Below are 142,888 nucleotides of genomic sequence, written 5' to 3'. Positions count from 1 at the left end.
AAACCCTCAACAACCCTCCCACTAATTAACATGATAATAAGATTGTTTTGCTACAGAGGTACAATTAGCATGTATGAGCTAGAGGGGGAGAAAGATCAATAAAATGTCTGAAGGGTACTAGGAACCAGTCTCAAGAAGAGAACAAAAGAAGAGAGCTTTATGGGGTTACAAGAGCAGCAACAACTTCCAGGCCTGTCCCTTTGCAGATAGCAAGAGCAGTGGTCGTTTTTCCATGAAGCTGCCTGCAGGCAGGCTGGGAAGACCTACCTGTGTCATATACTGCTCCTCGCCATTCAGACTAGATTAAGGATACATGAAGAGGATTGTAGACAAGATGTTTGAAAATGGGGAAAAAACGTTTTGAAAAAAAGAAACACCAACAAAACACCAGAACATACATAAGATGTCTGTCTGTAAAAATAATGCATGTGTTAGGTGGTGAAAGGGGATGGTGTAGAGACATTTACCACCCATAATTATGCAAGAACTTCAGCATGCATGTTGAGAACCCCCCCCTTCACTGCCTAATTGCAGAATCACGCCTTTACATACAGAACTGAATGGGAAATAGCAAGAAAAAGTTGCACAACTGTTTCAGGAGGTGCTCTTTGCTAAGCCAAGGAGGGTTTGGCTGAAGGGAGTTAGGGAGAACTCATGTGTGAAAGTGGTGTGCAGATGAAGAGAGCAAGCTCTGCCAGCCAGGTATGGCCCTCTCCTCCAAATCCCTGGTCAGGTGGAGGGAAGCTGCTCCAAAAAGAGAGCATTTCTCCATAGGAAAAGGAACATGAAAGAAAAGGGAGAGGTTTTTTTTTTTTTTTTTTTTTCCTTTTCAAAGATGACGTTGTATTTAGTGGACTGATGGGCGATGAAGAGTATGGGGCTACAGATCTGTTAGCCTTTCTGCATGCTTCTGTGGGTAAATGCACAGCTAATTATTAAAAATTAAGTATTATTCTAGCACTGGGTGCACTGTCTGATGCACCAAATTGAAGGGCCAGCAAACTGTAATACTGCCCTTTTATGCAGATATTGCTGGATAAAAGAACTCTGGCCTTCAGTATGGAGGAGGCGTTCAGTTTAAATCCCTGCATGTCTCAAGTGAAGCTCACTAGAATTCTTTATTTTTCATAATCCCCCGTAAATATTGGCTCCTCCGCACAAAGCCATTTTGCCCTGGATGACTTGGGAAATGAGATCATTCACAGTTGCTTGACGTAAATGGTGGGTGCTGAAGGCTTGAATCTGGCCCCGAGCTCTTTCCCTCACATCTGGCTTAACCCCACATCTGTCCTCCCCATCTGTACTGACGCCTTCTGTCACCTCCGAAACTTTACATTGTGCAGCGCTTTTCAGCACAGCCCCTGCCAAGGAATTTGGGATCGCCGTGCCTCTGGAGTGCAGGCTTCAGGTAGCACTGACACCTCCTGCGAGCGTTTCACCAGGAGTTTGATTTTCGCATGAATGTTATTCATCAGTCATTTGAGTTCACAGAATATTGTCTCCTGGCATTCTTTGGAGTGCGAAAGAGGAAGGAAAACTATTAATTACTTTTGATTGACATTTTCCATTTGTGTGTGTGTGTGCGGGGGGGGGGGGTTGTTGTGCATTTTTTTAATAGAACCTCAGGTTTCAATTGGGTAAACTGACACCTTGCAATCTGATCTGACAGCCCTGCTTTGTGTGGGAGTTTGTACGACTCCAAAATTTCAGCTGTGAGACTTTCTGCGTGAGCAGTCATTTTATTAGAAGTTTTGACACCTCTCCTAGCAGGGATCAGTGCCCGCTGTGTGAACGGAAACACCAAAAAGAGCATTGTGTGATGCAGAGTGGGAAGGGAAGAAAAGAAGTTCTGTAGCAAATAACCGAAATTAGCTCAGACAGAGTTCTTTGGAGACCTTACCTCACAACAATAACAGTGGGACACTGGAGGTCATCCCACTGTAATTACTGTCACGGGTTCACGTTATCGTTTAAAAATCACAGATGCCCACACAGTTTTGTTGCATTTTGTTTCTCCCCCTGAAACTGCCTGGTTTGTGTTATTTTGGACTTGACTGTTTATGATTTTCTCTCACAAGAGGATGGCAGCAGCTTGGGTTCCTTCCACCTTTTTAGCTTGAAATTTGCAACCAGTTTGTTGGTGCTGGGCTCTGGAGCTGTTGAGACTGACTGCAGCAAGCAACGTGAGACAGGTATCTGACTCCAGAAGGGAAGAAGTGCACTGGGGCTACACCTTGTAGGACCTATCCAGTCCTTTCCCTAATGCACAGCCACACCCTGCAGACCCCAGTGGACTTTTGTTTTCTGTTTGGCTCCAGTAGCTAAAAGGGTTTTTTGTTGGATGGGAATGATATGTGAGTAAGTTACTTTTGAAATTTCCTGTCTCTCCATCACGTTTCCATTCAAACCCTTCTAGTAACTGGGGGGCTTCTTGCACAGATTTTGGTTCAGGTAGATAGAAAACAAAACCTGATCAATTGTAGAAGCTGGGCTGAGGGTTTTGTGGGGAGAAAGCAGGCCGATTTTTTTCTGATCCTCCTCACCTGCCCTCAGCTAGGTTGATAAATACCTGTGAAGCATTTGCTAGGAAAGTTCATTGTAATGAGCAATCCTTCTGGCCTAGATTTGTATCTTCCTTGAGAATAGGTGTAATTTTAGATCTGCTTTGCAAGCTTTTTTTTTTTATTTTCTTTCTTTCTTTTTCTTTTTTTCTTTTCCCCCTTTTCTCTCCAATACTGCTCCGTACAATAGGAATCTTGTCCCATGGTGTGAAGCCCCTGCAGAGTTATAAAATTGTGTCACCTTCCCTGCCTCCCTTATAAGTTACTCTATGTGACACTATTAAAAAGAAAAACCACAGGATCTCCTGGGATCAAAACAATGTCCTGTTGTTATCTTAACACCACTCCATTTGGCTTTTTTGGCTTTTACCTTTCATTTCCTACAGCTCTGTGCAAGCAGAGCTTGCCTTGCATTGTGCTTCATTCCATGCATGCATTTTCTCAGAGAAGATGCTTTTATTTCTGAAGGATATGCTGGGTGGCCAGAGGTTTCAGATTTCTTCAGCAGGGATTCATCTCTTCCAGAAAGGGGGAGGTTGGAGTGAACAGGCCAACTAAGAAACTTTCATCTCTGTGCAAGAAGGGAGGAGAGACTTAGATGCTCATCACTTCCTCAGATGAAGATTTAAGCTCAAGAATTAACTAATAAACTCCCTATCCTGTGGGAGTTGAGACAGTGTATGTGGGGGAGGGAACAGGCTCAACATGTGTGAGTTTCCCACTTTGAGCAGGAGTTTTGGTGGCCTGGAAAATGTAATGTGTTTTTCCTTCAGACTCTCTGGAGTGTGACTCATAAGCCTCTGCAGCTCAGACAGTTTTGCAGAACAAGCTACCAGCAACCTCTTTGTCCTTCGTGTGGTATTACTGAATAAGCTCACGGTAACTCATGCCTTGGAGCAACTTACCATCGGAAGTAAGATGCTGCAATTGGTGCTTTCACACTTGTTCCACATTTGTTAACAGGAGCAGAAGTTACCTACATAAGAACAGGTTTATCACTGTGTAAAGGCTCAGGTCTAGAAAACATCTACAAGCGGTGCGCCCTTAAATCTATTTGAATGTGTGATGTGTCCGGTTGCATTTTCTGTGTTATACATTTCTGCAATATGATTTATTTCTAACTTGAAGATCCTGCTATTAGATATTATTATAACTTGAGGATGAAACTCTTCATAATGCTACCTTGCAGTTACTGTTTTTGACCCAAAAGCCCGCAAAGTGTCTGGCAAATGCTAAATGGCTTTATCAGAGACCCTAGAGGTCATTAATTATAGTTATATCCATTTTACACATATGCTAAGTGAGGGTTTCAGCAGTTTGTACTAGGTCATGCAGTGTGTACAGTGTGTGGAGTGAAGACAGAGGCCAGTTTTGTCTGGCAGGATGTCCAGGTGTCCTGGGAACTGATGCCAGCTGTCCTTCCTTACAGACTGGAAGGATTGTTGGGCTGGAGAAGAAGCATTGCACTCCTTGAAGGTCTCTACAGTAATGACAAAAGTATCTTACAGAGATTGTACAAAGCTAACTGGTCTTAATTGCAATATCATAGCAGCAGTGCATAGCTGCGATGCACTGCCAAACCACTGGTCTGTCCAGGAACTTATGTGGTCCCGTTCACATCCATATGAGAACACATCTTTTTTTTTTTTTTTTGGTCTTTACCGAACTTTTAAACAGCAAAGGCTGTTTACTCACAGTTCTACAGAAAATGAAGTGGCTGAGGAGAGGAACCCGAGCCAGAACTGCAGTATCCCCTTCCAGGACTCTATCTATTAAATAAGTCCCTTGCAGTCTTAACTTTTTTTAACAATTAATGTTCAGAAGTCTCTTAATAAATTAATTATGTACTTAATTAGATAATATGAAAAAGTAACGATCTGAAGAAATAACATTGCAGGCAATCTCACCTCTTCCTCCCAGAGACAGCCCTAGATTTTCAATTTCCAGCGGCCACTTCCAGCACAGGGAGATGCTGCAGCCAGTGGGCAGCTCCTGGCTCTTGGGTTGCAGACCAGCGTATTAGAGGTGAGCAGAGTCTGGCCCCTTGCTTCTACACAAAGACTTCTTGTGATATGCATTTCTGCCATCATCCTTTTTACCTTTCTGTTACATTTCTGATTGTTTTGAGGTTGGTTTTTATTTTTTTGTTTGTTTGTTTATTTTAATTAAACATGACTAAACAATGATTCTCTGGGTGGGAATCATTCTTCCTAATAACCACAGTGTGCATACTAACTATACTAAAAATAAATCTTGTCTCTGACTAGTTAAAAATTGCAGTGATTTGTTGATGCTTTTTACCTGTCACTAGTAAGATATAAATATAAATAAGTAGAATTACATTTAAAATATCCATCACTTCACATATGGAGAGTGGCAATGAGTGGGCTGTAATAATAAAATATACTTTATAAGTGTCATAATCATTCAGACACCAGGAACTCATAAGCCACAGATCTGACATTCAGATGATGAATTGTGATTTTGTTTTAAAAGCCAGACATGTCAACTCCATGTGCATATTGGGAATTGTAGTTCAAGTGACCTCTGCTAAAACACTGACCTTAACAATAACTTTGTTTTACATTTCCCAGAAACTTTTTAAGTAGGTGTGATACTTTCCAAATGCAGTTGTTGCACTAATACTAATGTAAAGTCATTTAAAATATTTTGACACCTTTGTTGTGGTCATATATTATATGACACAGAAAACGAGATTCAGTGAACGGCTTAAAATTAATTCTATTTTGGGGTCTTGGTAACATCATAAACCCCTTGAGATTCACCTGTGTGATATATGATATCACTGGATAAGATAATATTCTTCTAAAACTCTACAGCTCATCCATTCTTGCATGCAATAAATAAATACATTAAATATACATACGGAGGAGTGTTAGTATTGGTACATATGAAAGAGGATTAGATAACACTCAAGGGAGGCTCCATGGACTGTAGGGATCTTAAATCTGATGGAGGAAGGTTGATTCAGTGGACTTCAGAGACCTGGATTCTGCTCCCCTCTCTGCTGCAAGTTCCTCTTGTGTGACCTTGGACATGCTGTTTAAAACCAAATCTAAAAAGTATTTAGGCTCCCGATTCTGTCAGGATGCCTTGCTCATGCTGATTTTGGTAGAAATTTAAGATTTGAAAAGGAACTGGGTGCTAAAATCCCTTGAAAGATCAGGGCTATGTTTCTTTGGGCAGCAGTTCCCTACTTTCAGGATGGAGATATTATTTCACAGGGACATTGCTTGGGTGAGTTCATGAAAGATGCCTTACTGCACTGTGCGTGGTCCTGGGAGCTGTACAGATGTGTGAAGTCCTGTCTCTGATTCCCTAGGAGTAGCTGCGTACACTGTATAGATATAATTATAGTCATATCAAATGAAAACACAATTAAGTTCCAGAATTGAAGCTGATTGGCATAACAAAGCTGAGATTTACTGCTTCCTTTACCAGGCCAGCACAGGTTCTAACACAAATCATGCCTCTTAGCCTTCAATTTGATAAACTTTCAGCTATTTTGACATGTAGAGCCAACTGCAGCCTACTCCATCCTGACAAAAAGAGCCTAACAAATGGATTTTCAGTCACCCACTGAACAGAGCTAGATGACAGATCTACATGAAATCCTTTTTGGAGGGAAGGCAGCCTTTTAACTTGATTGATGAAATTATATCTAAATCTGGTAGATTTGGGACTTCAAAGGCATTTTTGCCTACTTAGGGCATCCCAGATGAAGGGAGTATGCTATTTGTACCAAACTCCCATGCTCAAGTGGTTTGCAAATTGACCCCTTTGTAATAGGTTAAAGGTTCCGTGCTAGATAACGGTGGTTCATTTTGATTAATTATGTCAGGGAATTAATGTATGATTACTAACTTTTAGCAGACCCTGCTCTTTCTGACCTCGAGCTGCTTGTTTGTGTGGCTGGTTGTAATTTTCGACCAATGGGTTACGAGAGGTCACTGTGTGGTCAGCATATTTTAAACAAAGAAAAGGGAGGTGGGGAAGGGGGAGCAGAGAAACAGCAATCACAGATCAGAGTGGATGGACTACAGTTTACTGGCCTGACAGGGGAGATTTGTTAAGTGTTTTAACAGTAGATTTTTATACATTTACCATTTCCAATAAAATATTCTTCTGAAGAGCTAAGAGAGTGGCCTGGAAAGATGTTGGGAGGATAATTTAACAGTTGAATGTTAAGCCCATAAATTGCACTTCATACTGGTTTCAATAGCAGAGAACCTTGTTAAAAAATAAATTGGGTAGTGTTCTGTTTAGGACTTGGATTGGCTGAGAGCAAGGATGAAAGCTTCTTATTAAGCCAATGCTTGGGAAATGCTGCTTACAAATTTCTTAACCAATCACCAAATATTTAGCAAATGTTGATAAAACAAGGTTTCTTGGGCTTTTAGCTCCATTTCATATTTAAAACTCTTGGGTGGTATGTGAAGCCATCCAAGAATTTTTAAAGTCTAGAAAGGGAAATATGTGAGGTCCAATCCTGTAAAAACCTATGCACGCTAGATCAATTGTATTCACTGTGTTCAGTATCGTATTCGATAGAATTGTTCATGCCGAAAGTGAAGACTATGCTTAGGTCTTTACAGGACGATAGCTATACTACAAAAATCATGGTAGACTACTGCATAGAGGAAGGGAGTAGGAACCAGAAGTCCTAAATCCCTCTGTTTCTTGCACAAGCTTGTTTTTTGATTCTGGCAGAGAACTTGAGACAGAGGCTTCTAAGCACATACTTTTAAAGCACCTAAGGTAGGACGTAAGCTTTAGAGATGTTACATGCTTCCAAAACCATTGGAACCACGGACACTTATCACTTCTGAAAATAAAGCCGTATTTACTATTGGGTGTAAATGTACATCGACTTAAGTAACCAACTGCAAATGTACAAACCAAATTGCAGCTATCTTTCGTGGGCCTCACTCTTCCTTTAAAAAATGTGTCTAAAATATCTACCTTGTTTATAGGGGCACTGAGAGGCTTAGTTCATTAATGTTTGCACAGTGCTTTATGGCCCTTAGATGAAAGGCACTACTGATGCTTAAAGAATGATTATTATTATAATACTTATTCTAAGAACAATAGGCACATTTGTTTTATTTTCCACTGAGCCCCTTCAAACACCAGGGTGTCCAATTAAGCTGTAATCAGAATAAGGGCTAGGACTTTGCTGAAACTTTTCCAGCTTGCTTTAGAAACCCTATTTCTGCTTTACTTTTGGTCGTACTTTTTTTTCTACCCAATGAACATGGACCACTTTTCTTTGCTTTGGATCCCCTTAATTTGGTTGTTCCTTGCAAAAACATGCTCTTGACAAACTATCTGTTGCATTTGAAGTGTGAACGCTATGACAGAGCTTTGCAAGAGGAAAAATGGGTGCTATCTGAACAAAAATATGTGGTGTTAGTAGGGTCAGTAAGGGACACTTGGAGGTAAAATGATCTGAAATTAGCAGAGGGAGAGAAAGAACTGGAAGGGAGAAAGAGATAGGAAAAGAAAAGGCATTGAATATGATGAGAAGACTGCATATGGAGACAGAGACAGTGACAGCAGTGGTGCCAAAGAAACAGAGAAGATAAAGGAAAGCAAAAAAGAAGTATGTGGAGTGTGTATATATATATACACACACACGTGCATACACTTCTGTTATGGTTTGCTAAAATTGCCTGGCTCTTTTGAAAAGTCACCTCATACAGCAGGAAGATAAGCAAGGAGATTTAAGATTTGTTTAAGGAGCACTGGGGAAAGCAAATCTCAGATAGGACTGAAGGCTGAGCTCTTATAATCAGTTGGCACACCGCTGATCATTGCTGATTGCCCTGCAGCTTTTCTAGGCCAACCCACAATAAGCGTAATTCAAACGAGTCTTTTGCCACTTAGTGAAGGAAAAACTTGTGTCACACTGACAATTTCTTAGGCCAGCGTCCCACTCACAGAAGGAGCTAGGAACTGATATTTCAGGCAGAAGTAACCGACAGAGCATCCTGACCCCACTCGGCGAGTGACAACCAGAAATTCAGTTTCCTAGTCCCTGCTTTGACTATTAGACACAATTGCCTCTTAAGCTCTTCATTTAATGGAAAGTCTGACGGCTGCTGTCAGGGCATGAATGTCAGTATTATTTACTTATTTAGTCATTTCACAGTAGTGTTAGGGATCTCACGCAGGTCATTGTACACGCATTTAATAAATGGCAATCCTGCCTCAAATGATTTACAATCAAAGCTGTTGATTCCAGAAAGTACTTGCACATACATGCTCTTCAAGTAATCACAAAAGCACATGCTAACTTGCTTTACATCAGCTGAAAACTTCCTTAACGCTATCTCTTCAGAATTAGGGTCCAAGCTGAAAATGTAACAAGCTGTGGGAAAATGGAGTTGTAAGGGAAGAAAGTATTTTAGGATGTGCTAGCAGTGTTATAATGCTTTCAGCTGGATTTTATAATCTGATTGTCTGTCTATCTATCTATTTCTAATAACTTTAAAACTTGATGGACAGTATCAATCACACTTGGCAGAAGGATAAACAGTGCCAGATTAAAAATAGGCTCATGGGCACAAGCACAAAGTACATGGTTTAAATAATCCCTACAATGCTTCTAGCACTTGAGTTTGCGTGGCACCTAGTGGGCAGGAGTTGTTCATTCTGAAAGTAGTGAGGTAAAACAACACAGACACAACTGTGTTTTTAGCCACATGAGAATCTACTCCACAGAAAACTCAAAAAAGCAGGTTTTAGAAGTTCCATTTCTCAGGGGACCACTGGCTTTTATTTTTTTGAGCATAAGAGGGTGAATTTCTGAGCCCTTTGAAGACAAAGTGAATTTGCCATTGCTTCCAATGGAGCTAGGACCATAGCCCGCTACATAGCCTGTAGGGACAGAAAATATTTGTTTCCTTGTTAGTATGGAAAAAGAGAGCAAATTAGGAGCAACAGCCTTTGGGGCTGGTGAACAGTGCATCAGGCATTGGTTGCTTTTTACATGTCTGTACATCAGAGACTTGCATTTTCATGCTTTTGTATGTGCCCAGGTTTTGGGTGCTTGCACATGCTCTGATTAAAGAACAACTCTGAATAATGTTATTTAATTTAATGATCTTAATAAGCACATGGTGGGGAGTGTCTTTACTGTATAGGCCCAAACAATGCTACATGCTTCAACATGAAACATAATTAGGGTGTGCAGTAAAATAAAGGGGTGAGGGGGGAAGGGGACATTTTTTTTTTTTTTAAATGAGAACAGAGGTGACTTCCAACAAAACTTCAAAACCAGCTTGGCTAACAATGAACATAGCCCCATTCTTTTTAATCATCAACAAAATCTATCACACATGTTCTTTCAAGTAAAGTTTATTAGAAAGAAATTGCTACTAGAGAACCACATGTGAGCTCTGACTTGGCAAGGTCAGGCCAGGGCAATAAACCCTTGAACTTTACAAATATGCAAAGCTGACATAAATAACAAATTAAACCCAGCCAGGTGTAGAGCTGCAGCGAGCTGCTTGCCAGAAAGATTCAAACTCTGGCCAGCGTGACCTCTGTTAGCTTGTGTGGAAAGCGGGGGCTTATCTCCTCGGCTTGTTGTCCTTTAGGGTTCATACCTGTGGGTCCAGGTCACCTTCTTCTCCTCATTAGCTTAGAAAAATTATATCGCTTCATTAGAGGTGTTTGTTCAGCTTCTGAGTGTCCTCAGGCATTTGGATGTGTTGCTGGGTGCGTACTGGTTTTGTCAGGCTGCCGACTGCCCTGGGCACAAGCAGTATTTCACCCTGGGTCTCTCGGCTCTTTGAAAGATCAGCCCAGGATCAATCAGCAAGGGGAACGTGGAGATGTCTCTGTTGGAGGATTTGGTGAGACAGGATGGGGGAGAGAGGAGAGGGGTCTTTGCCTGCAGTACGGAGTGATGTACACCCCAAAATCTGGAAATCAGTAAACATGAACATGCCCCGAGCTGGCTGTCGGGTCCTGTGAGGTCTCCAAGAGCATTGCTTGTGTAGCTCACAGAATTGCACATCACCCGAGTGCTATTTCAGATCGGGCTCCAAGAGGTGCTTTAGGAAAAGGAGCCAACCCTTCCACCAATTTTAGCCATACCTGTTGCAAATTCTCTGTGTAATCAGGGCTTCGTTAGAGGTATAATTCTCACTGCAATCAATCACTGTATCATTCTGAGCCTCACTGCCAGATTTCCAGAGGCATTCAGCTGCAGATACACCATCTCAGTGGGATTTTCAAATGTCTCTTAAGCGCATTAAGCACCTAACTTCCACTGAATGCTCAAGGGGTTTTTAAAATCCCACTATGTGTCTCTCTACATCTTGCCCTTAAACAAGTGCTTAATTTTAAGTGCAGGTAGTTTCATTGATGTGTATAGTATTACTTGTGTGGTTAAAGTTAAACATGTGCTTAAATATGCTGTTAAACTATGGCTGTAATGGGTGGGGGAGGAATTGGATGCAAACATTCAGTGCTTTAAATATAAATGTTTTGCTGGAGCACCTTAATTTTTGGATACTGGTTTGAGGCAGCAACAGTAAAAGAGAAATGTGTCTCTCAACTTGAATATTGAGGAAATTTGTTCTGAGAATCCCAAAAACAGAATAAGACAGCACACTGGGACATGATGTTCTACACAATTCCTTTACAAGTGTAACCAGACTTTACAATATCTTTGTCATGAGAATTGCTTTGACATTTTTTTTTTTTTAATGCAAAGCCAAACTTCTTAGAAAAACACTTACCCTGAGAGGCAATACTCTGTAGTGAATACTGAGCTGTTGTGTCATTTTGAGCAACACGTTTCACCTCTCTGTGCTTCTATTTTCCCTCCCACTGTCTTTACTATTTATATTATAAGAACTCTGGGGCAGGGACGGTCTCTGTGTTTGCATAGCTCTCTCTGTAACGGTGGTGTCTCTCTGCTGGGACCACTCAGTGCTGTCGTTAGTAAAATCTAGCAACACTCTTGCACAGACTACAGAAAAACCATAGAACTAAGCAATGGAAAAAGAAAAAAAAAAAACAAAACTCTTTCTTATTTATTTCAAGTTTTAGTTTTGTGCCTGAGTCACAGGTTAAGGCTCTTCAACACGTGAGGTTTATGTATACTTGTTAAAGACATCTGTCCTGATAAATGGGTCGGATGCTTTTTATAGAGTTCTCCACTGGGTCCACTCCATCATAATGCAGCTTCAACACAGGCCTCCACAGAGCTTCAAGAGAAAAATCCAGGAAGGAGAAAGTGAAGGGAGATTGGGTGAGTTTACACTATGTGTTAAGTGGAAGAGCTGCAAAGAGGTTGGGAGACTTGTCATGACATGCAATTAAAGGCTCCTCTGGGAGTGTCTGTATAAACTCTACACATAGCAGAAAGAAAACAGACAGCTGACAGTTGTACTGTGAAGTCTTAGAAGAATATACAGTGTTCATTGCTGACACTCAAAGGCAATTTTGCCTAGTTCTGTAAAGTCTGAATGCTTTTATTTAGAACTAGGGACAATTCTTGTCAAAAAAAAAGAGCTTGATTTTCTGTTCTAGCTGTTACAAGTTATCTTCTTGCAACCTCTTTTGAACTGAACCTGACACACACTTTGTTTGTTTTAGTTATGTTTTCATTTGATGAAGGCCATTTCTAGTGGCCTTCAACTTTTTTTTTTTTTTTTTTACCTTCGGTAGTAATTTTGGCTAGAGCGTGTGACACATATCCCATCTTCCCAGGTTCCTATTCAGAGCACATCCTCTGTGTGTGTGTGTTTGTGACACGTCCAGAAGTGCAGATAAGAAGGGACAAGTTCAGCTTGACTTTGAGCCCCTGGGAGCAAAGAAATGGAAGGACCCAGTCCTTAAATACCTTGAGAACTCTGCTGGTGGCTGAGGCTGCTGGCTGGGAAAGGCAGGATTAGAGGAAAACTCTGATCTACCCGCTCCTTCAGCCCTTTTTCCTTCATACTGTTAAGAAGCCTGAATGAGAATCCGAGTTGGCTTGAGGTTATGTAGATTTGCATACTTAAAGGTGACAGAGGTCCAAGCCTCTATCAATTGCATTCAAAAGAAAAGATCTAACATCTGATTCTTTTAGTGACCTAGGTGAGGTACCCAAGCAACAGGCTATGGGCTGTTTTGGTCAAAGCCCAAATTTACCATGACACTTCAACGGGTCAGCATTGCAAGGTGGCTTCTGTTTACTCGATGAAGATCTCCGTTCCATGTCAGGGAGTCTGTTGTTTCTCTCAGTTCTGTAGTTACCAGAACAAAAGGGAGGAATTTGCTAGGTCAAAGAAGTAGAGAGAAAAATCATCCTTTCATTGACTTGTTTTGTCATTCCATGTGCAGTTTAAAAAAAAAAAAAAAAAAAGGAAACAAGATGTAGAGAACTTGAGCATTTTACATTGTCAGAAACATTGTTATAGAATATACTGGCTATTTATTTTTGGGATGGTGTGACTTCACTATACAAAGACCTCCAACGTCCTATAGAAGGAACTCAAATAGATTTTTTTTTTTGTCTAGATATAGGGGAATAGAAAATGAGAAGAAAACAACTTGGAATCCACTAGAGAATTTAGAGTGCAAATTTAATTTATATGGGAAGAGTGGTGATGGGAAATATAGAAAACTCTAAGTTTTGATGGTTGGACCAGGCTCAGAGCCTAAAGGCATATATCACTGAAGAGTATTAAATATTTAAAAGAAGGTTTATTTAGAGTCCTCAAAACTGACAGGATCTTAAATAGAAGATCATATGGCAAGAAAGCTCAACATCATTCTTGTCAGGGTGAATTAACTATGGAGTATAGCCCTGTATAAATAAGCAGCCATGGAAATTCCCAGCTTCATTTAAGGTCCTGAAAAACAAAGTCAACTCCACTCTGAAGGCAAAAGAATAAGACCAGGGTGGGAAGACAGGGTAGACTCAAGCTCTCTGAACAATTTTATCAGTACAAATTTCTCAGGTAACTCCTCAATTACTTTAGCAACAGAATAAAGAAGAATTGTATTTCAAGGGTCTATTTTTTATTGCCCAGTACAACTGGCATTGGTTGAAATGAATGACATTTATAATGCATTTCATGATACAATTTTTCAGTTAAAGCTTTCCCTTTTAGGTGTTTCTTTGGGCTTCTGGGGAAGCGCTCCTCCTCAGGGGAGGAAGTTGCTATTATTATTGTACGGAGGTTGAGCTGGGCTTTACCTGAGAGACTCATTGACAGCATTCATCTATATCTTTCTCTTTTAATCCTTCTCACCACTGCATCCCCTTCTGCCTCAGAAAAGATGTCTCCCTGTGCTTAGACTGTTGAAATGTGTGAAAACCCAGAAACTAGTTGGGCCCAGTATATTATGATGAATATCAGTGTGTTGGTCATGCTCATGTAAAGGGCATGGGAATCCCTCACAGATATGGTAGACCCTTTAAATAAGCCTTAGAAAAGAGCCACAGCCATGTTCTTGCTGCGCTACAGTGATGTGGACCTCCTCTTGCCTTATTTGTACATCACAGCTTGTCTTAGGATGGTTTTAAGGATATTCTCTCTGCCAAAAAGTCTCCTTCCTAAGCTATAACGGAGAGCTGCCAACATGGTATTTGTACCACTGTGGAAGCCTTTCTCCAGAAGGTCAGTGGGGGAGCGTAATCAGTTTAGAACTGGATGTTGTAACTTACTTGAATGAAAGATTTTTCTAAAGGTGACATTAAGATGAAATATTTAAGATAAACCAGAAGATTTGACTGGAAATTCACAAAGTCCCTCTGAAACAGTCCACACTGATTTACTGATCTTCCATTTTCAATTTATGAGCTGAGACCAGAGTATACCACTGGAGGATGAGAATAGAGTAGTCATATTAGAGCCAGCTCATATATCCTACAGACAGACTTTGGAAGAATTAGAAAGTATAATAAAGTGCTTGTCCCTTTAAGACACTGCCTGGCTTCTTGCCAATTTACATCCTGGAGCATTAGATATTTTAAAAGCCCTTAAAACTGTCTCTCTCTTTTTTTTTTTTTTTTTTTCCCAACACTGTCTGAGGTTTTCACCTTTTAACAATGAAGAAACAATGGTTGAAACATCCTTTGCTTTACAGCTTTCTCCCCCTACAGCTTACTGAGGGATGAATTCTGTTCCCTATCACGTTATTTTAAATATGAGATAACTCTTGAAGGCAGAGCAACTGGTTTATATGGCAGGTAAAAGAGAGGAAAAAAATGTATCTTGTTTTAAAAAGCAAATTCTTGGTTTTATATAAGAGCGGTAACATTGGGATACACAAAGTCACCCAGGTACTTTTCAAGAATAGAAATACTGCCAGGGCATTCCAGTGATCTTTGGTCTCCAATGTTTTCAACTAATGGTCACCATACAGGGCAAAAAGCCAACCCTGCAATCACTGTGGGACCTGACTGGAGCTTTGGATGTCCCCGTAGAGGGCAGCCACATCTTCGGTGAGCTCAGTAGCCCATGGGTCAAAGGCACAAGCACCAGTGCCAGCCCCACTGCAGTGCCCTGTGTAATGCATGCAATGCAGCTACTCCTTTCAAGGAGAGTCAGAGGGCTTTAAAGATATGACAGTCCTAGAAATAGTTCTAAAGTAAAATGTGTTCAAAAGCAGCCTCTCTGTGAATGGCTTAAATGCCAGAGTTGGGGTTTTATGTGACGATATTCCCCCAGAAAGTTTTTTGAAGGGTTTGATTTTGGCTGAGCTTTGCAAATATAGTTTGCAAGCTGGAAGGAATTTGGGGAAAGAGGAAAGATGGTCAGGGGGGAAAAATAAACAAAAAGAAAAATAATAGGCCATTTTCTGAACAATAAAGAGTTGAGAAAGGACTCAGGGATCCTTTTGTGACATAGCAGGCTAATGAAAACTTTCAATTCACTCTGCAGTTTGTCTGCTCTTCCTTTGGACCTGACTTTTTTTCTGGTTGTGAGTCAGGCAGAGATCCCTTCCAGTTTTAGGCAACAATTTCTTCTCATGCAGTGGGGAGATTAAGCCTGCTGAAAGCTCTCTTTAAGGGAGGATTCTATGTTCCTTTCCTCTCTTCCTTGAGATCATAAGATAATGCATCTGGAACAACATTAGCTCATCCAGGTTTGTGGTTTTATTTTTGATAATCAAATCCCAGCAATCTCATTTTCCATCTGCCTGAGCATATTTTTGGGTAAGGGGTACATATCAACTAGCACACATGGCTGTGGTCAGATATTGTGAGATCTTCTAAACATGAACAGAAAATTTCCGCCCTCTAAGTTATATCTAAACATTCTTTTTTCTCTTGTGTTGTATTTTCTTTCTGCAGCTGAGAGAGTTATGGTAGTTCGGGCCAACAGAACATGTTTATTTCTCCTTTGGTAGTGTTTACTCAGCAGACTCCCAAACTTGGGTTCAGACTGCATTTACTCTCAAATGAGAAATATTTTGATGGCTTCAGCCTTATTCGATATAGTGCAGTGTCTATTTGTGTCAAGAGCTAGCATTAAGTCATTGTCTGTCTGGATTAAGTGTTAAGGGTACAATGAAGAGTCTGTGGACATCTTGTTAGGAGACAGCTGGCCAAATGAAAGTAGGCTTCCTTCTGAGTCTCAGCAACATCTGCATTCCTAAACAACAAGAGTATTTCTTACAAAACCAAGTGGGTTTTCTGTCAAGTTTAGCCTAGAAGTGAGATAATTATAGGAAAAAAGCTGAAACACATCTTAGGAGCTTTTAGGAGCTTATGACACTTTGTTTGGCCTTTTGTGAAAGCCATTAGTCATTTATCCCCTTTCAGCAGCAGAGCACTGGCGTACAACATCTGTGCTCTGCTTCACCTTAGAGCTTCCTCAGGATCACTGCAGCAGAGATGGAGTAGGTCTTCATGCTACTAACAGTAGCTTCCCATCTGGGGTGTAGGGTAGAGGTCTTGAGACCTTATCTGGCTCACACCGTCTCACAGCATTTTGTATTTTCTTGGGGAGGATACCACATTTTTAGTGAATTATCCAGAAGTCATTTTCTTATAAAGTTAAGTATATAATGTTAAATCTTTCTCATCTTACAGCATCTCTAATTATTACTCAGACAGCTAATAAACAAGCCCATAAAGGACAGTAATTTCAATTATATAAATTAGGAAGAGGAATAAGATTTGTGCTATGTATTTGATCAGTCATGAAGCTCCAGTCTCTAACCTGATCTGAAGCTCTTTGTCAGTACGATATTTTTTTTGTAAAACAGGACATCTTATTCTGAAACCTTTCAAGGTCAGTCAGTAGCATAGAAGATGATCTCAATACGTCTTTCATGCTGTCCAAATGTCTGCAATCATATTTATGCTTAAAAGAGCTCTCAGAGAGTATTTATTTAACATGAGACTGGATTTTGTTAATGTTCAAGAATTGCATCAAAAAAGAACAGTGTATTCTTTAATAACTCAACTGAATTTTGATTTTATATTTTTATCTTTATGAAATATTGTTTCTTTCATTTCAAATTTTGTTCCAAATGAACAGCCTTTAACAAATTCATTTTCAGAAGTTGCCTGGATTCACTGTGTTAAAATATTTTAGATTCTTCTTTTGTTCAACCATTTTTTCTACGTCAGCTGAATATATCCATGATGATGAACAGACTGGGGAGGGATCTGAACAAATTGCCCTGCATTTTAGCCCTCAATTATACAAGGTGATCTTATGAAAACAAAAAGTGAAGTCTTGAAGGGTCTCTGAATAGCACCAGGAAATAATTCGTGCCAGATTGTTCTTTGTTAGTACTGAAGAGAGACTCCTAAAGTTGGTTAATACAGAGAGTTCACCTATATCTCTTATCCTTAAAAAAGAGTTTATTTGATTTTCCATACTAATTAAAACAGTCAGGTGAGATAGGAGCCTAAATTCCAGTCAAAGTTAATGAAGAATAAAACAGTTGAGTCACTTGTGAAGCATTTGAAAATGTCTTGGTGGTGTGCTGAATCCTGACTCTGTAGCAACATCAGCCAAGCAAATAAAAGGTCTTCCAAGTCCATTATCATTCAGAGGGTGAACTGAGAGGAAGCGGAGTGGCTCCATGACAATTCATCTGATAGTCTGAATGTAAAAATAACTGCTTCATAAACTACAGGAAGATGTGTGTCAAGGCCTTTGCCATCTCAGATCTGTAGAAGAATGGAAAGATACCATAGTAAGTTATCATAATAATATTTTTCATTCACAAAGATTTTCAGCAAGCAAAATGAAAAATTGAAAGTGGTCAAACCTTTGCAAATAAAGACTAATGGTGTAATTAATCCATTTAAAGCCACCCACCCAGCTGAGGTTAGATGTCTGTCAAGTTAGCTCTTCTCTTGGTGAAGGCTGTTGGGGTGGCCATATCAGTTCAGGCACCCGCACAGCTGAGTTACTGTGCCAATTGTTGCATATTACCATGGAGTAGCAAAAATGGTTTAAAATGGAATATGGAAAGGATGTGTTTTTTCTTCATCTTTTACTACTTGCGTAAGTTACATTGCAGGTTATACAAGTTTCATTCAGTTGTGGACTAGCATCATCACCCTGCAGCCCAGCTGGCTCCCACACACGGAGGTAGTGACTGGAATAGTGATCTCTGGATATTCCTTGAGAGAAGTGTTTGCAAACAGTTGTAGGCTGCCACTTGATCATATAGGCTGCTAGCAAATATTTACAGCTAACAAAGAGATTCACAGGATGCAGGACTGATTCACAAACATTTTTTTGGCACGTGAAAAAAGAGCCAAACACTCAGTGAGTAATATTTGAAGGGAATAATTGGAATTGATCTGTAGGCAAGCTACATCTAAAAACTACATCTTCTTAATCAGTGTCTTTGGAAGTAGGGAAGGTGCTCAGTATTACCTGCACCAACACAAGTCCTATGTAATTTAAAAACAAGTGAAACAAAACTGAAGAATAATTTAAATGATTCAAGCAGGCCAGGATATAAGAAAGTGAATTTGATTTTTTTCAAGATGAGGATTGCACAATATTTCTCTAGAGGTTCTCAAGTAGGACACAAGATCCCAAGGAATGAATTAATGCAGGGGGACTTGCTCTTTTCCTTTCTCATATGTAAGGACACTCCTCCGTCAGCGTGGTTCCTACTCTGCTAGTTCATTCTTGCCTCGGGGGAAGGACATTATTTACTAAATCATGTTTTGGGTTTTAAATAGGAGGTTTTACATTGAAATACCTATCTAAACCAATCCAGAAGAACTTGTGAGATCTGACAGGAGCAAGGGAGAGGCAGTGGTAGACCAGAATGGCTGCCCTAAAAAAATAGGAGATAAATATTACAACTGAAAAGAAACCTCACTTCCTGCGTTTGTGGGCTTTGTTAATATATAACATGCACATATTATAACTACTTGGTGACAGCCTCAAACCCCCCTCCGGCTTCAGGATTCTGTTCCCTATTTTTAATCATAATTTAAGTGTGAGGGTTAGGATTAACAGCAGGCAAACATTAACCATAGCCATTGGACCTCAGTGAGCCTACCAAAATTGGAGAGTGGGTTAGCCAAGAGAGCAGTCACTGGGGAAAAATGAAACTCAGACGTATTGAAAATGTAAAGGAAAATTGCAAGCAGCACAGTGAAGGAAGTTGATTGGGCAAAAAAGGGAACCTTTGCAGCTTTTGATAGAAAAGGTGAAATTCAGTGAGAAAAAGCAATAGAAAGAAGGAATAGGAGAAAAACAGAAAATAATGATATGTCAAGAAGAAGTTTACCCTCTGCAAAGAGGGGTCTGAACCCATGCAACAAGGAAAGAATTCACATTACCTTCTTTTGGCTTTGGTGACTTGCACTGTGGCAGTGGAATAACACTCAGGGGTACTTGAGAAAGCTACATTGATATGGTGTGGATAGGACCAGAAGATGACTAAGTAGGGTGAACAGGAGGAATGTGGGAGAGCTGTGTGTTTTTGTTAAAGAAAAGAAATTATTGCTGCTTTGCCAGGTGGGTTGAGGCAGAAATCTCATACCTCTGAAAGTAATACCAGATCCCAAGGGCTGGCTACATGGAAATCTCCTCTATCCACAGCGTTCATTAGGCCATTTGCCTCTATAAAGATCAGACAAATTTATGTTGAGCTAGGTCACATGAGGCTAAAACCTCACCTGCTTCAGGCTTTCAGGACTGTACTTTAATGACAATTTAGGATCTAATGGAAGGCCAGGAAAAGGGTCATTTTATATCTTGAATATACTAGTATCTAACACTGAAATGATGTAATATACCTGATTGCACGTTACGTATAAATCAGGATAGCTCTTAGGAGGACCATATGTTCTCCATGCCAAGGGAGATTTACACAGATTCCGGTGACTACCTGCGTGGGTTAAGGCAGTGCGACTTTTTCTCCCTTCCTGAGGAGCTTGGCTGCAGTGCTACAGCCAAGCTGGCCTTAAAAAAACAACCAACAATAACAACAATGACAAAAAAGCCCCAAAGCCAATGAGCCTGTAGCCAGGCATTGCTGCCATAAAGCTTGGCAGTGGCATTCTTTAGGAGCAGGGGGAGTTGCTGTGTTCCCCTGGAATGCGGTGAATGGCTTGTAAATTAGAGTCCCTAATGAAACCGCACTGGTGTCCAACTGCAGCAATCATCTGGTTAAAATCAGGCAGTAATTCCACTAATTTTACTGCCCTTCTCCCAGCCCTCAACGCCTCATTTAGGAAAAAATGTTTATGTTCCCCTCAAAACACCTGCGTTTTAACTTGGGTCCCCAAAGCAATTATTTTTATTTTATTTTATTTTATTTTTAAGACTTTCTGTTGTGAAATGCAGCATCCTTCTCTTTTCTGAACTGAAGCACATGAATGCCCTGGGATTCCCAATCTTCAGACATGTTTAACTAGCCCTGTTTTTCTTGCGCACTTCACAAGCTTTGCCATCCTATATATTTTCTGCCCACAGCTGCTGTCCAGAAGTGTTTAGGATATATTTTTTTCCCTTCTCAGTAAATGATGAAATAAAACTACGTAGAGCTGTTTACATTGTGACTAAGGAAGTTAAGGTTGATGGAGGTGATAGTGACTGACACTTATCCAATTTCAGGCTTTCCAAAACGTCTGTGGCTCTTATCATGATTTAGTCTCTACCAGACCTTGTAGACATTAAACAGCAAGAATGAGCACTATTCTCACTCGGAAAAAGAAACATTATATAGTGAATGCTGGAACACTACCATGATGTGCTGTGAGATCTTACCATCTGCTATTCCATTAGGGTGAGTTATTCATTTTGTCTCCTTGGTTTCACGTTCATTTAAAGCTTTGATAGATTATGACTAAAGATCTCCTTCAAAAGTTGTAAGCAGATATCCCCAGCCTGCGATGATACCATTTCTTGAAGCAGAGGCATGTGAGACAGGGGAAATAGGTTTCTCATAAACAGTCAAACATCTTCCTTTCTCTTCAGCCTTCACAATCCTGAAATATTTTGCCTCATAGCTAAGTCTGGGAGAAAAAAACAAACAAACAAACAAACAAAAACAAACAACAACAACAACAAAAAAACAGGGGGGAACACACTCAATACCTAGCCATCTGAGAATATCTCCATCCAGTTTACTGAATTGCTATGGTATTTTTAAATAGCCAGGCCAAGTTGTGCCAATGCAGGGATATAGGTCATCTGTTCAAGGCTCTTTACGATACAATACAGCCATACCCAGTAAGCATAACTGGGGGTAGGATCAAATTCTCACTCTGTTCCACTTTGGAGAATAGAGAATCAAGACTATGCAAAGTATTGTAGCTATCCATATGATTCATTTTTTATTTTTATTTTTTTCCCAGTTATAACTGGGCAGAATGGGAATTTTCCCACCTAAGGAAATTTTAGGGGGGTCACTAATTTGTTGAAGATAGAAATTAAGCTTTCTTTAGCTAGCAGTGAAAATGCTGGCCAAAGTGATTTCGAGGAAGGAGCTCAGGGCAGAGATAAAGCTGTACCTTGAAGCATTCCACTCAAGTGTGGCACACAATTTCTCAACTCCTACTTCTTTGCCTTCACACCACTGTGGCATGCTCTCACTGTTAGTAGGCCTGGACTGAAACATGCCTAAAGAAGCAGGGAGGAGAGTGTTTTGTTTTGTTTGCTGAGTCATTTGGGGAATGGCAAAATCTTTGATGTCCTCCCAGTAGAGAACAGGAAGGTATTGAGAAATCTTTGCCGCCCACAAGACCATAAAACTGCTCTCTTCCTTGTGCTGCCACTGGTTAGGTAATCTAGTTATTCTAGACATGGAAAAACATTTAAGTGGGAAGACAGTGTTCTGGTTGCATCCATGGGCTGATGGAGACCCAGGAATGCAGCATCCTACAAGTATGCAGAGAAGCTGGGCCTCCCCTCAGGGATGGACCTCGCCCTTTGCTTGCTGAGTTGTAGGGTAAGAGCAGAGGCTGGTTCTATCCACTGAGGGCTCAAGTCCACAATGAGATGAGGGAAGGAGAGCAACTCCTTGACACCCCTGGTCACAAAAGGAGATTAAGGAAAAGAGAGAGGCCCATTGCCAACACCAAGAAACACTGTGTTGGGAGGGAGGCAGTAGCTTAGGCAAACCTGGCCCATGCTTCCTCTCAAACTTCAAACAAGAAAATTCCTCAGAGCTAATAGGTCCCAAATCAAAATACGGTCAGGTATGGAACATGTGGTCACCACAGTATCCCAGAGGGGTGCAAGAGGTGAAAGCTTACAAAAGCAACTGGGTTTCTTCCTGTTCTTCTTCTTCTTTCTTTCTTTCATTTTATTTTTTTATTTTTTTATTAATATGTTTTGCTTGCCAACTTTTTTTCTAGCCTTTGTTTTGGCCTCACTGTATCTGAACTCCCTTCGACTTGGTGGTGGAGGCCTACAGCTGAGCAGCATATACAAATGTAATCCCAATAATAAACTGGAATGAAGGAAATATCATATTGAACACTGTATCACATTCAGTTTTAATTAAAATTATCACAAGCAGATTTATGTTCAGTATAACTTTTCCTGCTGTTTCCAGGTTGTATTTATCTTCTAATTTGATTGCTTTTCTGTGCTGTTTATGAAAGCTGCCTCCCAACCAGAGATAATGTTGCATTTTAACGCTTTAGCTGAGTTTGTACTTTCAATGAATTTTCTGCTTTTTGAATTTTTACTTGATTTGACATCTTTCTGAGAGCTGGCAGAAGCAATGTGTAGCTTGATGGTTTAAAACAAGCAGTTATTGGAAGGAAGTCTTTCTTCAGCTGACTCTTATTATGAACTCACTGCTGAGACTGAGACTCCAAATCAGCAAATAGCATCCCATTAAGGTCAAAGAACTTGCTGAAGAGTGTGGTGTCTGTATGAGACAAGAGAAGGTAGGGGAGCTTCCCTACCTATTGAAAATACCCTATTTGAAGGCCTAATCTTTGAATTACTTTGGGGAATATCATACTTCTTCTTTTAATTTGAATGAGCTCAAAGCTTCAAACTCCTGATATTTCTTCCAATGTTTAGCTAAAATATACCAGAAGTGATAATGGCTCCCTTTACCTCTGAGATTCATAGATGATTGAGTCATTAATAATCTCCTAATTTCTATGTTTTCCTTTCTTTCTTTCTTCAGGGATTTCTGGAAGCTAAATAAGAAAAAAGGGATTTTACTGGGAGCTTTTTTACAATTTGAAAGGTGAGATATAGAGAAAGAAAATCCCTTGCATAAGGAAGCAACATGGTAAAATTAAAAGTAGGACTTGTCTCTTAACATCTCTAAATTACTAGACAATTTGAAACCCACATTTCACTGCCTGACTTTTTGCTTTGAGAAGTCAACCCAGAATTGCAAACACACCCATTCTCAAACCTTGGGAAATTTCACATCCTGATCTGAGTTTTGCAACGTGCTCCCATTTCTGATTAATGCATACCAATGTTACTTTGTTATAAAGTCAAATCAATGCCAAATGTGGTGGTGATTTTTTGATAGGGAATAAGCAACATCCACCAATATATTTAACACAGGTCAGTAGACAGCCTACAGTCATGACAGTCTTGAACTAGTGACCTAGAAATGAAAGACTCCTTAATCCCTTTACCAAATCCTAAACCACTCAATTCCTGCCCCACCTCAGCAACCAAAGTCTTTTATAGATGTGCTGGAGGGTAATATGTAAGCCAGCAGAGTGTAAATTAAAGAGGAAAAAAAGGCTCTACTTACAATAACATCGTAATTGTGGAATTTGAGAAAATAAGGGACTCAGGAGAGGTCTTCAGTTAGCTTGTCTTAAATTCAGTGCAAATTTATTCTGAGAATATTTTGGCACCTGCAAACAGCCCAAAACTTTTATAAGCATCGTAGCAGGGGAAAAGTGATGCAAGTGAAAGACTGCAGATAGACTCAGAAAAAGGTCTTGATTGTTCATCTGACCTGTTGGCTTCCTCTGTTGCTACATGAGTTTATTTTTATGACTGCCTAACTCCACTGATTACTGCGATGACATTACGATGTCGCACTGGCATACAACTGGAGTGGTTAATCAGATCCCTTATTTTAGCTCTTCAGGGATAAAACTCATGCCTTAGAAAAGAAGAACAGCAGCCACAGCCCATTCATCTCTTAAATCCCATTTTGTTCAATCTGGTATTGCTTGAATCTCCATCTTTTTCCCTGGGATTGCTATATGAAGAGGTTCTCTTCTGTGATTTCTTAGACCTTCTCGCAGGACCTGACAAAATGTACCATGAGAAAAGTGTTCATTTCAGAAGCTGTTTCCTATAACATAACGGAACCTTAAAAAAGGAGTGGGTTTGAATTCTAATTGAATTCAAAGCTACACAGCACAGAGCAACAACAGCAAATTCTGTGCCTGTACAGTTGGAATTTTGCTGCCAAATGTGGTTAAACAGTTTTTCACTTTTCCCCAAAACATGAACATTGTCTAAGTAGAAAAGTATTTCCATTTGTAGAAGGGACTTTTTTCATTTTGTACATCTGCAGGCATAAAAGGACCATAATAGACCACAAATTAGATCCGGGAACTGAAACAAGCTCAGCTTGTAACTGAGACCACAGGTCTGTAAAAAAACTATAGCATCATTTTTGGGTGAGCTTTTTTTTTTCTTTTTCCTTGTTTGTTTGTGTTTTTTTTTTTTTTCTTTTATGGCAAAGCAAATGAAAACTCATTTTATATTCAAATATGACACCATCTGTTCCCTGAGTTAGAGAAACTGGGTGAACTGATCCAATATACATTGAGCTAGAAGGAGGGGAACAAATGCAGAAAATCTCTCTTTCTCTCATCTCACTCCTGTTTTGTGTCCCACTGTTCCATGACTTGACCACAAAGGACTTGCAGATGGCACGACTGTTTTTTTTTCCTCTGTTTGATCTGGTCCCTCTATTCTTCTGGACTAGAATTTTCTCTTCTTTAGCATGATCTGTTCTCTGTCTCCTCTTCCCTCCAACAGTCTCTCCTAATACTTTTCCCTACGTGTGTCTGTGTGGGTGTAGGCGTGTGTGTGTGTACACATGGAGACCACATCTTGCAGGACCTCTTACCAGAGCCCTGTGGCACTTAGTCTTAGGGTGGTGACAGTGCTGCTGGGCACAAAGGAGACAAAGCAGAGGTGGTTTGTCACTGGTGATTCTTGCCTCAGTGCTGTTTTGGTTTAACTCTTCCACTTCTTCACCTGTTCACCTGTACTTCCCCTGTATTTGAGGAAGCTACCTTATAGGAACAGCCTGGACCAGCACAGTGGTCCTCAGGACAGCATCCTTAGGAGCTGGTAGCCCTACAGACAGCTTCTAGATTAGTCCCATGAAAATCCCTTTTATTGTTGACCACAACTATTTGGAACCAGGAACAGAATAAAATATCCCTTGCAATCATCTGAAATATTAGGAGATCATGGAACATACAAGTAACAGAAAGGAACTAAGTGAAAAGGACAACTAAAAGCCCACTGTGCACAGAACTCTTTGGAAATGTGAAAAAAATCTCTTATAAAACTTTTAAACTCATCAATTTAAACAAAATTACATAAAGTTCCTGCAACAACCAGTACCACCACCCCCCTCCAAAAAAAACCCACAAGAAGAGTCTCAAAGCTAGGCCAAGCCTGACAATAGCTGGTTGTGAGGCATGTGTTAAACAGTTTTCAGTTAGCATGGGCAAAGGAAATCAACTACGAAACTGTATTTAGGAAATATGAGAGTACTGTAATCTGCATAAAAATAAATTTGGGTATATTCCCAACACACAATCACACTGTGGAATTGAAGGAAGTGGGCTAATGGGAGGGAAGCTTTGCTTTCCCTAAAGAAAACCTGCCCAGGATTATTTTTTTTACAAAAGTAAAACTACTTTCATATTCTTTTTTATATTGCTGTCCTGTGTTTGGAACTGAGTGAAGAGCTTATATTAAATAATTTCCTCAGTGAAATGAACCTTATATTATTATTATTGCTCAACAACTGTCAATAACATTCTGGGGTTTCCTGCATATGCTTCTTGTTTCTAATGTGCATATTCCTCTAAGGACTGATCTGGGTTTGGGTCAAGTCTTTGAAACCACCGTGTGGTGTTGGAGCCACATCTATTTTTGTGACAGGCTGCTTTGCTTTTCACCTCTTCCATGTCCCAGTCAAAAGGGACATGCTGCTGGGGACCCTAGAAGTTGAGCAAATTAAAAATATGGGCTGCTGAGGTGGGCTGTGGAGGAGGCAATACAGAGAGGAGAAGCTTTGGAAGCTCTCTCCTCACCTTAGACCAGTACCAAGGAGGCCCTTTGTCCCCCTCCAGTGTTGTCCCCCGGCTGGAAGGCAGCAGGCTGCTACAACCGACCACAACACAGGCTTTCCAGCGTGCAGGAAACAGGTTTGTTTTTTGTTATCCGTTTGGCTTTCCTCCCACTTGAACAGCAACCAAGAATTTTTAAAACTTGGAGCGAGGCAAGGCCTCTTGCGTTTCCGCCCGGGAAATCCTCAGGCCTAATGGGGCGCACATGGCGGGTGCCACTGCGGCCTGCTGCCGGCACAGCCGTGGCCTGCGGTGGGTTCACCCTGCGGCTCCCTGTCACGGCCACCCCACGGCCTGGAGGAGCCGAGCTCCAGCCAGGTGGTTCAGAAGCCTCGGCTCACTGGCCAAATTTGTCATTATTTTTGCCTTGACTAAATTCCCAACAGGAAAAAGGGGGCAAGCCCAGAAGGCTGAGATGTTCTGTAGCTTGGCACTTCAGGTGCTGCTAAAAACAAGCGGTGTTTTTTTTTTTTTTTTTTTTTTCCAACATTTCCAGAGAGCTCCTTTGGCTGTGCCTGTGGTCCCGGCCCACAAGGGCCTAGGCAGGGCTCCTCCCATGGTGTTCCACCTTCAAGGGGAGGAGAATTCACCCCACCAGAGATGTTCCCAGTGTGTCTGCGAGAAGCCAGGCATGAGCACACTGTTGCCCTGTCACACTCCTGTGAGCAGTTATTTCACACAGGGAAGAAAGAGGGAGCGGAGGGAAATAACTGTTTCAGCAAGAAATGTGTCTAATATTTCTAATCTGTGGGTCACCAAGGCTGGGTGTTTGCTGAAGGAAGGCAGCCACAAAATGTAGAGCAGGACAAGGAAGGACAAGACTTGGCTAAAAGCAAATCTGAACGTTTCATGCTGTAAATTTGGAGGAAGGAATGCAGTTCCCTCCCTCCTTCCCCACCACTCACATACACAAAACAACCTGAAGCTTGTAGTTAAGAAAATAAACTGCAGAGAAAGCCCCTGAAGGGCCTTGGCAGCAAGCATTTCTCACTAAATTGGGAATCTGCACACTCATAGTCTGAGATAAATTAAGATGCTGGGGGGTGGGGGGAGAAAGAAAGGAAGGGAGGGGGAGAAGACAGGGGAAAATCAACAGCTCTGGGGTGAAACACAGGTTGATGCTGCCTCATCATTTTTAAACCTAAAATAAAACAAGCAAATTTTCTTTAACTGCAGGTCAAAATAAAAGGGGAAAAAATCTTCCCTCATCTGTTCACGGTAATTACTAACAGAAAGCAGCCCCTGCCAGCTGCAGAGTTCATGGATAAATGGAGGGACACATTATTCTCTCTCTCTGGGATCAAAAACCCAAACTTTGTATCTCAATTTGCCTGTGGTATGTCTTTCATATACACTTGCAAAGTCATTTCACTGAGCTGTTCAGTCGGGACTTTTTCATCAGAGTAAAATTGTGATGTTTGCAGGCTTTCAAGTTTATTTTAAGTTTGCTTCTGAATGAGAAACATGACTCCTGCAATTTCCCAAACTTTTACTATGTCATTATAGTGTATTTATTATTGGATCTACCCACTTTCCTTGTTAGCAGCCAGTCACAGCAGAGTGAGTTCATACTCTAACCTACATCCACTGGCTTCTGTGGATGCAATAGGTTGTAGAAGTCCTCTGGAGGTACGAATGTAAACCACATGAATATTTGAAAGCGATGAGATTAGCACAAATTCACTGGAATATCCCGACTGTTTACTCTCTGATGCTAAAGCAAAGCAGTTAGTGATTTTTCTCAATATGTCACTTGCAAGATTCCATGGTATTGCAATCTCAGATTCATGTGCTGTTGTAGAAATGACAATGATAGACCTCCTGAAGCTTAGCATAGCTAGATGAAGAGTAAGGAGTGACAGACTATCCCTGGTATTTGTCATCAGCTGATTTTTAAGGCTCTTAGGATCCAAGCACTTTAAAAAGAGCAGCCCTGAGGTTTGTCTAAGTTGTCATGAAAAGTGAACTTGTAACAAAAATAGTAATTGGGGGAAATAAAGGTAGCTTAAAAGCCCTTGTGATTAAACAAGCTGATTGCACTGAAGAATCCATCATCTCTAAACATCTCAACATCCCCAAAGATCAAACAATCCTTCCATCACAGATAGTAATAAGCAATTAAGAGCCACAAATGGTGCATGTTTCTGTGTTTGCATGCTTTGTTTCAGGCAATACAGTGATGGGGCCGGTATTTTTGTGGTTTGTGGAACTAAAAGATAAGCCCTGCTCTTTGCAGATTGTTTAGTAAGACCTAGAAGGCATGTGATTTCATCATGATTTGGTGATCACAGGTAAAACTGATGATTTGCAGTATTTGTTGAACCCCTCTGGCATGTGAACATGGAGACCATTGCCTTTTCTGCTGTAGAAATAGTGGAGAGTGATTAACGAGAATTATGAGAGTTTTTGAGAAAGCTATGACACCATTTTTCAGACTAAGAGGCAGGGCATGAGAAGAGAAGAATAAACACAGGAGCAGAAATCAGGAGATCTAACTATTATCTGTCTCATAGTTGCTATGTGACCTTGGTCAGGGCCCTGTGTATCGGTTTCCTAGCCATAAAACAGACAGAGTTATCTTCTTTCACTACCTTTCAGGGCATCAGGAGGTTTAATTCATGCCTCCTTGCAAAACGCTTTGAGATCCTGGGGCTGAAATGTAAAGTCTTCTTTTTATGATTCAGGGTTTTATTCATTTTAATGTGGGATTTTGTTTGTGACACGTATTAAAGATACGGCACTGTAACTGGAAAGTTAACCAGTTGTGTGTGATGCTCCGTCCCAGGAAGTCAGCCTGGTGGACTGCAGTATTTCACTGATGCATTTTAATGTATACCTTTTATACCTTCACCACTCTGGAGTGGAAAACTGACATTATCTGTGCTGATCTCCTGCTTTCTCACTGGCTGATTACACAACAGAAGAGGCTAGGCCTAGGGCAGACCTATTTTCTACACCTATTATGCTGTTGCACAGTTGAAGTTCAGTTGTTAGCTGCTTTTAAAAACGACAAATGTGCTCTAATTTTAGAGCATCATAGCAATCATTGTTTTTATTTCAGTAGAGAGGAAAAGTGGAGGAAAAAAACAGCTTGGGACTTAATAAACACCTTAGCCTGCAGCCTTCGACTTTATTCATGAGGTTTTTTATCTTCTCTTCCACTCTCCATGCACTCACTGCATCTTCTTTACTGCACAGTCTTAAATTACCATTGCAAAGGTTATATGTTTATTTACAAAGAGCTGGCTATGAATGGTGATCCTAAAGGCGAGGAGGGTGTCTCATGGCAATAAACATCTCTTGCTCTCTTAAACACCAAGGCCAAATGAATAAGGTGATGTTTAGTGCCTCAGACATATTATGGTTTATGGCTTCATTAACTACCTGACCTGTATTGTGTGCAAATTTCATCAGTGAGATGCATATTTATTCCCTGAGGTGGGCTGGCTGATGATGTTCTTATTCTTAAAGGAACAGTGCAAGTAATTACTTATAATTAGCGCTGTGAAAGTAAGGGAATTTTGTGAAGCAAAGTAATTTCACGTACCTGAAATTTCACTTAACGGAAAAAAAGGCAGTGCAATGAATATTTATGCTTGAGTGAAACTGAAAATACATGAATATGGCTTCTGTTGACCCTTTGCAGCATATGGGATAGTTTTAGCCATTAAGGAATTAAAATAAAAAAAAACACACCACAACTCTTGGCCAAATTCTTGTCTGGTACAACATAGTTTCCCTCACCAGAGCTGAATCTAGTCTTTTAGATCACCTGAATGTGAAACATAAAGCATTCAGATTTCTCCCTTCCCTCTTCACATCCCTTCCCATTTTCTTCTTTCTCCATGTAGTCCAACTTAGTTATTATTAGGATCCGTGCTTTCCAAACAGGGTACTGGGTATATTGCTATCATTTTGTGCCTTTTTTTTTTTTTATTATAATTGTGCATACAGACCCTTATGCCATACTGGGGTTATATTGAAAACTCTTGAATTTTTAGTCGGGTGTCTGAGCTTTCAGTCCAGCTTTCCTGGAGTATGAAGCATGTCATGGGCTGGTTTCATACAGGGATGCTGCGATTAGGATTCCATTGTTGTAAAGGAGGTTTAATACTGATGAAACCACTGCAGCTAATGCAAAATTATTTTGTGTTACTTACGGTTTGGAAGTGAGTTCACAGCCTTCTGTGCACACACCTTCCAATATGAAAGATAATCCATGACCACAGGAGTGTTTATTGTAGGATTCATAAAAAAGGATTCATCTGTCTTTAATGTAATGGAGGTGTTTCTTATAGCCTTGAGGGAGGGTTCCAGTGTTTGCAATGATCAGCTTTGAATTTACTAATAGGGCGAAGGTAGCTTAAGTGTATGTGGCCCTTCCACCCCAGGATCAGTCAAAACAGCATGCACTGTCTGTCCTGTAACATGAGCACAGCTCTCCAGCCCTTACATTTCCATTAGGGCTAAGCCTATTCCTCTGGTTGTTCCAAGTACTTATATTTTTAATTCTATCAGATGAGGAAAAAAAAGATGCTGGATACTAGTATATTCGCATGCTTAAAGGACAAGCTAGTAGCTGACTGTAGGAGAAAGCACTAAGAAGTCATGTAGAAAGGTCTTTCTGAGAGTTGCAATTAGAGTTTAACCATAAGTATATGATGTATTTTGCCATGTGCACTAACTTAACCAGAGAATGTCATGGAGCTAATTCTGAGCAATTGGATGTCTGTGGTCTAACCACTGGCAATAGCTGCAATGCATGATGAATGGCCTATGGTCAAAGAACATATCCTGAACACGGAGAAGCACGGTTTAAGCTGTTGTTCCTCCATGGTAATGTTGTTCTGTGGCACAAGAAAGTTTTCTTATCCTGTGAATGTTTGCTTTTCAGCTACTGTAAAAACAAAACTTTAGCAAATAACTGGAAACAAACAAACAAAAAAAAAAAGAAAAAGGAAGAGAGGGAGGAGAGGGAGGGAGGGAGGGAGGGAGGGAGGGAGGGAGGGAGGGAGGGAGGGAGGGAGGGACAGAGAAAGGAAAGAAGGGAGGAAAGAAAGAAGGAAGGAAGGAAAGAAAGGAAGGAAGGAAAAGAGGGGGGGGAGGGAGAAAAGCAAGTAATCTTTCTCAAGTGCCACCTTCCAGACCAAGGGGACCCACCTCTTCTGCTGCAGGTTCAGAACTAACTTTTTAGCAAAGCCAGGACATTCACTGCTGGTGCTTCAGTGAATGGATGTTCATGTTTGACATTCCTTGACAGTTTTCCAGGGTTCCAAACTCTGTACTCACGTAGGAGATTTTTTATATGGTCGTGAGATTTGAGCACTGTTAGCTCACCATATCGTTAGCAACAGCCAAACTGGCTCAGTCCCTTGTAGGAGTCTAAGTATGATTATTGACCAATGAGCAGGTAATCGGGGAAAACAAAATGAAAAAGGGAGGCCCACACATGGAAATTTTACTTGTATTTCTTGGAACCAAAAGCATCTGCAAACATCATTACATCAGTGTCTATCTGTCTTCAACCGCTATTGCTTCATCACTCCTTTCTTTCTAGGCAAAGGACTTTAACAGATAAATATCTCTGACAATAGTCCTGGCTCTAGAGAACAAAGAAATACCCCTGATCTTGCTGGTATATGTGGAACCATTTTTTTCTGAACTTTATGATGTCCCTTTGGGAAACTTTCTGTACTTTGCTGGTGTTACCTTAACTTTATCTTTGTTTAGCTTTCATTCGATTGCTTCATGCCATTGAATAATAATAAAAGAAAACCTAACTAAGTCAGCTGTAGGATCTGTAATAGTTACAGAAATAATTCAGAACACTACCATATCCTTTACAGTTGGGCATTCATCTTTTTTCCATTTTATTAGAAAATAAGAAGACATACAACAACAAAGAGCCATGCAGAGGACAAAATTGCTCCTTGCTTAGAAAGAAAGTGATGGCATTTTCTCACAGTTAACATATACAAAAAGCGGAAATACTTTTTATTTATTTATTTATATATTTATTGGAATTGAGTTTAAAACCAATCTAAATATTGAATATATGGGAAGATTTATTTATTTATTTATTTATTTATTTTCAAGGGCACAAGGATCAGAAACACCAGTGTGCTCTGTTTTACTGCAGCATCTCCCAACATGGTTGAACTGGGGCACCAATATGCTAGATATTTCGTAGTCCCAAGTACCTACACTTTTAGCTGTAAGACATATATGCAAAATAAAGGCAAGGAGATTAAAAAATAAAGAACAAACAACTAAACAAGAAAAGGGATAAGTAATATGCTTAAGTAAAAAGATAAACTTTTACAAGGACAAGGTTAAAATTGGAAACACAATGGAAGAAAAAATACATGACTGTCAAAAATATAATAGTACTGACCTGGCCACATAAGCAGGGGACAACTACATGTGAGTAATTGAGAGGTCCCAAACCTGGTAAGCTTCTTTCTCGAAAACTGCAGTTTCTTTCTTCCAACTTATTCAATCTTTCACCTGTTAGGCTTCTGCCCTCACCCTTAACCCCTGCTATTTGTGTAGCATGGTAGCAACTGAGGTTAGAAATCCAAAAAAGGGTAAGTAAAGGTAGATGGGAGAAAACTCCATAAGTCTGCAGAAACTTGGAAACTAGAAATACAAGCAGATTTTATTTTCCCACAATTATTTTTTAATCTGTATAAAAATAATGTTTGTAGTTCCTTACCAGCTTTGTTCGATCTGATTTAATGGTTTGTCAGTTAATAAAAGTGGGCTAGGCATGAGAGTTTGGCAAAATAAATAAATCAGATGTCGGGACTGTGATGGAAAAGGACACCAAAGAAAAAAAGAGGCACAAAGTTTGAAATCATGTTATGGTAAAAAATAACACCAATGGGAGGAATCTGATTTCCAAAGACTGATTTGCGATATGGGGAGAATCCACAGGATGTGTACCTCAGCTGGTTTAAATTGTCATCCATAGAGGATCTGATGCACTCAGTCTATTGGCCTGGGGATAATTCTCAAAGTTGTGGCTCACACTGCCTTTGTCAGAGGGAGCAAATTTGTAGAAGATCATTTATCAGGCAGCATTCACAAACAACGTTTTCCCCACAACTTAGTGTCATGCTGCCTTGTGTGTTTCATATTATTTACCAGGTAGCCTGTCTCTTCAGTTAGTGCGGTGGGACATGGCAGACAGCAGGACAGTGCCATGTGGGTATTTGAAGGAAGAGATACACAGAGGATTGCCTTGCAAGCTCTGGAAAAAGAGAGTGACTTTCCTCAATTTGCTACAGGGAGTCACCTAGGACAAATGTCCCATTTTTTCATCGAGTTCCCTACAGGTTCATATGTATACAGAGATGTACACAGTAGAAGGAAAAGTACTTAGATGTACTTCTGAATCTAAGTAATGCAATGGCGGTGGAGGTGATTGGAAGTTTGTCAGCAAATCCTCTTCTGTTCAACAGCTCTTTTTCTCTGAGATGCCAAACTATGCAAAGAAAAGGACTGATGAAACTGATAAACAATTCCACTTCAACACTTTCTCTAAATTCTACCATTGCTTGGACCAAAATCTGTTGTTTTGTTTGCAATGTAAGTTAAGAGGAACTTCTGTGAAAGAAAATAGAGAAGAAATGCAACTGTTTGGAAAGAAAATGCTTCAAGCAGTCTAATCCTCTTTGGTGCACGTGTAGAATTTTAGTGTCTAAAAATTTTGGATATTTTTTTTCTTTTCATCTTGATTTGAGATAGGAACATTTTTTTTAAATGTCAGATGTACACATGGGAGGGGAAAACCATTTCCTGTCTTGATCTAAATTGTGAGTTATGTGTACGGAAATGTTGTGGGTACTTCTGTGGATTCTCTCTCCATTATAGCTGTGTGCATGATTTCTACATGACATCACAGGCTGGACACAGCATAGGCTAAGCCAGTCCCAGGAAAGAAAGTCCTACTGGATCATCTGAAGATTTTATAATATGCTAAAATACCCCCGGAGGGCTGATGAGACTTGGGAAAATTCATTCCTACTTTGGAACAAAGATTTCAAATTCAAACGACCACAAAATGAACTGGGGATTGCAGCCATCCAAGTTAGGCTTCTCTCCAGTAACCAGGAGATTGGATGAAGGGCTTTCAAATAAGGTCTCTCTTCCTTGCCAGTCATAGATTTTGTCTTGACTAAGATCTGAAGGTATTGTTGGAACATGCAAGCTCACACTTTTTGATTAAAAGCTTTGAGGTGAAGCCTTAGTTCCATTTAAAGTTAATGGCAAAATTCTCACTGACTTTTCTGGAACCAGGATGCAATGTCTTTGTGTGAAGAAAAGCACGCTTCTTACTTGTCCTCGCAAGATAGACTTTTAAATCAAGACTGTGCTTTACTGAATACATCAGCAGCCACACTAATGTGTATTTTTAAAATTTCAGCTCCATTCAAGGCATGCTGGTCACATCCTTTCTCCAACCTCCTACCCTAATACACAAGTACACGAATAAAAAAAAATAAAACAGTCAAACCTTCTGCAATGTGAGCAAGAAGTCTTGTAAATGATGGTTTATTGCAATCAGGCCCCATATTACCACTGACATCCAGCAAGCCAGTAAAACCAGTACAGAGAGTGAACTAAAAGAGTGCTTCTACCACGAAGAACAGGAAGCCATGATGGCATCCACGTGAATAAAGAGACCAGAACCAAATACAGGATTCTACTTCAGAAAGTAAAGAAACATCCAAGATGGTATCACATCCATAACTCAGACAGGAAGTAATCAAAAGCATGGCAGAGAATATTTGAAACTACTTATTGACACGCGTAAGCCCTATTTCAGGAAGGAGATCTGGATAATGCTCTATGTGATATTTCTGTGTAACATTTCTAGCATATTAAAGTGATCACCTTGCACAATAAAGCTTTTAAAAAAGAACAGCTGCAGAGCAAATAATGGCATGTATTTAAAGTAAAAAGAAATAGAAAATGAGGCTGAGCAAAATCCAAAATTGAACTGGGAGCAGTGAGACTCTCCCTTCCCTCCCTCTCTTCGGACTAGGACCTGTATTTGAAGAAGGAAAGCTAACAGTTTAAATCTTACTGGTGCTAATAATGGCAGACCAATGTTATTTTATGTGGTGTTAGAATCACATAATTGGGTGAGAGCGAGCAGGAGGCCAGCTGAACAGGCAGCAGCATGGGATGGCCGCTGCCAAGGTGCAGTGGAGGCACGGGGATTTTGGTGCAGCCCGTGGCCACATCTGCCCCAGCATCCATGCTAGTCAAGGATAAGTCATCTCTTGCAGATACTGTTTAACAGTGTCCGGAGAGGGAACGTGGACAGTACCAGAGGCAGGGAAATCCCCACTTCAAATCAAAGGCTGGTGTGATGCCAAAAATGTCTTTGAGATTTTATAAAGGTGAAGGGAATCAAACAAAAATAAACAACGTCTAGGGAGCGTTACGCATCCCTCTGCCTGCGGTCTCCAGATGCTGGCGGGCCTGAGTCACACATGCCGAGGTGGATCCGCTGGAAAGCCGAAGCAACGTCTCAGCAGAGCTGGAAGGTGTCTGGGTTTGGTTTTTGCGATTCCTGCAGCTAATTTAGAATAAGACAGTCCCTCCTCGGTAGACGGGGTGACACAGTCCAGAACCGAAACATTTTTCTGCAGATGAACTCTGCAGGTCTGCAGTGCATCATCTGGCAGAAGGAGAGGTAAGATGTTACAGGCAAAAATCAAACACCACATGGGGCTGAGCGGAAGGAGAAGGAGCTGTCTTGCGAGTGCTGAGAAACACTGACAGCTCACACTGCTGGGTGAAGCTGCCCCATCCGACAGCACCTGGACCTTAGCTGCCTGGTGTGGCTCATCCAAACTTTCCCTGGAAGCCCTCTTTTCCTTCCTCTCATTCAACAGGAGTGTTTTTTGAACTGAGCGAGGCTCACGTTTGCACCTCCAAAGAAATAAACAAAGAAAGCAAGGGTGATGCTCTGCTCGGCAACTCTGCGCTGCCATCAGGACTGGGCTTTTCCCTGGGCTGGCTGGGGAGTGCCCCTCAGCCCCTCCAGCCCTACCCCCTTCACTTTTTGTTGCTGTTCTCAGAGAGAAAAGTGAATTTTGGAGTGTCAGAATAGTGTAAATGCTGATATATAGGCCACAGTTGTTTGAGGGCCTTTTGAGAGACAGACTCCTCCCCTCTCCTCTGTTCCCTTCAAGTTGGGAATGATTCATCAGCTGGCCTTTAGCAAGAAAAGAGCCCTGCCCTGGGTCTAGGGCCTTTGACCTGGGTGAAGAGAGGGGTCAGACTGGGAGCAACTGTGCAAGCGCCGCTCGGCAGCTACGGGTCTCGGGGACACAAGGGAGAGGGGACTGAAAGAATGGAGTGGGATGGTGGGAAAAAGTGGGAATTTATAAAAGTTAAGAGTATATTTCTAAGAGTCTCAGCAGATCAGCTGACAACTGGGGTCAGGGGTCGTATTTATGCTTGATTCCCTGGGCATGTTACAGTAACATCTGCTTGTTAAGGGTCTGTGGGGACCAAATGTTCCTGACCTTTGCCTATGGAAAGGGACAAACCGGGAGATTAGGGGTGTTCATATTAACGTTTGTGTTTGACTTGAAGGTTTCCCCTTATCTGAGCCTGGTTTGTCAGTTTTGCTGAAATTCTTTTATGCTCTACCCAAATAAACAGGTCAACCATGCCGACAGTCTGGCCAGGATTTGAGGTCACAAGGTGTTTGACGTCACTTGACTCCTAGCAAGGAGAATGGGAAGGGTGGAAACTGCTGCTCTGGGAGGTGAGGCTCAGTCCACCCCTTGGCCTGAGCCCACCATCAGTCATGAGCGTCTGGAGAAGGATTCCTGGTCCCTGTCTGCATCTATATTTAGTAAAGAAAGAGCTAATGCCAAGATGTAACCAGAAGCTTACAAAAAGGGTAGGACCTCACGAACTTCTGTGGTAGATTTTGTGACTACTGGCTATATCAGAAAACTCCACATATGGAAATTCCTTATTATACACAGTAGGAGTTAATGTCCCCACACAGCTGTATTTGAAATTCATTTTGAGAAGCAATAACTAGAAATGACATCATTTTATGAACTATAATCCCAGAACCTTTCGCTATTCCTACTAACTAGATGGAGCTTGGGTAACAGGGCACAGTTTTACTGAAAGAAGGATGAAGAAACAGTTGTGGATGTTTTTCTGAGTCCCAGAAGCTTTGACAAGACCGAAGGCTTTGTTCTCATGTTGATCTCACTAGACAACAACTCACTGGCTTATTCAATTAATTAGGAAGTTCCTTTTAATACCTGACTTTAGAACCAATGCTCAATTAACGACTGAGTATCTATGAACATACAGCAAGTAGGTGGGTGCTCTTCTGGACCTGGGAAAATAGGACTGCTGATTTGTAGCTTGTTTACAGACACTGTTTGTCACACCTGTGGTATTCCACTTCTGTCCATAGTTAGTCACAGCTCAAACCCCAGAGACCATGTAAAGTTTTATTTTGGCTAAAAATAGCTTAAACGCTGGAAACTTTTTGTTTTTAGGTGTGTATTTTGGCTATTTTTATCCAGCAGCAGCTACAAATTATCTCATATCGTGCTATCACTTGTGTTGCCCTGTCCTTGGGTCCAAAGTCAACAGCAGCTAAATTTGTATTGTGCAATCCAGTTTTTAACTGTATAAAAGACAAAGAGTGACTGGTACAAAGGAGAGAACCTGGCTGAGGCCCAGGACCTGGAGAAGAACTGAAGCAAACTGGATCTAGGGATCAGGGGTGGTTTAAAGTTGGGGTCTCAGAGTGAGGAGACTGGGGAAGGAGAGGAATGTACACCATTCAAATCCACCTTTGTGATTATAAATAATAAAAAATTTCATTCGGAAGTGCATTCTACCAGACTTCACAATAAACCTCCTAGCTGGTCATTGAAATTCTCTTAATCAGGGTCAGAACCCACAAGCTGGGGTCTGCCCTGTGAGTTCAGTGGGAAAAATATTCCTCTTTCCAAATAGTTTTTTTTTTCCTCTTTCCTTTTCTCTTTCAGTTGGAAGGGACCCCCACATAAACATGCAGAGCAATTTTCCAGTACATTAACCCGGGAGGGGGGAATCCTTACTAGAAACACAACGGGTAGCCGAAAAAAAAAAAAAATGGAGCAACCGGGTGAGCTGAAGATGGATGAGCCTGGGATATAAGACAGGGTAGTTTTTCCACTGTCCTGCCCTATACACCTAGGACAAAGGCTTCATTGAGTGAGATGCTTGACATCAGCCTCATAAACTAGTAGTTGGGCACAAAAGGTCTGACACTTGAAAGTACCAGTCCCTGCCCTTTTTGCATTGCAGCTGCACAGAGGGGCTGGGTCTAACAGTTGTGTCCCTTTGTCGTCCCGTAGGACAAGAGGTGAAGATAAATAGTGTTGACTTTAATGCAGTCACACAATTTTGCGTTTTCCCAAAAGACAACATTTCCTCCCAGGCCTTACTTTATTACCTCGGGCAGCTAGAACCATCTTCCTTCTCTTGGGGGTGGGGATGGGCTAGAGGTAGTAGAGGGCAAAGGGAGGAGAGGTGAAACCCAAGCCCTGGTACCTCTTGCCCAGCAACGAGACGGGCTGTGGTTTTCTCCAGCTTTGTTGTGGTGGCTTTCTTTTCTTTTTCGTGGGAAAGCTGGAAATGGCCTGAAAAGCTTGGAAAAAAAGCTGACAAATTTACAAATTTCTATGACGTAGAAAAGCATCAACTATTAAAAAAAATGCTCCCAAAAGATCTATACCAGGCAGAAATATTGAATTTTCTGTGGCATTCCTCTGCTTCCTCTGGGAAGCAGAAAAGCTTCCCAGAATGTGTTGGCATCCAATTCCCTTGCAAAATGGTCACCCATGAATTCCTGAAATGTCTTTTAACCAGAACAATGAGTATTTCACCTGGAAAAGTTGACAGAATCAAAGTGTTTCCAGGACACAGCATGGAAATAGTAGAGACCAATGCAGACAGTGGGGGAGGAAATTCATCAGTGATGGACTTCGATCACATCTGAACTTGGTGGGCCATAGCCAAGTTCAACTGTCTAGAAAATGGTCTGCCTGGCATTGTGCTCACTGGCTGAAGAGTGGCTTTTTGGATGCATCCATTTCATCTTGTGTAGGGACTCATTAGATGATGAGGAGAACACTGCGAGTAATTCATACTTGTCCAGCTTGACCCTTCTTATTCCTTCTCCGCAGTGGACTTGTGGTAACGACACCACAGAGGATGAATGAGCTAATTAAAAATGTATTAAGGAGAATTCTATAGTTGTAAGAAAAATAATGTTAGACCTGGGACATGAGGGCTGAGGAGAAACAAAATAATCTAGCCTATGATCTATACTGCTGTGGCTAGATTGCTTTTAGTATTCAAGTGAGGCTGCTCAAAGCTGGACAAGCTACCTCTTCCATGCACAAGTGTCAAAAGCACAGGAGCACCTGTGGCTGCTTTTTTGTACGGAAGTATGCTGGAGGAAGGCTTCACGGAAAAGATCCTGCCTGACTGATTACTTCCATTTTCCAAGTTAACAATATTGTTAGTTTTTCAGGCCTTGTAGTCTAGTCAAGTTTGTTTCTTGGCTTCTCATTGACCTGTGATCTTGGAAAAACTTGAAAGGAAATCTTATATGCTTAAATAGTGTAGTTTGTATCTATTTGATAAGTTGTCGGCAAATCTAAGAGAATAAAGACAGGCAAGTTCTCAGGCTGTTTTCAGTCCTATCAGCCCTTAGGACTTGGCAACTAAACAGAAGATGAGAATTTATGTTTCTGAAAAATAAATTCAGTTCTGTGAGATACCAGGGACAGGCAGAAAAAGATTTTTCTTCAGCATTGTCTTCTGCAAATGGTATAACTGTCTACCCCATCACTATGTTATGCATTTCAATAGAAAGAAAAAAATTGCCCAGTGGATTTGACAGCTGTCTGGCAGCAAGAAAAGTCCTGGGCAAAACTACTAACTCCAGGGAGTCAATGACAAAGTCCAATTGACTGTGTTGGGGCAGAACTTGTCCCCTGGGAACAGTCCTGGCCAATTTGGCCAGGAACTAATTTCTTGCTTTCCCAAGTCACCCCAGCAAACACTGCTCACTTCTTTCTGTGCCTGCATTTTTAAGTGACCCTCCTGAGCACTGAGTGACCTAATTTCTGGGGCACTGAACATCATCCAAAGTCAAAGGCTGCTGAGGGTGCTCCTTGCTGACTTACGCTTCCAGAAATCAACTGATATTTATTTCTGTGTCAGCCAAATCAAATCAGGCTACTGAAGTCTAATTTTCAAAGTTGTTTTTAGCCATTGAAATTAGAGAATGAAGCAGCTTAGGAAACTATTTGTTACCTATCTGCATCTTTATGTGAGTAAGTGTCTTTAAAAATCTGACTCCATCTCCTTATACTTAGTATTATTATTTTTTTTCTTTCCAGGGTGCCCATACACCTATGACCTCACTGAAAGGAGAGGCACTAAAATTGTATGGCAGGTCTTATACGTGTAGAGAGACATCTCAGTGTATGTAAATGCATGCCTCAGCTCTGGAAAGAGATCAAGTCTTTCACTGGGCTGAGGGCCAAATAGGTGCTGGAATTAGAGCAGTGTAAAGATTATGTTGGGGAGGGGAGGCACTGAGTTGTTTAGGAGGTGGTGGTGTACACAGAGATGGTACACTGGGTGCAGGGGTATGCAGTTCCCCCATACAGACCAAGGCAGAGGCAGCCCCTTGGAAAGGACCACCTCTCAGTATGTACTGATCTGCACAGTAGCGTATACAGAAAGCTGGAGATAGGATCTTCCTTTCATCCTCATCTAACTCATCTCTTCAACCCCTGTGGAGATGTGCTGCCTGATGTGCAGAGAGCTCCTATGCTCAAAATCATAGCAAGGATAAGAAAGGTTTACTCTGCTCCACTCTGCTTCTCTCTGGGCTCCCCAAATACTGACTATTATTGTTGTTTTTTCCTTTTTTTTTTTTTTTTTCCCCAACAGTTTAAGAAATGCTCAGTAGCAAAATAGAAGAACTTGGGCAGAGCCCTTCTTCAAGGAGGGTAAAATGGTACCAACCAGCCAAAACAAGAGTCCTTGCTCACAGAGGTGTCTTTGTGCAGTATAAAACTAGCAGAGCTGGGTCTGTGCCATGTTTTCCTTGCCCTGTAAAGAGTGGAAGGCCGAGAGCATGGCTGAAAAAGGCTCAGGACATTCTCACAGTCAGGGCTGGCAGGACTTGTTGGAAGGCTGTTCCAGCTGGCTGGGATCAGAGCATCCCCAGGGGTGTGACAGATTCCCCCAAGAATGAACAAGCAGACTGAGGAACATGAAGATGCGTCTCCTTTCTCCCACCCCCTGCTCTGATCCCAAACCCAGGTCAAAACCAGCTCATTTCAGCCCAAAAAATAGCCCTTTGATTCCCTTTCCAGAGCCAGTCTTTTTCCAGTAGTTAGTTAAAATACTGCAAGTTTCTGCCATCAAGATTTTCCTTCTAGGTGCCTGGGGAAAATCATTGATAGTGAGCTTAAATAGGCATCCTCTTCTGTGTGATTCTTTCCTCTAAACAAATTAGCATATGTTGGAAAACTGTCTTGGAAATGAGACAAACAATGACTCGATCTGAACTGTTTATGTTGGCTGAACATTATGACACTGGGAAAGTCCAATGCTGGTCAATATTCTTTTTCTTGGGAATTGACAGTAATAGCTCACTCAGAAGAAATGCAGCATCTTGCACACTACCGATACCAAGGCTGGAATTGCTGGCAGAGTCTTCTGTTATTTTAAGGATGCTTTACTGTAATTTTTCATTTTGAGGAGTTGCTTGATTGCATTATTTCCAGTATATGCTTTATTCCAAAGAAGCGGCTAGGATTCTTACCAGTACACAGCTGTCTTGGCATTGTGAACTCTTTTCCTGAATTGTTGCCTTGTAAAAACTCCCATTGATTTTGAAGTTCTCTGACTTACATTTAAGTCTTAACTGTCTGAGGTCCAACATACCTAACCAATTTTCTTTTACTTCGTATTATATGCTTAGCTATCAAACAGAATTGACTATACTGGTTGTAATACCATGACATATGGGGAGAACGGTGAAACGCTGTGTGTAGGATAGTTGAGATTGTCCTGTCCTTCCACTGCAGGCAGAAACCCACCACATGTGAGAGCTTGCTTGGAGCTGACATCTGCAGCACACAGACAAGGAACAGAAAATATTTTGGAAAAAAATGCAAATGACTTCTGATGAGTATTTTGAATGATGAAATGTTTTGACTATCTCATAAAATGGATGAAAAAGGAAAGACAAAAACAATTAATGAAAATTTTGCAATTTTATTTTTTTCATCCATCTTACCCATAAAAAGGTACTTTTGAAGCTTTCATGTGGGATTTTTTTTTTTTTTTTTTTTTAATTTGCAGATTTCAAGATGTTTCAAAGAAATCTGATAACATTTGTATCCCCATTTTACAGATGGTTTGACTGAGGCACAGGGACAAAAATATTCCTTGCATCCATCTTATACAAACTCTGTAGTCTAATAAAATCTGACACCAGTAAGACCAGTGCTGACTGGTCTTAAGTCTGCCTTGTAACACCCAAGACGTATAAGTTGTTAGGTTCCTCTTCTTTTAGTTCATTCTCCACAGCACTGAAAGTGAGTTAGATTAATCTCCTCGAGTGGTGGACTATTGTTTTCTGAAACATTTTCATTCAGGTAACGGAGCTTGTAAATATTGGACTTTGCATTTGTTTCTTTGAAGGACCTCCACAGGAAAAAAAGGAGCAGAAAAAATGTTTATATTCTTCAACCAATGAGCTGAGATAATGTGTATTGACTTGAATGGTCTTGAATGATTTCAGGAAAACTAATCTGTGCTTAGATGCATATTTAAATACATAGCTAAATCAAGATACTATTAAGTTCCTGTGTCAAGAAAAAGAGCATCTCCAACTTAAAGTATATTTTTTAACAGAACTACACAGAGAATAAAGTTCTGTTAAAGCTACCTTTCCTGTTGAAGCTAGAAAGAAAAAATATCATAATTTTATGGGCTTGTGAAAAAAATAAAATTCCGTTATTTGAAACCTGAATTTTTTCAAAGTAGATAAAAACAGTCATCTTTAAAGAAAACTTATTGGATCAAAAAGAGTAAAAAAAAAAAAAAAAGAAAGAATAAAATGTCTGGAGCCATATTGATCCTGAAGAAAATGTTGGATTGGACCGTAGCTCAATTTAAAAGCTGCCAGCACCTGAAGAAAATACATTTTCATCCTGAAAGCTTGTGTGTATTATTTCTAACCGATTTGTTAGTCCAATAAAAGGTTGCACTTTAACTATCTTGACTCACTTGAGAATAATTGGCATTTCTTTCATTTTATAGCATCATTTAAGTTTTAAAATGGATTATTTGCTTGCATATTCCTGCCTTTTGCTGCTGCTGATAGATGAGTTCCCACTCAGCGGGAACTCTCCAATTTCTCTTTTTGAGCTATATACTGTGCAGCTACTGTGAAATCTTCTATTAGGCTGAAATCCAGCCTGGTGCAATGGGCTGGACGAAGTGCCTTTCCATGACTCCTGCCCTGTAGCAAGGTGTTCAAGAGAGCTGAAACATTGGGTTACAGGTCAAAGACAAGGTTGTGTTCCCTAGGGAATTAAAACAAACCAAAGTAGGAAGGATGCACAATGATGCAGGGAGAACTATGTTGCTGCAGCACCAAAGGTAAAAAAAAAAAATGTTCTCTCTATGTGTGTGTATTCTGACCCACTGACCACTGATATCAATGGATTAACCCTTCTGGGACTTCAATATCCTCTGGATTAGCCTTGTGGAGCATCAGTGACTGCTATTGCTGTCTGTACTCCAGGGGAATAGCTGTGAACAGGCTGTTTTGTGGCCCTGCGAATCCATGGCTAAGGGATATAAATTCCATCTTCCTCTTACAGAGTGTGGAGTTTTTTTTTATGTGAAAAAAGTGGGGATTTTGCCCTCAGTGAATTCTTGCTTGCTGCACACAAAATGTCCTGTATGAGGGAATTCACTCTATCAAAAGAGAGCCATTTTCATCCTGATTTGTGTCTGAAACATGAAAACAACATAACAGCTGCATGCTGCATTGAATAAAGAACATACACATGCATTTAAATCACTTATATCTTACTTTTTTATGATGCAATTGTGAATTATGTTCTTTTTGCATCTGTAATTAGAGGGCAGAACAGATGGTGAAGGCTTCGTTTAAAGTGATGTGTCCATTAAAATAACCTATGCTGCCAAATGATTGTTCACTATAACAGAGTATTCATTCACTAGAGCAGGCATTTTGCTCTGTTGAAATACATTCAGAAGGTCTCTGGACTTTACAAAATCCTTGTTAATTTTAGAGCTTCCCTATAAAAAGACTGACTGTAGAGGGTTAGCACTAAACCCCCAAAGCATATGTTTTACTGTATCTTTATAATTTTAGGATGACCTTGTTTATAATGAAAGAATGGCTGTAAATAAAGGAAAATGAAAAAAAAAAAAGAAAAAAAAAGAAAGAAAAGGATCATGCATTAATTTATTTTAAACACAATTATTTTGTGGTTTTTAATTAATTTCCAGGATCTTTGAGCCATTCTATCCAATCTGGAGCAGAGTGGCGTGTTCTCAGGAAAGGGTCTGTTCTGGTGCTCAGTGTAGCAGTGATGAAAGTTCACTGCTCTAGAAATGTTTACACTAATCAGAGAATTCACACACAATGGTTACATGAAGACTAGTATTTCTGAGTCTGATGAGGTGGGAAAACCCTGAATATTTCCCTTTCAATTCCTATCCCACTTCTTGGGATATCACTCACTATCAAGACAATTATCCCACATTAAGAGAGTGGAAAAACAAAGAAATTGCTTTTGCTCTGTTTTCTTCTGGGTAAGGAAACAGATAGAGAAATGGGGCTCTCACTCTTAAAAAATTTGCCTTAAGGAATAAAACCTTTGAATATTGGGGTGAAGCCAACTTTGGCCAGTTGCGATTGGAGTGTATTGCCAAAGTCAGCTGGGAAACCTATGAAAACTCAGTCGTCAGTCTTAATACAAGTTCTTAGTCCAGATGTATTTTAATAATATAATTTGGTTTTATGTGTGCATGTGTGTGTTCTCAACAGGGAGGTCAATGACTAAGTGGAAAATGAGAAGCGTTTTTAATGGATATTCCTCCAATATGGCATAACGCTATAACGAGACAATAGCAATGGCAAGGTATGTGCAGTACTGAATAATTTCAGCTGTGGTATGGAGAATGTTCATCAGGATTGTCCCACAGTCCTTCTGATGAACACTGGAACATACCTATGGTGTATGGATGCAACATAAACTCAAAAGTCCAGATTAAGCTTGTTTAGCTTAATTTATTGTGTAGACAAAAAGTCAACATCTTTGGTGCGTCAAGTGAGTAAAAAAAAAATCTGTGAAATAAAGAAGGCTATTTCCATTAAAAATGTGAAGACAGCTGAATTCTTTGCATGTTGACATGTGATTTTCATTTATGGACAACAGGCAAATGATTTGCGTGTTAAACCACCCCATGGCATTGTGCAACAGCAAGACTTCCTTGGGCACATAAGCTAGAATTTATAAAATTGCCTGGTTTAGGTAAGTCAGAAGGAGCACAACTCTCTGTGACACATTCATTAGTGGCATGATGTGTATGTCCCTAATGTAGTGAGCAACTGACAGATGAACAGATTACATCACAGGCTGAAAGGAAAATAAAATGTGGTGGCTAAACACAACCTTTTTAATTGACGTTTGCACTGTATTCTATCTAAATATATTTTTGAAGGGAGGGGACTCAGTCAGCACTTGAGTAGATTCACATGCTGCCTATTTGTGCTCTCTAGGCTGCAAACCAGCTCTTCAGTGATCAAGCAGATTTCAGAGTGGATCTATTATTCAGAGCAGGATTCGGATATACTCTTTTTTTCAACATGCCTATGACTATTGTGTTTCCATACCTGCTATTGATCATCATTTCCCAATTATTGCAACATGAGAAGCACACATGGTTTCCAGACTGCACTTCTGATCTCTTCCAGTCCACAGCTGTTTGCTTAATGAAGGCTTGTGGTTTGTTTCCATTTCCCTGGAATTATAAAAAAAGAGAGAGAAGAGGAAAAGGGGGAGGGAGGCCACAGATCAGAGAAGAATTTGCTAATTTAAATGTTGATTATGGCACTGTTTAAAGCCCAAGTAGTCTCCAAGATTGTGCCCGTGCATATGAGTTTCATTCCAATAAGGTCAAAAGAAGCTTTATGAGGTCACCCCAAAACTTGTACGAGTGTGTATATGGGAGATGAGACCTTCAGCATTGTTAAATAAGCCTGTATGAGGAGGTGGTGAGTGACATGCTTTTACGGAGGATGGTTTTCAGGTCTAGAAGAAACCTTTCTGGAATAAACATGTCCCAGTTAATGGTATTAAAACAGGGCAAAAGCAACATCAGTGCAAAAATGCCAGCAGTCTGAGACATTCTGCTGGGGCAGCAAGCAAACAATGGGTGCCAACCGTCTAAGGCACTGTGTTAAGATAACAATAACCCTTAATGGTAACTGTAAAATGATGCATTATGTTTGCCAACAGAAAGGAAAATGCAAATTGACTCTTTTTGTTTATATTTAAGTGCCTATCAAGGTCTGTAGGTAGATCTACAGGTATACTCATCTGTCAGACTAGAGGTATTTATTTTATTCCCATAAATGTAAAAGGTTATATATATATATATATATATTGTGTGTATGTTTGTGCTTTATTTTTTTCCCCCTCTGTCTCTCCCCCAGCTTTGTCTTCTCCCCCCTCCCCTTCATTCCCTGTATTCTGTAATACAGACAGAGTTTTTAAGTCTGGTCTCTTCATATTCCCCTGTCGACACACCTCTGAGCCAGGCTGATGGACAAAACGCATCTCTGAGCTGAAGCCTTTCAGAAATGATATACAGGAATTAGTGCTGGTATGTGCTTATGTGGAGCTCTACTTTTGTTTCTTGAATGGCTGGGGAAATTGATCCAGGCCAAACTTTGGAAATCTTTTACAGCCATCTGATGCAAAGTGATTTCTAGCTTTCTATCACCTTTGACACAAGAACACTGGCATAATTTTTGTACTACTGTGGTCCTTGCCAGGGGCAGTTCATCAGATAGCAGGGATTAGGGACAAGTGAGCTAGTTCAGCTGGAATTCCTGCCCAGCTCCCCTTTCACCCCTGTGGCCTATTCTGTGATATGTACTAAATCTGAACCATATACATTACTTTCTACTATCACCATCCTGTGTAACTCCTCTTTAATCTCTTGCTGCCATTGAATAGTGTGGAGCCAGTACTTCTAAATTTCATGACGCCATTGAATTCCATGGGGGCAATCTGGGCTCTATTGAAGGCAACAGCAAAACTCTCATGGGTGGTCAGGTTTTTACCCAGTGCCTCAACTTCCAATATTCTCAACAAGAGAAAGCCTGATTTCAAACTAGCTAGAATTTTTGTCAAAATAATTCTGGAGACTACAAATGCAACTTAAAAAAGAAAATAAATCACTATTTTAGAGCAGAACATCCATTTGAACGACGTTGGATTTTGTAATACAATGAAGTGAAGTAATTCAGTAATGTTGAAATATCATATGCCTATACAGAAGCATAGACTAAGTTTTCATGTCAAGTGGCTTTTATGAAAGAAAAGTATTTATTGTGCAATTCTTTCAAGTATAAAAGGTCACTGTGTGAATAAATACTCTGATGTTACACAGATGAAATATTTTATTTTGACTCATAATAAAACTTTATTTTGAAATTTCAGTTTATGTTAAATTTGCTTTGAAATAGGAAAAAGACCACCACTAACAACAACAAAAAAATATTAGCACTTCCTTAGTATGAGAAATCTTCCTGCACAAATCCACATACCTTTTATAATTTTTTTTGGAAAAGCTTGGGTTACGTGTTCAAGTGGGCATCCTCATTAGCTTGGGAACTCCATGGGAAAAGAGCAACTGTTATGGAGAAGATTATTTCTTGGCAGGTTTAACTCAGATCATAATGGTGGGGAAATATTTCCAATATTATAACTCTGCATATTTTCTTATTTCTATCACCACTGTTTCTGCATACTGCCTTTCAATGAGATGTGTCTTAAAGAAGTGATTCATGTACCTGCTGACAGTGAGGAAGATAACCGATAAGCATTGTTTCATAAGCTGTTATGCAGATGCAAAATGTTCACTCCACTGACATAAAAAATCAGATAAAAGGGACTCAAACAAAGTACATCAAACAAAATACATAAATTACCTTTTGTAAAATCCTCCACTCATTTGCAGAATTGAGGAATACAAATTGTTGCTTGTAACAGGAAATAGGTATCTTTAATCAAAAGTTCATTGATCTGCATATCACATTTTTCTTAGATTTTTCTGCTCCTGGTCTAACTTTAGACAATGATGTATCAATTTTTCAATATGTCTCACTATTTCTTGGAAGAGAACGTCGAGGCCAGATCCTCATCAGAGATTCATCGGTTTAAATTTGAAGTAACTCCATTAACTTCAAGAGGGAATTTAGCCTGTTGCATCTGGCTCACATCTTTCCCTTTCATTCAATTAGTGTTTGGCACAAACATACAGCTACTTAAAAGCTTTCGATCTGGTTGAGAAAAATCCTTATGGCAAAAGACAACAGAAAGAGCAATCCAGTGACCTGCAAGCTTAGGTGACTGAAGCCAGATGTGTTCAGCTGTTTAGCAGTCTTAAAGCCACTTGTTAGGCAAGGCAGCAGCAGAACAGCATCTAACATTGCAGAAACCTTTTATGTTTCTTTGATGGCAACACTTCAATATGAATCTTAAAACTAAACTTTTTCTAATGTCCCCAGGAGAAATGACCTGGGACAGTCAGTCAATTATGGTACAGCATTTGTTATATGTGTTAGAAAATTGATACAGAAGAGAAGGTTCTTATGAATGCTACTGTTTTAAATTGCAGGATTTTAGGCAAAAGTTTGTATGGCTTTGGGATAAAAAATTAAGCGAGTAAAATGAGTACTTGCACCGGGATAAATCTGGGGAAAATTCAAAATTCTGGTAACCATCAGTGCAACAGGTTAATAAGACACTGGTGGGAATTGGATTGGGAATTGAATTAGGAAAAGAATGGAAAAATAAAAAAATAAAAACAACAACAACAAAAACCACACTAGAATTCTGGTCATTTCTACTATCCCAAATGGACATTCTTAGATAATGAACAGAAAAGGACAGGTTCTGTAGAGCACATCCAACATGTTTTCCAATGTGCCTTAACCCCGACCTAGAAAGACCATTTTTATGAGGTAGAGGTTGGCTTGGGTTTGAAGACTGTTATGCAGTCCTTGGTCTTTCTGCTGAGTTTGCCAGATAATGGTATTTTTAGAAGCAGTTCCTCATTTTGTGTGTACTTACAAAATTACAGACATTATTTTGCCTAAGCTTACTGTTGTTACAGCCTGGATTCAGATCAATGACCAAGTGTTAAGGAGCTTTTTGGTCTGTATGCAGTTTTGCAAGTCATCCAGCCCTACCAGAACAGGCTGCAGTCTTGAGAGAAATGGTGACTTTAACATTAAAACTGGCTGGGATGAGGAAGAGTGATGCAATCTGTAACGGGCCATCTTTTCACAACATACGCACCAAACAAAAACAAAAATACAAAACTCAGCACGTTATAAATGACATAGGAAATGAAAACTCCCAACCACTGTTCAAGGGAAATAGAGAAAAGACAGAGATAAGCAATCATTATAGTGCAGTCTTTTTCTGCTCAATAATATTCAGTGCGGGCAAAAGTAGAAGGGTCCACATCCTCAGACAAGGAAAAATGTTTTTCATTCTCTTTAAATTCAATCTTTCATCCCTTTCTTCTTATTTATTTGACTTGTGAGATGCTATGTTCATTCAGGAGCTAAGCTCCCATGGGGCTTGATTGGAATTAGCTTGGGATGTAGGAAGCTGGAAATTCTGAGCAAAACAAACCTTTGCATCAACCCCTATGAAACTAAATTAAGTAGTTAGCTCATCTCTGCTCACAGTGTCTTACCCTGCAATAGAACAAAGGGCCAAATTTAACCCTGCTGTAAGAGGTCAAAACAGTTAAGAATTAAACCAATAGGAAATTTTCTCTTTATTTGACTAACAAGAGAAAGCCTTCTGTATAAACAGGCATCCTCCTCCTCTTCCTAATCTCTTAAACATCCGGCCAGGATTAGGGTCCTGTTGCACTAACTGCTATATAAACTCAGAGGACAGAGCAGTTCTTCTGCAAAGGCTCTTTATTTTCAATGGACACAAGGAAAAGGACAGAGAGAAAAAGATACCGTACTCAAAAAGAATTAAGTTTGTGAGAAATCCACTCAGATCCTGACATCAGAGAAACAGCTGTAATAAGAGCATTTCCAGGCAAAGTATCACACTCACACCCAAAATCACTAACCCTAACTGGTGTTTATGTAAGAGAGAAATAAATGAATGTAAATGCCACCTTTGCTTCACAGCTCTATTTTCCGTTACAGGTCAAGCTTTATCAAAACAGATGACTGCTAATCCTTGCCCGGAAAGATGTGGATGCAATTGTTTTATTAGGAGATTGTTTCACAGCATTAATCTGATCGCCAAATTTGAGAGTGGGAAAGACTTTTGGAGGTTTATCATTCTTGTGCCTTTTGACATATGGATAGTATATTAGGGTCCCCTGTTATCAATTTCTTGTGGCTTCAGGATACCAGCCAACACAGACCTCTGAGCTTCCTATCTTTTATCTTGTGTCTGCGGTGACTTTTCTTCTGCAGTAAGGCATTAGATCAACTCCGTCGTCAGCTTAGGGGAAATCCATCAGTTAGCATCAGCAAAGGAATGAAGAAGAATGACCTGGCAAGAGGCAGAGTAACCTCAAACTTGAGCCAAGGGATTGTCAGAGAGCATAACTGCATCACCCAGTTTTCTGTGGGTGATGAGAGAAAAACTACGGAGGGTGACCGCCACGGTGAGCAGGATCCACACCCTCTCTGCAAACAAACACCAGCTTCAATAAGTGCCTTTTTAATGTGCATTGAGTCTTTGTGTAGGAAAAGGATGTGCAGTTGGCAAGTACAGAGCTGTAAGGGGATAGTTTGAACATGCTGATAAAACGTCTAACTTTACTCCAGAGTTGACTTTATCATTTACCCAGGGATATTGTTAGTAGAAGATGATAGCCATGCTCCAACAAGAGACAGACAGTGAAATGTATATGAACAAAACAGTCATTGTGGTGAATTCTATCCTGTTTGTGTGGTGACTTCTCTATCCATAATCACACAACTTTACAGGCAGAGATAAAACACAAAGCAGACGGGCACAGAGGTGGGGGGGTCAAGAAAGTGAAAAGAGAGCACACCAAGATCGAGAGGCTCTTCTGAGGAAGACAGGTGCTACCCCTCTCAAAGCCTCAATGCTGAGAAAGGGAAGGAAGAGAAAAGAGAAAGAAATCTCCTGTCCTGGTGTCCTCTGGCAGAGGGACGGCGGCTGGGGCGGCGGGGTGAGGTGTGCACTTTGGAAAATGAGGTTAGCCAGTTCACTTGTGCCAGATGGTCTGCAGAAGCTGCCTGAGCATGGTGGCAGCAAAAAGTCAACGCCATGAATGGAAAGAATGGCTTTCCTGCCCTCAGGAGGAGCTGTGGAGACTATGGAAACTAGAGCTGCCCTCACACTGCAAACTTTTTCCCCTGAGTGTTCACTTGCAGTGAAAGGAAAACAAATTTGCGCCCTTGTGTTCGTGCCTCTATTGTATTTGCCTTCCATGGGTCTCTCCACCCCCTGAGTTTTACTAGTCTGATGAATACTTGAGGGCTGTGAATTTTTAGCTCCCATGTCTGACAATTCCTGTCTGAAGTGGTATATTTCATTGTATTTATTATTTCTGTTGATTTAAATCAATATAATAAATTCCTATTCAAGAAGCCTCAGCGGGGCTTTAATTACAAATGATGGACACCCTGTGAATGAAAATAATCCTAAGGAAATAATGTAGATCAAACTGACACTGCCTTCCCCAGAGTCGGGCCACCAAGACCATGCGTTGAGCTGCGGAAGAATCTTACCACAACCTTTGCAGATAGGACCTAGGCCACACCAGTGGCTAAAGGCTTTGCAAAATTCCCTTCCCAGGAAAGTGTTTTTAGTAGGTAGCATAGAGTCAGGCTTACCCCAGACCCTGCCAGAGAGGCAGCGATGAAGATTAAACAATAACCTGACTGCAGGATTTTCCTCCGAGACCAAGGTTTACATACAAACAGCCACGTCGTGACAAAAGTCCCTTGAAATGACTTAGCCTCGGTCTGACAGTGCGTATTTTCCCCTGAATGAATGAGGATGAAATGTGCTGTACTTTCAAACGCTCAGCTCATGGAGGCAGCTTCCTCTGTGCAATATGTTCTGCCTTGAACTTTGCCTCTCTGCTTGGGAGTTCACAGCCTGAAGGCGCTGACTCACAAACTCCGGTGGTCTCAGCTGCCGGAGGTTACTGCTTTTCTGCCAGAGGTTACTGCAGGGGTGGCAGAAGGTACGTCCGCAGCCACTTTGCAGTCACACGCATTAGTTCAGACTAGTGGAGAGAGGAAGGGGAATGATGGAGTTCACCACTGCTAAATCCACCAGAGCCCTATGACTCAGAGCTCCAGAAGTGAACAGGTCCATGCAATTACTTTGAGTATGTGTGGGAAGCAAAAAGTCTTTTAAACTCTCTTGATATTGAAAATAAGGGCAGTGAAGTTTTTCTTCTTCTTTGAAGCAGATGCCAGTACGAATAAAGAGCTCGTCTCCACAATTCAGTGTAGCTGCTTATCTCCTGCTCCACCCTGAAAGAGAGCCAAAGCCTGGCAGCATCTCCTGGTGCCTCCCCTGGTTTTGGTGCACCTCTGAGACTCACTGAAGGCAAAGGGTGTGCTTCCATAGGCTTATCTGGTCAGGATGGAAAGCCAATCCCTCCTTTATTAGATGAAATAAACAGCACAACTAAGATTGGTTATAATTCATTATCAGTATATTGTTAAAAACACTCTGAGTATTTTTAGTTAGTTATCATAATGTGCTTGGAAGATATTTTTATTGGGAGCTTGTACCAGGCCTTCAGACGTATTTTGAATGAATGAGTTGCTGCACTGTAATCGAGAGTTGGGTTCGGTTTTCAGGGCCATTGGTGCAAAGTTGGTCGCACGCTTTGAACATCTATCCATCTGGAAGAGTCACAGCTCATTCCACAGAGACCATCAAAGAGCCAAGAGATAATAACACATTTGTTTTCAACTGATAAAGGCCAAACTGGAACCATAAATTCAGCAGTAATAGTTTGTTACCAGTTGTTTGATAGATTTACCACTCTGTGCCATTGTATGCTGAGCTATAAGTTCATACTTTATTTTCATGATTTTTTTTTTTTTTAGTGCGTGTGGCTCTGTTATCCCTGCTTAGATGTATTAATATGAAAATGTCTGAACAGTGAGGTGTGTGTGGAGTCATGTCTCCAAGGAACAGTGTAACCTTGTCTTTTTAAAACCGGACTGCCCAAAATGTGCTGCAGGGAAAAAACATACTGCATTAGCAGGGAAATGGACCTAAGTGACCTAATAGGTGTTCTCCAATGCTAACTTTTATAGTTCCATAATAAGAAAATATTGATTTAATGAGCCAAAAGAAGGCCAAAAGAAGAAACTTCTCGGGGAAGAGATGAATTACGTGATGATTCATTCTTTCTTTCTTTCCTTTATTATTTTTTTTTTTTTGTATCATGAAAAAGAGTGTTTCTAACCCACACCTTGCAGGCAAACCCAGAAGCTATCATTTGTCAGCAAATAATAATGCATGGGGTGCATCCTTTTTCTTTATGAAAACAGCATAAATCTGAAATTCTTCCCCGCTGGAAAGAAATTTAATATTTAAAGGTAATTTGACCTGTACATGTGTGTGCCATGAATCTTTTATGTGACCTACAGCAAATGTATTTATATAGTATTATTCTGAGGATAGTTATCTCTTATTCATTTTCTGGGATATTATTTTTCTTTCTTTGACTAATGTACATTTGGTCTTCTCATTTCCCCACTCAGCCAGAACTGCTTTAGCCTTCCTATTTGTGCCTTTTTTCCCAGTTTTCAAGGTCTGGTGACTGACACTGGACTATATGTGGCTAATATTATGATAGCACTGTTCTTTTTGCTAACATAAAAGATACGTTCAGCTTATTTTTTTCATACTCGCTATTTCTATTGTTGCTGTTCCCATTACATAATTGAGTCAACAGTGATGTGTCCGGTGAAGAGGAAAACAATGAGAGAGTAGAAAAGAGTTTTTTTTTTTTTTTTAATCATTTCACTTTAATTTCCATTCCTTTGTAGAAAAAAAATTGTGGGAGGTTCAGATGGTTTTGGGTAACACATTATCTCTGACCAGATCTCTTTATAAAGGACAGACCTCTTGGACTGAAATTCTACACAGAGGTCAGTGCAGCAAATACATCCCCCTTACAACCCACTTAGCCGTATTTTGAAGTAAGTCTGCATGAACTCAGAGAGCTTGTCATATCTCTCGACAACAGTGAATTTCGTACGCTGAAATCCTGATGTGTAGGTCTGTTGTGAAGGCTTTGATTGACAAGATGGCTTCACTTGGGACATCAGATGAGGCTACTGCCTCCAGCCCTGCCTCTGCTGCACAGATATCTGTACTGCTTGTCAGTCAGTCCCTGACACACTGCCATTTACAGCATAGCATTTTATGGTAAATCGTCACCAATTTCATCTGGCTTTCAAAGAGTGCACGGTGAACTGCAGTGGTTCAGGAGCTGATTGACTCCGTGGCTCACCCGATTGTGGAAGGGTTGGTAGGAGGGGCCATTGGGACACCAAACTCATCAGATGTTCCCAGTGAAGCCTGTCCCTCCTCATCAGTCAAAACTTTCCATTGCAACTTTGAGTTCAATAGATCTGACCTTTAATTGATTTTAATCCTATGTGTTGAACTCCTTTCGTTACGCTGGACCAAAACCTAAATCAGGCACTTTCTCTCCTATTTGTTCCCAGCAGTCAGATGAGCAGGCCACTTATCATCTTCACTGTGGCAGCTTAAGGCAGCATTTACTGCGTTCTCATAATAGGCCTCGTGCTTCCAAAAAGTACTGGTTTAACTGCACACAATGCTCTTTATAAGCTTAGCATCTCTTGTTGCTGTAGCAGTGCTTATACCTGCTTTGCACAAATGCAAGATCTAGGAATGGGTATATCCCATACTCAAGAGTGCACAGTTGCTCCTCAAAGCAGCTTGCATTCTGGTCTCTATTTGGGTAACCTTTTCTAAGTGTCCTTGCTTCATTAGGGCCATAGATATACACTGGTAATAAAACAGGGGACAGCTCAAGGGACATCTACAGAAATGACTAATGCTGCTGTCCACAGCTCACCCATCCTCTGTGTGCTCTTCAACTGTCCTTAGAAAAAAGGTTAGAAGGAAGGGGTCACAGTCTTGGTGCATGGTCCCAGAGAAGGGCAGGGAGGAGCTGCAGATGGGCCTTTTCCTGCTGGTTGTCTTTCTGTAACAGTTGTGGTTCTGTTTCTGTGTTTCAGGATATGTTAAAATTTGAGATTGGGAAAGAGGAATTTTTCCATAGGTTATTATTACATTTTTCTGATGCCATGAAAATATAAACAGTTCTTATTAAATCCTGTTATTTAATACAAAACACAAGGTTTGGGACTAAACTCTTTGGCAGGATTCTTCAAATATCACACTGGCAGAAGCACAGAGAAGAAATTCATATCTATGAATTGTCTGTATTACTTGACACATTTTTGTTGGGAAAGCCAGTTTGGTTCAGACATAGTGTAATCATACCAGACCGTTTACCCTTTCCCGAGTCTCCCATTGACCTTCATACTCCAGTGAATCTTAATTTTTAAGCTTAGGGAAAGATAGCCTGTTGCTTCAGGATGTTGCTTCAAGCCTCTAGCGGCATGAAATGTATTGTTTAAAATCTCCTAACACTGTAAATCAAATTGTGCCTCTCACACACTTGAAACTGAGGCATTTAGTGGGCTGAAGAGAAAAGAAAGCAAGTGAAGGGAAATGGTAATTAAGCACAAAAAAATCTGAAACAAAAGGCTGAAGTACAAAATACAGAAGTGTATGCCCGTGTATAGACACACGTGCATAGATGAGTGTTCATGTGTGCATGCACTCACACATACACATGGAGTAACATTACCCAAGGTCTGATAGCAATTGGAGAGCAAAGAGACTCAAATGCAAGTATTCTTTTTTTTTTTTTTTTTTTTTTATTCTGTCACGAAGATTTGCGGCTAGGATTTACAACTGTTACATTATTTGTCTGAATGAAGTATGTTGGCGTTATGTCTGGCTACGTGTATGTAACTAGGTGTTTATATGTATGCACATAGTTTTGTTTCATCCATGAGTTTATTTTTCTTGTCTCCACATGTGAAGATCAGAGTATGAATGTAAAAAGATGCAACTGTGATAAGCTGGTAGTCATTCAAATTACGAAGATTATCTGAGGGTTGTCTCAGTGAAGGCACTAAATGATGAAAAAAAACGTTTCAAAACCTCGTAGGGACCAGACATCTCTTGCAATATTTCAAATGGAGTCATTGGCTTGGACTGAGAAATTTGAGTTGCTTGAGAAAATATAAAAAGGAAAAATTAAAACAAAAAAAAAGGCAGATCTATTTGAACTTCCAAAAGAATTCAGATCAACCAGTCACATAAGACTTTTACTAAAGTCATAGGGTCCTTGCTTTCAAGCTGACATTTATGTTAGAGAACTGTTTTGTACAGAAGGTCCCCAGGAATTTCAATCTGTGGCCTTGTAATTTGGCTTCCTGTGCTGGACAGAAGAAAAGGGCACTTTGATCTTATCTTTAGCAGTGGACATATGGGAAATTCTTAAATTTGTCCACATGGCATGAGAAAAAGAAAAAGAGTTCTCACCATAGCAGAAACTAAACTTGGCCTTTTGTGTGGTAGAGATTATATTGCAGAATATAAACTGTCCACAAGCCCTAGATAAGAAGAAACCTAGATCTGTGCTGGCCCAGATATATATATTATTCCTCCAGGTAAGACACACTGTAAATACACATAGAAGTAACATAATGAAAAAATCTTGTTTGCACTGTTTCTTTAGCCTGCTTTATCTGAAGAGGACAGCAGAGCAGCTCACAGCCGTATAGTCCAGGATTTATTCTAGATTTTTTAATACTTCCACAGTGTTGTGTTTCTCGTGTGGTCTTTCAGTTCAACATGTTTCGCAGCCACTTGCTGCTTCCTGGAAAAAGGAAGTTCTCAGCCTAAGAGACTGATGAACACTTCAACGTCCTCGAGGCACACAGCATAAGACACCTCCCAGAAGTAAATTTTCCCACATGTGCGAAATATGAAACTTCCAATTTATGGAGGAGGGATTTTTGGAGTTGAGAGTAGGCAGTGGTAATTAGTCCTGTGGGGATTTTGTTATGTAGGGACAGACAACCTGATTTTGTCTCCACTGTAGGATACAAGATGTCTCAGAAACTGATTAAGTCAGCAGCTAATCTGGGTCCAGCTCTCTCCAGTCTTGTGTTGCTTTATGAATCCTGGAAAGAACAGGCACTGTGAGCAGTTCACTGCACTGACCAGGGGCATCTGGTGGTGTTTCTGCTTCCCAGAACTCCATGATTTTGTGAAATATCATGTCAGAGAATATAAATACTTCAGGCCAAATCTTTGTCATTCAGACTTGACAAAATCAGCATTGTTGTAATACTTGCAGATCGCTCAGGAGCAGGTCAGTTAAATTGCCCAAACCACCTCATCTTGGCCAGAGAAGGATTCACCAGGCTCCAGATGAGTCTTTAGAAAACATGGTTTCAAGAGGTACCTGTTAATATTCCCTTTGTTAGCTGAAACTGAGAAATGTAGAGAGAGAACAAGTGTGCCTAGCAGAGCCATGACACCCCTTGCTCAGATGACTCACAGCAAATTGTCTCCTGTGTGGACCTACATCTGTGGAACCTTGGGGAGATCTGAATCTGTTTTCATTGCGTGCTCACTCAGATACCAAAAATCACATGCACTTTCCTCTGAGGGCAGCTGAATGATGTGCAGGCAATATAAACCTTTCAAGAGGCATGACATGGCAGCTTGTTCTTTCATCCACTACCCCACAACAAAATATTCTAATGGATTTTACGAGATCCTGTCAGGTGGGGAAAAGGGAAAGATGGTCAAACATCCAAGTACCTTTTTTTTTTTTCCTCCTATTTTATTATTCTCTCTTTTTTATTTCTTATTTTCCAGTCAACCTGACTTCAAAACAGAGCAAGCAGACTTGATCTCACCATGCCTTGGCTGTCCTGGGGATCGAAATTGCACTGAGCCCAGAATAAATGTGCATGGAAATTGCACATTTTAAACTGATGGCTGCACAAGATCAGAAACCGTGGCAATGCTGACACTTTTGGCCTGGAACTTGGCAGGGCTGTGAAAGAATGTGGAGCTGTTGTTGCAAACAGCTCATTTTGTGACTTGAAAGGGAATGGCTTGTAGTTTCCTATGTACCACTTCTGCAGATCAGTGACAAGGAGGAGACTTCGGTATCAGTCCACTAGCATATCTCTTGAAAGCTGAGAGAAGTTAATATGAAGCATTGTAATCGCTTTCACAGCCTCCAAGACTCATAAGACACCATAAGAAGAAGTTTCTCAAGCTTAAAGTGGTCTATAAGATACTAAATCTTAAGTCTCCTGGAGGCCACTGGGGAAATGAAAAGGTATAGTTGTCACATTTTGCCAAAGTATAACATCTAGATAATAACCCATTTAGCTCTCCTTTTTCAGACCCAGCCCAGCTTCATGTACTATGTCCATGCTCATTGTTCTCTAGTTTTATTGATGGTGTTTTTTGTTTGTTTGTTTTTAATCAAAGCAAAATAAAGGTAAGTTTGTGCCAGATTCTCAGATGCTTTAAATTGCTGTTGCTCCACTTTGGCTGATGGGACTCATTTATTTCAGCTGGGGAGCTGGCTCTTGAATTATTTCTCATTCTCAGTTTTGTTCTATCATCTCTTTAGTGTGTTATCTTTGGTTTCTGCACCTTTGTTTTTGCTTAACTATAGCAAAAGACTTCAAAAATTTTTGCCTTTATCCTCAAGTCTGAGCAAATGAGGCTCAGTTATAAATTAGATGAGCAAATGGGTAATTGATAGATGTTTGTTTGCTCTGCAGGCTTTGGTTTCTACGAAGAAGAAACAGACTATCTAAGGTAGGACCTCTGAAGAAGAAGTAAAACCAAAGGAGGACGTGCTAACACTAAACAAAGGTAAATCAGGTTTGACAAGAGATCAGCAGAAGAAATGAACAAATAGATTAAGTGTGGAGAGGAGACTGGTTTTTGTAGTGATTTCCAGGTCACTCTAGGTAGAGCTATGAAGAGAATGAATCTTGAGGTGATACAGCAAGCATGAAACATTGAGAAGTAGGAGAGGGGAAAAAATGGCATGACAGAGCAGGAAATAAAGCTCCAAAGAGGAATGGACACTTATACGGTAACTTACTAATTAGCCCTTGGTTTATATTCCCTGCCTCAGGAATTGGTGCTTCTAATTATCTTTTCACCTTTAGTTATTAACTGCAATCACAGAAAAGTAATGATCACCAACCTTGCTTCAAAATATTCACTGGGTAGTGCCTAAGATCATAATAGTTATCTTAATTTGACCATATAAATGGGAATAACTAAGAACTTAAATAAAAGAAAAATAGTCATGGGCTTGAGTCAAATGTCTTTCAACTATTTAAGTTTCTATAGTAAGAACAAGGTTAACTGCTGGATTCCTTGACAGTCACACATGCCTGATATGTTTAGTATCTTAGATGCAATTTTCCTTTCCCCTCTCTCCCTATTTCTTTTTTTATCCTGTGGAAGCTAAAACTTTATTATAAAATTGAAGATAAGTATATCAGTTTGTTGGATGCTGGCAGAGCAGAACACAAGCAATGAGAAGATAAGGGAATTTGGTCAAATACAAAAAATACCATGGAACCTAAACCAAATGACATCAGATAAGACCTCCACTGACTTTCTATTAAAAATGTAATAAATAAGGATCACAGAAAAATTCCTTTTTTTTTTTTTTTTTGCCTAGCCTATTTTTTTTGTTGTTTGTTATTGTCTCTAGTGTTTCAGAAGTGTACGTATATTCATGCTGTTTTTCCATTCCCATTAGAGCCAATAAATGCAGGTCAGATTATATTGAAGTTCTGGTGGGTCCAGATTAATGATGAGACTTTTTCAATATATGTGCTTTTAATTTATAGACTTAATTGTACTCTTGTGGGACAGCTTTACTGGCTTGCTTATGGACTTAGCAGTAGTATTAGCAAAAGTCAGTGAATCCTGAAATCTTGAGCAGTGAGTCTGAGACCATGATGAAGATTGGTAGCTGGTGAATTGGATGAAAATTGACTGAAAATCAGTATAAATGTTACTATGATCAATATCATTGATGTTTGGGTTTGGGTGAGTATTCAGCTTCCCAGATGTTCAGTGTAAGGCTTTCAGCTGATGGTAATAGTGCGGCGTATTGAATTAGTTTGTGGAGCATAGTGTAGCTCTTGAAATGGTTCAGCTACATGGACTGGTGTTATTCTTGGCTGTTGCAGAAGTCTGCTGCTTAGGCTGATGCTTCACCAAAAGGGAAGAGAGGAATTGCTTAAAAAAAGAAAAGAAAGAGAGAGAGAGAGCAGAATTCTCTCTTGAGATCTGTTATTCATTCTAAAATCTCTTTCATTCACCACAGACTTCTAAAAATATAGTTTGTCTACTACATCTGTAGGATGTCACCAATGATGAGAGACAGCTGCAGATAGCTTTACTATTCTGCTTTCTTCACCCATCTTAGATGCTTTCCTGTGCTGATGCAATTATCCCTAGCTGGCAACTTAGGTGGAACAAAGTCAATTTAGTAGTATAGTGACAGAGAATGGGGCCATGAATTTCAAACAACACATTTAATTGCCAGCTTGTCCAGGATTTGACTGCATCTAGATCCTGGCATTACCTTGCTAGGGACTTGGGTAAGTGTTACATCATTGTATAGGAGTATAAAAATAATAAAATATATCCTGATTCATGGCATAGCCTGCTGGAGAGAGATAGGGGAATTGAGGCTGCTCTTAACAGCAACCCTCTCCTCATTTCATTTCCTATGATACCTACAAACAGAAAACGGTCACAGTTTCAGACAAGAGAGCATTAGAAATAAGGCAAAGAATGGATAATTTTGGTCTTGAAAGCATCACAGAGTTGTTTTATTTCTGAGGAAATTTCTGTAGGCTGTTTCCATCCTGGAATATTTTAACTTTTCCTGATGAATGTTCTCAACTACCTGTACAGTTCAAGCCTGACTATTTCTTGGGCTTTGGCAGGGCTGAACTTTGAGTGACAGGGAAAATATATTTTTTTGAGTCTGGAAAAGGGAGCATGTTTTTGACGGGAGAGGAATCCCCTTTGGGCTTGATGCTTGCCTGTGGCTGTAGGTGAGGTTTGCTTTAGCGGTGTCTGCTCTGTCTCCGGTGGACAATAGTCTGTGCCATAAAAGGACTCCGTGCATAATACGGCATATTTGTTGGCCTCAGCCTTGAAGAAAACCAGATGAGAGCTGTTTATATCCATCTAGGGACAATCTCCAGTAGGAAGATAGTACTCTTTGGCTGGCAGATATCTATGCCATTTCATTTTATTTTACCTTTCAGTCTTATGGATCTTTTTCCTCTGCTTCCACCCCCCCCCCCCCCCCGCCCTTCTCCCCCCTCCTATACATTTTTTACATTTAACTGAGATGTGAGGAGTTTTAAGTATGTATAACTTCCTTGAAAAATGAAAATAGTGAAAATGATCAATGTTCATCATACACTTTAATTAAATTTAATTAAAGGATGTTAAGCACAATATATATGAGTGGGTCCAGATAAACCGCGTTGGTATAATTCTTTCCTCTCTACTCTTCAAGCTCTCAGTTCTTAGGCAAAATCAGGTCCATAAAAAGTTAAGAGTCAACAGTAAAAATCAAATCTCAGAGAAAATGTACTGGGAAAAGAAAAACAAGCAAACAACCCCCCTCCCCCCCCCCCCCCCAAACATACACATTCATGCTGTCTGCCTGACAATAGTAATCTTTTTCCCTTACAGTACCACATGCTGTAGGCTTACAACAAGGTATTTCACCACTGCTAGGCTCAATTTAGGGTACAGAAATGCACACACATACAAGTGCATCCCCTAGCAGACACGAGAGAGTCAGTAAGAGAGAGAAAGTGTGTCACACCCTTTAAATTCAGGTGGCCTCAAGCAGTGCCATATAATCCCAGCCTCAATTAAACTTTCCAAGGTCAGTGGTATCCTACCAGGTCAGACATAAATAAGTCAGGTGAGAGTCCTAGGGCACTGAAAAGCCATATTTATTCTTTATCCACAGTTCATAGCTATCAAATGAAGCCTAACAGAGAGCAGGAGTGTGAGTGTGTGTGAGTGCGGCTCTCGAAGCTGCTCCTGTTATAAGTACAATGTTTTTTTTGGTTTTGTTTTTTTTTTAAAAAAAAAAAACACAATTCCATCCCACCCCGCCTTAAAATTGCAGAAAGCTAGTCTTTTACTGTGGAAGGCTCAGGGAGAAAAAGGAAGAGATTTAATGATTTAATTCAGCAACATTATGTTTAATGACTAATTTATTTGAGTGAAAGTATCCTGTTCACTCTGATTTTTTATTTATTTTTTTTTTTTAAGAGGGAGTTCTTATCTCTTTAAAATTAAGTTTTGTCTATAGCTGGATCTTTACCGCACAGAGTCTGAGACCAGATGCCAACATAAACCCCTCTTGAATTCAGACATACAGATCTCATGACCTGATTCAGCCAGTAATGGAAATGGGCCAATATTGCACAGTCTAGTGGGCTAGTAAACAGCATATTTAATTTTCTCTCGATTTGGGGAGGCAGAAGAAAGAATGGGGAGAATAATGATGTCTATATCTCAGCCCAGAAGTATTAAAGACAATGGACTTATATTGGCTTCAGACCCACTGAGAAGAGATCACATTCAGAGAAAGTAATTAAGGACAGTTGAGGTCCACTGACTTCTGTACTGTCTGAAGAATTAAGTGAATTTTCTGGGCCACTATGACTAATAACAAAATTAATATATAGATATTTTTAATAAACCGACATACCACAAGCCTTAGTGGAAACTGCCTTGCTGTGCTGCATAATATTTTAAAGGAAGAATTTTGACATGTAGAGTTAGACCTTTCTTATATTGTTTAATAAGGGGGAAAAATTAGATGATGACTATTTTAGGCAAAATTAAAAAAAAAAAAAGAAAATCAAACAAAAGCCTTAAAAGCCTTGTCCAAAACTCTCTCTTTTTCTCTGTCTCAAAAAAAAAAAAAGTACACCAATGTTGTGAGATTGCTATAAGCAGAATGTGTAAGTATTATTTTTCTAAGAAAGCCTCAGATCTCTGAAACTGGTTTTGTTCTGTTGACCTAACTTGATTTGCACCAATTTACACAGGTGAGAAATTGATACATTAATACTGCTGGGAAAGTTGTCTCATACCTTTTGTTTGTTTTTCCTTATTTACTCCTTTTTTTTTTTTTCAATTAAGATACGGCAATCTATTAAGTATGATAAGTTATATATATATTTGTTTTCTAATGACTTTCACTCTTCTGTTGTGAAATATTTTTTAAAAATCAGTTTAATAACAAAAATAAATTTCCAGATATCTTTGTGCCAGCTTTTATTTCATGTATATGAGATCACATCATCAATTATTGAGAATAATCGGACAGTGGATGCTTATAGGTACGGTTTTGAATCACTGAGTATATACAGTTATTGTTAAGAGTAACTTTTAATCTGAGTAATTCAAAGATATGCATAATCACACATTTATCTTCCTTGCAATAGCTTAAAGGCTCCCAATCAGGGAATGGAAAAAAATACTGTGTGATTAGCATGTCCAGGCACATAATGGCGAGTGTTGAGTAGTTAAAGTGAGCACTTTCTAAACAAAGCAAACTATCTGTCAAAGCTGTTACACGATTTTGGATAGATTTGCTATATTCATCATCAAGTGGCTGCATCAGTGATTCTGATTCTGAAAAATTGATGATAAAGATAATTTTGAAAAGAACAGGCTTTAGGGAGAGCTTATGGGGGAAAAAGTGTCATAGAAAGTTTACAGAAATATCAGTTTTATTTTATAGGCATTCACATTAGAAGTCATGTTAGTACCTGGCATCCATTAACATAGATGTTAGAGCTCTCTGCTTCTGTGCCTCTGGTTTTAACATCTGTAAGTATAAGGGAAAATCCTGACAAATGTTTCTGAAGGTTTTATGTGCTCTTTATCCCTATGCTAGATTGCAATCCACGTTATGCCCAGCACAATAACAGGAGAATTGAGATCAGATGACCGGTACTGCAGATTAGATGTGAAAAAAGGGTGTTACAACAACATAGCGGTTTCTGCTCAGGTTTTAACCACTTCTGTGAGAGGACAAGGTGGGGGGGGAGGGGAAGGAAAACTTATCTTTTCCTTATATTTGTTTCTACCATGTTTTCACTGAATATTAGTAACGAATATGTTATATGACTCATTTTTGAAGGAAGATATTAAAACAAATTTCAAAAAATCTGTGACATAAGAACTTTCATTAAAAGCTGGAAAAAGAGGTGATTAAATGAAACTGAATCCGAGAACATATTTTTTTTCCTTTCTTTTTTTTTTTTCTTTTTTCCCTGAGAGGAAAAGATAGAATGTCCCTTCAAGGCTAAGTGGATATAAATGTATATAGAATTTTTAAATATAATTCCCACCTCACCAAAGCACTCACTCTTAAATATTGTCATGTAGGAAGGCCATGGAAACTCCTTCAGATAGAGGGTCCCATCCCTCACTTGACAGACTTTTTGATAATTTACACTCTTCTCCACCATCCTAGAGACACGAATTAAGGGATATGAGCCGAGTGCTTTTTCCAGGTCCAAGTTAGATTAGTTACAACACAAGTTATTAATTAACTTGGAAAGAAAAGGGGAGGATGGTAAAGAGGATGCTATATAGCTCAACATTTTGGAGAGCAATCAGATTTTTGATTTTTCTGGTTCACTGTTTATTTGGAATAAGCACTTAAAGTCAGTGGCTGAAAAGAAAGTAAGTTATGAAGAAGTTGTCTAAGTTGATTCTTATCCCAGGGAAACAGCACCATAGCAGACAAACTAACCATCTCTTTATCTTTCATGGGTATGAGTAAAGTCACTTTGGAGGGAGGGGATAATGGGGAAACACACATAGTTTTAACTGTCTGGAAACATGGAAATGTAGTAAGGACACATTTGTAGTCATCAGAAAAAGGTTCCCTTAGATCTCAGTGAGATCAGGCAATATGACTAATGATTTACTCTTAGTCTAGCTTAGCGTGAGGAAGAAATTGGTACTGAATTGTCTTTTCCCATTCTCCAGTGTGTTGTAGCCTGAAAAGTCCCAGATGTTGCTCTAGGTTCACCCTGCCACAGAGATCCCCACAGAGATTGCTCTATTGGGAAAAATCTTTGCCCTAGCTTCCTCTTTTCCTCAGGATTTTTTTTTTTCCTGTGATCATGAGCAGGAGTACAAAGTATGCACAGTGGAAATTGTTTAGTGCTTCAGCAGAGCAGCCAGGCTGCAGTGCAACTTTTTGGCTACTTTGATTACACAGTCAATATGAAACAGTACTGGAGTCAAATGGCTCTGAAAACATAAGCCACTGTCTCTAATCTTCTTTGAGATGCCCTCAGACAAGGTTCTGTCAAAAAGTAAAACTACTTTGTTATTGTTATTTCTATAGATTTTTATACGTTGAGAGTTCACAGTGGGGGATAAAGTTATCAACCTTTTAACTTTCATGTATACTATTGATAAAAGCCAATGATGATGTTAACGTTATATAAATGTTTTGTAGGTCTATAATGATTCATGACTTTCTGTACAGTAGCAATGTTCCTGATGTTGTTGCACTGTCTGGAGCTAATGTCCTGATTAATGCATGTTTTCCTTCCTGAATTAAGAAATAGCTTATGGCTAAAAATCCTTGGATGTTCTTTGATTTATTACATCTTTTTCTTTTTTTTCCCCACTTTCTTTCCAGCTTTTTATAAATGCCTGTATGTATAGTATAAATATACGTATCTGTAAACATGTCAGCCTTAGTGATATCCCCGTATTCTTATGAATTGTCTAAAGACTGATATTTTTGTTGAAAAAGAATTTTGTTAGACTATGCCTGCAAATTTATCATCTTATTGGGATACTAAAATCAGTGTCTGATTTTGTTAAAACAACACCAAATGAATGTGGTCACATCATTTACTGGCTTGTGGGGTGCAGATTTGACCTAAAGAGCAGGGTGAAGAGCCAGGGTGACCTATCACAGTTATGATCTAGAAGCATCACATAAGCGCGTGCACCCCAGCTTGTGTCCCAGGCCCAGGGGGATACGTTTGGGAAAGCAGGGGTGTGATGGGCTGCAGCTTGTGCTAACCAGCTCAGTGGTCTCCAGAGATCAACCTTCAGGAACATTACTTAGCTCAGTCCTGTGGTCCAGGCAATGCTGAGGTCTGAGCACCATGATCGAGCAGCGGAGGGTTGGCGTACAGTACTGTAGTATTTCATAGAGCTGATTAGGTAAAGGACAGGCTTGTAAAATGTTGTCCAGAAACAGAAGTAGTTTCATGGTTTGTGGCCCCTCCTTGGGTGACAGTCAATAGAAAGTACTATGCTTCTACAGAGCAGTCAGACTTTGATTTTTTTTTTCCTTTGAATTTCCTCATACTCTAAAATCTAAGCATTTATAGCAACATCTGTATTGATTCCTTTAGTCCTAACTCAGAAAGCACCGAAGTCAAGAAGAGTCTTTTCAAAACATTTTTGCCAGCAGAGGTATTTGTTAAGGACAAGACGAACATATTTTCTCTGCTGCAGGAACTACCCACAAACTAAATATAATAAAGTTTAGGTCTATTTACTAGAAGCCTACTGTTTGCCAGTTAGCCCCCTGGTCCTTTAGCCTAAACTTGCTGAAGGAATGATGTGCCAAAGAAAGTATCCACTTTGTTTTTATCCACCACGCTGTAAACCACCTACTTGTGTCCTTTTGTATCTTTTGTGGAGCCTGTTAAAAGCTGTTACCGCTAATTGCTGGGCTTAGCTTGCTGTGTTCTTCTATGGGCAGGAGCAGGGAGATCAAAGGGCAGCATACTCCATAAAGTCCTGCAGTGTTCATTCTGCAGCTAATTTACCTGTTCGTGGCTGAGGTTCTACACTGAGGGATGGCACAGAGCATCTGAAAACAGATGGAGAGAGAAAAATAGGTTTTATTTCACTCAGACTTCCGGACTGCTTCAGCTGTAGGCTCAAAATGCACTGTTTTGCACTGCTTCGAGGCAGCACCGTGCCTTTTGAGGCTATCCCAAGGCTTCTTTTCATCTGAAGCAGTCTATTACGGTGATGTATTTTTCTTCTTCTTACAGAAGTTGCACAGAAACATAGGGCAAAACCTCATGAGTCATGAAGTTTCATTCCTTCAGTAATGTTTAAGATCCATAAAACATTTGTTCTATTTCCACAAGAGTATAACAAAACTAAGACCTTTATTGTAAGGGACCTAAAAACTTAAAACTGTACATTGTGCCACAAAATAAGAGCTGAAGGATCAAGAGCCTTCTCAGCATCCAGAGTGTCTCAAATTACAACTGCCTTGGAGGTGAAAATGCTCACCTAGGCCTACAGAGGCCTAGACTAGGCCTACACTCTGATGTTACAGTGGAAACTGGCTTCATCCACCTCCCCTTGACTTGGAAGCGGGGGCCCTGATTAGCATTATTATAAAAATTTCGAAGGGTTGCAGATATTCTCAAACACAAAAAGATCTCCTTGAGGTTTCAGACTTGGCCTTGGACTCTGACATGAGACACACCGATATTACTAAGTTGCATTGTCTACCTGCAGTCCTTTGAAGGAGAAATGATTGCAAAGGCAGTATTTTTTAGCTGGAGACGCTCGGGGCATCATCAATGGTTTGGGTAGCTTCTAACTTGGAATCCACCCCTCTGTGGAGCAGAGAATGTATTTTGTCATTTGGTCCTTCAATGATTTCAGGTAGATAATATCAATCATGCCACCAGTTTAGGCACAGCTATGGACTCCACTGGGATTGAAATGACACAACTATTTTGCTCAGTCTCACCAATTCCTGTAAGAAAGAGCTAATTTTATGTTCTTGAACAAAATACATTAAGAATCTAAGTTTGGTATCTTCCAGGGGTCTGTCTTGCTTTATATTATCCACCAGACCCCTGGCATATTATTATGGGTTCCCTGCTTGTGTAAACTGTGGATTTTTCTCTGCTCCGATGGATTGTTGATATAAAGTTACCAGCTGATGTTTATCCACAGTCATAGAAATAACAGTATTATTAACTATTTCTATATATTTTTTGTCATTATGACTGTAAGGACTTGTCTGAATAATAAAGATTCCCTTGAGTGGGACTCACTAGGGGAAATAACTGTTTAATAAAGACAGATAATGTAGATGAATCATTTTGACTACTTAGAGGAGCAATTGTGCTAAAACTCCTGAACTTACACAAAGTCCTTCTGAACACATTAGGGGGTCAGATCCTGCCCCTTGAAATCATTGTTATACTGCTGCTGATTGGAAAAGAGCTGAAGTCTTTGGGATCAGGGACAAACTTTTTACAGTGTGAATTTAATTCATTTACATGGGTGAAACTTAGATGTTATCTTTATTTTTTAAACTCTAAGACTGTAAGTAGTGTAAAAACTTGCTCACAAAAATGTCTATATTACATCTTCATATGTTGAAAAATGTGTTTAAAACAGATTTCTTCTAAATTATATGGCTTAGTTTTCTCTTTTCCTCATGATGTGATACTTCATGTTACACTGAAAGAATAAGAATATGAGTTTATTAAGTTTACTCAGAAAACTATTCAGTCATCTGTATGAGCTCTTGGAGCTATGTCAACATTTTCTTGAAAGATATCTGAGATTATTTGATGTTTACTTTTTTAAGTACAGTATTTGTGAGTAAAAGTGCACAAGAACATTTTATTACATTTTAAATGTAATTCCTGATCCCAAGGTGCTGTCTATATAAATCTGAACAAACCTACGAAATCACTATCTATATTAGATCCGCAAATCCTCTCAGTCCCAGAACTGGCCACTGTGTTAAGAATAAGAGGCAAAAGTGAAATTCCTTGGTAATAAAACTTCTGAGCCTTGACAACTGTGAGGTAATGCCATTTCTTGCAGCATTGCCTAGACCTTTCAAAGTACACTACTCTTTATTATATGCCTTTCCTCTGCCCCTAAACCTTCACTTCTAAAATGCACATCTCACAGGTAACTACTATATAATGTACTTTTCAATCAACCTCCTAATTCACTCAATGCAGCATGAGTTTTAGATAAACCAGGAAGATGTGAAATGCAGAATAAAAGGCTTAGGTTGTACAATATGACTCACCTGTTTTAAATCTTTTGCTATCTATGGAAAAAATACCGACAGAGCTCTTCTCCAGGGTAATTCATGGTGGCCCAGCTCTTCTCCCAGGTAGCGAGGACACTGCCTCGCTGCATCCCCACAAGCTCCTGCCCCAATCTTTTTGGAGGATTTACATTTTCTTTCAGCTCATTTTCACTGAGTCTTTTGTCAGGCCATGTGTAAGCAACGGAATGATGATTCCCTTAGATCCACCAGCTCTGCAAGGGGAATTTTGCCCAGTAAGCCCCAGTGCCCATGCTGGTATTCTCACTCTAATATGCTTCCCTGTTTCAGCCAGCAGTGGAACTGGACAGCACTGGAAGGACTTAGATGTTTTTGCTTTTTTGCTGTCTTTGGTTTCAAGAAAAAAAAAATCCTAAAGGTATAACAAAGGGTGAATCAGATTTCATCTGGAAAGCAGAACGAGAAGACTCGTAAGGGCCTGTCTCCTAATTACCAGATTTCCCATAACGTATGTGTAAATCCCCTAAACAGAAGAACCTAAATGCAGCATTAAAATTTGTGTTGTGGTTTGTAAGCAGATCCAAGCTTTTGCAAAGTAATTGCTGGCTGCTGCTGTTATTATTTACACTTGCACATGCAGACCATGGTGGGCTTGTCCCTGCTGGCAGTGTGGGTAGGTTTAAATTTACTCTGATCAAGTCAAAATACCCTGCAGAGAGGCTCAGGTTCAGTATCATGCTAATAAAGTGTGTGACTCTTGGACAAGAGCTGCTCTCCATCTGGCAAGCACAGAGCATGAGCTTGTGTAGGATTTCAGTTGTGTGCAGTAATCCCTATAGATGTACACAAAAGTTTTTTTGGGACCTAATACCTGAGAAATACATGCAAAAATACAGCCCCATCTCAAAAATACACACTCCAGAGATAACAATTATAGAGTTCACAGAAGTGCTTATAGATAAATGTAAGGGGCAGCTACTAATTATATACACAGATTTTCTTTCCTTTTTTTTTTTCCTGCTTTAGTCAAGCTAATCTTTACTGTACAAGGTAGAGCATGGCCAATATGGAAACATCTGTGTTATGCAAATTCTCCTAAACTGGTTAGGTTCGGGAGAACCTTTAGGTATCAGGTAACTGAATATAGTTTGGAGCTGCTCCATGTAGAGAGAATCAGCATTTTCCAGCAAGTCTGTCTAGCAAAAAATCTGTGTGGTTATTTTTGATGCATACACAGATGTGGGCTTCTATGTTGACTGCTTTCAGCTGAAGCTAGTAGTAGTTTAAAAACTGAAAAAAATACTAAGGTACTGAGAAAACTAAAAGACAGATTAAATTCATCCTTAGATTTCCAAACCAAATTTCCAGCCATCTTAGTTGTGGTAGGCTTTTTTCACATCTTGAATGTTCTTTAAGAAATACCCCGTCTCTCTTCCATGGTCCCATACCACTTCCCTTGACATCCATAGTGAGGCAGTGAGTGGGTCCTGGACCTGCTAGATCCTCTCCATAGAGACTAGTAAGGCTGGAGCTGTTAATGCCAACCCAAGGCAAGAGAGTGTCCTTGCTGCATGATGAGTCATTGAGACTAATTGCAGGGGAAGACGCCAGCCCTTAGAGAAAAGAAACCGCCAAGCTGATCTGGCAGCAGTCGGTGAAGATGAAGCTTTGGGACAACACTGGGTACCCCAGGACCTGGTATTGTGGGTCCAGCTCCTAAAACACCAGCTCTGCTATGCTGTGGACAACAGATGCAAAGGTCTTGAAAATGAATCCTGCCAAGGCAAATAGTTTTCAAAAAGTTGGGTTGCTTCACTGCTGGAAGGACTTGCTGCTATCTGGCACTGAAGCTCAGGGGATTAACATTTCGTACCCATAGCATTGAAATAAATAGGAAATAATTTCAGAAATTAAACAGAGTAGCCTGATGATTGTCTTTGTAAATGTAAGCTTGGCCTGGTACATTCATACTGGTCAGAGATAAGTGACTCTTCTCTGAAAAATATTTTATATCACATTAATTGTAAACATGCTGAAATGGTCTCTGCTGCTCCTGCCGCTGATTCACTGGTGACCTGTATAAGGAGGCAACACATGCTTACTGTTAAAAAAAGAACAGAAGGATCATCTATTGCTCAGATGAAAGACAGAGACAAAATAACCAATCTGTAATGCAGATTTATTAATAGTCATTCACTGGTTTTCACTGAAATACTCTTCATGTAACCTTGACTTTATTAAGTAGTCCTTAAGGTGCATTTTGAAGACAGATAATGAGTTTGGGGAATAGTCTTATCTACATCAAGCTAATCTTTAACAGCTTGGAAGGGAACTCACAGAAACTTTTCCACTTTAAGTGACATAGCCATGTTCAAATCAAGCCTTTTAAAATGTCATTTTAATAGGAAGAGTTTACAGGTATTTTTAATAGCTACACTTCTTAGAGGAATTTGATTTAAACAAAGGTGATAGAAACATTTATTGAGTTTTTAATAGTATTAATGGGGCTGGAGGGAAGTGGCACTGGTGAAGTGGGAACACAACTGCCTGCAGTTGAGTGGCACTTCGTGTCGCGATTAATTGACAGGGCCACTCTTCCTTGGAAAAGCAGCTTCTTTCACAGTGGCGGTCTCTTTAAAGGGGAGGGCTGGTGGGAAGGCAGGGGTTTTGAATGGTATTTGGCTGCTGAGCATGCACATGCCGCATTGTCCCGCTTCCACGGGGAGAAGAAGTTTGCAAGAACCTCCTGACCCCGCACCGACGCACCAACCGCCTGGGTGCGTGTGCATGGGCTAGAGACGGGTGGGGAGGGAAGGACAAAAGGAATGCAAAGAAAAGCAAACCAAGGGTCACTATTTTAATGAGACAGCTCTGAGATATCCCATCTGCACTTCTCCTCAGTTTGCAGGATGTCCTTGAGAATAATTTCACTTTTCCCATATGATGTGTAGAAATGCAGACGTGGATGTGCACCCATAGGCACACAGCAGCCTTTCCCTCTAGTTGCTCACACTGCTGGCTGAATCTTAACCCTCTTGGACAGCCAGAACCCTCTTCTGCTGATTCCAGTTGGCTTAGCTCATGTTGTTTTGCTTTCTTTATTGTTTGGGCATCATATGTCCCAGCTCTCCCGAGTGCACACACATTTGGTTTCTGACTAATGCGAGGCCTCCGTCAGAGAGACAGCGTTTGTCATCTAACATCCAGAGTCTCTTGGAGTCAGGTCATGACTCAGACACCACAAACTGTATACAGAACAGACCACAAATTCCTCCAGTAGGATTGAACAAGGCTTTCCGAGAAGCCACTTCCCCCACTGGTTATATCCTAACCCCGGCTGACAGGTAGCAAATAACCATAGCTCTCGTGGCATTTTTTGTGAATATTTTTTCTTACATTTTTTTGATTGTCGTATTCCTGGCTGTTTAAAATCCTGCCTTTGTGTGTGCATATAGAACATGCTTTTAGCTAAAAAGGCGTTATGATAATATCAGCACTGGTCAACATTAAGGTTCAAGGCTGAGGGTTTTGAATGGGCACCAAACGCTGTGGCGAAACTCAGCCTGCTTGCTTAAGGTTTCCTAGAGCTGCTCTTGTGTGCTTTGTGCACGAAACCCATAAATCGGCCGGGGTCTGCTTGAATGGCTCGTGAACTTTGGCAAAACCTTTCGATGAACCTGCTGGGGGCTGGGAGGAGTGAAGTTTAGGAGGAAACCTGACTCCAGGTGAGCTGCACAGGCTGGGGACTAGCACACATTTCCAATTTGAAGGCAGAATCAGAGTTAACAAATCTGCTAACAAGACTTGCACACTTGCTGACCAGCAGTAAATCCCATCTCGATTTATTACCAAATGCAGCACTTTGGCATGAGTCCTCCGTGTCATTTTGTAAGTGGATGGGGAGCAAGTCACAATCTTAAATCCTTGCTGGAAAACCTGGTCGTGAGAACCAGCTGGGGTACAGCTCTTTGATTTAACTTTTCTCTCTCTCCTTTTATTTTTATTTTTTTAAACAAACCAAGATAGTTCATCTGCCAACGCACTATTCTGTGCTCTTTTGTCAATAGAAAAGTTGTTTTGCTAATGGTTATCTGTCTGCAAGTCCTTGACCTGCTTGTAAACACATTTCTGCAGGAAAACCCCAGGCCATGGCCTCGAGCCTTTACGTCAACAAGAAGAGATAAAGTGACCAAAACTTAACCTGATCTGGCCTGGAGTGCCCTCTACTGCCCCTTGACCAAATACTTCCCTAATCTGCGTCCTTCTGAAAGGAACAGATTGTTGTGTAAAGAAGTATTACCTGGAATGAAATCAATTTTCGGAGCCCAACTTCCTCCTCCCTTACCCCTGCCCATGGCCCAAGCCAACTGAGTCGCTGGAGGTTAAGGAACAAGGTCTGGGTAGGTTTGGGTGGAAGGGCAGGAATTTTCCCCCAAAACACCCCTCTGCCCCTGCTCCAGGCGCCTGGCACGGCCGGCAGCCTGCAGGCGGTCCGTCACGCTGCGTTGTACGCACCACCTTCCAAGCCGTGGAACAAATGCGGGACAAAACCAAACTTGCCGATCAAGTTGCTTTTGAAAGCAGTTCTCTGATCCCCCAGGATTTGTTCTGGATTTGTTCCTCAATACATCCAGGATGTGGGGAGCTGCTAACACCCTGACAAGGCCCAAATAGTGGTGGGGGGCTCTGAGCTTTGTTCGTAAAAGGCTGGACTAGGAAAGTTGAGGTGTTCTGTAACAGGGAAATGCACCCTGTGGCAAGTCTGATGTTCAACACGAGAACGAGAAAGGAGAAAACACAGGGCAGCTCAGAGATAAGATGACAAACTCCAATTGCAGTTCACAACGGGAGCATTCATTGTGTTGTGCCTCTGTTTTCACCCTGCTTTAACCACTCGTGAAGCTGCTGCATGGGGAAGTTGGACACGAAGTGGGAAGCTGGTGGGTCACGTTCCCCAAAATCTTTGCTACCCCAAGCCAAATTTTTTTTGTTGTGATTCTCTACCCTTCCCTCCAGGACCCCGCAGTAGATAGACATATCTTCACAACCTGTGTGCCTGAGTAAAGTAGTGGTTTGGGCTGAGTATTGCACCCCTTACTTTCATAGGTAGGATTAATTCATTTTATGGAATTTCACAGGAAGCATTTCACTCTCTATGGCCCTTAGATGGCATTTTTAGGAGACAAAGCAAAGACTTGTAGAAAAATGATACAGTTTTTATTTTTGCTTAACAACAACAACAACAAAAAATCATAAAATGTGTTTGCTATTTTTTGTTTGTTTGTTATGACAAAAAAACCTTCAAAACTTTGATTTGGGTGTTTCACAACAAAACCTTTTTTCATAAAACATAACAAAGTCAAATGATCTGCAAAGGGATAATGAGATACTGCAACCAGTGTGATTTACAACTTCTCGATGCCATTCTCCAGTTGCTCAGATTGAGCTGGGCTGTGACTAAGTCTTGAATTAGCCAGACCTGTTATGGGTAGATGATCACTGGATGTGAAACTGCACATGACAGTCCAGAAAACCCCTCAGGGTGTAAATTTTAAGGAAAAAAAAAAAAAAAAACAAAACAAAACTGAAGGAAAAAGCATCTGCTGAGCTGAAAATATTTTCCTGCATACTGGTACTGGGGTCCCTTAAACCCTGCAATATTTTCAGGATCTACCAGGCACAGTAGACAAGGCAGTTAACCCCAGGGTAGGATTCAGGCATGAAGCTGAAATCTATGCCCCAAAATATCTCCCACTTTTCTGGGGGACAGCTTTTTGTTTCTTTCTCCCATTCATTGGTAGGTACATTCTCCTACATTTAGGTATCCTCCAGGCTTCTACCAAGTGTCAGGAGGACACTGTGAGATCTTTCAGGTTTGATTCCAGCTGGGTTATTTCCTTAGGAGACAGCTGTTTCACAGTATTCTTCTGTGCTTTTAACCTTGTTTATCCATATAAGGCAGTTATAGTTCCAGCTTTGCATGGGGGGATTAATTTGCAGGCTTTAATCTAAACTGGACAAAAACTTTCAAGGTTGGCTTACAGGAGGTATCATTTCAGCTTCCCTGACAGAAAATCAAACTTTGGGAAACAAAACATTTTTTTTTTCTATAGAAAGGGTCTATTTAAGGAAAAGTGATTTATTTTTTTTTCCCCAGCAGAAAATTATTCTAAGAGAAAATTTTTCATCTCCCAAATTGGAAATGTATATTTTGACCTTGCTCAATAATTCAAAATTATTAGCCTTTTTTTTTTTTTTTTCTTACAGCATTTCTCTGTCTGTGTCCAAAATTTAGCAGGACTTTGAAGATGAATGCTATATCTAGTAAGCACCTTTTCAGATTGAAAAGATTAGTGCTATGGTGAAGACAACTTGCTTTTTTTGTAAGGTACAGAGCTGTTTAATCAAAGAAGGACTGGCTGAATCTATTCAGTATTCTCAGCTACTTTCCAAACCAAACTTCTGAATACATGTTAGTTATTCTGATTAAGTCATACTCCTGAACTCCCTCCAGGTTCTGCACTGGAGATGATATTTATACGGCACTAATGGAGAAAACTTGGTGTGTTTCAAAAAATAATTCCCAAGAAAACCAAACTTGTATTAACAGATGTAACAAGGAAATGTGCAGGGAACTCTAACTCTCCTCCCTTTCTTGGATTTTCAATTTAATTCTCAGCCCCCATATATCGCTGAGGAGGAAGTTTTGAAAACATTAAATGATCCATTTCAACATTGTTTGTGCTCCTAATCAAAATACGCACTGTCATAAGCTCCATAAGCTCCATAAGCTGCCAAATTTAATTGACATTGAAGTTTTAAACTGATTTTTGGTAACAGAACAAACTTTCTTCTCAGTTTGGGACTAAGGCTCTCTGTCATTTCAGGCCACTTATTGGATGAGACACCTTAGGGTATGGTGATTCTAGTGACTATCAACACAGAGAGTTGGCTGTGGCTTAGGGCAAGATGAACTTTAGTAGCAGTGCCTTGAATCTTCAGCTGAGATCGGGATAGTTTATATTGTGAAATGTTCTATATACACAGGCATTGGATGAGAAAAAGGACACACTTTTATTTGTGTTTATGCATTTCTTAAGCCAACCCTTCTGGCTGTTTATAAGTAAACTTTCCAAACACTGTGATTTGGTGAGCCACCAGCGATAGTAACAAGAAACTGTATGTGTGACTTTTTCATACAGACTCACACACTCATATATATCTGTGTGTCAATATATAGTGGCTGACATAACAAATATCTTTGTTTTTAGAAAAAGAGGATTTTCCTTGGGGACTTTAAATAGATTCAGAGGATATTCCAAGGTATCAGACTGTATTTCACTGTGATATTCATATCGTCAATAGTGGGACCTTTCTGTGGAAAATGGGGCTTTTCCTGTAAACATAATAATATTTCTGGATGGTGAAATATACAGTAAATGTTAAACAAGAAAAGAACTAAATTGCAGACTATTCCCTGGTCAGCAAAACCTGCCCATTATTTTTCAGTTTGCTGAATCTGTAGTTTTTACCATTTTTTTAGAACTGTGACTTTTCAGATTCATGAGGGTAGCATAGGTAATCTTCATATTTATAAGGACACACTGTCAACTTGCTTTTCATAATTTATAAACTCTTTTTTTATTATTATTATTCATTTTCCCTGTTGGAAGCCTGAAATTGGCATGTTTCCTTAATAGAACTGGGAAAAAACTCTGCAATTTTGCTTTGGGAGATGATTTCTCAGGAAAAAAAAGAAAAAGCTATCTGTGCTTCATGCAAAGGAGTAGGATCCTAGTTGGCTTAGCAGTGCTGGAATTAGTGCTGTAGGGTCTATTTTGCAAGTGTTTGCATGTACTAGCTTTTCAAGTTGCAACTTGCATTTCAGTTTGGTGAGGGATTTGTCAATATGTTACAAGGCTTATGTGTCTTTTTTGACATGAGTTGGATGAAAGTTGACTGCTTTGTTTGGCTGGACTTGCCTTTTTATCCATCCCAACCTACTTCTTCTCCCCACTGCCTTCTTCACACAGCCTCTCATATTCCCATCTCCTACTGTTTGCTCCTGGCATGGTGAGAAGAGATATTTTTCTTCTGCCCCTGCCTCGAGAGACTGGCAAGGACAGGCACCCCTTTTTCAAAGATGAAATGGAAGTAGTTTGATAGCCATTTCCTCTTCCCCTTTGCAATTTTACCAAATTACTTTTCAATGGGGTTTATAAAAGTAAATATTTCCAGGCATTCAGATTAACCTCGCTGCTTGGCTGATGTGAGCAGACAGAAACATTTCTGTGTTTTCAGAATTGGTCCCAGAATTTGCAAGAGGCCAACTTTGCTTTCAGAATTAATTCACATTGTTGATACTGATTTATAAACCACTATGAAATTAAGTGACTGGGTACGTTAAAAAACATCTCTCCTTTGGGCACACTAGTCACTATTATGGCAGATAGAATCTGTTTGGAATTACTTTTAATGGTTGTTTGAATTTAAAAAGCTGGTAAGGATTGATTCAAATTGAAGGTCATGAACTCCTTTACCCATTTCCCCTCATTGGCTCAACAAGGGTCCTATTTCATGATCTTTTGGCCATGATGCAACTCATCTGTTCAGTTGAGAAGGTGCTGATATGAGTAATTAAGCTAAAATGGCATCAGGGAAGAATCTGTTAATATTTAGTAATATATCGTCGACTCTGTCCATCCGTCAGTCAGTCTATCCCCCATAAGTTTTGAACTTGCTGGTTAGTTTCATCAAAATTTGGCACAAAATTAGAGGTATTCATTAACATTATGCTACTAAAAGCTTTTGGAGAACTGGCAGCTGGTGGAGGGAAAAGTTTTCCTGGTGCAAGAAAAAGACAGTTCAGGCAGTGCAGTCATACAAGTCAGTCCATTTACAGGTCAGTCTGAACAAACCATAGTGTATTTGACCCTCCACTGAGCCAAAAAGACAGGTGATGTGAGGACGGTCCGGGAAGGGATATTCAGGAGAGGAAGGCAGCACGGAGTATCGTGCCATGTCTGTTTTGGCAGTGTGGAGCACAAGCTTGAAGAAACTGGGTGTCGTTGGTTCTGCTCAGAGAGTGACTTCTTTTCTTTTTTATCTTGTGAAACTGAAGAGGACCTGCCCTACTTACATGCCACTTAAATCCTTTTACAGGGTTGGATTTCCTTTGTCAATATCCCAAGGAAATATTCTGTCTGTGGAATCTACAACTTTTGACGTTACTTTAGGATGCCCTGCCCTGGGAGTAACTAGGAAACCTGGGGGCAAATCACCTCAGAAAAAAAAAGATGTGTGAGATGTAATCTAAACGTATTTTTGGCTTGATATGCTTGGACTCTATCTTGAACTCTCCTGCAGGATTACAGCAGATCCTGACCCCACTGACCTAGTATCAACCCTTTTCTGTAAGCTGTGCACGGTAGAGCAGGAGGAGGATAGATACTGCAAATGACTTAGAGGCTTAGGTGCAGAAGGCTGAGTATCAGCACCAGTTCAAAGGATCAAAGGGGGTCTGTGACTCTCTAGCCATGCTAATTAATGGAAGAAGTGGTATTTGGTCTTCATTACGGACTTTAAAAAAGAGAAGTCAAGTGTTTTGTCCTGTGGTAAAGCACTGAACAAGGCTGGTGAAAGTAACCGAGCTGACTCCATTAGGCTTTCAGCAGTGTTTCAAGAGCATGGAGCCTCTTATGATGTCATGCTCAGGCAGTGCTTTCTTAAAAGCTAAATGTCTGATAAATGCTGATACTGCCTGATCTGAATCCCTAATATATTTCCAGATAGAGCTGCCCCTTTCAAAGGTCTCCAGCGCTCGTGCCATGGAAGCACACTTTTAGCAAAGGTCTCCTTAGGTTTCTCCTGTACCCTCTGCTTCGGACATCAGCTCAGGACCAGCAGGGCTGATTCTGCCTCTCACCAGATCAGGCATTGCTCCACGGCGTGCCTTTCGTTTAAATATCCATGGGTTGCTACAGAGGTTAATAGGAGGTCAATGGTCAAGATTCAGATCAGCAGCACTAGCAGCAACCTGGGGACCAAAGCGCTGATGGGCAGAGCAAGCAGTTAGGGTGTTTTAGGAACATTCCTGCATTGTATGTTTTATTAGCTCTCAAGAAGGGGAATGTAAAGCACTCTCCTGAATCCTAAACAATCCCTTCTAATCTGTGACCCTTTCTTTGACTCATTCAGATACTGCTTAAATTTGAAGGAAAATCAGTGGTTACAGAAGGTTTACTTCTGTACTTGCACATAGGGACACAGTAGGATAATGCATGCAGGAGCTTATTGCCCATGACTTTACACCTGTCTACATGTCATATAGGTAGGCATAGATATACATATGTATGAATAAATGTCAGTCCTATAAAAATGGTAAGGCAGCAATTCAAGCTCTTTTGTAAAACCACACATACATACTGGACGCGTGTGTCAACCTGCAGTAATTAGTGTAAATATGAATTTATACACACCTGAGAATGATCAGGTTTTAACTAAACAATCAGAATTGTGAGAAACATTCTTTCCTTGAAAATATCCAGTTTTACTTGAAAATTGAGAGTTTCTTTTTGTTGTCGTTGTTTTTGTTTGCATTTGGGTTTTCCACAGAACTGTTTTTTTTTCTTTTTTTTTTTTTTTTCAAAAGGAAAGTGAGAGGTGTCTGAGAGAGGAAAATCTGGTGCTGACTCTGATTTATGGATATTTTTCCTATAAGTATCCAATGCATATGATTTCATGCATGCATGTGTATGGCATGACTCCATATTTGTGTGTGTAGTGCTTGATGGGCTTATGTTTTGGTGTGGATATGTTCATTTTAAACTACTTTATTGGCATAGACTGAAATTATGGTATGATCTTTATCATGGCTTCATTGTAGAACATGACAGCATGTATGATCATTGGGTATTCAAACTGAAATGTGTAAAGCTATTTTTCTATAATTGGTCCCAGGGCAAGGGGTTGATCTCACATATAAAAGGCTCCAGATATGCTCTTGGTACAGTTTCTAATTAGGGAACCAGGAAAGAACTGAACTTTGGAAACTGTGATGAGTCTGTGCCTTTAAAAAAAAAAAAAAAAAGGAAATAATCACTTTGACCTTGAACTCCAAAAGGCCCTGAAATCAACTGATTTTACTCTTTAAGCTCCTTAACAAGCATGGGGATTAGAGGCGAGCTGTGTAGAACGGTTCATATTAGATATAAACGATAATGGACAATAGAAATTCATCTATGAGCTCACACAGGCATCCTGTGCAAATTCCATTTCCCCAAGATATGGTGATACCATGTTACAGTGTTATATATACCACCGATAACAATGTGACTTCATTGGTTGGGAAGAGACAGAAGAAAACTCAATTGCAGCAGGGCAAATGCAACTTTCAGAGATGTCCAATCCTGTCCTAATCTGAGTCCATTTAAATAACCACAACCACGTGCATCAAAAAAGGTCAAATATAATCACCATTCTACCTCATGTAATGAATGAATAATCTGTTTAGCTATTTATTTCAAGTATGATTAAATCACCTTTCCTGACAAAGAAAGAAAACTTATGAAAGGAATAAACTGACTGTAGACTGAGGCTGCACATTTCAGTGGCCTTCCATCTGTCCACAGCTAAACAAGGAAGGATGCTGCTGTCCTTTTATTTTTTTATTTTTTTGGCAATTTCATTTTCTCATTTTTTTTTTCCCTTTTCTCTCTCTTCTCTCAAGAAGGGCTAAAACAAACAACCAAACCAACCAAAAACAACAAACAAACAAAAAAAACACCTCATCCCTTTGAAAAAGGAGGAATCTTGTCATGTCTTGAAATGGAAAAGTGCATCACATTTTCAGGGGGAAAGGAAAGAATTGAGGAAAATACCTGTATGAAGATAGGAGCTTATATGACCAAAATAATTGGGGTTGGGTTTGATAAACATTACCCATTCAACAGCTAGTGTTGCCCCTAGAGAATATACCCAATTCTTATGCAGATCTTCTTTTTTTTTTTTTTTTTTTTTCTTTCCCTTCTGAAAATCACACCTGGTGAAAAAATCATTGTGTCTTTTAAAAGCCACCTCTTGTTAACCTTTTTGTTGATCTAGAGGGGTGAATGACGTGGTTAGACAGGTTACTGCCTGCCGTGAAAACTAGTGGGAAATGATGTTGCACAATCCTTTCCCTCCTCTGTTTCTCAAAATCGCTTATTTTATTTCACTTTTCCCCATTTCAATCTGTGTGGCCTGGCAGACCTGCTGGAAAGAAGCCTAGAATAATATTGTCTCAGTTAGCTGATAGGTGTGAGGGCACCTGCAGGCAGATAAAATGTGTTTGTGTCTGTATCAGAATTTGGTACGCAAAACTCAAAATTGTCATGATTTTGGGACAATCTCCAATTTTCCCTGAAAGTCTTGGAAAGCGGCAAGCAAAATTAAAAAGAAAATCAACTCCTTGCTTTTTCATTAGTTCTGGCAGCTTCCCCTAGAAACACACCCATGCTCAGCAGTATCATTCTTTATTTAGCTCTGAACAGACTGAAGGACCTCAGTGAATTCTTTCTCCCTCCTCCTTTTCAGATAATAGCGATGATGCTGCCACATATTTTGCAAAGTGCTCTTTTCTGGAGCTGAAGATTGAGTTACATCCAACGCGATAGACCCCACTGGCAGCCACGTGTTCTTAGCAGAGACATTCCTTTACCATGCCAAGTTAATTTTAATTCTAACTGGATTTTTTTTTTTTTTAAACCAGCACATAAAAGAAAGCTATCGAGTTGCTCAATCAATGTTAGTTTATTATTGCTTACCCAAGTGTTTAATAAACCTATCCCAACCCTGGATATAGCTTTAAATACTTCATGGACTGTAACAAAGCAGATTTTTCCTATCAGACCAAAGTGGCTCTATAAACTATAATTAAGCACTAATTATGAGCTCTACTGGTCAGATAACAGAAGGCAAGGTCCATTGTGTGACTGGCAGAACTGGCAATTAAAGGAGATTATTGTTGTCAGAAATGGAATAAAACAAACAAAGAAGAAATTTGGTAGGAGGGGAAGATTTGCAATTGACCTGGGTAAACTTTGCTGTGTTCATGGGTTTTGGAGACTGTGACATCATGAACACAAAACCTTAACATATGATGATGTAGAACAGATGTGATAAGTTGTTCTGGGAAATTCATATACTTATTGGATAACAGGTTGTATAATAAGATTCTGTTTGGCTTCACTCTTCTACATTGAAAGAAAATACCTTAAAAACCCAAACAGAAGACGTATGTTTAGAAGAAAAATATTTTCAAGGAAAATGCTTTGTGTTGGTATTATTTTACTCATTCTTGCAAAGCATTCAAAGCCAGAGAGGGCCATGTTGCTTGTGGGCTTAAGAACTAGAAAATGAAATTGAAATAGAATGAAGAATAGATTGACTCCCTAGAAAGGGGGAAAAAAGGCCCTCTACAACAGGTGAAAAGGAAGTGCGGTTTTATAAATTCGTTCCATTTTAACATGACTGGCTTCTCCTCTCGCTTACGCCATTTTTTACACTGGCTTAACTTGATTGGCTCCAGTGGAGTTTTCAGTTATGCCAGATACCACTGAAGTGTTATTAGCAGCCTGCTTGGAATTTCTCTTGAAAGTCTGAAACTGTTTCTGAGCTAACAACATACTCTCTTTTTTTCCCCTGCTTTGGAATAAAATGTTCAGTCTGCAGGAAACCTTGATGCCCTGTTGAAGCAGAATGCTCAAACACCAAAATGATTTGACTTTTCACATACAAATTTTAAATTTCCATGGGAAATAGAGTTTCCAATTACCATTAGTGATTGCTATGCTAGTCACAGTTCATATACTCCTAGACCTGATACAGACATTAAAGGGAGCCAAAAGTCCCTTACACACACATGAGCACATTACAGCTTCCTGGAACACTGTTTAGGCTTTCAGGTGATGGCTGGGAATTTGTCCAATATCAGAAGGTAAAGGGCAAACAAAGCCATGGAAATGGAAATGACAATATTTCCTAGTAGCCGGCAGGTGCCTCTATCCCCAACTTGTGATTGTGCCTAAAAGTAAGAGTATTGCTCTCTCCTCTGTCTCTCTCCTTTAAAAGCAATTTGCATCTTTTGGGAAAAAAAAAAAAAAAGGATTAATAAATTTCAAATGTTCCTGATGTTTCTGTGCCAACTGGCACTGGAGGGGGCCTGTAACCTTGCCCAACTGCACTATATATAATTATTAATTAGAAAGCAACCTGGGAAGCAACGATCCTCTCCCTCAGCATAAACCAGGGGAACTCCACTGAATTCATGGTACACAAGAAAATTGGCTTTCCTGGGTTGCACTTGGGAACAAACTTTATTTTACTTTGACTAGTGGATCAGTATCCAGAGTGGAATTATGGGAACTAATTGGAAAAACTTGGGTGCTCATTTTATAAATCAGCTGGCAGATCTCCTGCCATAATTAATGGGTCTGACTGGCAATTTTCCACAAATACACACCCATTTCCCAGTGATTTCCACTGCGCATACATGCATTTTGCAGGAGCTCAACTTGCAAAGGGACGTATTTAAGAGTTTATAACTGTCCCAATGACAGCAAGTTCTAATTTAAAACTCCTGTGTAATACTTGTTAGGAAGTTTTAATATCAAAAGGGCAGCCAAGGTCTTCCATGAGAAATTTCTAGACAGTGAAAGAAACTAATCCTTTTTAGTGATGTTTGGCTTCTCCTCTGCAGTAGCTGATCTCTGATTTCATATTTTATATCCATGGTTTGTTAATGAAATTTTCTCCTTTAAAGAGTAACCAGGCGGATAGAAAAAATTAGCTGATACTTTGCAGTAAATGTTTGAAGTGAAATTCAAGTAGCAGCCTGAGGCTCACAGTATGTAAAATCAACTACCAAAGTTTTAGGGGGGGTTTAATCTATTTTTCCTTCTCAGGGGACCTCTGCTGTATTAAATTCTTTGGTTGAAGAGAAGCAGCCAAGTTGGCATTAGAACTGACTTAGCAATTTGCATCTTTTGAAAAGGGATTAGCAGATTTCAAATGTTCTTGGTGCCCCTATGCCAATTGGCACTGATAGGGGTCTGTAACCTCACCCATCTGCACCACCGCCTGCCACGGGTCTACCTGAGAGGTGTTGTGGGGCTTGCTATGCTTCCTTCAAAGAGAAGGAGAAAAATGAATTAGGCAGCAGGAGAATTTTATGTCCACGCATATTTGCATCACTGCTGTTTATGGGGCACCCAGGTTTGCTTCAGGCTCAACCCTGGGTATATTGTTCAGGCTTTTCTTACCTGGCACTCAGGTTCATGAATTTTTAATAGCACTTTAAAATGCCTTGGTATATGTGAGGCAGTGTCCAGGGCCTCACAGCACCTCTAGAATGGAAGCGTGAGCTGGATTTCTTTGGAGACTCAGTGTCACAAAGGTGGGTTTCACCTCTGAATTTCATCCTGATCTAAGGTAGTAATGTCAGTCATCAGGAGTTTTTGGGGACCGTGAAGGAGTAAGCCTTTTGACAGGACAATTGATTAGAACTATCTTAGGATAAAATACCTGCATTTTTCTGGTGACCAAGGAACAACATTGACTGTTGTTGGTGGAGAAATGCAGAGAGAGGGAGGAACTGTATTTTCAGAGGGCCTACACGGTCTAGAGAGGGAACCCAAACAACTTGCTGAGGCTGGATATCTATGTAGGTGGCCAACTTGAAGCCCACTGGGGTACAGCTTCAGATCCAAAGCCTTGCAATTTTTTTATATCCTTTAACTATTTTTTTCTGAATAATGTAAAGTCAACCGGTAAGAAACATTAGGAATACAGACATGGGTAGAATTTGGATTTTCAAATGTGGCCCCAAAGGCTTCCAGGAGTGCACAGCAATGCCTTTTTTAACAAAATATTCAACATTTCTTCAGTTTGTCCCCTGGTGAATTTTTGGGGACCACATTACATTTTTATGTATATTTTTATAACACTCAAGAAACTCCCATGAAGTTGTCTGATTTTCAGTTGTCATCAAAATCTGATCATTTGTTTTGTGGGACTTATCTTCCATTTCTCGTAGGTATATGAAAGGCTTACAAGAGGAGGAAAAAGGTTTGTGAGAAATTCCCCCAAATGACAGAAGAACAGGTACCTTCTTAACTCTATTCTGAAGGCAAATTAGCCTGGGTCACCCAATAAATCTGTCTTGCTAATGAAGATGCACAGTTCCTTAGATCTGACATAAAATCAAGAAGTTGTGGCACTGCCACCATTGCAGTCACACAGGGGGAAGACAGCAGACTATTAAATACTTATATCCAAAATCAGGTTCAGCACCTTCCACTGTGCCCAGAAGGGTGGGAAGCTCAGGACAGAAGAAGCCCTTCTCAGGACTCCATTGGGAAATAATGGTCCAACCATGTGCAATAGGTATGAGAGTGGAAGTTTATGTTATAAATGAAAATTTGATAAGTGTTTGCTTGCTGCCTCCCCATGCACTTTTTTTATATTTCCTATGTACATTGTCTGATATTATGTGCCTATAAAACTTCAGCATGTTTTTCAATAGAAGACCACCTGTTTGCTTTCCTTTTAATGCTTCTGCAATATTTGAAGTCCTATAAAACACGGTGGGTAATTCTGTAGGAATAAGTAAAATGGGCCAAATCCAGCCCATATTGCTCACACCACATTTCTTATATGAGCTGGGACTGTGATAATGTGTGCAGAGTAATTGAGGATGGGATTCCAAATAACTGTAGCAGATTTCTTTCTCCCCCCCAAAGCTTTTTGTGTTTGATCTGCCTGGGCTGCCTGCTGGCTGGGGTGCATATGGGTGGAAGCGGAGGTAAGGGAAGTGCCTTCTGCAAGTCAGTATCGGGAAAGCTTTTTGTCTTCCTTTCTGAAATAAAAAATTGTGCTGGGAACCTCATTCAACCGCTCATTTGGATAAAACTAGACACCCTGGTGTCAAGTGAATAGGAAGCAATGGGAGGTCAACATGTCTCAGTGCCACAGGAGAAGGGGGTGGCCAGAACTTCGCAGCAATCAGACTGCGTATATATATACATATAGACTGCCTACATCAATCACTAGCTAGAACATGCATATGACACGCATGCATGTGTGCAAGGCTGCTGATGCACAGAGGAGAAAGTAGCACCTTCCTTTCCTCTGCATACACACCTACTCCCTCTGAACTGAGGAAGAAGAAAGAAAAGATTCAAATTAACCCCCCTCCAAAATTACTTGAAACTACCCTGAATTATTAGGAAGGCAAAGCAATGGCCCAGCAGGGAGTGGAAAATGTAATAACGACAAGTTTTGTGCCTAAAGGGAAGGCAGGAATGAAATCAGAAAGATCCGATGGGGCCAGGTGAGTAAAGAGCCAGCCAAGCAAAGGGAGTGCGAGCTGCCTGGAGGCAGTGCGATGCACTGGCAAGGAGCCATGCTGCTGGGAGAGAGCGGAGGAGTGTGAGATAGAGGGAAGGGGAGGGAGGGAGGCAGCACACCTTCGTGGGCATCGGAGAGGCCCCCTGACAGCTCCCTTCCTTGGTGCTGCCTGCAGATGTAGGAGGCACCTGCACACACACAGCCCCAGGAAGGCAGGAGCCTGAGGTAGCCCATTGCAGTGCTGCAGAAGTCCAAAGGCTGCCTGGTGGAAAACCAGGGTGAGCTCCGGCAGGGTGGCCAGGCAACTGATGCAGAAAACGACAGTGGGGATGTTGTTTCCATTCGCCCTTGAAAGGCAACTTCGGAAGCAAGGTTTATGTTTGCCCTCAGCCTTTAAAAGGGGGTTAGTTAAAGGGAATGCACTGCCATTAATACGTTGGATGGATGTGGCTACAGGGACAAAGGCTTAATATGATGTGCTTGAAAATGACATTTGCCTGTTGCCAAGCAGATGTGGCCTGCTGGGACCTGTTGCTTTGGCACAAGGGTGGTGGGCACTGTGAGGAGAATGAACAGAGAAGGGCCTGGTCAAATCTCCACCACAGCCACCAAACTGCAACTCAGGCCCAGGCAATCTCTTACTCAAATGTGGGGAGATGAGTTTTTTTCAAGGAATGCTGTCAGAAGACAGATCAGCATTTCTGGCTTTCCAGGGATGAACTCACAACTCTGTAGAGTCTCCTGACTCTTCTTGGCAGTGTATGTGGAGTCACAGACACTAGGGCCATAAAAACCTGATGGCTTTCCCATCCTGGCACTGTCAGGTTACTCCCTGCTCTCTGATGATGTTTTCCTCGCTCTTCCAATGTCAGCTTTCAAGAAACCCATATTTACAAGGCGTTGCTGTGGCTGTGCTAGTTTGTCCCCAAGTGGGCTAGGAGATACAAAGGCAATGGAAGCACTCTTCAGCCCCTTTCCAAAGCCCTGCCTTGTGAGAAAGGGCTGGGCCTCACTTTGGGGCAAGTGATTTTTCTTTCTACTGGGCAGCAGAAATGCTGTTAGAGAAGAAAGAGCCAGGGATGTTCAAGTGGAGCAAGTGACCTGCAAGAGGCAGCTCAGAGCCATCAATCAGGCTGGACCTGCTTGAAAAGAGGGCAGCAGAGCAGGGCTGGGGGGGAATTAACTGGTTTTAGGGATGGTGTGACTGCCTGGGATGCCTTTGTAGGCACAGCCACTTCTTGGCCTTGATGGCATCTGGTGCCTCTGATCACAGCTAGCTCAGGGATCTGCAGAGCAGGTTGATTGAAGGCCTTAGGACATGTCAAGGGGAACAAGAAAAGGACAGAGTGCCAGCTCGCTGGGCAAATGGCAGGAAGCCTGGCTTTATCAGGATGCTGCAGGCAGGAAATGATTTGAAGTACACAGCCTTTTCTTGTAGAGTGATTGAGGGAAGGGAGGAAAGCAAGAACAGGAGCAGCTGCAGCTGTATTTCAAAGTTGGTTTCCATCTCTCCAGCGTTACTGCTCTTTCTTTCAAAGGAAAAAAAAAAAAAAAGCAACTTCTAATTGCAGTGCTTCTGTTTCTTCCCCCTCCCTTTCTTATTTTAAGGCTATTGCCCCAGATTGGAAATATCTCATGTAACCTGGAGAGTTCATTTTGTTTTGAAGCCAATATCACCTCTGTCTCTGGTGCTTATGGACAGCCAGGATTTCCTCCCTCCACATTGCCCTGAAATCAGGAGGAACAGCCATGCAGTCCATAGCTGCTAAATGCAGCTGCTTTGGGGAGCATGGGAAACCTGTGCACTTACACAAGCAGAGATATGTTGGCTATTGTTGCAAAGCTGTGCTGTTCTTGGTACGCAGGCTGGCCAGTAGAAAAGTTAACTTGGCTGGTTAAAATGAAGACACACGCTTTGCACAAGAGATGATAAACCCTCAGTGTTCTTCATTTTACTCTTCCAGCCTCTCTTCTGCCTGCCTTCCTTCTGCAGTAATGGGAGAGGTTTTTCTTGACTGTCCTCTCCCCCCTTGGAGGTTGAATACAGGCTCTGCTGCTGAGTTCCTGAATTTATGACAAGTGCCAGCTTCTTCTAGCCTCAGTTTCCATTAAAAGCTAGCTTGCAGGATCAGCACTAGGACCACTTGTTTTGTCTTTTGGCACCAGCTCTTTTATGAATGAGAAACATATCAAAGGGCAAATAATCAGAAAACTAGGGAGGTAAAAGTACAAGTGTTTCACTGCTCTCTACCTGACGGGAAAGTCTTTGTAGCCCTTAGGTCTGACATTAAAACTTACAAACTCCTACACTTGTAACTGTTGTGTAAAAAGCTGTTATTGCCCTTAAAACTAGTCATTGGAGTTGAAAGATAAATATTATTCAGTATCTTATTGAATAAAATATATTATATCACAGGTGATAGAGACAGATTGTCTCAATAAATTCTGATACTGTATTCGGAGGAAAAGTGGCAATAAAAATGCTGATGACTTGACACAGGGAGAATATTGAATGTCATTAACATGTTATTTCCTCTGTTCTGATATCACTGTCGTGTTCTTCCTACCGCTATAATATCTATCAGTTGTGGGTTTTGATTTTATTTTATTTTTCATTTTGCTTGTTTGAATGAGAAAAATGTCATTTTTTTCAGTCCTTTAAATTACCCACTACTTGGAAAATGATTACAGATATGAGGTCACATCTTCAAATGTAGAAATTAAAACAAGGTTTGATATTTAACAGTATTCTATGCATGGGCTCAAGAGGAACCCTTAAGACTGTCACTATCTTCTGATAGGTGATTACGACAAAGTCATAGCCATCTGCATGGTAATAGCAGCAATATCTTGCTGTTATAAAATGCTCTGAAAGCACTTAATGAAGGTAGTTGTCACTGTTCTTTTACTGATGGGAAAGCAGAGGGCCAGGAGGTAAAGTGAGTCACCCAAGGTCATTTGGTAGTCCAGTGGCAGAGCCAGATTCCTGCAACGTGTCCTAGCTCTACCACGTAAAGATGTATTGCCCTACAATTTCTGTGAAACCTGATTTATTGCACACTGCAGCTGCTTTTCCCAGCCCATGTTAACCTGTACCTGCTAGAGCCACTACCCAGCAAGTTTTCAGTTTTTCTTACTGGGTGATACTTCTGGTTTTATTTCCTACTCCTGTCTAGATATGGGCTCTCTCTCTAAATTTATATACTTCATGATGGGGTTTGCATAGCCGGGAGCATATCTGTGTACAGTTATGAAATGAGCCCTCAAAGAAGAACAGCAAAACTCCTTGTCTTCATCCCTTTTCCCCAAACTAGAATAAAACCCCTGCTTTTCAGAAAGCCTGAATCTGTCACTCTGTGCCAGAAAGCCTGTTGTGATAGCCCTACGGGTAACTCAGATCAGCTTGTACCAAAGAGCATTTGGATCACGTGGATTGTTTGGCATCCTCATGAGAGAATATGCTGCTGGCCTTGAATGATAGCAATTAAAGGTGCAAAGAAGTCATCTGTCTATTTGCTAGGACCAGTATCTAGGCTGGTTTCCTACTGTAATCTTGTGCTTTATCCACAACTAATTCAAAATAACTCCAGGAACAGCCACCACTTCCATTACAGGACCATTTCATGCACTGTTATAGTTTATTGTCAGATAGTTTTCAGCAATTAAATTCCAAATTGATTTCACAGTTGCACATGCTGCTTCTGTTATTTATTTTGGTCCTCACCTGTCCGAGGGAATGGTGTGCCTCTGTCTCTTCACAAATAAATGCTGCTGCTTAGCTGAACGGAATATTTTAAGTGCCTGAAAAATAGCCTTTTACTAAGAAATAGTGCATGAGACAGGTATAACAGTTTAATTTTCACAAAGCCTCAGAAATAATACTGATGGATTTTGAAAAGGGAAAAATATCATAGATATTTTGCTAAGTGTCACAGTACCTACATTTTCCTATTTGTTCTGGTGTCTTGTAGGAAGAAGTGTTATTTCTCAACATAGAACAGAAGATGGAATTAACTCCCTGGTATAGCTGTGTTACTACTCTGCTATTCACTTCTTGACTTCAGCTAAAGTGCCTACAGGTCCTATCCTGCTAAGTTAATGGGAACCTTTCTGATAAGGTGGTTATGGGGCCAGTAAACCATAAAAGCTTTATGCCTCAATTTACCCAGATGTAAAATGGGAATAAAATTCTTCACATTTTGTAAGGCGCTACTGAAAAGGCAAGAGGAGCTAGCTGCCATGTAAAGCTACAGAGTAAAATGCTATTAATCCCTTAACCGTCATGTCTCACCTTTTTCAAACAGGCACTGGGTACAAAGCAGACCTCTAATAGAGTTCTCCTGTGCTCAGTTTCTCCCCCTTTACCTAGGGTGCATGCTGAAGTATATGTGTAGCTTCCTCTTCTTCTCTCTCTCTCTCTCTCTATTTTTTTTTTTTTAAGCTATGTTGGGACTTCTGGAAATCATTCTGTTTTGAGGTGATGGTGTACATCTTTTTTTTTTTTTTTTCTTGCAGAAAGTGTACTCCAGGCTAAGATCGGCTTCGGGGCAGTTAATTTATTGACAGGGAAAAAAGAGATATTCATACCATCTTGGCACCACGTCATTATTAACATGCAAGCAGTTCCCCTTTTTTTCTTAACATATAAAGAGAACAATTGAATTTTGCAAGGCAGGACTCTTAATCTCCAGGATCAGATTCTTCACGGCAAGGAGGGGGTGTAAAAGTTTCTCTCTTGCTCTGTCTCTTCATGGCGCATGGTCCCAGCTGTATGACTCCGTTCATGAATATGCATGAAATCAGATATGACATTGCCCTGCTCCCATTAATAATCTTGTCATCTGACTTGTGCAGCATTAAGCTTCAGCCCGTGGCTCCTCATAGCAAATGCAGCCTGAAGGAGAGGGAGGGAGGGGAGGGAAAAAAAAAGGCCATGCCTTTTTTTATTGGGATTAAGTGCTTGAAAATTTTGGCAGGGGGTTGCCAGGAGAGTAAGGGGAGGGAGAGAAAGAGAGAGAGACACACACAGGGACAGAGAGTCGAGAAATCCTCTATGAATGCGATGGCTTGTTAGAAGCCCAAAGCGGTGGGTGTAATGGTATGCGAGCTGACCTTGAATATAGCCACTGTGGGTTGCCCCAGCTTTTTTGTAAAAGAAGCATTTGCAGCAGAGGTTTGGATTTCAGGCTTTGCAGTCATCAATCATCTCAGCCTATTCTCCTCTTTGACAGCTCTGTACAAGGCCTGACATTTGACACCCAAGACCCCAGGACTTACACAGAGGCACAAGCTGAGGCCCTAGGGAGGAGGTAGGGAACTGGGGGAGAAAAAAAAAATCTAGGAGAGACTTTTTTTTTTTTTTTAAGAAGCCACAAAAGAAGCTGCAAAACAAATTGTAACTGTAATAGAAATTGATTTAACAGAAGAAGATCGCATTGAGTTCTGTTCCCTGCGTTGTGCAGGCCATGCTGATAAGGCTGAGCTGGAGAGGTGGGAGAAGAAAGGCAGGCAGAGCGGGGTTTGGGGGAGCACGATGGGGCTCACAGCCTCATTTTTGCATACCCTGGGGTTACCCACCTACCAAAGCTGTACTCAATTTTCATGTGGTTAAACTTCACTTGAGAACTTCTAGGTGGAGCCGAGCAGACTGCCCAGCTCCCTGAGACACAGATCTGCTGGAGGACACAGGCCTGAGGCCTGTGGTGAGGTGAGGCCTGGCTGGGCCTCGGCCAGGTCGCCCAGACTAAATTTCAGCAAACCTAGCTATGAAATCAAGTGCCTGGGTTGCATTTCTGGGGGCACTAAGGGACATGAACCAAAACCAGATATGACTTGTTAAAGCAGATATGTGTTTTGGGGTAAACCTTTTTTTTTTTTTTTTCAAGTAAGTGCTTACTCAGGCTGACACGTTCTGACAGTTGCAATCTTTTCATTATTTTTTTTTCCTTTTCTCTTTTATAATACAAATGTAACAACATTATTCTGACCCCAGAGGCTTTACTAGTCCACCCTTTGCTTTCAGATTAAGCAAAAAGGATGCCCAGCCCAGATTAAACCTTTTTTTTTTTTTTTTTTTCTGTTTGCACGTTCTCCCATCCCTCACACCAACTTCTAATTAATAACAAGAAAGACAGCTCCTATATATAAACTTTATGTGCAGTTTAACTATAGTCCACCTATTTCTAGTGAAATACATCTGTGGCTTGTTGCTACCTCCATAGTCATGAAAAGGGTGTTTGCAGGATGATTCTCTTGAGCATGAGTATAGGCACATGGAAATTTTTTGTGACTAGGGCAATCAACGATGTAAGTGCAAGTGGGCAGGAAATGACATAGCAAAATATTTTTCCTCAAAATTTAGCTCTCCAGTGGCACATGACATTTAAATTGATCTAGAGACAGGTGACTAACAATCTCCCCTTTCTGCTAAATGTGGATTTAGCCCAGAAGTGTGCGTCCAGCTGCTGAATTTTGCTGACACAGGAGATTAGGTTGAATAGTCTGGATGATTTTCCAGAAATGTCAGCTGACCCTTTAGGAGAGCTTTTGTCACAGAATGGTTTATTTGAAAAAAGTTGCACATCCCTTCAGGAATTTCCCATACGTTGGTGTTGATGTACTGTGCATTTCTTTTGCCTTTTACTTTGAGTATTTGCTGTTTGTAAGCCATGATTTCACCGTCTGTGTCAATGTGTGTATTATGTGGCACCGTTTCTCTTTCCTGTGTGGATGACTGAGAGGCGTAGAAATAAATGAAAAGTTTGAGTACGTCATTTCTGAAACAAACGTTCAGAGAAGCACTTCCAGAGTATTTAGCAAACTTTTGCTTTCCATAAACAAAACTGCGTGCTCAAATGAACCTTCCTGGAAAAGGGTCACAAATGATGTCAAAGTGAATTAACAGCTTTTTATGTGAATGAATGTTTGCAAACATTGTTCTGCTGTCCTGCTTCAAACTAGTAATTATAGTTGCGGCTCTACATTAGGAAAATCCAAGCTCGCTCTATAGGACACACATTTACTGCCTGCAGGGTTTAGGACGAACATTTTTCCCTCCCCCATCTACAGACTGAGCTAAGTTCTCTGTGGATTTTGAGGGTCGCCTTCCTCTGAAGTCTCAGGGTTTAGCCACTGCTGGAGGCATGATACCAAACTTGATGGACCAATAGTCTGATTCAATATGGCAATTCCTCTGCTCCTTGAATTTTTCAAACTGGCTTCTGTGTGCACATGCCCAAGTGGATGATTTATCGCCTACTCTGAGGCACGCTTTTGCATAGAAAAGGGCAGGATCAAACACATTTTCCGTGTTTGTGTGTGTGTGTGCATATGTGTCTAGAGAGAGACAGATATGAAGCAGCCGATCAGTACTGTTTTCTTTCTCCACTCTGAATTTAACCCAGAGTGTGACTCTCCTCCTTTAACAGGCTGATTTTGTATTTCCAACTTTTCATTCAATGCTACATATATTTCCAGGCTTTCTACTTTTCCAGTTGGTGTTCACGGTAAAGGAAAGAGTTAGAGCATAAGCATCCATGCTTTGGATGTTTATTTCCTTCACTGCTTTTCAGGCCCAAGGAAAATCTCGCCAACGCCTTTCCAGACTCCACACCTGACGAGTTGCTTTTTCCCCTTAGTTCTGCACTCAAAATGAGGAGTTTGAATATTAAAAATGAAAAGTCTTAATCTATTGGGAAATCCTTTGATCCATAAAATAAGTTTTTTTTTTCTTTTTTTTCTTTTTCTTTTTTTTTTCCTTATCTGTAAGCTTTGGAAAAGATTCAGCTTAGCTTAGCTGAAAAGACCTGATGACAGAAGTTTGAAAATGTCACCCTGTGGAATTGATTATTTTTAAAGAAATGAGTGAGGTGTCATTACAGCACATTGCCATCAATTTGTTTTTGTGGGAAAACTTCAGACTCCATTCTCCTCTAGGAAACTAAAGGCAAAAGCAAGTGCACACCCGTTGGCAACATGGGGATTGTTCTCGAGGTTCATCCATCCCTGCTTCAATTACAAAAAGGCACAGTGGATTATCCTTCCATATCTATCCATCTTCTAGGTTTGTTTACATAGTCCTCGGCTGTGTACTTTTTAAAATTTGGAGTTCTGGTAATAGGATCAGTAGAGGAGATTCCTATCAAATCCCTAACTATCCATTGGAAGGTCACAGAGACTACCATTCACTATGAGCCTAGAGGAACTAGATTAGCTTACTTTGAGTTTTTACATTTGTTTTTAAATAAAAACTCCAGTTATAGATGCACAAAGAGTCAGGAAAAAGAATGGAAAGCAAGCAGTCCAGTGAACTGCATCTAGCATCAGAGGTACCACATACAAAGAAAAGTTGAGAATAGTAAATAGAGTGCAAATAAAATCAGGGGAAGCGATGAAGGGCATTACAGTCTGGAGTTATTACATAAAGATGTAAAAACAACTTCATGTGCTTGATTCTTAAGAGACTACTTTAAAATATTAATAAAAAGTGATAAGAATTGTCTAGCATTTAAATTCTTTATCTGAGACACAAAAGCACAGGCAAAACACAAATCAAAGTATAACTTCTTGCCTTCGACACAATACAATGAGAACCAGTATGTTGTTATGCAGTACATCATAAATATCTAGGGATAAACACAAGAGACCAAAAGAAGAAAGGATGGACGACCATTTTTATTTTACCTCTTTTTTGTTGCTTTTATTTTTTTCTTTACCATTTCGGTTATGTTTTGCTCTATAAAAATGATTATTATTCTTCTCATACAACCACTATTGATGTGAAATTATTGCATAAGTGAAGACTAAGGGATCCATTTCAGCAGAGAGGCAGCCCTGTTTGTTCTAGGTGCTATAGAGACTGGTGAATGAGGATTCCTCACACTGGTGCTGTCTTTGGAAACAAATATATGTGAAAGCAGACAGAAAATTTATCTGCAAACAGACCAATGTGACTTTCCCTCTCATGCCCCCAGAATGCAATAACCAACTGTGCTCAGCTTCATTGAAAACATTGCATCCTTTTCCTCACGCATGGGTGGGCACTTCATGATGCTAAATAGGACATTTTGACTGCTCATATCTGCACCTTGGGGCCTACCAGATCTGAGGGCAAAGTAGTGCCTGCTCATTTGACTTGCACAGCTGCAAAGCTTCCAGCACAAATGCTACCCTAACGCTCCTGCACAGGGGCTGGATGTGATGGCACATTGCTCAGTTGAAGAGGAAAAATAAAGAGACAACGAACTCCCAAGCCTTAGTAAAGTGAGCCACCCTCCCCAAGCCTATGAGATTAAAGCAATGGATTTTCAAGTAGTTCTTCAGAGTGACTAATTTATATGGATATCAAGGATTCAGTTGGAGAATTAAAAAAAAGTAGCTAGGGGAAAATATGATGCTCTCTAAGTCCCAGTGGTATGCCACATTCATTTTACTAGAGAGTTTATTCTTTAGTACTTTCATGGATTGACATGAGGGAGGAATTCGCATGTCAGGACAGATAAAATCTCCCTCCTGCCAAAGGAGTCTATTCAGACATGCATGTTAGTAGGTTGATAACTTATTCTGTATTGCAGAGGACTCAAAGATAGACATTTCTCCTTTTATCTCCATCTCTGCGCTCCCTGCATACTAAAGATACGGGGAAACAGCAAGATACATCTTAACTAGCCTTCTCAGAGAGGAGAGACTTTTCCTAGCCCATGCCAAGAGATGCAAACTTAAAGGAATAAGGTGTCACACAGACTAATAGCAAATACATTAGCAATGTTTATGCGCATAATTAGAGCCCAGTGTGAATATCTTTTTTAAAACAATACAAACCCTGGACTTTGTGGTTATTTATTTATATATATTTTTTTCCCTGAGATAAATACACAATGTTTCAATGCAATTGTTTCCTATGACTCTCCTCTAGAGAAGGGGAATAGGTTGAGAAAATGGGGGACTAGGCCAAGTGAAACACGTTGAAGAATCCATCTTTGATATGCTTTCCAACTTCTAATGAAACCTTAGTGTTTATCTGGGAGATAGGCCCATTCTCTTTCTAAAGACGAGGGAACTGAGGCAAACTTATTCCTTTACCAGAACCATAGAAATATGTCTACTCTACCAAATGGAGTTAAAATGCAGGAATGGTTACTCTTATGCTTAAACTGATCATCTCCACTGGATATGCTTTTGATATTCTTGGGAGGTAAAGACGGTGTGATTTTAGGGAAATTAATTATTTGGGCAGATTAAATTATGTGAGTGTCATTCCCAGGATCCCTGTTTAGAACATGGAAGATGGATATCCTCCAGAACATAGCTCAGAGCATCTCTGAACGGCCCCTTAGCAGGACTTTTTTCTCCGCCTTTCTTCTTTGAGAGGACACTGGGTGAGGAGCCTTCTTCTCTGGGTACTGTGGGATACTTATGGGTATGAAACAAATCTGATAGAGGAACTTCTCTGCACTTTCTTGCATCCTTGCAGGTCAGTTCCCCATAGCAGATTCCTCTTATTTTTAGACAGCTCCTATAAGTACATTGAGATTAAAGTGGTTTAGAAAGCATTATATATAGATGTGTATACATACCTCAAATATTTGCCTAGATGTATCTTATCTAAACTTCTGCATGCATCTGAATTTCCCAGGCTTGAACTATGGTTTGTGTAAATTGATGTTGTCTCACTGTCTTTGAGTAAGCTTATTTACGTCAGCTCTGGAATTAGTCCCTAGTATTCCAGCCAGCACTTAGCTGCAAGAGTCAAAATAACATGGAGACATACTGTTTTCCTGTTATCTCTAACCTCACTAAAAACAGAAGCTATTAGAAATATTGTGAGAAAACTATATTCTTGCAAGATTTGCTGCCCACTTAAGAATTTTAGATTGGTATCTGCAAGAATGTTCAATTATACCAATCCCTAAAATTCAGCATAGTTTTCTTTGACTCAGTTGTAACTCATTTTGATTTGCCTATCCTAGCTTTGAGTTTTTAAATCATGTCATTTCAGAGATCTTCAGACATTTTTTTTTCCTTGTGCTTCATCATTTGCATATATATCTAAGATTCTTTAATGGAGAAATGTAACATAAGAAAAATCCTGATGAAAATTCCAACCCTATTTTTTTTTCTCTCTTTTTTTTTTTTTTTTTTTTTCTCCTGTCAGGAAATGCAGTCTATACTGTGGTCCTTTCTAGATTTCTAGATGATGTTTTAATTCTACCTAAGGTCCTACCCAACATGATTCCTTTGGGAAGCAATAAGACTTTCCCAGACAAGACTTAGTGAGGTAACGATTCAGAGACATAGACAGACAAATAGACTATTTGTTTCAACTTAATTATTAATGTAGTGTTATCACTAATGATAACACAAAATGACATACCTTCCAATGAATTCTGCTCTATTTGTGTATCACTTAATATAAGAGTGATTCTTTATAAGCCATAGAAGCTGACATCTCAATATAGATAATTGCACAAAAAGGGTAAGGAAAAGGGGTGCAAGGAAAGGTAACATAATTGACTGATGTAAATTCAGTCATACATCATAAAAATTCCACAGTTGCTTCTGTCTTTCTTTATTGAATAATTTTTTCCTGTTATTACTGATCAACTAATACATCCTTTAGTGTTTTAAGAATAATTTAGAGAAAGACATTTCAGCAAGGTGAGCTCAAAACCGTGATTTCAGCTTTGAATAGTTCTTCTCTATTGATCTTCCCGTAATTTACAGCCATTTCCCATCAGAAAGTTCTCTCCTGCTTTACATCAACCAAATTTGGGGCACAGTTTCATCCTTATGGAGAGCACCTGCTTTGTGTCCCGTGTGAAGGGAGATTAGTCTCCAGCTATGTGAATTTGCTGCCCGTTGGCTGTGTTCACCATAAAACCAACCAAAACATTCTGCATGTTTTTAGGTGGAATTGCTCAGAGATTTGTAAAATGATTTTGATCTTGGATCTGAGCCTTCCATTAAAGTGCTTGACTTACCTTGACCACTGTAATTTTAGAAAGCTGACCCTTCTCTCTTGCAATTTACTCAGTGTTTTTAGCCTAATGCAGAATTTCCCTCTTCTGCAGCTGGGAGGAGAATATCCATCATTTCCAGATGTGGACATATGATCCAGGAGGCAACTGAAGGTATTTTGAAATCATATGGTTTGGCTTATGAATTTGGATTGGTCAAGAGAGATTTGCTTGAAATCCTTGAGAGAGTATGGCACCTCGCTGACTCGAGAGGCATTTTAAAATAAAACCTGAAGTTAAACGCATTTTATAGAGAGGCTTAAAACTTCTAAAATATAAATCTAAAATATTTATACATGGGCTTCAATGGAACAGAAGTTACGACCTCATATGTGAATGTCTAGGATTTGTTTTTTCCTTCTACCAGCCCACCTGGAATGACTTTAGCTTTCAGCTTTACCTCAGGCTGTACCCAGGTTAGCTTCTAGTGACTTATGACTCCATCAATCTGCACAGATATGTGCTGTGCTCCTTCAAGGGAAGCAGTTCATCTTCTATATGACTGCATCTCCACCTCTTCCAAAGTTCAAAGAACCCAGGACAATTGCTTATTCGGACGGGCTTCCAGTAAGTATAAGAGATGCTCTCCCTGCCTTCCCCTGTGAATCAGGACTTTCTGGTGAACTTTGATCGAGACAAAAACTTTCAGAGTAATCCATCCCCTGTTGAACTAGAAAGACGTGATGATGGTGATGAAACATCAGGTGAGATTGCTCAGTATGTTTTAAGGAGCTTTGAACTGGAAATGGATCAATTTAGAGCTCTTTTCTAAAGTCAAAGGAGCACATTTTTTACGATCCATTTCCCATGAACTAACAACTGTTCCCTATCCAGCAGACAGTTTACTTGTAGCTATTTTGACTTGCATTATTCCACTTAATGAAGATAAACATAAGTCAGACACAGGAAAGCCACAGAATGACTATGAACGGGAAGCATTCCAAGTATTCAGCATTTACTAGACGAAATTGGCCAGTAATTCTTTTTGCTTTTCACTGAGGATAAAAATCCCTGAAAGATAATAATCATCATTGTTTGAACTAATATAGCACTTTTATCCAGTGATCTGAGAACACTTTCCAAACATACTGTACTGAGAACAGCAGTGTGATTAGATTCATATTATTTAAAATACCTGTTTTACAGACAGACAAACTCATGGGTCACCCAGAGGTACCATGACTTCCCATGGGTCGCAGAGTCAGAAGAGTACAGAAGATTTCTGACTACCATTTCTATGATTTCAGTGACATTGCAAAGAATGCCTAATATTGCTTACTCGAGTTGCTTAAATTATTCATATTACAGAGACTTTGGGGATGAATATATTTTCTGCTTACATCCAGCTTTTTAAAAAAATGATTCTTTTTCAGTGATTATTTGCATGGCTGTACACTGGGATATTTCATTGTGTAAACTTTTCATCTTCATAATGCTCAGGATTTTTAATTGGTGGATGATTAGTAATGTAGATCAAATGTTATTCTTTCTTACTCTTGATTGGATTAGTATAACATTTTTTTTTTTTTTTTTTTAGGCCAGAAAAGAAGGAATGTCAAATATTTAATACATGCAAGACTACCTTTGTGAGAAAATAGCCTCTTTCCTGGTAGGAATATTCATTTCCTAAATCTTTATCTGAACAAAACCTACTTGCCTGCATGTTTGCAAATAGTAAGGCATGGGTGAAACAAGTGTTCTGAATTAAGATGGGTGTTAACAAATGCTTTAGTTCACTCAGTTTCAGTGACTGTACAATTAATAAGTGATGGTGAATGGACTTGAGTAATGCAATCTCTGCCACTGGAGACAAATCAATGCACCCATGACTCTTCACACTGTTTCTGTCTTCAGTCATCAGATGACTTCTTAAAATGATTTAATTTCTTTATTTTTAGGTCTGTGGTTTAAGAAGTTACCTAGTCTCCTGCTCATGCTCCACTAACAACAGTAAGTTGACTGTGATGTTAACACTGAAACACTGAAATCATTTGCCCAGACAGGCTAAATAGATCATGCCCTTCCTGAGCCTTGAGTCTATATCTTACAAACAGCACCATATGGTTAATTTTTAAGCCAACCGATCAAGTGTTTATTAAAGCAGAGTCTGGGGGGATGAGGAGGAGAAATGCTGTCTACAAAAGTCATTGTTCTGGTGGACTTCAACTCTTAACCCTTTGTAATGCGGCAGGAACAAATCCATGAAATCACGCTCTGACTAATCAGACAAATTTTAAGCTGGGGAGATAAAAAGATGGAGGTACAGGTAGGCATCAACTTGTGGACCAAAGGCATCTAAAATGTTATTTAGGTTAAATGCTGAGATAATTGTTGATTTATAGAAGCAGTGGGTAGAGTGCTGACCTGGGATTTAGGGTCTCCATGTTTTATTCTTGATCTTGAAATTTTTGTCCTCTGACCTTGAACACTTCACTTTCTCCTTCTACTTTATCCTCACATACTCAACTTGTTTGCAGAGAATAATTCCACTCAGGGCTTGTCATTACAAAAATATATTTCCAATGCCTACCTCAACAATTTGTATAAACCTTGAGCTGAGTTGGGACAAGCAGGTTCTTTGAATTATAGCAGCATACAGGTGGGTGTAAAACTGGAGTCATTTGATGGGGAAGGTCTCAGTGTTTTAATTAGAAAGCTTAAAACTACTTCTTTATTTTCACATAAAGTTAGATTTGAAGCAGATGATCAGAATTTATTTATGCATGCATTCAAACAAGACAGCATTGTGAGAAAGCTTAAAGTTTTGTGTTTAAAAAAAAACAAAACACCAACAACACTATTTGGGAAATGAAGTCATCTGCAGAAAAAATACTGAGACAACAAAGCAGTCTTCCAATTCCTGTGTTTTTGGGTAATAGCATGCCATCTTTAGTATTTATTTCCCTAAGAGCTTGCTTTTTTTTTTTTTTTTTTTTTTTTAACAGATGTATACTCCTTTCATTGGTGTTTATTTAAAAGCCTGCCAATATATCTGAAATCAGCACATACTGAATGTTGATGCACCACCTTGCCTAATTGACTTAGCTGGAAAATAAACAGTGAAAGGCTATTTTAGTAGCAAACTACTTGATACAGCTACTCATTCCCTACCTTTATCTAAGTACCACACAGGAAGACAAGTACTAGCACCGGATAGCATGGACGCAAGGTTGCTACGTATGTTTTCTGCTGTCTTTACCATTTTAGGGACAAACTTGGTATTGTTGTCACTGTAATGCATTGAATCAGAAGAATAACATTTTTATCTCTGCTGCCCTAAAACCTTGATAGCATTAATAAAATGTCATTAGAATCCTCAGAGCTTATTAAAAGTTATTATTTTAAAAACAATAGGTTCCTGAATATTCACAGTAAATAAGGATTATAAGGCTATTCACGCAACGTGAATAATTTGCTGCTAATAATATTGACACTCAATCTGTCTGCAAAATGTCTCTGTTAGCAGGAAACAATCACACTGGGAGGTGTTAGGATTTGCAGTGGAGTGGCAGAGTGAAGTAATTAAAAACTGATTGGAAAATGTATTTGAAGTTCAAAAAATATTTTTCTGCCTCTTTAATATGGAATATTAAAAACTAAACCAACGCATTAAAAGAAAGAGAAAAACTGTTTTCTGCTAGTTTTGCTTTCCTTTAAAAAAAAAAAAAAAGCAACCACAAAACACTAAAATATGGGTTTGTTTACTGAAAGAGACCCAAGTTGGAACATATTGGCTAAGAAGGTGGAGAAATAAAGTTCTTCATCTGCTCCCACCAAAAAAATTGTAAATCTTTGACCATGTAGTGGTACTGATCACTGAGCTGGGACACGGGGAAGCTGGGTGCAGTTTTTCAGGCAGAAAAAAAGAGGAAGGTCTGTAGCAGAATGAGATAAAGAGGACTTAATGAAGTTGATATTCCAGTTTCAGGTAGTGTGCTCTTTCCACACAAATCTTAATTCTGACATGATCTTTTGTTCAACTTTTCACTAAATGTAATGATTATTCCTGTGAAAATATTTTGCAGATGAAAATGACCATTTGCATTTGAGTTGGGTTAAGAACTGATACATCTTTTTGAATGAATACTGTGGGGGTTTTACATTAAAGATTTTCTATCACATATTTCAGAAGTTAATATTAATTTTTGTTAATTTAGCACAAGGGTTACTCCCCTGAAGCTATTTTTGAGCTCTTATCCATCTTATTAGGGTATTAAATGACTACAGATTTTTGCCATTGATATAAAAGTGTCTTAGCGTATTTATGCTACAGGTGTCCTTTATTAGAATATGATTTTTATACCATATCATTAAAAAGAATATAAAAATAATAGAATGACAAAATATAGATTTTTCATATGTCTTTGGCCATGAGTATTATTTTAAGATAAAAATAGTAAATCAAAAATAGAAAGCAGTAAAGAAGAGTCATTGTATTACATTTGATATAAAAAACTTGATTATGGTAGAACCGTCAGTGTATTTAAACAAAAAATATATTTCTATGTGTTATTGTTTATGGCTCAGAATCTTATTACAAAAAATTTATTTTACAGTCTTTTATTTTTCCCTGATAAAGCTTCTCATTTTTGAACTAGCTATTAAGTGTACAGACAAATTATTTATTTATTGTAATTCTCCTTTTTAGCTTATTCTGTATTTAGCTTATTCTGTATTTAGCTTATTCTGTATTTGCTTACTATTCACTTGCTCACAAATACTGCTGTACTCTTACTACAGTAAATTAGTAGATTTATAATATTTGATTCTGAGAGAACATGGGTTATCAGACAAAAGAAAATCCATGTCCATGAAGGTCATTTCTAAGTCATGCTGGTATTATTTACCCAAACAGCTAGACTTCTTTTGTGCATTACATACGTGTTATATATGAAGGGAAGAAGCACAGGAAAAGGAAGAATTTTGTACTCTTAATATTAATTTTCTAGAGAAATCAGACAGAACAGTTCAGGTTCAAAAAGCTTGCCTATTCATAACCTAGAAGGCAGAAAACTCTTGGTTTGAGCCAACAAGAGGAATAGAAAGCTTTGCTGAACATAATGGCACCCCAAAATAGCTCAGATTTGCAATTCTCATGCAAGTAAATCTCCCATTGATTTCCATGTGAGTTCTACCTCCTCCGAGCAGAATGGTGGCTCTGAAGATATACCTGTGTTCAAAACTTGCTTTGAACACACAGGCATGTTGCAGCCAGATAGGAGAAAATTGGATCTCATCAGGAAATGACCAGTGCAAGAGGAGGTTACGAGTTTATTAACCTGATGAATAAAAAAAGTAAATATTTGGTGTAAAACCTGTCAGAGATTACACTTGTAAAACTTCTAATTCAGCTATTTCCTCTTGTAGCTGTCAAAATATGTCTGGGATAAGTTAATACAACATTACACATTTTAGAAGCTTTTGCTCGAACTTGAAGTTCAATCTTTTTTTTTTTTTTTTCTAGCAAGTTTTTTCCTTTCTCATCAACTTGTCTTATCAACAGCCTACATTTTTTGTCTGTAGGCTGGCTTCTCAGCTGTTTATTTCCATAGCTATAATCTTTGCTCTGTGTTTTCAAAAAGCTTTCAGAGTGCCTAAAACCAATTTTTAAAACAATGGCAACTTGATGGGCTGAATGCCACATGGGTAATTACTGATGGACTTAAGGAATGAGTTCTGCTCGGGCACTGGAGTCTCACTGGCGTCTCTACAGCCAGTCTCTGCTCCTTAATAGCTTGTCTGGAGAAGGCTAGAGAGGGAGTTGTGTCCATGATACAGTTTTCAACTGAAGGAGATGATAGGTGGAAAAGGAGAATGCAGCAGGTAGAAAAGAAGAGCAAAGGAACATCAGGGAAGGGCTCCTCCTCCCCCCGCCATCCCTCCCCCACTAACCCCACAGGAGTCAAATGACAATATTTTCCTAAGAAAATTGAAACTATTGCACAAGCTTTGCCCACCAAATTTTCAGTACTGAGGAAGAAAAAAATATATCCGAAGAAGATTTTGTTAATTTAAAACCAAACACAGCATATTAAATGGTTCTGTAGTCTCTCCCTTCTCCCACTAACTCTTTGCCCTCTAGACAAAGAAGGATTTATCTCATACATTTCAAAAAAAAGTCACTTCTCCATAACCTACAGTTCATTCAGTCGAGGCTTAGCGTAAATAATCAGTATGGAAAACACCAATCAGCTCTGAAGAGCTCCTGGATTTAGAAGGAATACACTGCTTATGCCTGTGGAACTCCTCTGGGAAGCAAAGGAAGGAGAATGTGTCTTGATTTACACTGCCCTATTTCTCAGATCTGCCAGCCTCTCTGCTCTGTCCACTTCACTACTGTCAGATGCTGTGAGACAAGCATATGGTGTTTACTTCTCTGACTGACATCTCTCTGGTTTTCCTCGCTCCTCGAGAGAATCCTCTCTTGCCAAGTCAATTTGCAAGGGCTTGGATGTAGCCATGGCCCTCTGGTCCAGATCCAAACTATTCCTCATTTTCCCTTGGCAAACGTCTGTAGAGGACAATCTCCCTCCTCCCTATAAAACCAGTGTTTCACCGAGGGAAATTCCAATCGAAGGACTGACCCGACCCCGTGCGTCCTTCACTACCTCATTGATCTGGGGCCACATGAAGATGCCACCCAAGGACCACGGCAGCTCCTAGTGCTGCCCCTGTGAGCGCTGAGCTCGGGGGCTGGAGGGGAGAGGAGCAGCCTGGGTCCCAGGTGAGGGACTGATAGGAAAGCCCTGCCAAAGGGCTGTGGACAGTCACTGGCATCACTGCTGCAGCTGATGTAGGCTGAAATGAAGAGGAGGTGCCAAGCAAGGGATTTGCATTTGCATTTGTAGTTTGTGAAGCTTAAATGGAGCTTGGCTTGGGAATGGTTTTAATATCCCAGGGAGTCCCCTTCCCCACTTAGAGACTCAAGCTGGGCACATTTTAGGATGAAGTTAAAAAATAAAAAATCCAGCCTGCTTTAAGATTGACTTTTTATGCTTTATTCCTTTGCTTTTCCTCCTTCTATCACCTCCCTCCAACACTTTGATCTGGTAGCAATGGCATCTTTATCACTCTTATCAGGTCCCACGTTCTTGGCTGTTCTTTTGAAGTGTGATTTCCTGTGTCTAGTGGTCAAGAAAGGATACTGGGTACTGCAGATTTCCTGCTGCTTTTCCTCTGTATCTGCAAGTTTTCTTTGCTTTCCTTCCTGTTTTTCTGCTTCATTTGTTTGTGCTTCCCTTTGCTGTCCAAACCTGCCTCTCCCCCTCAGACAGGTTCTCCCCCACCCCTAGATCATTATCACTCATCTATTTTTCTTCACCAGCATCTCAGAATGATCTTTCTCTTTTCTCTGTTGTGCTTTATCCTTCCCATCTCTCATTCCTTCTTCTTTCATCTGCTTCCTAAGCTTTTTTCAACTCTTTGTTTTTGACTCATGTTTTCTGGTCTTTCTAAGATGTTCTTTGGACTTCTTCTTAGGTCATTGACTGAAGTGGAGAAAAGCCTGAAAACGAACCAGATGATCTTTTGGGATTTTGTCCAAAGCACGCTGGAGGCAGAAGCGACACTAATTGACTAATCAATGGGATTTAGGACAAATTCCCCATTCTTGCGCCTCCTGAACATTTGCTAGTCTTTCCAGCTCTCTTCTGATGGCAGTTTGCAATCTTTGACATGTTATTAGTTTGAAAGAAGATCTGCACAGAGAGATTTCTTTTTACTATTATTATTAAGAAAAAGAAGGCTCTGAAGAGATATTTAGCTTTCACAACTAGTAAATGCGATTCCACGTTTCACTACAAACTCTGATTCTGTGTTGGGATTTTCCAAACCTGCGATGTATGAAATAATTCAGATGGTAAAACATTATTCAGGGGCCTCCCAATTATTCCCACAATACATATTTGGAAGACTGAATGGCACTGGGGCTGTTTTCTCTGCTTTTAAGCAAGTTTTTGCTCTCCACGCCAAGGTGGTGGTTCACTTGAAAAACAAACAACCATGAGTTCAGCCTTTCTCATGCACCAGCGCTATCTGAGTGCATCCAGGCACAGGAGGAGTTAGGAAAACTTAATTTCAGCCACAATGTTGATATTTGGCAAATGAGTGGTTTTACGGTGCTTCATGCAGCTCTGTTATTTATTTATTTATTCTTACAGCTCCAGCACAGTGCCTTAATGGGTGAGCTGGGCTATCGCATTATCTTCTCTATCCAGCTGGGCACAGATTTGCATCCTGCTGCCACTGGGCAGGGTAGAATCTGAGCTTGCTTGCTGGGTACAGCGTAGCTTGCATACCCAGCTGAGCTGTAGCTTACCAGGGGATACTTCCCCTCTTGGAGGTACAAATGGCAGCTGCTTTAGGCGATAGGAGATGGCCTTGGCATATCCCTGCTCTGTCAGGGAACATACTGTACTTCGCTCTCACCAGATGCTCATGGTGTGTTATCATCCCGTTTTCACTCTAGGAATCATTGGCTGAAAAAGCACTAGGAAGGCTGGGGTGAAATGAATTCATATTTTATAACACAAGTTTATTGCAGCCTTTAAAATCTGATCTGAATCAATATATTCCCATCCCAAGAAGACTTTCTTCTGAACTTTTCTGTTATTTCAGTCCATTAACTGACATGCTTAATACCCTGAATATATCGAGTCTTTGTTTCTCTTTTATTTTCAGAAGAAATGAAAAAAAAAAAAGAAAAGAAAAAAAAGGAAGAAAGAATAAAAGAGAGAAGGAATAATTAGGAAAGTGTTTTTTTTTTTTTTTTCTTCATTTGATTATTATTAACCTATAGCTAAACAAATACAAGAACAAGAAGGAAAAGATAAAAAAGGAAATCAGAAGAAAAAGAACAAATAAAATGAAATCAAAACTTCTGATTTCAGCTTAAATTTCTTTCCTCCTTTGACAGTTAGCAGAGCCCACGAGAAGTTATTCTGCAAGATAATACAGTCCGGGTGGAGGAAAAGTGAACGACTCTCTCTTTTTAATAGGAAGGTGGATTGCTGCCTGCTAAGGGTGTTTTCAAGCAGGGATTCTTTTCTGTTGTAGCTGGGTAGCAGCACAAGACAAAAGGGGACATTACAGCTTGTGAGCTTTCAGGACTGGGGGCTGAGGAGGAAAGGAGAGAAGAGCATGATTGATGGAGTTCTGGTTGGCTTATAAAGGGCAGCCGGGAGTGCAGGGAAATAATCAGGGAAAAGGGCGTCCCGTACTGGCTCTCTCAGAGGGGAGAAATGAATCCTGCACCTCTGCATTATTAAGTTGTCAGGCGGGCTGATGATGAAAATCTGAAGGTCAGGCATAACAAGAAGCACCTTATGGGGGGATCATGACCTTTCTGGAAGTGCTACACTCATGTTTATCTGCACCTAACCCTTATCCACAATTCTTCATTTGATAAGAACATTGGGAGAAGGGATGGGGAAGGGGAGGGGGGAGGGGGGAGGAGGAGGGAAGTCCTCATCATATGTATAAGCAGTGTGTGAAATTAGGCTTCCTGTGAAACTGATTGTGGATGCTCAATTCACAGTGAAAGATAATAAACCAAAAGGACACACGAGGGATGCAGACAGAAATTGTTCACTACAGTGGAACTCAATAAAGGGAACAAGAGCTTTCCTAAATGACAAATTTGGTACAGTGGTGCTAAAATCAGGATTCTCCCTGGCACCACTGCAGCAATTTGCTCTCAGCTCTACCACTTTTTATTTACTTTGGAAGTCCTAATAATGTTAGAGAGTGGCTTTTCCATCTATTTATTTATTTATTTCTCTCCAGCAATGTTTATTCTTTAACTGCTTACTTTAAACCAAAGAGTCAAGGTGAAGGACAATGAAATGTTAGATTCCAATTGATTTTTCCTCTTTAGTTTCCATATCAGAAATGAGTATAAATATAAATATATTCCAGGGTTAGATGCCTGTCCTATGCGTGCCTTATTGACTGCTTTAATAAATGTCATGACCCCTTCTGCACACAATGCACACACAAACTCACACATGCTTGCAATCAAATAGAGGCATTGCTCACATATAAATACAGTAATAATGGCAATCACATGGAAAATATTCCGAACCTAAATCTGCTCTTAAAATATGCTAACAAGATTTTTATTTCACCCCGATTTACAGCATCTTGACTTTGCTTTTCAAATCCACAATGTACTTAAAGCATGACAAAGTACACTTGTGGAAAAGTGAAGTCAAACAAGACTTCATAATTATTGCAATATATTCACTTTTCATGCATAATCCTTTAAATTAGCAATACAATATATCACCTCTACTGCCACTAGACGCTAATGCACCTCTATTGAAAGCTATGTTAAGGAAAGTTATGTCCTATCTTGAAAAAACACATAACCTTCCAAAATATTAAATGACAGTAGGTTCCGATCCTGTAATTCTTGCATACTCAAGTAGCCTCATTAGCCTTGATTTTCTTACATCAATGGACAATAACCTATTAACTTTAATGGATTTACTAATATGTACTGATGTGAGATCACAATCAGTACCTTTGGGACATCATATTTAAGGATTACCAGACCAGCAGGAAAAAGAATATGATGTATAAACTAATGAATACTTTTATTAGATGAATAGTATAATACTAGAACCCATCAACTGCCTTTAAAACGACTCTTTAATGAAGAGGTGACACTGAAAAATACTATGTTGTCGATATAGCACATAAAGAACCTCCAGTATCAAGTAAAAATGAAAGAAAGTTTTTCTATTTCTATTGTTTAAGTGATCCAATTTATCTACTTCATTCTTTTGGCCTCCCATGTGCTTCCTGTTGCTGTGGTCTACTATTGTCTACAACTTTTGGTATCCTGTTAATAAACAACAACAATCTGTGTATTTTATAGTGACTTTCATCTGCAAATCTGGTACTGATCCACAGTGGAAGTCAATACAACTTATTGCTGAGGAAACTGAGGTATTGGAAAAGAAGTGACTTGTCCAGAGTCACTAAGAATACTAGTGATAGACCCTTGGTCATCTGGAATAAAATTTGGTGGTCTCCTCATTTTTAACTTTTTTCTTTAGGCTTCCCTCTTTCTAGAGTTGAGCCATGATTTGGGTTTGAATTAGATTTTGGGATGAATTTGGTGGAGCAGAGCCATATGCCCTTGTAGAAGACAGTAGAAATCTTTGTGGAGCACAGTAATCTAGGGTGAACAGGAGCTGGAGAAGGCAGGCATCTTAGCTCCATTGGAAATCCCTTTTGACTAGCAATATTTGTAGCAGGCTTTGAATGTGCATGTCCATAAGGATGTAGAAAAATATTTTCAAGTTCATTGTGTGGAGAGATTTTCCTCTTTGGGCTATGAACTGCTTGAGTTTTTCTACACAGTCTCAGTGAGTCTCACAGCCTTTCAAGGAAAATGGGAACTGCTAGGTGGCTGGCCCTTTCAGATTACATGACCATTCTCAAAACCTTGGCTTCATAACTAAGTCTCCACATCTACTGTGATGTGATCATCATGGAAAAATAAATTTATCTTGGCTTATGTGTATTCACTCAGCAGCGTACTTATTTTATCTGTATAATGTGAGCCTCCCACAACATTGCTTGGAAGCAAAAGCAAAATACAAGTAACTATGCAAAGTTTTTTCCTCCTCCTCCTGTCATCAGAATTGAAACTGGCTGATAGATGAGACAGAGACATGATCTCATAACGTGGTTTGTTAGAAACTGAAGCTAACAGATAATCTATGTTAAAACTTTTGGCCAAATCAGGTTTTCTTACAGATTTCAGAAAGTGCATTGTTTTATACATTTATACAAAACATTCTCATTATTGTTTACTTTAAAATCTCATGCTATATATTAACATATTTTTTTTTCTTTTCTTTTTTCCATTTCTTTTCTTTTCAGGTTATCAGAAAATGCTGCAATGTTGATATTACTTAGAAAGGCTTTGACTGTCCAGCATCCATAATGGCAGCATTAACTAAAGAAATTCTGAGCCAGTAAAACAGGGTAAGACACCAATGTGAGAAAAACCTACAGCCAACCCATCTCCAAAGCCAAAGAGTTTGATTTTGTTTGATGTAAAAGACAAAAGTCATGAAAGGTAGGTTATTAACTGCTGATAGCCAAATGTGGTAAGTCCAATGGTAGGTCTTAAACCGAGTGGGTGTGAGCTTAACAGTGAAGAAGCCTTTTTCTTTACACTATCCAGAAGGATGAATGATGATTTCCAGTTGAATACTTTTAAAATTAGATCTGACTAGTACTTGGTGGGAGAGTTCACCTCACCTAATGGATCATTTTTAGGCCAAATGCAGCTTTCATTGAAGGCAATGAAAATGCTTTCATTGACTTCAACAGGTTTTGATTCAGGTCTCTGTCTAGTAAGCTATATTAACATTCTGGAGAATCAAGAAAAAAGCATTTATATGGTCATTTGTAGTGTTTTCGAAGCTCTTTTAGGGATTACAAAAACGAGCTAAATTTTTTGATCAAACCTGAGGTTTTATACCCTATTAGTCAATAACATGGACCGAAACTTTTCATACTGTCCAAAAAAATACAAGATACGTTTAAAAATAGCTCCTGAGAAAGGAGTGCCACCTACCATTTCCACTGTTGTTTTTCAGCTGCACAAAGCGTTACTATACTGCTTTAGTGATGACTATTTTTACTTTTTGTTTACAAAGCCTGCATTTGAAGGTGCGATAATCCCCTAAACTCAATGCAAATCTCAGAGGGCTGAAGGCTGGCATGGAAGATACCAATCCAGGTGTGGTGCTTTCTTCAGAGCACGATAGAAGTTATGGCTGAGTTATAGGGTGGCAGAAGCACACACATTGCTTGGCCAAGGTGCAGCTAAAAATGGCTTAATATCAAAACATGGCATTTTACAAGCAGGCAGTTAATCCTTCATAGGGGCCAGGTGCCTGTTTTGAATACGGAGGGACAAATCTGACGGGGGAGACTTTTATTTTCCCACCCATTTCTTCCACAAAATAAATAAAGAAAAAAAATCAGTTCCTTGTTTCCTCTTAGCACTTCTTAAATCTCTGCATCTCCAGTCATCCTGTTTCTCTTGCCAGTCCATTTCTTTTCTCTCATAATGTCTCCTCTTGTTGGTGGTGTTTCCACCCATGTGGTTGCAGCAAGTTTAACTTTTCATGGAGTCAGCAATTGGTGTTTGTGTTATGCTGCTCATTACAGAGGTTCCTTATACACTGTGGTCTCACTCTTGAAAACCCGTGGTCTTGATTTTCTTTTTGGCTGTTTTTCCTTAGTCAACAAAACTGTATAAATCCATTCAAACTGAAAATGCTATTGCTATTTGTGCATAGGATGAAATTCTATACGTTTGCCAAGAATGTGAACATCAAAAAGGTGAAGAATATTTAAGTAAAAAATACTGAAGGCTGTCTTGTTGTTGCCTTATGGTTTTCCACGATACATAATCTCTACTATGCTGTTCTGTATAGATGAAGTTTTCTGTCATGGAATTACTCTCTGTTACTTAGAGATAAATTTAGACAGCTTCCCATTGCTGTGTAAATCTAAGAGAATTCTAATAAAACAGATTAATGTTACATCCCTGATGGTGAGTTGGTGAGCCTTTACCTGGATTTCCTAGAACTTTCGTCTGTGGGACAGAGAAATCCTGTTTCTATTTTCTAAATAACTGTTACTTCTATCATTTATTTTGTCCCAACTGGAGTACAATGTTAACTGGGTCATTCTCCACATGCCATTTCCTAGATGAGGACTTGTTCATGGCCGCAGACCTAATTAGTGACAGTGCTGAGATAAAAATTTGGTGTCTGTGTCATACAGCGACTTATATTAATACCAAAGAAAAGGAATCTGAATTAGATATAAGCAAACATGCACAGAGACTATAGCAGAAACTATTTAAAAATCACACCAACTACTTCAGGGCTGAAACCTGTCTGGCTTTTGCTTCTATGGTGGAAGTCTGGAATTTCTACAATGTTGTCTCGTGGAAGATTAGTTGCTGGTCATCCTTAGAGGACTGGGATACTTTAAACAGCAGTTTCATTATAGTGATTTTACTGGGCATTATTTTTACTATGGAAAGTCCTTTAAAATTAATGGGAATTGATTTCAGTGGCCTTTGACATATTACTGAAAATAATACAGCAAAATACAACCTTTTCCCTCTTACCGCTACGTAAAGGCTTTAACTGAGAAAGCAGTTTACAATGGTGCCCCCATGTAAGGCTTTATTCAAAAGATTTTACGCTTGATAACATCTGAGCCATAGGAGCTGTATGTGGGGTTTAGCATCTTAGCAGCTGCAATTCTTAATCCTGATTCCGTTGCCTCCATATTAAAAGCTCCATGGTCACAGGACACCAGCTTTGGCCGTACTACATTGTCATTCATTCCTCCCCACCACACGCGTGCCTGACCATATAGTAAAATGAGTTTACAACCGACTACGCCTATGGGACTCCCGGAGGGATACAATGTGAGAGCCTTTACTAGTGGAGGATAGTTCTCAAAAGGTCTGAAAGTTTGGTAAGTACATCCTTAACCAAACTCTTTTGACCTTTATTCAGATTTGTTTTTGGAGAAGGGCAAAGGTTTGGGCCAATTCTTGTTTAACCCAACTGGCTTGTCCATCTACAGGCTGTAATTAATCACTAAATCTCTGCCATACTTTGCTTTGGAGGTTAGGTCCCAATACAGCAGGGCACTAAACTTTAAGCAAGTGAATAATTCTTTAAAGTCAAAGGGATTAGTCTTCTGCTTAAAGTGCATATACTCATGTGCATATTTAATTGCTTTGCTCGATCAGACCTTGAAAAGTTAGGGAGCACGTGTTCTTGTTGTACAGCAGTGCCAAGTTGTTCACTTTGCCTTTGCATTGCTTTTCTTGTTGCCTGGGAATTTTCTATACAACAGCAGTGCAGAGAGAGACAACAGGGTGCAGTCTGGGGCGGAACTTTATCTGCTTCCAAAACAGGGGAGTGAGAACTCAGTTTTTGGTTTTGTGGACTTTTACAAAAAGCAGCAGGTTCAGAATTTGACCAGTCCCAAAGCTGAAAAGGGGAAAGAAAGTTTCCTATTCCTATTTACTTCCATTTCATCTGGACGCAGAGCAAGAGTAGCTTGTTTTAAGTCATTCATTTATGTCTTACACGTTTCAATCTTTTCCAGTAATTGATCATGTTTCTTCAAGCCTGATTCTGAGCTTGCACAAATATGTAGTGATAGCAGTTTTACACCATTTGAAGATTTGTCTCCTTAGGAACATATAAGCCTTGTAAACATTCTTTTTGTTTTGCGAAACGTAGAGAGCAAGCAGCTGAACTACATCACGCAGGCTGAAACCTCACCAGAAAAACTGTAATACTAATTTTAAAAAATGCTTCTTTTTTTTTTTTTTTTAATGAAACTAACCTTGCTGAGTGTACATCAAGGGTTTTATTACTGGCTCTACATAATAAAGTAATTGTGTAATTAGTAATACATTTATAACTTCTTTACTGAGGAAAAAGTAAAACATGCACTGCTTTTGTGTAAATCCTGACAGTGGTGATTTTTTTTCCCGAGAATTATACCATTATATCATAAAAGTGTCAAGGCATGAGTTTACTGTTCCTACTAATATTCTAAAATATTCTCTTAGGCTGACATCTCTGTCAATTAAAATTAAACAAAATTGCATTCTGCCATATACACTTCAAATAGGAAGCTTTCAAGTTTATGGCTGTTCTTTGAATTGATTTTTAAGATGGCATCTGTAAAACTTGGCTAGTACAAGATGAGGTAGGATGTAGTTAAGGTTCAGTCAATTTTAAAAATGTTTTAAAGATCATAAATTGACAACTGAAATAGACTGAGCATCCTTGGGATTTTGGGCTGTCAAATATAAATCTTTTTTTTTTTTTTTCTAAACTGAGCTCTTGCAAAGTGAAAATTTTATGAAAACATGTTCTTCCCCCCCTTTGATATTTTTGCAATAAGTTACACAAACAAGAGGGCTTCTGGTGTTGTTTCCAGTTGCTTGGTCTCGCGGGATTTGGAATTCTTCTTCTCCTGGTGTTTCCCACAGAAATAGAGTGAGAACGTGCTTTCTCACGGGACTGTATTTCTCATGGAAAATAATAGGGTTGCCGGCAGCAAACGTTTTCTGCAGTGATACCCTGCCAATAAAGTCTTCAGGGAAATTATTGCCCTCAATAAGATGAAGACTAGTAAATTGGAACCCCCCATCCCTACTCCACAAAGATATGTCTTTAGGAAGCTTTCTCCTTCTATTATTCCCTGGAAACCCTGACCCCAAGAAAATGCTTTAGACAGTAATGCTTGGTTTACACTTAATTTTGTTCCCCAGAATAAAGATGTCAGTTATGTGTGTAAAAAATAAAAAAAAAAGAGCAATCCCCCCCAACATACACCCCGACCAATATATTTATGCCAGTAAAAGCCCTTGTGTAGACAGTTATACTGAGAAAAGTTATTTTACAGCTTAGCTTTATTTTGTTCAGGGAACTGGTTCAAACTATAACAAAGGTCCTTTTTGCTGTTAAAAACTGCATCCACTAAGAAGGAGATTTTTGATGCAGCAAACCCTTGGAGGTATAAACTTGTCAAAGATGTGTTGAATGTATTCTAATATCTGGAAGCCAAGAGAAATTTGCCACATTAGGTTTTATTATTATTCTGAGAGGCAGAAAAACCTAGTTTTGTTAGGTCTCCAATTCCATCACAACCCATAATATTGCATATTAAAAATAGACTTTGTTCATTTAAAGCACACATTTTTGGAAGATGATCTCCTGGCCAATGGGAATTCAAAGTCAAGCAATGTGCTTTCCGCTGTTGGAAATGCAACAGGTCTCTGTGTGTGGAGTGGCTAGGAAAATCTGATCATTCTTAGAGAAATATTTTCTGGAGAGGAGAAAAAAAAGAAGAAGAAAGCAGAACTTCCCCATGGAAATGTGCACTGGAAGAAATGCAGGTGTTAGTCACGCAGGAGTTCATGTCAAGAGAAATATTTCCCCAGGGTCCCATGAGAGGAAAGGGGAAAGGGGGGGTTATGGGGTGCCTGACCCAAGGAGTAGGGGAAAAAAAGCAGAGGCTGGTGACAGAAAGACCTTAATTCATGCACCATGCACTCGAGTGATATGTTTACTTTCAACCTTCAAGTCAAATTCAAGCAGCAGCCAAAAACCACAGATCAACACATTTTTAGTACAAAGTGAAATTAGGGTCATTGGCACCCTTGGTGCTCCACCAATTTCTGAAACAACATTAAATCCATATTAATACTTGCTTTTAGTTAACCATGTCAAAGGAGATGGTAATTATGGGTAAGCAGGAAGGTTGGGATGAAACCAGATAATTGCTGCTGAAGGAGGTAACATAAGCACAATTAGTTGAGAGCGTTATTTTTCATCTTGAAGGAGAATTTAAAACCAGTTCTGTTCTGGTTTAAATCACTTATTAGCTTGGAACATGATGGAAAAATAAGAGTCTGAAAAATCAGAATCCAACTAAATCCATCTTCATGCTAATAGAGAGATTTTTTTTTTTTTTTTAAGCTACCATTATCATAATTATGCCTTCTGACAGTGTTTCAGGTGTTGTAAATCAATAAGTGTTCATTGAACTTCTGTGGATCTTCACTGTCTTACCCTGGCTGAGAACATGGCTCAGTCAAGGTAGAAAGGACTACGGGTTCATAGAGGCAAGACAAGGGAACTAGTTATGGTCCCAAAAGGCAATGGCATATTTAGCAGAATTTGGCTTTGTTATTCTGTTCCACTAGGGTGGGAGAGGTTGACAGATACAGAAACGGTCTCAAAGCCAAACTGCTGGGGAGAAGTAGGATGCATCAGAAATGACTTTGTTTTTCCGTAGGTTGTGAATCAGTCTGTTTTCTTTAGCCCTGCTGCCCTGCTGGGCTTGGGGTCCTTGAGGCATCTCACATTTTCTTTAGACAGGTGGCAGCAATACAAATGGGATATCATCCAGAAGTAGCTCATGGGGACCAAACCATGGACCCCTCCCAGAGGCTTGGGGCAAGAAGGGGCTTTCAAATCCAACCTTCTCCATGGATTTAAAAGGCCTGCTTAGTGCCTAAGAAGGCACTAAGCCTGAGCAGCCTGAATGAAACCCCTTCTTCAAGCAGCCAATGTTAGCTACAGAGGAGTGGAACTGCACTCTTGGCCGATTCAGGGGCAGACTGTGATTTTAGTCAGTCAATAACCACATAGAATTAGAGGGTAATGTTTATTCCACTTCCTGATTACTGATACCAATCATAGCAAGTATTATTTTCTTTTTTCTTTTTTTCTTTTTCTTTTTTAATTAAAAAACATAAAGTAATTTTATTCTCACAGTGATCTGGAAAATAAATAATTTTTTTCTCAGTAACTCCAGTGTAGCCAAAATGGACTAATGCTTAAGGAAAACAGCTATGCAAAGGTGTTTTTTTTTTTTTTTGTCTCACCTTTTCACATTTGTGCGAAGGTCTTAGTTTTAGTTTTATTTCTGTTGGCTCAGCCATCTGTGCATTTTATTGCCTGTTCTATGGAACTTTGCAATGTTTTAGTGAAGAGCAGTAGGAAAGCGCTGAGGACAAAAATGAGTAGATATAAAGCCTTAGAGAAGAGAAGTGACACAACAAGTAATTCCTCCATTTGTTTCTCCTGATATTGAGCTGAGCTGGGGAAATTACTTTAAGTACATAAGGTGATACAATTACTACAGTTGGGTCTTTGTTTAATTTTCAAATAGACAGTTCGGTACACTGAATTCAGAGGTGATTGGTTATGGACTCTCCAGCCCTTCACCTTGAGGTCATTAGGTTTAATACTATCCCAGGCTGGAGTTCTGCACTCTATCCATTGTGAACAATTTATCTGATAAATTCATACCTTTTTATTTTTTTTTCTCCTTGTGACTTACCTATTGACAAATTGAAATTTTTACAAATATGATCATGACTCAAAAGTACTTGGCATGTGGTTTGTGCGGTCTGACTTCAGCTTGTGGACTAATGACAGACTATCCACCATGACTGTTGCTTTAAGTATTTCCTATTCATGATGCCTGATTAAGATGCATAGCTACATTTCTCTGTCTTCATTGGATGACACCCGTATTGCAAAGAGCTTTCAACTGACCTCCTAACCCTTTTGGTGAAAATATATGTACATGAGCATCCACAAGGCTCTCCTGCAGCTTTTTTTTTTTTTTTTGTGGGCAAAGTTTCGTGCAGACAAGTGTTAATAGAAAGTGCCTGATCAAGAATAGAAATAATATCAAAGAGGAAATTTATTCACACTGATGTTCTGAAATGCTATTTTTGAACTGTTTCCCTAGCTATTGAAGTGAGCAAAACCATTGTGTGAAAACTTCCCATGTGAAATAAATGTGTAGTTTCACTCCAGTTCTTAGTGAATATACGAAATGCAATCACAGTATCCATGAGTAACTGAATAACTTTGAAGCAGTCTCCACAGCAAAGTCACAGGATACTTGGCATTCAGTGATGCCCTGGCCATATTACTCCTGGGTGTAGTACAGGCATAACTATCTAGTAATATATTAAGGCTCCTACACTGTCATTTCAGGTGGAGTACTTTTAGTAAGGGTGTCAATCTCTACATCTATTAACCTTTAACCAATTAATTTCACTTTAATTATTTTTTTTAATTAAAAAAAAAAAAGAGAGAGAGAGAGAGAAACCCCAAATCAGTTCTACCCAGAGATAAGAAATGACCAAACATCATCTTGTGGTTCTAATGCCAAAGAGAGAACAGGAATGCAGTCAAGGGCCAAAATTTGGCTCATTTAATTACACCTGCACAGTATTTCAATAGCATGCCTTGGTGAGAGGTGCTTTTAAGAGTAAAGTGCTTTGAAATAAAGCTATTAAATGCATACGGAGACATTGATCGACACACTCGAGTTATGGGGGGGGGGAGGGAAGAGAGAGGGAAGAGGGACGAAAAAGCAAAGGACTTTTTTCTTCTCTGTAAGAGTGGATTTGGAATCTTCAAGGGCATAGGGATGGTAAACGATTGCTAAAAGTCCAAATTAAGAGGTATTAGCCCATTGTGCAGCAGTCAGTCACATCATATTCGCATTGCTGTTTTCTTGTCGGAGGTTTTGCCTTGATCTATCCTGGACCACATTGACAAGTCACAATTGAAGCATTCTAAATAATCCACAGTGAAATAAGGCATAGGGTGTCACTCTCTAGGCTACAGAAAGCCTGAGCGCAGTGAAGTTAGAAAGGGTAGCAAAGCCCTTTTCAGTCATGTTTCTCAGCCGATTAAACTCATTCAGGGCCAGGCTGCTGGAACGAAAACAGAAAGATCACCTCCTGTTCTCCAGTGTTTTGTTGGCAACAGCAGACAGATGTAGAAAAGTAGAAACATTTTTACTATAGCAACAAAGGGAAAAGGGGTGGGAGGCAAATGCAAAAAAAAAAAAAAAAGAAAAAAAAAAGAAAAAAAAAAGGGGGGGGCGGATTTGCAGGCTTGTTAATGTCCCAAGATACTTTGGGATAGTACTCTAGGTTAAGAGCGGTTGTCAGTGCAGATTGCAGTTCAAAAGGTTCATATGAAATATGTGTTCAGTGCAAATCTGTGTCCTCTTTTCTCCCCCAAATCCTCAACTGGTACAGTAATTAACCATAAAAACAGATTGACACATGGTGATCCAGTTCATTAACATTTCTTGTTGTTGTTGTTTGTTTGGCTTTTCAGCAAAACCCATTTAAGAGTGATGCCTTCTTTAAGAGTATCCCATCCACCCATGCAGCCACACTGATGTGACATATTGTGACACAAAATGCCACAGACAATTAAGCTGAGCCCTCCAACTGAAGACTTGATTTAGCCATACATTCTCCACAAGTCACCATTTAAATTAACTGTTGTAGATTCAAGCTAGGAAAATGATAATTCATCTAGTGTAAGTAGTTGTGTAGAAACAGTTTGCTGCTACTGGAAAAAATCTGCATAGTATGTTCTTAAAATATGGTATGTTTCATTTCCTATGGATAAAGACAAATAAATATAGTTGCAAGAAATGCAGCGCATTTTTAAGAGGTTGGTACAATGATTTTTCTCTGCTGCATATTATGCATTTATGTATACTCAACATACAGTCTCTGCAAATGCATATTTACATTTATAAATATGCATGCATATATACATCCAAATATATTTAATTAAAAGTTTTTTTCTAACTTTCAGTATAGAAATACCCATACACATATGGCCTGGGAATAAATAAAAATAAATTTATTTCCGTGCAGGTAAAAAAATAAAAAAAATCAGCTAAAGGAAGTATGGGAACCAAGCAACTAGGGCAGTAAAATGGGGGACACATGTCCCAGCTTCTCCTCTAATAAAAATGTTCTGCTTAAAATAATAGTTACAATGGAAATACTGAAAAAGAACTTTTCCTTACAAAGACCTGTAGTTCAGGCAGTCTTTTCAGATGTGGTTTACTTAGATTTCACTTCTGTAAAAAAAAAACACAAATGGGACAAAAAGGATTTATACCAAAGTTTTCCTGCCTCCCAAATAAATTCTCTGGTGATGAACATATTCAATCTAAACATTAGCCCTCACAAAGCTGAACATTGCCCCAGCCTTGGAGTATTTAGCTCCTTAGAGAATATGGCCATTAACCTTGGTATTTACATTAGTGTTGAGCCCTTTCAAAGAATAAGTCTTTGGAGGTGATAGTATAGGTAAATGTTTCTGGAAAATTTTACTTTAAATTCCTAGGTTTCTTAAAGATCTTAGATTTAAGATCTACTTCTTTTGACTTAGATGCTTTTGGGTTAAAAAAAAAAAAAAGAAAGAAAAAAAAAAGGAAGAAACAAAACAAAACAAAACAAAACAGAAACAACTGCCCTCGGCCTGAAAGCAAGCAGTAAGTGCCAGGCAGGAATCAGCTGCTGGAATTGGCAGGGGGATGCTATGGGTTTCTGCACCAACCTGTCACCGTTGTTGGGATAACGAGTTCTGACCCCTCGGAAATCAGAGGAGGGTCCCCCGAGGGCACGTAAAGCGATGTCAAGCACTTTTGCAAGTAGTCTAGCCTACATCTGAAGCACGTGAGTGTTTATGGGCAATGACTGGTCTAGAGCATTTTAGTAAGCTCCTGTCTTTCTGGGCTTAGATCCTAACTTTGATCTAATGGCTAACAGCCCCTAACATTATATACCCTTTTTTTTCCAGTCCTCATTTCTCCAAACCTTAGAGACTTGCAGAAGCTCTTGTGCATTTGCAAGAAGTGGTCTAAAATAATGTGATCATTTATCACTGGGTTGTGGGTTTTTTGCCGTGTTTTAAAAATTTGTGTAATATATATCAAGTGTCTATGGATTTTGGCATGGTGTTGGGTCATCTAAGCGATTTGGCATTGTTTAGACTGCAAAATAACACACGGGGTCAAGAGCAGTCAATACCGGTCCTATAAATTATTGTCTAGACTCTCATAAATTGTCCTCTAATTTGTGGCTTGAAAAAGAAAAGATATCAGAAGCCAAATCTCTTTGCTTCTGCAACTGCAGCTGTATTTTTAATGCAAAGGACTGTCCTTTCCAGCAGTCTGCTGAGGTGTTTGCTTGTAATGTTCACGTTAGGCCAAAGTCCTAGGGCCCAGGGTGTCTTCTGATGTGCTCCTACAGGGAAATGTAAAACCAAATCCCCAGGCAGAATTTCAGACAAACACTCATTTTTTTTACTCATATTCATCTCTTCCGGGGAAAAAAAAAAAAAAAAGAGAAAATAGCTTTCTTAATCCCAGTACTAACACAATATTGATTCACATTCATGTTCAGTATTTATTGACGTGCATTGCATACAATGGAGGCTATCAATTAGGCTACTCTGTTTGAGGGAAGGGGCAATCACATTAGAAAACAGATGAAGCTCATAGTTTATATAGTCCTAATTTTATGTAATGTAAACCTCTCAAACTCTGAGCACATGACAGTGAAAATGCATGTCCTGAGGACAAAAAAAAAAAAAAAAGCAAAAACCAAATGGATTTACTCTCGAGATAATTACTATGGGTGACTGTCTGTACTTCTCTTACTACAAACTGAATTTCTATGTATTGTATTAACTAACTAAAAGTAAATACATTTGTATAATAGCTTAGCACAAGGTTTTGTTTTGTGAGTGGACCAGATATATGAAGTTTTATAAGTGGTGCGTAATCTTACCCTGATCGTTGTGTACATTTAAGCAGGGTTTCAGTACGTTGAGCCCCTATTAAAGATCAATGTCAAGGAGAGCATAATGGCATATGGGCAGTGTTCAGGAGACCAAGTTGTTGCATGCAAAAATCAGATATAAAACACTCTTTTTTTTGCCCCTTGGAGGTTTTATTGCATGGTCGCAGCTGGATTTACACTGTATTTAATAAAACATTAGTAGCCACCAGGGATTTAAATATGTAACGTAATTCTTTTTCAGTAAAATAATTCCATAAATCCAAATATGAAGTGTTTTTTTTTTCTTTTTTTTTTTTTTCTTCCAAGTGCTGTATGACCATAATTACATTAAACCCTATGTATGGCTTTTTTTTTTTTTTTTTTTTTTTCCACTGTGGAACTTAATGGAAGCAAAATCCATCTGCAAAGTTGATTTTGGATGCATATTCACATTTTTTGGAGCTGATGTAGGTCTGGTGGCTAATAAGCTTTGGGGAGAAACAGGGGTGCTGGCTCTCCATCCTGGCTTACCTACTTTTGATACAGACCTGTGGCAAAATTAAGGTCAATATTACAGGGGCAGGTGAAGATAGTACACATGGAAAAAAGTGCAGAATTGGTGTAATTTCTCTCTAACTTTGTGGTTCCAGCTGGCATCTGAGAATGAATACACTGCAGCCATACAGCCCAGGCTAGGTAGCCTTTACCTAGAATGGTAAACAAGGTGACCTAGCCAAATTATCATTGTATATTAGGTTTTCAGCCCTCGGAAGTTTTCAGTAAGGTAGCTGGAAAAAAAAAAAAAAAGATGCATCTATATTTTATTTAGCAAATTTGATATATTTTGAGGCATCCTGAATGTTTATGGTGAAAGACATCGTTGGTCACATCTTCAGTTGGGTGAAACAAGTGCACTGAGGTTTGCATCAGCTACGGATGATTTCCTTGTAGGCATAGTGCTAATCACCGTGAAGAAACATGCAACGGGAAAACAAACAGAAAGACTGTGTGGGGAAATAAAATAAAGGTATTATACAATGAAGCTTGATGAGATATCTTGAGAGCTCTCACTGCAGTTTTCAAAAACAAAAAGTTTGAGTAGGGACAAACAGTTATTTTCTTACATTTTAATGAAAATAAAGATAAGGAAAAAAGAGTAAATGTGTCCCAAAGACACGTATTCTTGGCTTTGACAACAGGGAGCCATTTTCCAAGTAGAATGAAGTTTTTGTTTTGTAATACTCAGTAACTGTGGCTAACTGTGCTAGGAAGTGAAGATGACTCCAACTGGAATTTGACTAAATCTATAAAGTTTCCACTCTTATACATCTAGGTGAAACACGATCTTTAAAATTACAAGTCAACAGTATCTGAACTCATAACTTTTCCATAGACAACAATTTTGGCAGCGCAATACCCATGCTGGAAGGTCTTAGAGGAAATCTGCGTCATTCTGTGAAAAGCCTGAGATTTTTTCAAATTCTTTAGTTAGAGATCCAGTGGAACCAATTTAGTGATCCTGTCGGACATACATGACTGAATTTGCATGGACTAATGTTACTACAGCATGAAGCAGAATGGATGAAGGCAGCTGTAGCTTTTAAGCTTTGTAGTATTGGTAGGGAAACAAGAACATCTGACGTGTGAATTCTTAATTCACACTTAATACAAATTCTTTAGCTTTCCTACACACTAGCAGCTACAATAAAAAGGGTGACCATCTCCCATCTTAACTAAGCTATCTCTGACTAAGGTAATGGAAACCTTTTTTTTTTTTCTCCTTTTTTCTTTTTTTCCATTCAGGTCTTTAAGATCAGATGCCTCTTACATTGAATAACCACCTCAATGAACTTTCAGATCAGGATACAATAGTAATATTTCATGTAAAGCTTTAACTCAGGTTTTTGCTTTCTTGAAAAAATGTAGGTGAATGTTGTAACTTTATTTTACAGTGTTTAAAAACAAAAGAAAATCCTTAATATTTGCAGCATATTTTATAAACAGAACCAATATTTACACTTTTTTGAACTCTTGCTTTACAATCTTCTATTTACCCTTTAGTTATTTCAGTTCATTTTAATTTTCCCATTGTCTCTGAAACTAAAGGCAAAAGAAAGTATTAAAGAGGTTGCAGTTATTTAAAGGTGCAGTTTTTAGTTGCTCCACTTTTTGAATTTCTCATCAAACAATTGCAATACTTTTGGAAAATAAATAATTTTGAGAAATTTGTGAAATTTGCTTTCAACAAAGAGTGCCGACCAGATTCCCTTTTTATTTTAATCTTGAATGGATTTGATACCTTATGCTGGATCTTGTGGGAGATCTGTTTGTATCTATTTTTCTATCACATGTATTTGAAGACTGGAAAAGCTCATCTGAAATGTTCAGAACACCAGTTCAGAAAGATGAACTTTTAAACACTGGGATATGAATCAAGCTTTCATTCAGACAGTGGATTCTCATTGCCATCCAAGTGGACTGAAAGATGTTTGCCACAAATATCTTCAAAGAGGGTCAGACACAGATCTCACTGTTGCTGAGTGTTGATTTATTATTTTGTTTTCCTTTGTCCTCGCGACTCTGAAATAAGACAAGAGTTGTTAAAAAGTCACTATTTTCTTCTAGCTGCTGGTAAATACTTATCAAATCTTTCTTTGGGGTCAGTGATTTTTCATATGTCTTAGTACACAATGGAATTATTTAATTACTTTTGCTAGCAAGTTTACAGACAAGTATATTCCTATCATACTGCATATCCTCAAATAAGATTATTTACAATCCAATCTAAGGAGTGCTGACTGGTGTCATTGGAAGCTAAAGCTGCATCAGCATTTAAATTTCTACTTTTCTGGGCAAAAACCCAACTGGCTGATTCAATTAAACTCTTTATGTTATATATTATCCAGAAGTTCACAATCTGAAGTGATTCTCAGAGTCTGAAGCCATGCCTTTATGATTGCAATTTGGTAGCAAGACAATTTCCGAGGACTATTTTACTTGAACTGCAATGAAAATGTCAGGACATAACACACTTTCTGATGTGGGTTTTATGAAAGGCACTCCAAAATCAACCATTATTTCAAGCACAAGCAATAAATAACCTTCATTATTCATTAGAGTGTATATATGCATTTGTGTTTGCAAATATGGTGGTTTCCTGAGCAAAGAACCCTGTAATCAAAAGACCCTTCACTCATTTAAGGAGGTAACAAATGGGTAGGTACAAGGCGCAGAAAAAGACAGCCTCTTTAATCGGTAATGGAGATAATCTATAGAGTTCCTGCAATACAAGTAGTCCATCTTCCAGGCATAAACTTTAGATAAGATATAGGATGTGGAAAGATTCATGCAATATTGTGAAGCTACTTTTCATAATAGTCATTTGGAAGAATTTTGTTTATGGTTTATATTGAACAAAGAGAATAGACCTTTCCCTTGGCACGTAAATCACAGCCCTCCTGAAGGATGTCTGGAGCGGTGCTCCGCTATTACTATTCACAAGAACATTAACACCGGTGAAATAGGCTCTGTGAATTTACTGCTATTTACCTGTTAAGATTAGGAGCTAACGTACCTCTGCAAACAGTTGACATGATGTGCCAGACCTGCAGCAGCCCCTTCCATCCTCAAACACTGCACAGGAGTGCTAGAAAGCAGCTGCTGCACCTGTGTGAAGGATTTTTATTTTAATTAGGCTTTGTAGAAAGATCATATTCAGACTCAGGTACCTATTTTGATGAGATTCAGATAGGTCAATCAGAACTGAAGAGTTAAAAACACGGCTTGGCCAAAATACACTGATTTATTGGAGCTGTTTCCATTTTTGAAATTGAAAAGAAATTCGTTGAGAATGAAAATGACAAATTTGAACATTTTTCTGGCGATTTAAAAGCATAAATTATGCTTGCTAGTACTGCTTTGTTTTGACAAATTCTAAACAATTTTCAATTTCAAATGTTTTTATTTTTTTGGTTAAAAATTAAATTGGAGGAGATTTGGGAGAAAATAACGATAAAAATAAATAAATAAATAATAAACAAGCCAAACATTTACTTTAAAAGTAGACTGAGATGCGCTTTCTTGTTATTTCTTATGATTTTATGAAGAAGGGCATTTATATAATGAAATCTGTATTTCTGGGGGAGAGAGGTGAAATCAGGAGTAAACCTGTGCTCGAGACCATTATTTAAGAAGAGGAGAAAAAGGGGCACCAAACCGTAATGACCAACAATATCAAATGAAGGCTTTGGAATGATGCTGGAGGACCAGAGCAAACCGATTAAAGCTCTGTGGGAGGACGGTGGCTCCCCAGCCCCTAGATAACAGCTAGAAAATGAGGGGAGAAAAGGGTTGGGAAGGGGGGAAATAGGAGGAGAAGGAGGAGGAGGAGACTCTCTCTTTCTCTCTCCTGCCTCTTTCTTTTTCCCACTCCTGTTTTTCATAGTGGGGGCACTAATGAACTTTTCTAGCCCTATGAAGACAACTCTTGTGTTCTGATTAGTTGCCTTACTTTTAATGAATTGTTTTAATCAAGTTTCAAAGCAGGCACTCTATGCTTCATTGCAGCAGCCCAATGACAATGAGCCGAATGTTACCAAGACAGTGCATCTGATGGACTTTAATGGATTTTATGTGACAGTGTCTAGTGGCCTCATATTAGACATAGCTTTACAACAGAGAACCCATGGGGTTGCACTATGCATTTAATCTATACAAACTGTAAGGACAAGGGAGAGGGAAGCTGGGGAGGGGGAGAGACTTTGAACCCTGAAGAGCTTCAAAAGACATGCATTTCATACTAATAAGAAACATTCTTTGGTCATTTTCTTTCTTTTTTTTTTTTTTCCTCAATAGCAGAGTGCCATTGTGTTTTCTTAGGGAAAGTCAGGAGTGTAATATCTCCAGGGCTTTTTGCAATAACATTCGTGAAACACAAAGTTATCTGGAAAAATTAAGCTCTCAAGGAAATCTTGGCAGTGCTGCAACATTTCCTGGATTTCAGGTAGTGATTCTGAGTTGTGATCTCTTAAGTCTGTAACAATTTGCTATTTCTAATTTATTGCTTCATTTGTGACTGCTGCTACAGCAAGGTAAATTTATTCTGATTTGCACAACCTAAGTCTTAGCTCTGACAGTGACTAATTATTACCTGAGTTAAAATAATGAAAGTGTCGGAAAGTGTCCGAATGCAATTTGTTAGGAAAACATGTGGCATGCTGTGTTACCCAAGCCCAGAAAAACCTAAGTGATCAGAAACCATGGAGAATTAAGAATTTTTCCCCCAAAGGTTACAAATCAATGTGGAAAATTTTCAGGGAATTGGATTCAATTCACTAGAATACAAAATGCAGAACATACCTGTGTGATTATTTGCTTAAGGAGGAAAAGTCAGGTTTTTTTGTTTTGCTTTTTGTTTTAACAAATCTAACAGGATATTGTGATAGTAACCACATCCAGGGAGTTTGCATCCATTATAGGATATTATTTGACGCTGATCTGATGCTGGATGATTATTTTGCAACTATTCTTTTCTAGAATAAATAAAATAAAATATAATAAAATCTGTGGCAGAAAAAAAACTCCGAAAATGTAAGCACCTTTAGCTGGTGTAAGTAACACATTATTATTTTTTTCACTGGCTCAGGGTCAGTCCTGTGTTTTGTCAATTATAGGCATGCCTTATTCGCAGAACAACTCAGCTCCAGCTGTGTAAAATGAATCCTGAAATGAAATGGTCAAATGATGTTAATGACTCTGTCTGCTCATGAAAGTTTCTGAGGAATGTTAGCAGCTCTGGGTTAGAATTAGAGAGCATCTGACAGCTCTGTAGTTCTGGTTGTTCGAATAGCTCTATGCAATCAGATGGGATATCAATAAATTAAAATAATAATACAAAAATAATAAGCAGCTATCCAGCAGAAATGATAAAGCAATACAAATGATATAGGTCTGCTTCATTTGGGACATTTGTCACTCTTGTGAGCCATTTAAGCCATGCTTCAAATTAAATTTATCTTAAACAGGATTTAATTTAGATTTAATAAGGCAATTGTCTTATTGTTAAGTACCAATTGGATGTCAACACATAATGCTTTCTAGAGTGATAATTCTACTGTACTCTGAAAAGATGCTGGGACTACATAAAGGCTAACAATTTCATGGTCCATAACTATGCACCTATGTTTAATGTTACTTAATATGTACCTATATTTAGTCTCTGTATTTCAGCCCTCCTACCAGATGAATATCCTATTTTATAAAGAAACTATACAACCTGCATCTCTCTATATATCTAACACACCTGCTAGACCTCTAGAGAGATATGATTATATTAATTACAATATATTGATTGATTTCTCCTTTACATGGACTGTCTTTATTTAATTTAAATATACAATTAAGCCCATCCAGGACACAATTTTGACTATTAATGTGATAAATAATTGCTAATTGTTTTATGATACATCACATATTTTAAGGCAATGTTTCTTATATGCTAATAACAACTGCATTTATAAATAAAAATATGCTGAAAATCTGTCTTATTTATTTGTTATTTGTTCATGGTCAATGCCTTTTTATTTCTCATGTCTGGAAAAAACAATGCATACCTTGGCATTTTAAAGCATAGTTTTCAAAGAAACATGTACACCTTTTCATATAGTATCCATTCATGCTTTTAGGATGATTATATAGAAAATATAGGTGTCAGTATGTGATTCTGCTCTCTATTCTGCTAATTTCTAGTCTGTGTACAATACCACAGATCAGGCAATTATGGCACTAATAATATTTGCACTAATTATTGCTATTAAAATCTATCCATAGTACAACATTACTGTCAGTATTATTCCTATTGTTCAAATACATTAGATTTCATCTCTCATTTTACATGACAGTAATAAAATTCCTTTTGAATCTGCCCTAAACCTATAACATGATTAATAAGTAATTTTTGAAGAATTTTCCTTCTAGGAAACAAACAAACAAACAAACAAACAACACCAACAGCATTATCTGTTCTTGTCTTCACTCTCATTTTGTGTCTGCTTTCTACAAATAAAACCAAACTTGTTTGAGTCAGTTTACTGAGAGAAGTCGCCATGAAAACAGCAATTTAAAAGAAGCCTGGAGAGTATTTGCAAATTATGAATTTGTAAATACAACATTTATTATTAAAAACTTGGTTCTAAGAGCCACACTCATTTAATCAAGGAACGGAAGCAATGCTGTATGATTCACACACCCAATAAAGTATAATCATAAAATAAAAAAAAAGACATATAATTTCTAGTGTGTGTCTACACCGACAAAAAACTAGCAGCTGTTCAAAGAATATTCATGTATTGAGAGAGAGGATGGGGTCCAAGCTTTGAAAAGCATCTGGGTGAGATAGAGCCTTTTGTCATTGGGGCCGGTTGGAAATTTCTGCCTGGGCTGGGTCCCATCAGGCAGCGTACACCCTCCTTGGGCAGGGAACATTGATGTTCCGCTGCTGGTTGGGAGCTTTATGAGGCATGGTGGTTGGGGCATCATTATATGGCCATATCCAGTGGTAATGAACCCAGCTGAAGAAGCTTCTGTTTCCCAGCTGTGTATCACTCCCATCCCAGAGCAGCATCCATTTGGTCAGGTGTGGCATCCCGGTACAATAACCCACAGAAACAGTCTTACATGAGACCACAGAGGCATTTTCCTTCCTTTTCTTTCTGGAGAGAAGCACCAGAAGGAGATGTTTTCATTCTTTTTTCAGCTCCAAGACAAGAACCTGTTAGGATGCTTGAGGCAAAGAGGTGCTCCAGAGGATGGGCTTGGCTGCACCGCCCAGCTCACCCCATGCAGCCTGGGAGGCTGCCAGCAATCTGTGCCAGTAATGAGCAGCCAATTAATTGATTACTGAAAGTATAACTGAATCCTATGCCTCAGAGAAATCTAAAATATAGTAATGGCTTGCTTTATTGACAGCATTCATGCCATATTTAGTAGCTGGTATGTAAGAAGTAGCTGGACAATTTTGTTACACTTAATATGTTTCAGAACACAGCATAAAACATGTTTTAACACTATAACATCTATTGAGCAGTACCTCTGGGAACAGGCTTTATTATTAGATTACATTATACAAGATTAGACTAGTCAATAAGGGATTTCTTTCACACAGCATGCCATCTGAAATACCTGTTTTTCTTTTTCTTTCTTTCTTTCTTTCTTTCTTTCTTTCTTTCTTTCTTTCTTTCTTTCTTTCTTTCTTTCTTTCTTTCTTTCTTTCTTTCTTTCTTTCTTTCTTTCTTTCTTTCTTTCTTTCTTTCTTTCTTTCTTTCTTTCTTTCTTTCTTTCTTTCTTTCTTTCTTTCTTTCTCTTTTTCTTTCCTTTTTCCTTTTTCCTTTTTCCTTTTTCCTTTTTCCTTTTTCCTTTTTTTCTTTAAATTACTTCAAGACCTTTTTTGTAGGATCTTAGGTACAATATACCCATGAATCATAAAACTGACAAGCCCCAGGGCTGAATGGTCTCTGTACGGGAGATAGGAGGCCTAGAGATAAAGGTGCTCTACAGGTATACAGTGACAGGGGTGGATTATAGATAAACAAAAGGAGCAGTTATTAGATGGGAAGTGCCAGGCAGGATTGTACACTCAGAATGCAAATTGTAAGGACTGAGTCTCAGGGATCTGACTCGGCTTGGACTGTCAGACAACGGGAAAACAAAGACAGTATATCAGTCTGGGTACAATCCAGCTATTATTTATTTATTTATTTTGTTATTTATTTTATATATTTGCTTTAGCTGCTAGCTGCAGAGAGGATAAGGAAAGCAGTCAGGGTTTCAGCCAGGTTTTGGCACATGGGTATAATCTCTGTTCTCTCCACCAGGGAATTCAGGCTCCTTGTAAGGTTAATTCAAACAGCTATTTTCTGATCAAATAATGTGCTGATTAGTTAGATAAGAATTCAGTGATTAGAAAGGCAAAGAATAGGTGTGCCATGAGATGACCTGAGTCAGGGCAGCAAACGGATGCCTTCGTCCTTCTGGGAGCCAGAGACCCAAATCCTCTCCCTTTCCTATCCATCTATAGCATCTGTGTTCAGAGCAGCACCCATGGGAGAGGCAGGTGGGGACATCCCTGCTGCCCAGGGTGCACATGTCCCACCTGCCCATGCTGGGGACATCCCACGTACCCAGCGTGGAGCTGGGCACAGCTGGGAGCACCTGGGGGATTTTCAGGACAACGCATTCCCTGCTTGGGCAGGAGTCCCCAGATTGCAAGCTTGGATTTAAGAGTTTGGTGCCTGCAGAGCGCTGAGGCACTATTTTGGTACCCGAACCCTTTTTGAACATATGTCTGCTCAATTACATTGCTGAAATGTAGTGAGAATCAAACACACTATTTGCTTTTTTCAAATGATATCCGGTGCTATTCACACGTTTTTCCCCCTTTAAATTCCGCCGTTGCCTGCAGAATTGGATCTGTTACTGGCAATTTCTCCTTCTCGGTCCTAAATTAAAAATCTTTGCTGCAATACACAGTTGCTGACTATGTCCATATGAACGACTTCCATTCAAATTTCCTAGATGGAGAAGACTTGTGGCCTGCTTTGCTGCGCTAAGTGGAAATGAATATGAATTGAAAGGACTATATTTAAGAGCAGTTTCCTTTTTTTGCCTACGAGGATTTTTCTTCTCTTATATAACCAAATTTCCCCACAAGATTGACATTTCAGGAAAGGGGCAGCGGCAGACAGGTGACTACAGATCACATTGGATTTCAGCAACCTTCCATTGTAAAGGTCAGCTCTCTGCAGTGGGTTTTCAACTGACTGTTCCTCGCTTGGTTTCCATCTCAGGTGAAATACTTTGTGTGCCCAGGTAAACTTTATTCTTCTCCCCTTTCCTCTCTCTTTCCCACCCTATCTCCCTCCCTCTCTCCCCTTCCTCCTTTCTTCTCATTTATTTCTTAAAATGTGTAATAGAGAAAGATGAGATATAGCAGGAGAAAGGACTGCAGAGTGGTCCATCACTTCCCTTGCCATCCTGACCCCTGCTCAGCTCTGAGCACTACCAACCAAGAAAAGCAGTGACCTGTTGCAACAAGTGATGGCCACTGAGAATCTGTCAGTCAGGCACACGAGCAGGCAAGGAACACCCCATCTGGAGGGCAATACTGCTTCCTGCGAACAGGATTTGGTAGCAACTTTAATGTGGAAACTGGAGAAATAACTCCAGTAATTACCTTTTCCCCATGTTGGCCACTGGGTTGCCATGGACACTATGGTCTGTCCAAAACACGGGCTGTGCTGTAGTGCTAGCAAGCTGTCAAATAACCAACTGGGTGTCAGAAATTTATAGCTAGTAATTAACTGATAGGCTTATAATTAAGTGGAGATACCCCTGAACAACAAAGCTTGGATATGAACTCGAATTCTGACTTTTTCCCAAATTCAGGGGCAAGAGAGAGTGACAATTTGGGTTCAGTCCCATCTTTGTAATTAAACAATGATTTTTGACAGGAGGGGAATCTCCAGCAGTTAATGACTGACTGCAGGAGTTGAGGGCCTGAGGCAAAGCTGAGGGCTTTTAATCCAGGTGGTCATTAACTGCCTGGGAATGCCTGACCCTAAGGTTAATTGTTTCTATTTAAAATCATGAAAATAATATACACATATACATACCCCTCTTCCTTCTTTTCTGCTGTATACATGTATTACAAATATAAATATGCTGTCATTTTATGCATTGGATAAGATGAAAGCTGGGCTGCGGGATGTTCTAGATGTATTTGCTAAAAAGCTCAGGTACCCCAGATATTCTTTTTGCATTCCTCTTTCCATTAAAAAAGTCTGGCCCAGTCAGGCCAGGGGGGACAGACTGGGGAAGGCTCTGGTTCAGGGTGTGCAAGGAACAGGGTTGCTCAGTGAGGATTTTACAGGTATCTGGGATGCTTCACAGTAGAGAAGAGCTTGTGCTCCCAAAGCCATGTGGATATTCTGCTTTTACAATGGTATCAGCTGATTTAATAAAAGCTCTCTCTGCAGTTATGTACGTCCAGGGAGCAAGGAAGAAAGTCACTTTTAAAAACTGTTGTGCACCTTTACATATATATATATATATATATATATATAATTTTTTTTGGGGGGGGTGCTTTTAGAGCTCAGCACAGTGCAGGATCAGGCCCTTGGAAACCGGCACATTTTATTATATGTATGCAATTAATTTTCAGTGTTGAATACTGCTTGTGTAAAAGAAACAATCAGGAATCTGGTGCAGCCCGTAAGCCAGAAACTCCGAGTAGGTGACGTGCTACCCCACTGAGGTTCAGCGGGTGCTTCATCTGAACCAGAAAGAATCACGCTTGGGTTCATTTAGATGTATTTTCTTCCCCAAATCCTTCTCTCCCCCTTGCTTTTCTTGTTTTTAAAGAGACATATGTCATCATCGCCAGTTCAGTTTCCTGTGTTTAACCCTTGCTATATCTAGCCTGATTACTCCTAATAAAGCTTGACAGTTGGAGGGTTAATCCAGCCCTTGGTCTCATGGTTTCTTCTCAGGAAACAATCTGTCCCTGAGAGCTTTCTGGCCTGTTGCAAGGTTATATCCCCCTGGGGTGCCATCAGCGCCAGCCAGGACTCCTTTCCCATTGTCTGCCAAATGGCCACCAATTAAGTCAACTGTTCCCCAATTAGAATTTTGAGGAATTTATCTTGTTCCTCCTGTGTTCAAACTCCCAAGCAGGGGCAGCACTTGGAATCGGTTACAAGGGCTTTTTCTTTTTTTCTCCTCTTTTTTTTTTTTTTTCCCCTTCCAGAGTGAGGGGGGGTGAAATTAAATAAATAAATAGCAGCTCTTTCCTGTAATCAGATACTCCTGGGTTTTTCCTGTTGCCCATTCACACAGCTTAATCCTGGGGTATGTGATGAGAACATGGTAATATTTAAGGGAGGATATTTTATTATTGTTCCATTCACCTGAACTAGTGCGGATTAAATTTTTTTATTGATGCTGCTCTTAGTAAAATGTTTCTCCGTGACATCAGCTATAAATATAATGTGATTTCCTGAGTTAAAGGAAGAAAAGTAATTTTATTTCAATTGGTCTAATAGCCAAATATTCATTTCTATTTATTTATTTATTTATTTATTGCTAGAAATTATTTAACTGATTGTTTACAACTTTTTTATTGGAGAATTAAATTCTGTGCTCTGGGTCAACTTTAATATGGGAAATGCAAAGTCTGGCAAAGGTATCAGGATAATATCCTTTAAATGAGATATCCAAAGATCAGATTGATCCATTCAAGGCACATAGGACCTTTGGCTTCTTTCCTGAGAGTGTGTGAAGGTTTTCTTTAGCAAACTCTACGTGATACTTCAATGGCCCTGGCCATGAAGGAGCAGGACAGTTCAGTTCTGGTGACACAGGCAGACTGTGCTGGGCCAGGCAAGGTACCACCATCGTGGCGTTTGAATCGGTCCATGATTCCAGAGCAAATTTTGGGATTAATTCTGAAAATGCACTTTCACTTTAAAATTATATCAGTGAAATCCCTTTGAAACATAAGCACTCGTCATGCAAGTTTACTGAAACATAGTTCTGGGGCTTCAAACATTTGGGTGATTTACCCAACTCTTATGCACTTTTCTGCTGATCCTTTGCTCTACTCAGCTCCATAGATTCTGATTTCCTCCTAGGGCTGCATTAAGTGATGTAACTAAAAATGTAACCAACATCTGTCATATGTTGGTTTTTTTTTTTTTTTTTTTTTTCAGAGAGAGAAATGCATGCAGTCAGATGTTTTGTTTGGGATTTCTTAGGGAAGATTTTCAGCTCTCATTTTCACGTATTTCCTTCTTATTACTGCAAATAAGGCCAATTCACTCAACTCACATCTGCTTCGAAGTGTCACCAATTTCCTACAAGTTCCAAAACATGAGGCAAGATGAAGATAAAGACCATATATAAAATTTAGCTGTCAATCCAGTTTTCTCTAGGGTTTTTTTATGATTTTATCTAAAGTAGTGTGTTTGGCCATCCAGATTTGGTTTCACTCACTACAAAAAATGGCAGGTCAGATCTTACATGGGAGAAATTAAAGAAGTTATTCCAAATTCACATGAATAAGACCTTTGGAACCATCCTTAAGTCCTGTAGTCTTCTACTTAAATAAAATTGTGATGTGTATGGAAAGCTGAGACCCACAAAACTTTCCAAAGTTTTAAGGTTATATTACATTTTTATTTTTTTTCCAAGATGCACAGCTATTTCCAGAAGGACTGAGCACATGTCCCAAACATAGTATACAGAAAACAGAAATATATCCCCTTGCTTCCCTCGGGGTGTGGGAGGTGGAGGAAGTTAGTGAAAAAATATAGCAGAGTAATAATATCAAAAGAGCAAGACGGCAAATTATAGCTGTCCCTGGTCAGATTTAATTGGGTTTTCCTCAATACAGTGAAGAGTGGTTGAGGAAATGCTTCCCTTGCCATAAAGCTCCCAGCAGTCCCCTCAGACTGCACTCAGCTCCAGTCCCGTGGAAGCGAGCACATAATCTTTACCCACACATCAATACCCAGCTCCCACATCAACCAGGAGGAAGAATGCGCCATTGAAGAGGTTAATTCCCATTCGTTAAAATAGTCTGCATTTATTGAGGAAATGCAAGCAAGCATTTTAATAGAAAATTTAAAACCCATTGGGCCTGATTCTCCTCACATTGGTTTTAAATCATCGTCACTCTGTTTGGTTAATCTTGCTTTTTTCCTGGTGTTAGCAAAAGGATGATCCAAGTCATCCTCCCTTTGTTCCTTATGTAAATTAATGATTTTGACAAAAATTTTCTTACAACCTGGGCTACTGAAACTCGACGAAACTCCCAAATGCTGGAAAAACTCAAGCACACCTTCCCTGTTCAGCTTGCGCTTCTTGTGCATCCTTGCAACAGTTCTGTGCACAACTCGTGTGACTGTGCAAACTGCACGTGGCTGTTTTGCCCAGCCATGCAATTCTCAGGTGAAAAAGCAGTACTCATTTTTGCAGATACAGGCTTTATTTCCCGTAGCGATGCTTGGGGCAAGCTCTTTGGCATTTTCCATCTCTGCCCTAAAGGAAAATAGAGAGAACGTGGAGGGAGGCAGGGGACCGAACACGGAGATATGGTGAACACACAGTGCTGAAAATGCATCCCAATGCACTTGCTGCTTTACATGTATGCAAAAGAATCTAGTGTTGGGAAATTCTGTTAATACTCTGGCTATGTCAGGACAAATAAAGGTCCTGAGTTTTCTTTTCTTTTCTTTTCTTTTCTTTTCTTTTCTTTTCTTTTCTTTTCTTTTCTTTTCTTTTCTTTTCTTTTCTTTTCTTTTCTTTTCTTTTCTTTTCTTTTCTTTTCTTTTCTTTTCTTTTCTTTTCTTTTCTTTTCTTTTCTTTTCTTTTCTTTTCTTTTCTCTTCTCTTCTCTTCTCTTCTCTTCTCTTCTCTTCTCTTCTCTTCTCTTCTCTTCTCTTCTCTTCTCTTCTCTTCTCTTCTCTTCTCTTCTCTTCTCTTCTCTTCTCTTCTCTTCTCTTCTCTTTTCTCTTTTCTTTTCTTTTCTTTTCTTTTCTTTTCTTTTCTTTTCTTTTCTTTTCTTTTCTTTTCTTTTCTTTTCTTTTCTTTTCTTTTCTTTTCTTTTCTTTTCTTTTCTTTTCTTTTCTTTTCTTTTCTTTTCTTTTCTTTTCTTTTCTTTTCTTTTCTTTTCTTTTCTTTTCTTTTCTTTTCTTTTCTTTTCTTTTCTTTTCTTTTCTTTTCTTTCTTTCTTTTTCCCTATTTTATGTGTGGTTTTGTTTCTTCTCTCCCTTTTTCTTTCCTCTTTGGAAAACGGTTACCTGTGATGCTTCCAATAAAGACAGGAATCTCCTGATGCTAGCCTGTGTAGGATGCTCCCATGTGCCAAATAACCAGTGCCAATGACCTCCTTTATGTGACAGTGATAATTGCTCCACCAAGTGTTTCCATTAAGCGAGTGGTTCCCAAAATCCTGCTCACGGAGCATTGTGATGGGAACTTCATACAGGAGTCAACGCGTTGAGCAATGAGGCTCCTCTTGTTCCTTTGGAAAATAAATAAATAAATAAATATATATATATGTATCGTCCCTTTCCAGGCCCATTGGGTACGTGCAACCCTTAGGAGATGTCCAGGAAAGACACTCCCTTGAAGCATCATTCTGTGCTGTGGGGGGAGCAGAGTTAGGACTGGGTGGCTGCGGGGCTCTGCATCGCGCCAGGACGATGCTCATCCCAGAGCCATCACAGGAGGAAAGGCTGCAACTGCTGCAGCATCAGCAATGAGCCGGTTGTGCTGAGAAGGGCTACAGATAAAAAGAACCTTTGTGGCCCCCGTACAAAGGCCTCCTGGTTGCTCTTCAAGAGCTCTGCCTGAGCGCGTGTTGGCTGGGCTGGCTGCATCACTGCCTCCTTGGCACAGCATCAATGCGTGTGAGGGCAGTGGAGATGCTCTCAGCAACTTAAACACAGATGTTTGTGAGCAAAGAAGCGCAATGTACCAGCGGTGACACAGCTTTGCTGCAACAAATAATTTAGCGGGCCCAAAGAGGGCTTTCTCAGGCCCATGAACATCATTAACTTTGACAAACAGAAAATTGCTCCCTTGCCAACAGCTTAAGTGGATTTACAAAAAGTGATTTATTTCTTTGCAGATAGTAACAGCCCTAAAGCATTATATTTATATATATATATATATATATAAAATTAAAACTCATGATTTGGCTCAATTGCTGTGAGAAACAAACTGCCTCCCAAACACTTTGGCAAAAAGAAGGTCTGGCTTTTACTGCTGGTTAACAGGCTTGTTGTGGTCAAGGGCTGGGTTTCTCCTGCACGTCTCCAGTGGCTTTGAATCCTCTGGGGAAGAGGCTGAAGTCCCTCTTCAGGGGGTGCAGGATACCTGGCGGTGAGAGGTGCAGGGTGACACTGGTCCCAGGACACCTCCTCCTGGCCATGAGAAGAAGTGGGGTTGGTGGCATCCTCTTACAGCGTCAGATGTTCCTGCCAATCTGATAAGGCAACAGGTGCCTGATGTGCGCCTGGCATGTTCGGTAATTCACGTAAACAAAAGGAAATGGAGAGTCTGAAATGACGGAATGAAGAAAAGAAAACTTGAAACCACAGCTGCAATTTCCTACATTGGTTTTTACCTTCACTTGTCCCTAGAGCTTTGACACCTTCAATGCCAAATTTACTTTTTACTTTATTTCCCTATTCTGCTTTTCTATTTACTTGCTCTGAGGCTGCAAAATGTTCATCTCCCCTGGGGAAAGCCAGGTGATCCTTTCTGCAAGATAATTTTTAAATCTTTCTTGAAAAAAAATATGAAGCAAGGAGACAAACAACTTCCCCTTAGCCCAAAAGGATATAAAAAATCAAATAAACCCACAAAATAAAGGAGCTGAGTGGATGCTTTCTTAATGGTGGGTCTTTATCCCTTCTGTTATATTCTGAAATTTCAGTTTAGATACTCAAACTGTTTGTAGGGTTCTTAATGCAATATGGTCCATATTCACTTGCCCTTTAACCACTGTAATAGTAAGCGTGAAAAAATAAACAAATAGTAATTTCAGACTAAGTTTTCTTTTCTGCTCTTACTCTTAAAATGTATTGAAACAGCCTAGATTTCCACTGGTGTTAGGTAACCTGAAACGAAACTCGATATAATGCAATTGCTATTAAAGCACTATTGCTTTGTGACATTGGGCTTAGAAGGAAATGTGGGAATGTGCACTTCATTCATGTTAATTTAAGTGGATGTTTTGATTGGATTATGTAAGTATATTTGTGTTTGCATGTGCATGTGTGTGCGTGCATATATGTCATAATTTGTCAAAAGAGGTCACTCCATAGAAGTGAGTTTAAACTTAATTTTACTTTCTTGGTAAGAGTTCAAAGGTTAAGTTCAGTTTAACCTTGGCTCAGCAGAGACTTTTCTTCTGATTTTTCAGTCTGATATGAAAATGGTTTGTGAAATAAAGACAAACACAGGTTCACCTGAGAAGGCATTAATAATCCGATCCTTACATGTTTGTATAGAAGTCAGGTACAATCCAGTGTTGATTGCTTCTTAGCTTCTCTTTGCTTTCACAGAAAATCCTGGAAGATAATAGCAGGTCATCACAACCAGGCACTGGAGCTTCGTGTACCCACAAACAAACACTGGCAACTCTGAACTGTGTAGCTAGTGGTGGTTCGCATGTGTGGGACAGATATATCCAGATTTGCAAGAGGAATCATCATTGCAATAAATCACTTCTGGCATTTTCCAATCCTCATTTGACCATTTTCCCAAACAAATTATTTAAAGTCTATATTACATTACATTTTTTAAATTTTGTTTTAAATAGAAGGCCTTTTACAGGGAGCCTAAAAGATTAGTTTATGAGATAAACTTACTGGTGAAGTTTCCAGTCTAAATAAATAAGAATCCCACCATAATAAAGAATCTGGGTTATGTTCAAACAAATACTGTAAAGTTTTGAGAAATGCCAAATTCTTTGGAGATCGGTGTGTGTGTGTACTGTGTGTTTGTATAGACAACAATCTCATAGCAATATGGTATGCCAGTTATTAATTCTGCTCATTGCAGATGGTTTCATTATGTGTATTTAATTTCAGTACTTAAGCAAACATACAATAGTAAGGCTTACAAACTGCTTTAGGATATAACAGTTGTGCACCATCAAAGGAGATGGAAACGAAACGGATACAACTGATATTGCTCAGGCTGGAGGTAAATCTATATTGATGGGATTAAGCCATTCAGAAACATCCCTTGAGTTGAATAGTCCTAAAACCACCGATCGCTTTGTTTGCGGTGTTGAGAAGGTACTGATCACTCCAGCCGTAATTTGCTGCAGCAGTTAAGTGCTCCAATTCCTCAGCGCAATAATTGCCACATGTTGAGTGTGCAGATGTCTAAACACGTGGGAGCACTTTCCTTTCCTAAAGACAAATGAAGATTTTCATTTTGTTTTGTAAATGTGTCAGGATTTATCACTTAGTCATGTGTCATGCATTAGGGTGTTTATACAATACAGCTTTCCACACCCTGGTTCTGGACTTCTATGATTTCAACAACAAGGCCATGGAGGAGCGGAGGTTTGCCAAACCTTCCCCTTTTAACCCAAACCTTTGGCTGGACTAAAGAGAAGCCTGAGCTGAGTGTGCCTAGTAAATGGTAAATGGGATTATTCCCAAGAGTGAGACAAGTGGGATTCACCCATATCCTCAAAGACTGCTTGATAAAAGAGGCATCATGAGCAAGACAAGCAAACATTTAAAAAAGAAAAAAAGAAAAAAGTAAAATTGAAATAATTTTGTCCAACAGCAATAATCATGTCTGTCTGTCCCTAGGACTTGGGTACTATATTGAACTGTACCAGTAGCTTCTCTTTGACCTCCGTTGTCTGCTCAAGCAAGAAGGAACTGACTCTAACTTTCCTTTTTCTGTAAATAGCTACCTTTAAAACAATTTGTTTTGAAGTTTGAATATGTAACATCTTATCAGAGACAGGCTGACTGATCATAACAGTATTTCTGAAATAACTGTTCCATAGTGGAAACAGGAATGGGCAGAAGCTGGAAAGTAGACGGGGCTCCAAGCCCAACGTTGATGTCATTTCAGTTTGGAAACTGAAATGCCGTTGCTGCAGGTATGGGGCTGCTCCCAATAGGACTGAGATCCAGACCCGAGCATTCCTGGAGAGTGTGGAAAGGGTGTTTGGGGTCCAGTGTTTAGTGTGGCTCTCAGACTTTTCGGACAAAGTTGGGATTAGCTAAAATGTCAAAATAGTTAACTGATGTCTCTAATGAGCATTTGTCTTTTATTTATTTATTCATATATTATTATTTGGATAAAATGATAATGATAAAAATAATCAAAAAGTGTCCAAAAAGGAGAGTATCTCCCTCTCCACTCTGTTACCCTTTTCAGGGACTGATAGTCCTTTTTTTTTCTTTTTTTTTTTTTTTTCCTAGTTGTTTGCAGAAGGGGGAAAAAAAACCACAGTTATTTATCTGTTACCAGACAAAGACTGTAAAGAAATCCAAGAAGCATCCTAGCACAAAAGCCTGAACTTTTTGACCTCTCAGGCCTCAGGCCTGGACAATTGGCCGAGCTGGGCTTTTTCCTGAGAACTGCCTGAGGGCAGAGGCTGAGAAAAGATGCACATTGTTCGTCTGCAGCCATTAAATGCAAGGGCTGAAAGGCAAAGGATCTCACCAGGTTAGAGCAGTGCTGAGAATGCAGCTTGACACTCATTTTCAAGGTAATGTAATAAAGAGAAAAAGTGAGTTGTAGAGATCTTAATTCTTTAAAATTTAAAAGCTAATTTTGTGTCTTTTAGTCAATTTCCTATGCAGGAAGGAAGAATTTATTAACTGACTTCTGATGTTAAATGGAGTGCTAATGGGCAAGTACAACAATTCAACAGGTGCCAAGGAGAAATATAGAGACATTATATCAGTATTAATCTTAGAGCCTTGCAAGCGCATTGGTAGGGGCTTTTATTAGGCAGGTTGTGATGGGAACACCCACAAAGTGAAAAGGGTTTGGGATTTCCTGTTTAAAGTGATTGAACTCTCACAGGCAACTTGGCTTGCAAGGTATTTTCATGGCAGATTACGAATTTTATGCCATCAGAAGTTGCTGTTTGCAGACAGAGCTGTGGGAAGTTCCTGAGCTGTGAACTCCTCCTGGAGGAGATGCCTTCAAGTGGCTGCGCTCTGCACATGCCCTGGCTGTGGCAAGCAGGGCAGTGATGCTGGAGAGCAGAAATATTTCCAACATCGAGCACTCAGCTGGAAACCTGAACACCCGTTATTAGTCTGGATAGCAGTCAAAAGAATAGTTGATCCTGCTAAAAATCTATGCAACCGCTACTTTACAGACTAATCTTCTGCCAGTAAACAAATGCTGACTCTAATGCACTTCTGATTTTGACCCCTGGGTTGAAAATTTTCTGTATAAACACCAGCTGATGAGCAGGTCACTTTGTTTGCAAGACAAGATTCTCAGCGTCGCACCCCATGCAGCAGGTCCCTGATCTAGATAAAAGACTTCAAAATGCCCAGCCATAATTTTTACTGAATAATTTTTTTTTTCATTGTTCCAAGCTGTCAAATTATTAGCGGGAAAGAGAAAAGTGTTTTTCTTTAACATCTTATTCATGGGAAAAGAAATAAAATAAAAATAAAACCAACAAAAAAACACAGTGACAAACATTTTGATGT

At 39.6% G+C, this 142,888-nt stretch overlaps 3 long non-coding RNA genes across 3 annotated transcripts; 1 reads left to right on the top strand and 2 right to left on the bottom strand.

Annotated features, from left to right (window-relative positions):
* Positions 1–16,630: 16,630 nt before the first annotated feature.
* LOC308201132 lies at positions 16,631–21,775 on the bottom strand. The gene is made up of 3 exons (XR_013956076.1): positions 21,538–21,775; positions 20,792–21,039; positions 16,631–17,718 (listed from the first exon to the last, which is right to left on the bottom strand). It is a non-coding gene; the product is annotated as an uncharacterized lncRNA (long non-coding RNA).
* Positions 21,776–56,778: 35,003 nt separating this feature from the next.
* Positions 56,779–103,940, top strand: LOC308201133. Its single transcript, XR_013956077.1, has 5 exons — positions 56,779–59,759; positions 99,471–99,530; positions 100,954–101,025; positions 101,315–101,366; positions 102,362–103,940. It is a non-coding gene; the product is annotated as an uncharacterized lncRNA (long non-coding RNA).
* Positions 103,941–120,461: 16,521 nt separating this feature from the next.
* Positions 120,462–131,024, bottom strand: LOC308201136. Its single transcript, XR_013956083.1, has 3 exons — positions 130,294–131,024; positions 126,194–126,285; positions 120,462–125,199 (listed from the first exon to the last, which is right to left on the bottom strand). It is a non-coding gene; the product is annotated as an uncharacterized lncRNA (long non-coding RNA).
* Positions 131,025–142,888: the final 11,864 nt, after the last annotated feature.

The sequence above is a fragment of the Anser brachyrhynchus genome (assembly GCF_964034855.1).
Source record: "Anser brachyrhynchus genome assembly, chromosome: 11".
Taxonomy (NCBI): Eukaryota; Metazoa; Chordata; class Aves; order Anseriformes; family Anatidae; genus Anser; species Anser brachyrhynchus.
Note: the sequence above shows the minus strand (reverse complement) of the source record. Positions and strands in the feature narration are given on the sequence as shown.